The sequence below is a fragment of the Pseudopipra pipra genome, chromosome 1 (genome assembly GCF_036250125.1).
Source record: "Pseudopipra pipra isolate bDixPip1 chromosome 1, bDixPip1.hap1, whole genome shotgun sequence".
In the NCBI taxonomy this organism is placed as follows: Eukaryota; Metazoa; Chordata; class Aves; order Passeriformes; family Pipridae; genus Pseudopipra; species Pseudopipra pipra.
The window spans coordinates 123,946,994-124,091,172 of NC_087549.1; the positions used below are offsets into that span (position 1 = coordinate 123,946,994).

At 37.8% G+C, this 144,179-nt stretch overlaps 1 long non-coding RNA gene across 2 annotated transcripts; it reads right to left on the reverse strand.

Annotated features, from left to right (window-relative positions):
- Positions 1–8,826: 8,826 nt before the first annotated feature.
- Positions 8,827–73,918, reverse strand: LOC135424283 (uncharacterized). Of its 2 annotated transcripts, none has more exons than XR_010435141.1 (4): positions 73,607–73,918; positions 12,754–12,866; positions 12,115–12,222; positions 8,827–11,796 (listed from the first exon to the last, which is right to left on the reverse strand). It is a non-coding gene; the product is annotated as an uncharacterized LOC135424283 (long non-coding RNA). The 2 variants fall into 2 exon arrangements; XR_010435142.1 differs by lacking the exon at positions 73,607–73,918 and adding an exon at positions 29,379–30,229.
- Between the last annotated feature and the right edge of the window lie 70,261 nt (positions 73,919–144,179).

The following is a 144,179-nucleotide window of genomic DNA, read 5'->3' on the forward strand; positions in this document are numbered from 1 at the left end:
AAATTCCATCAAGTGTTTAAATATACCAGTGCTCTAACCTATTTGAAGGCTCAATAGAAAATATCTATTTTATTGTCTTAACCTCATAATCGGTGCACTAAGATGTTTTGCTTTCATTAATTTTTTTCAATCATCCTTTAAAAATAGTATCTTATACTAAAAGTAAATCACCACAAGACATATATTTTAAAATATATTTACCAAAAAATATGGGGTTTTGTTGGTTTGGTTTTTTTTTTTTTTTTTTTGGAAAGTGCTAGACATTGGAGGCATTGATCCTTTAAACAACCATTAACAAGAAAAATCTCTTAAGCATAAGTATTAAGATTTTCTTGTCACTCAAAAATATTATAACTCATATTTGGAAACAACTTTTTTTTTTATTTTGTTTTAGACTCCATCAAGGCAGATGGAGAAGAAGACAAGGAGAGCAACTAAAATGAGTAATGTAAATTCTTTCCTTCAAAATTGAAGTGTTTTATAATAAACAAAGAGCTAAATTTCTAGTTGCTAAGAGACCTACATCAAAACAACTACCTTTTCCTTCTAAATAAGGACCCAGCATAGGCTATGATTTAACTCTTTGTGGTCTCCAGCTTTCCACACCATAACATTGAAAATGAGCAAGGAAAAAAAAATTGTGTAACTATAACAAAGACAGTTAATAAAACATAATGTATGTAACTATTTTATTAGCTCATACTTAGGATGCTATCAAAGCTTGCTTATTTTTCCTCAGGAAAAAATGCAACATGTCAGAGTAGATAAAATTATTGTTTCATTTATATAAAAAGATTTTGTCTCCATACTGTAACCCTTTAAAGGAAAAAAAAAAGGGATGTTTTGAGCAATATTTTAAAGTAGTGCCTGTGTTGTACTGACTGATTCTCACAGTGTTGGTATCTTTGATCCACTGTGTAAGAGAATGCGTGGCTGCAGGCCAGAAATAACAACCCCAGAAACCTTTAAAGAGTCAGCAGCTTTTCCTATTTTTTTCCCTCCCCCCCTTTTTATGTCAAGGAAATCAAACACACAGCTAAAGGGCATCATAAATATATCTGATCACTGTTCAGGGGGTTTCCAAAATGAGCCACTGGAGAGACCATCTTTATTGCAAGGCCAATCCCAGTTTTAATCAAAGCAAATGTGCTTTAAAACCTAGTTGATTAAACTGGAGTAAATGTCAAAATAAAGACCGGAGAACAGTATTTACACAGAAGACATGTCCCTCTCATTTGTGCAGTGCCAAGGACATGCTTCTGTAGTGTTCTGAGAGCTGTCCTATTCATCAGGAAATTTGTCCAAAGTACCGTCTTCTGGGCTCTGGGAAAAGATGAAGAGGAGGTACTGTACTTTCAGTTAGCTTTTCAGCTGCCTCAGTGTCTCCATAGATACTTCTCATGTCTATCTCATTCAGCATTCAGTGAGCCTTTCTCCCTTCCTTAACCACAGGACTAGAACTAGTTACGTATCACTTTTTAGGTCTTTAAGCAGTTCTGCCTGTGAAGCCAAGCTTCCTCAGCTAGAATCAGAGTGTGTGGTGTAAGTATTCCTCCAACTGACCTTGTCTTGCTGCAGGTCTAGTGGAAGAGAAAAATGCCAAATCTAGGTTTGATTTAACTTCAGCTCTATAGACAACATGCCATCTAGACGATAATTTCTGACGCTAGAAGAGGTGAAAATCAACACCTGCTTCCAGATTCTCGCTGACTGCTGAGATGCTCAAGGCTTTTTTCCAACAGAGAAAAGAATATCAAAAGACAGGAGATCTAGATCAGCAAGCAGCCTGTGGGAAATTTGGCTGTTGCCAACCTGAACCACATTAGGGCAAGTACTGCACTTTACTGATAACAAACAAACAGGGTATAAAAAATTTATGCGAAGGAAGCTTGTCTCGTAAGAAAGGTCAAAATATTCTGCGTAATTGAGTGGTAGCTGGCAAAAAAATTAAAAACAGCAGGATGAAGTATATAGCAGTTCTGCCAAAAACTGCCTCTTTTTCTTCCAACTTCCTTTGTATTTACAAGCTTATAGGAACTATATATTTTCCAGCTTCTCCTCCCGAGTACTTTGATTATCATGGAATCATAGAACAGTTGGGTTTGGAAGGAACCTCCAAAGATCATCTGATCCAACCCCTTTGCAATGAACAGGGACATCTTCTACATCTTATCATCAGGTTGCTCAGAGCCCCATCCAAACTGATGGGGAATGTTTCCAGGGATGGGACATCCACCACCTCTCTGGACAACCTGTTCCAGTATTTTATCATCCACATCATAAAAACCATCTTCTAATCTAATTTAAATTGACCCTCTTTTAGTTTAAAACTATTACTCATTGTGCTATTGCAACAGTCCATGCTAAAATATTTGTCCCTTGTTTACCTTGACTCTCCTAGAGATAAGATTTGTCCATCACTCTGTGCTATTTGGTGAACCTTCATTGGGAAATATGCGACATTTGAGCTCCTCAGCTGCATCTGATGCTCTAGTCCTTTGAGAAATATAAATGACCTCCAAATTCTGTCCAGCATTAGGATCATTACAGCCATAGTAATCATAACACTAATGAGCTGTACCTCAGCATGCACAAGCCTTCAGTATCAGTGAAATGGATTTCACTGGCCCTATGTTTTCCATCTTTGCTTCTATTCATGTAAGTCCACCTTTCATACCTGCTTTGTGATTTCTTAGGAGATTACATGCAAAAATTTTATGGAGCATGCTTTCATCATATTTTTGCTGAAGAGTCAACTGCAGTGGGGCTGAGTAATCTTTCCCCCCAAACACTGTTGCTATGTTTGAGTTCAATAATTTCAATAATTCAAAGGACACCAGAGTGGTGCAGTGCACTTAATAAAGTTAGTTCAGATATATGCTACAATAAATGACAGTAGACTTAGCTCAATTATTTAAAAATACCTGTTGAGGGAAGGGAGATGCTAGACAGAGAGAGAACTCTGAAAGGCCAGCTACTGAGTCAGGTGTATGACATACCTCTCAAAGATCCTAAATATTTTGATGGAGAAGTTTGAAGGAAGAAAGGAAAAGGGAGCAACATTTGCTTTTGGTTGCCGCCAGATCTCTTTCAAAAGTATGGTGAGAAAAATTGATCCAGTGCAGAATATAGAACTGCAAGCATGAGTTTGCCGAGTCAGAGACACACAAGATGACTACATTTCTTCCTCAACAGCCAGCATGAGACAGCTTATTCTTTTCTCTTGATATTATCGCCATATGGAATACCTTAAAGGTACACATAGCAATATTCTTGTTCTTGAAATCAGCTCTCCCACAAGAATTCTTGAATCAACCTGCTTGTTAATGAACTGAGGGCTATTTAGTATTAAACATGGCCTCTAGAGGACAGCAGTGCGTATTTGGGAAAAATGCTATTGGGATTAGCACAGTGATGATCAGTCACCATTTGCAGTTGTGTTACATTAGTCTTTGTTTCTTAGGTGGTAATTCTATGATCCCTGTAAAATATACTTATGTTACTTGGTTCTCTAAAAAGACACATAAAACAATTTACTTATTTAATCTTCAGTTTATGTGCACTCTCATGACGGTAATATCCATCTTCTATGAAAATCACAACCTCAGTGTCATCTAAATGAAATTTTTTGTGATCCAAAATTATTATGGGAATGGGATCAAGACAAAGTCACCAGATCATAAAAGGTGTCCTTTTTATTTAGGCCTTATATTAGGCCTGATCATTTTCTAAGGCATTCGCAGATATTCCAAGTCAGCTTTTCTTTTTAAGCTGAAGAGGAAAGCTTGTTCTCAATACTAAATGTTATGTCAAAGCAAAAAGTTAAGATGTTTTCCACTTCCTATGGTGACTGAGTGTCACTTGTGTCCGTCGCATCACCATTTTGTGCCTGTCTATCGAATGGAGTGACACTTCTGAGAGTCAGTGTTGATATTTTCAAATCTAACACTGCTGACCAGTGTCCACAACTTGGTAAACCAGTAGAGGCTGAGCTGCTTCAAGGAAATTGCATCAAAAGTTTGCAATGAGATAAATGAGATCAGAAACTGACCCTCCTCATGACAGGTGATAGAAGGATAACAGAACAGCCTTGAGTCTTCAACTGCCTTTCCTTTTCCCTCAAACCAGACAGATATTTACGGAAAATATTTATTGTAAGAAAATGTCTGCTAGAAAAATAGCAGATGCTTAATATTTATTCTTCCCTGTGACAGTCTGGAAATTTATGCATAACTTACAAATTCTTTCTTTATGAACCTTACATGCAACTATAACCATCAATGTTAAGAGTTTCTGGCAGGGTCTGTGTCATGTCTCAACATGCTTTATCTGGAGACAGCCACAGGACAAGAGAAAAAGTTGTTAGCACAGAATTAATGCCTTTGAAAACAATGAGCATGACAAAAGACTGAGCAAGTCATGGAGCCTACAGAGATACCTGCAGATATTAACTGACGTGGGATTTAACATGCCATGCCTACCCTTGGGATTGAAAGCATAGTTGGTCAGTCAGCTGGATACATCCAACAACGTAGAGCAGGAAAGCAGAAGAAGAAGTTGCTGTAAATGGAGCTGTTTAAAGAGAGTGGTCTCTTGGCTCTCTAGGCTGGGGGTCTTAACTAAAGAAGGAATGCTCTGGGCAAGAATAGAGAACCTGAAGTTAAGGAGGAGACAAGACCGTTGGGATCAAAAGAATGCAGGGATAAAAAAGGGTTCTAAAAGCCAGAGGACTTCCATTGTGTAGAGGAAATTAAATTAAATGTTTTTATGTGCAGATTTTGCTACCTTTGTATTAGCCTGTAAATAGCTCTTTTTGCATATGAACAGTGATGAACAGTGGGAATGTGTTTTAAAAGTTGGTTTAGAATGCTTGCCTTCTTTGTTGTTGACAAACTGAAAGACACAGAAGAAAACCCCCACAATCCTAGTGAGAAGGTAGCAAACTACAGGGTAGACTGAGGGAAAGGGCTGAGGACAACACTTGTTTGGGGGAGAAATGGGACTGGAACATCTCCTTTCCTTTCTGGGCAGGAGGGCTGAAGTGGAGTGACTACCCCTGCAACGAGCCAGGGAACAAACCTGAAGTACTGTCAGGCTCAATAAATCCAGAAGTGTCAGTCCTAACATAATTTCCTAAAACAAGGAGATGTTCTGAAGCCTGCTGCAGTCCATGAAGAGGGTCCTTTTCTTGGAAATAGAATCTCTTGCTTTTCATTCACTTTTGAGGAACTGTCAGTTTAAGCCAGTTCCCTTCCAGGAGTGCTGAGTTGAAATCCAGCTAGCGGAGAAGAAAGGGCATGATGAACCCTGTTTCTAAATAAGCACATTCATGCATTCATGCAAACCATATGGGAGTCTGTTCATATAGAGCAAAATCAATATTGTTTATAATTGAGCTAATGATATATTAACTTTCTTCTATTATAGTCAGAAGCCTAATTGCTTGCTATAAGATATGAGTTTCTGTACTCCACATTTTAAGTATGTCAAATATTCAGAGGAGTGGCACACAGGAAACTTTACAAGGTTAGGCTGGGTGTTTAGCTTTATTTTATTTCCAGATTTTGTTCCTTGTTTTTTTAACGCATGCTTTGACTTCAGACACATGACCTATTCAATGGTGTGGTTCAGTGTTAGTCTAATCAAAACATGTTAGACACATGAATATTTGTGAAATGCACAGATGACAGCTTCACTATGTGCATCCAGGATGAACTATCTCTTCAAATGAATGACATCAATGTAATCTCTCTGAATTCAGCAAACTATAAGTCATGTCAGCTATGTTCTACCAACTTTACAAGACTGTAGGACCCTAATCAATCTCACAGTCATGTTTTTAATCCAAAATGTTTAACCTTGCCCATTTACAATGTCATGCCTTGAAACTCGCATAGCAAACCAGACTCATTTCCTTTCTTAGAAATTGTCATTAATAATTTCTGTACTTGCTGACTCATAAACAATGATTGTCAGGGAAGTGTAACTACTTCCTGAAAATTACTTTCTTAAAAAGAATATTATTTGTGGTATTATTTTAAACTCGCTGAAAATCATATAAAATGAAACATTAAATATTAGAAAGATACATTTTTCTATAGAGGATAAAATATTTTTCCTATACATTCGCAATTCAGGAGGCCAATTTAGTCTTCTAGCCCCAATGATTATATACCACATAATACTCACATGTTAAAGCTACCTTTTGTGATGGAAGCATAATCCTGTCAAAAGAATTTGCATATGGTATGTTGGTGTATTAAGTCCTCCATCGTAATTAGCTGATTAATTTTAAATTGTGTAATTTTAAAAGAAGCTAGAAAAAAACCCAACCAATAAAATACTCAAAATCCAAAATACCAGATTTTACAAGGTGAGACACAATCAAACAGAGAATCACACAAATATATCACATCAATGAAGCTATTAAGTGTATTTTTGCACTAATTTTAGGGGCTATGCTATCAGTGGCTTACAGTATAGGCAATATTTTCCAAGACTAAAGAATGTTCCGCAGTATAGTAAGTGCTGAAGAGAGGGCTAATGAGAAAAAGAGTGATTGTGACAAGCAATTATGTCACCTAAGTGAATGGCTTAATTTTCTAAATTAGCCACTTTGATAATTATGACATCTCATTTGTCTTTTAATTCCATGAGCTGTGAAGTTTACCTTTGATTTTTTTCCAATCAGATAAGAGGCTTTGATAAGCCAAGGGTCTAATATGTGCCTGAAAAACTCACATTTCAGTCTGCTCATCTGCTTGAACTGGAGCAAATAGCACTCTTCACAAGAGCTCTCCAAATCAGGCTTCCACTCCTTCTATTTGCACTAGCTATTAAAAAAATATTTGCTAAGCAAATTAATAATGTAAATAAGACTGCAAGTGGGAATGTTTAGTGTGCTTAAGAGGGAAGGCAAACAAACTGTTTTCAAGCACTTTTTAAACCACTTGAACAACAGGCCATTTGCATACAAGCAATTAGCATGTTAATTACAAATGTTCCTTATCCACTCATTAGAACATTTCTGAGATTCACTGACAAATATAGGTCTTTCTTTAATTATCTTGACTCATAGGGGAGTGAGGAAGCTCTTATTTAATTAAACTAGAAGGAAAGAGTAGTATTTTAAAGAATTAAAAGGGAAGAGTAGTATTTTAAAGAATTAGCTCTGATTTGGGATTTAACTACAGTAACTCTTCTAACTTCTGTATTCTTGTGTAAGACAAATGTCAGTGCTGTGTATGGCTTATATAGAATATGGAAAATAAATATTTCAGGCAATTTTTTAATATATGTGTAACTCAGCCTTCATTTTCCTTCACAGAATAGGAGTGTAATTTCTTTACAGGGACCAGGTTATTAACTGTGAGGGAGAACACAATAGTTAATGACTTATGGAGGAATCTGACAAAATAAAATGCCATTTAACACGTAAATTCATTTAGTGTCATCTTCTCCTCTATATTTGGATGCACTGCTTGCTATTCCATCCCAGAGGGAACAAGAGCGGACAGATTGTTCTTTTCAAAATAAAAATACGCTGCATTGTCATTATTTCTGTCATGCCTTCATATTGGCATGAAATCAGCAGGAATCAATGAGAAGTAGGCTCTGCTCTCTGATAACAGCCACAACTGGGCAGAATACAGTCCAATTACTTTGATCAGGATGTCAATACTTGTGATGTCAAAGCACGAGTCATGCAAGCCTTGTAGTGGGGAAAAGCTATGCTACTTAGTTGAAATGCAGTAGTAGGTATGCCTCCTCCTGTAAAGTGCTTGTACAGCTCTTTACGTAAAGAGCCTTTTCTGTTTATTTGCTATATAGTGAGGGAGGTTTTTTATTGCTTGTTTTTGCCAAAAGCATTTTCCACTTTTATTCTAAAAAATACACAGATGTAGGAAGGACATTACAAACTCTCTTGGCCAATGCTTAATGATGTGTGTGCAAAAGTTATTGCTGTTCTAAACTGTCTTTTAAATGATATTGAATCCCTCTGCTCTCCAGTAAGTACCCAGGTGAGAAACCAGTTAACAATGATGATAGACTAAATCACAGCTTCATGAACGTCATGTGAGTTTTTGCAGTATATTCTTTTTCTGACAAGTCTGAGTGATTATAACGCTTTTGGAAGTGTATTTAAATCCAAAGGTTTATTTATTTTTTTAAAGCCATATGCACTTCAGTTGTTTTACTCTATTTTACTAAAAAAGTAATTAAAATTGTAACTTCTCGTGTTTCTCTTTAGCTTTTCCTTGCAAACTCAGGTAAACGCCTGGAAACCTCACCAATAAGAATCTCATTTGGCATGAGACGCAATCTGATCTCCTCAGTGTGCCCAGACTTCTGAAGGTTTTGTGAAAGTTTGCAAAAGAAATCCTATGACAGCCTAGGAGACTCAGTTGCCTGCAACAACAGGTCACTGGGCACTTTTTCATCCTTCTCTTCTACATTTCTCTTTTGCCATTTCTTGTTCTCCTCCTCAGTCTAGATCTTCTGAAGTATCTGGGCATCCCTTAGTTTGTTTTGCAATATGTGGAACAACAGCAAAAAAATGGCACAGTCCTGTGCACCAGAGTTAGACTAAATGATACCATGAGGTCCCTTCCAAGTCAAATGGTCCAGTGATTATGTGAGTACCATTCTTTTACTGTAAAATCCTGAAACAGAAACATTTGTTTAAACACCTGGAATAGAAAATGTTGAACTATTGCACGCAGTTTCTACCATCTGCAGCTCAGCTTTGTAAAAATAGAGTATTGAATTATTGTAGTAAAATAAATCTCTCTAAACACTAAAAAGGAAAATTAAAAAAATAAATAATACTCATGATTTTATTTTTATTTCTACAGAACACTTTTTATCTGCTCCAGGCCAAGATTATTTATAGTTGGACATTAAGTAAAGCCATCATACAGAGATGATTGCATCTAAATTGTACATTAAAACAAACCTTGGATGCCAATACGTATGTTTTATTAAAGCCATTGATAAAGCAAAGCCAACTATTTAAAAACGAACAAAAAAAAATCAAACAAAAGTGTCTTCACCACACAGGCATTTGAAACATCCTAAAAGTGTGTAAGAAATATTGGAGGTCTTTTGCAAGGTAACATAGATAGAAAAAGCAAACAACCATATTTGGACGGAAAACCTGCTTTATTCCCCTGTAATTCCGTGTGAAAAATGCAGCAGAAATCCATTAATTTCCTTGCCTGTTCAGCTTTCCACTTCTGTTGCTGAAATTTTTATCTGGTTTCCCAAGTTTACTAAATCAAGTAACTTTTTTTCTCCCTAAATTTTCAAAGCCCTACTTATGGTTCTGGCTTCTATTTCTGACTGTCTACATTTGAATACACTCAACTCAGAATGTTAGATTTGCTATTTCAACCATCAGCTTCTTGCCTCTCTAGTTCTACCTTCCCTCTATTTTTGTTTGCTTATAGATATTAAACTGCCAATTCAATAACTGTTCCTACCTCTTCTGAAATTCCTACCACATATCAACTTTCCTGTCTCATTTCCTGTACAAGCTACTACTTATTTCCATTTCCAAAGGAATCTTTCCAACCATGCACACATATTTTAAAGACCTTAATTTTCAGTCAGGTGGGAGATTCACAATGGCAGACTCTTTCAGAGTTTACCTCCAGTCAAAATCTCCACTACTAGTGACAGTAAGAGCCAGTCTAGAGCTCTTACACATTAACCTGTAGAAAATGAACTTAAAGACCTGTTTTTTGTGGATTAATTTCCCACAAAAGTAAAAGGGACTTGTGCATGCATTTATAAAACAACCCCAAATCCACTAAAACAGAATGTTAAAAGAAAATATTAATATGTAGTATGGAAAATGGGTAATTTCAGACATGCAAGTGGTCAATCTGAATGCTGTAATGAAGCAATTGAGTGTCTTTTAATATTTGTGAGTTTTTTGCCCCCTGACTTATTCAAGCTTTCAACAGCTCTTTGTGCTCTCTCAGTTTTTGTGTTTTATTTTCTCAAAACTGCTCTACCTTGACCATGAGGAGCCTTGAAGGACAGCTGGAGTGACACATTGAGTCTGATTGATACCTGCAGGACCCAGATGGTGAACTCTCAAAAATGTTGCTGGCAGATAGTTTTACTGCAGGAACAGTTTGGATTTTTTTCTGTGGTTCCCTTAGCTGAAGCTTTACTAAATGCTGAGCAGACGCTTCTTGGCTAAGGTCCATTCAAGCTGCATTTAGATCTTGATGGAATGGCTACAGTCTCATAGAAGTTCATTGTTTGTACTCACTCTCACTCATGGAGAGTTTGCCAGCTCGTAAGCACTTGTGTTCTCAGGAATTCTTCAAAATAGCAGCCTTCAATGGGATGTTTTGACTTCACTTTTTTACCGTAGAGAAAATCCTGTCAGAAAATCTTTGTCATGCTGTTTATACATACTGTACATTTTATGTGGAGTTATTTATAGAGCTGTGAGAGTTTTGAAAGACTGGAGCTTTCTTTGTTTAACACGTCTTTCAAACCAAAAGCATATCACAGGTCAATAAAAAAGTCTCCAAGACAAACATTTTCCTGTGTAGAGTAATCCTTTATGACTAGTATTCTGAAACCTCCATTCATGCTGTAATACACAAATTCTGGTGTTTTTCAGGCTATTTTTCAGGCTCATGCTTAGCCTTACAGGTGATTAATGCCTAGTTTTAATCTCTCGGACTGATGGTTTCAGCCAAGCGATTTTGTGTAAATATGATATCCCTCACTAATGACTCATCAAGCCGAGTTTGTCTACTGAATCACTGCTAACAAACAAATGCCACTGACCGCTGACACTTTGACCTACAATATTAAAAATGTTGTTTGTGAGGGAAAACATAAAACATAACTCTACAGCCCTGAAAATCATTCAGCAATCCGGAAACTGTCACAGCAAGTTTTGCCTAATTTGTGCGTAGGCATCTGCCATAGGGTTTAGTTTGGTAATTTTTTCTTCCTCTTTGAGTAATCTCTCTAAAAGCTGCTAATAGCATCACAAGAAATTGGTGTCCTTCAGTTCTTCTCCAGGATTTCTAAGTAGTGCTGCTGTGTTCCATTCAATATCAAACAAATACTTCAAGTACATGACATGTATTTTGAAAAAGGCAATCAGGGATCTCTACATCTCTAATATTACTCCGTGGAAAATAATGACATAAAGAGAAAGGTTTTTAAAAGAACCACTCATTGAGCAACCATAAGAGGTGAAACATGAGAGTGCTAACAAGCAATAGAATAAAATTATGTAGACCTGTTTACATCTAAGGGCCCAACATAAAACCTACTATAGTCAATTGGTTTTTCATCTTTGCTGGTTCAACTGTTGAAAAACAACAGTTTTAGAGACTAATCCTGGGCAGGCAGCCATTATTAAAAACTATGTAACTTCAATAGATTTATTGTTATTAATCTTTTGAAATGAAAATCAAGATTTAAACAAAAAAAATTGTAACTTTCTTTTATAGACTAGCATCTTTCAACTGTTTAGGAACACCATTTTTAATAAATCAGTCTGTTACATTAATGCCAGTTTTTCATATAATAACAGCCTCAATTCCTCTGTTTTTCTCATCCTTGATAGATAAGAGAAATTGGACCTTTAAATCTAAACTAATACAAAATAGAGTAATTCAAGATAGATACAAAGCAGAATGCAGTAGAGGAGGAGAATTCTCAGTCTCTGGAGGTGTTTGGGAAGAAAAGAAGAAAAAAAATTCTGGCAGGTTTCAACAATTCTGACAGCAGTTCTGAGCTGCTTAGAGAAATCACCAGCTGAAAAGAAAATGGAAAGTAGCACAGGTAAGGCAGGCAAAGGGTGTTAACTATAATAAATACAGTTTATCATATGGTTATAGAAATTTATTGCAGGGATATCAAAATATATATTTAGTATAAATATCTATAAATGTGTACCCAGAAGCATAAATATAAATCTCTCCATATAAACTCAAAGATTTTCTCGCTCTCTGTTGTCACCACATTCTCTATCAAATCCACATCTAACAATAACACTATTTCCTGTTAGACTATTCTAGATCTGCTTAGAGGGAATTTTCTACTATTCTGTGATCTTTTATCCAACTCTCTTACCTGTGTTAACACATTCATCATTCTCTCTTTATGCTGTCATCTCTGTTTTATTGTCACTCTCACCAGCACATTGTTTGCATCCGTCCCCTGGTGTTTTTATGCAGTGCCCTGTCACTGCAGGAAAAATATATGGTTTGTTATTCATGCTTTCCATAGCTTGTTGAGTTCTTCCGTATTGCCTTTTTAGGTACTCACATTTCAGTTTCCTTCTATTAATAATTCCTAACATTAGAATCAATTCAAATAAGGAAAAAAAATCCAAACCTATAATTTTTTTTGTCTCTTCTTACAAACAAACGATATTTCCTGCAATAAAGCCTGAATTCATTATAGTATTTCAGAGGGTAAAGTTTGCAATATTTCTTTTACATTTTTAATCTTCTGTTAGCAGGGGTGAGAAATGAAGGTAGGCTGTTAGAAAGGAGGAGAACTAATTAAATTCTGACCAGAAAATAGTACACTGTATTGCATGTATCTTACGGCATTTCCTCCACTTACTACCTCACCAGTGATTTTTACAGTGTCATGCTATATTGGAGCAAGATACATTTATAAGGAATTTATACAACTAACCATTAACAACTTAATTTAAAAATGTCAGAACAAATCTTCTTGACCATCAGCTGTGTTCATACGTACTTCATCATGCAGACACAATATTTAGTGAATGGTAAGTCCTCATGGGCTGGCTCCTTGAAACTGCAGTGTCTTCTGCAAAAGAGGTAAATGTGGGGGAATGCCACCTGTGGGAACTTTAGGAAAACAAAGGGAAATTTGTTAAAAAAATAATTAATTAAGTAATTAGCAAGCAAGAATGAAAATGTAAGTAAAAAAAGAAGAAATGAATGAATGAACAAAAAATTAATCTAATTCTCTTCTTCAATACATTGGAGTAGCTATGTTATTTTTTTTATTCAAATTTACAGATTTAGTGAATTTCCATGTATGTAGTGTGTAGTGCAAGGCAATGCAAATTTTGCCATTAACTGTAATGAAAATCAAACGAAGTTTCCAGATTGATTTTTTGTTTGTTTTTCTTTTTCCTCGCAGAGTTTGAGATATTTTGTTTTCCTCAGTACAAAAAGCATAATAAAACCCAATAATTAGCTTCAAATCTATATTTTTATTTTAGATTCTAAAAAATTAATTATCTTATTTAATTTTATTTTACTGGAAGTGATTCACCCAAAGAGCGGAGCTGTTTGATACACCTTATTCCTGAAAGCTGGTAGTACATTATTCCAAAAGATAGTATAGTGATAATTAATATACTAATTTTAAAAGGCTAGTTTGTTGGATTTTTTAAATCACGATAGCATAGTTTTAGTTTCATTTTTACACACAGAGAAATAAATGCTAGGGGAAAAAAGAGGACTTCCATGTGATAGTCTACTGAAAGTCTGGGGTCTGATTCAGAGGGAGATGAAAAATAAAGCAGGTAATGCCAATATATTAACATTGCTGAAGTGCTTGTCATGTATGTTCTATAAAGCATATGCCAAAGAAAAATGCTGGCAGGCACTGTGTTGAAATATCAGCTTAGTTAAAGGATTCATCATGAACCATTTGTCTTTTACCCTTCCCTCACCAGTCCTGCCAGCAATTCTCTGTCTGCCAAAACGAGAAAGGGACAGCTGCCAAAAGGATGGATTTCAAAGTGTGATTTTTTTGTTTGTTTCAGTTTTTCTCTCTCCCATCTTTGAGAATTTTTCCCCCTCGCAAAATGCAGCATGTTGGATAATATGAGTTAATCAGGAAAGCTGTTAGATTTGGACACTCTGTTTAGGCTGACTTTTCTCTGAGTCTTTATACAGAAATGGATGGAAGACCTGTAGACATTTCTGACTTCCTCTAAAAGGATGATCTCTGTATCCAAAGCAAATTCAAGTCAGAAAATATGTGGTCAATAGAAAATACCCACAAAAACTGGTGGGTCAGGACTTTCTGCATACCTTTGTGAAACATCTGTAAATTTGGCTAGTATAAGACCCTAAATGGAATTTATAAAAACGTTTTCACTTCATGTGCTGTATTAATGGGATGAGGAAAAGTTTGCTTTTCCCAGTACCACAGGAGAAGTTTGCTGCTTTGGTAGGTAATTGCACTACTTGAGACAACAGTGACACAAAAGACTAACAATATTAGAAGTGGACTTTTTAGATAAGGGATCAATTTTCTAGAAATGAATGCATGATGAATCTAGAATGAAGGAAATGTTCCTGCATGACTGCAACCTGCTGTTTAGGTCCCACAGCTGCACTGCGCCTTCTCTCCTGCCTCTTTCTTTTCGCAGAATGGTTCCAGCATCCCCCCATTTGGCATGCCCATCTTCTCCCAATTCCATATCAGACATTCTTGATATGAGAAGGCAAGCTAGAGGAGAGCATCCTTTCCTTTCATAACATCTTTCTATAAGGAATATCCTCACTGCTAACACAAGAGCATGGAGAAGGTCTAAGAGTGAGATTTGAATCTCGAATGTCAGCAATGTTTTTTTGGGGGAAGGCTCTGAATCTTGGATTTGATGACATGGCAAGATGTTTTTAATCCTTATAGTACTTTTTCAATCTCTCTCTTACTTTCGTGTCCTGGTGGATTATGTCCTCAATCTATAGGTGCTTGCACCTCTGCCCAACTAATAACATTCTCAAGTAATAATTTTGAGTGTTCAAACTGATGAACATACCTTTTGGAAACCAAAAAAAGTGCTGAGGTATAAAGATGCCTGTGACTTGAAGCCAAAGTCTGTTAAAATATCTGGTTGAAAAGCCCAGCTAGTGCTCCCCAATGAGTGGAAGACTGCAGTGTACACTCACTTCTCAAGGTAGATATTGAGGAATCTGTGAGGCAGAGCAGTTGTAAGATACAAATACATAGTAAAACACTGTGCAATGAAAAGTAGTAGTTGTGTTTCTCGTACTTGTTTTCCTTCTAAGGCTGGCTGCAGAGTTATACATGGAAGATTTAGTATAAATGGAATATTTGAGTAGGAAGGACAACACTACTGATGAATCTCAAAATTGATCCCCCTCCCATGCAAGCTGGCTTACACAAGGGTCATATAGAAATGCAAATTCTTACGGAGAATGTTGATCTCAATGATAAAGAATAAAAAAATTCATTAGTTTTTATACTGCGCTCTGGGGATGACATTTAGACCTAATCTTGCAAATAGACTTGTAATGCCTCACTGTTGTTGTCACAAAAGCTTGAGCTATGGCTCATAAAGGCATCCAGCATACCTTTACAAGGCATACAGTCCCTAGGCTCTTTACTGCTGACACTACAAGCCTTTTGTCCATTCTGCCGTAAACAAAATGGAAGACCCAGAGTTGCCAGCTGTTCAACAGATAATGGCAGGCTTGCTTTTTTTATAGTTCACCTACCATACTCATGTGCAATTGAACATATCTCCCATATACTGCTCTTGCCAATTCTACCTCCAGCAATTATCCTGTTCTAGTACTCCATTGCAAAGTACCTGCCAATAATTAGAGATTCGCAGGTGGCAGCTACAAAGCACTGCTTCTCTCTTCTCTTTGGAGGCACCATGTGGTGGGAGCTGAAACGTAGTGGTGCCGATGTTGTTCACATAGAAGGTCATGACAGGGCAACAGTTCTGCCTCAGTTTAACCTGATCCAGATGACAGTTGTACTCTATTTTGTCCATTATCTTCAAGTGAAGGTGGATGCTGTCTTCAACAAACTAACTTCAAAGTTATACACTGATTAAGTCAGGATTTTTTCCTTGCTTTTTGTGTTTTTCTTATTTTTAAATTCCATTTAGATATGTCTTTTGGGTGCAGGATGGGAAGTATGCTACTTTTACTGACCAGTGAAATGACTCCAGCATCAAGTAGCTCCTCTGCTGGGTAATAATCACATACTCACAGAATGACTGAGATTGGAAGGGATAGCTCCTCTGCTGGATAATAATCACATACTCACAGAATGACTGAGATTGGAAGGGATAGCAGGAGGCCTCTCATCCGACTTCCTGCTCAAAGCAGGGCATACTTGAATGTCAGAGCATGTTGCTCCAGAGTTTATCCAGTCTGGTCTGGGAAATCTCCAAGGATGAAGACCACAAATCCCGTTTGTCCACTGCTGGAGTGTCCTCACAGTGAAATTGTTCTTTACATGAAGTCTGTCTCTTTTTTCAAGTTATTGCCTCTCATCCTCTCAGTACGTGTGACTGTAAGGAGCATGGTCTTCTTTTCAGTAGGCCCTGGCAAGCTCCCTGAAGCCACCACTTCTCTGGTCTGAACCAGCCCAGCTTCCTAGCCTCCTCATTAGGCAAGAGATCCAGCCCTGTCTATCTTGGCGGCCCTCCACTGAACTTGCTGCAGATTATCCGTGTTTCAGTTGTACTGGGGGCCTAAAACTGCATACAGTTTTGTATGTGTGGATAAACATAGTGCAAAGTAAAAAGGGATAGAATCTCATGGCTTTTGTCCTTGTTAATACAGCCCAGGGTGCCGTTGGCCTTCCTTGATGACAGAAGACACCCTGGCTCTCATTTTCAGCCCACCGTTTACCAGCATCTTCTGTGCCTTTCCAGGAGGGCTGCTTCCCAGTCAGGCAGACCTTGGCCTGGATCAGCGCAAGGGATTAGTTCATCTCAAGTGCAGACTTGGTATCTACCCTTGTTGAATTTTGTGAGGTTCCTATTGCATTTCTCACAGACAAAGACCCCAGCACCTGCCAACAAACAGCAGCAACCTCAGAGAAAGAGATGGCCTCTTCTGTGACCTACAGCTACAGAACTACAGTGCTCAGAAATACAGGAATACCAATTCATCCTTCCCAATCTCCAACTAAGTCTGTAGGCTCTGGATTCAGTAGTTCTTCTTACTACAAGTAGGCAGTCTGCTTTGAAAGACAAGGGACTACAGAATCAAAAGGCAGCAAACATTGGATAAACTGCAAGTTAGCAGGCTTTAAAATTAAATCTTTCATCCCAGACAAGCTACATAAGAAAATTTTTATAAGTCAATTTTCTCTCTCTTCTGAAACCTGCACCACTGTTTGTGATGTCTGTTTGGGTTCGTTTGTTTGTTTGTTTGCTTGCTTTTATTTGTTTGGCTTTTTTTTCTGGCAACAGGGTACCAAAAAACCCCTAGGACATAAAAAATCATCAAAGAATATTTTTCCCCTGAAATGTGTGAAATGGCTAGAAATCTTGTGATAAGGTAAAGAATACATTAGGATACACACTAGTGCCATATTGGTCTTGAATAAGGCAGCCAAAGTCCCTCTTTAACCCTTTATTCTGAATGTTTACATGATTTTGCTTATTCTTACCCATTATATTCCGCTCTAGGTGGCAAGAGCTTAAACCAGTGACAGCAGGGTACTTTTTATTCAATTCCTTTGGAAAATCACAGAGGTCTGTACTGTTCCGTACAGAAAATAGAAGGAGCATTAGATGTAATTCGAAGAGGAATAATTAGGGGGGGAGGCTGCTGAACTGTGACAAGTTCTTATGTTAGTTCTCCCAGACTCTCCGTCTCTTGCACTTGTTTAAGGAGAGTGAGTACTATCACTGCACAGGGCTTTTGACACCTGCAGATTCTGACCTGGCCTAAGCACCAATGAAAATGGCTGCTCACAGCCCTATTTCAAGAGAGGTTAGTACCAAAGAAGCCTAAAGTGACGCTTATTAAAGCCTAAAGAACAAAAGCAGGTAAAGCGAAACTGCGTCACCTCAGTGCTTTTGGTCCCTGCCTGTCCGAGGGGTGAGCGATCACTTCTCATCCATCAGACTCTGTGGAGGTTTGTGGTTAAATCTTTGCATGTGTGACTTCACAAGGGTTGTTTGTGATAAAGTGGCCTCTCATGGAGAGGTGTAATTCCCATGGCTTCTTCCTCTTGTTTGGCCAGAGGCTGCTTTTGACCTTTACAGGCTTTGAAATTCGATTCATTTTGTATTACAAAATATTCATTCCTCTGGGCAGTGAATAAATAGTCTTTGAAGTCACCACCTAGGGCTTCTTAAGTGTTTTCCGAAGGAAGTAGAAGTGCCTGCTGTCTGCCATATCAGTGTCCTTGCCTGCTTCACACAGAAGCTCCAAGCAGCACAGCCAGTGCTGCTCTCTCCTCCTTGAGTGGAAGGTGTTTGGAAAAGAACATGCTACTGACTTATCTGCTTCTCCTCTAGACATGAAGCAGTGGATAGCAAGGGCTGCTCATAGTAGTGTGATGGGAATTTGAGGAGAAAGAGATGGCAAAGCAAAATCGAGACAGGGACAGGGTAATGACATTGCCACAGAGGGAATACCTAAAAATGACTGTCTTTCCACTCTGAAACACAAAGAAAGTGCAATGGCTATGAAAATTTCTTATAATCACAGTATGATGAGAGCTGGAAAAGAGTATCTGCAATAACAACAGTGTTTTGCTTCCCGTGAAAAAATGATTCATTCAACCCTTTTCCTCAGAGACAACTTTTCTACAAAATCCATTCATACATCAATATGAAATCTGGTCTTAAGACCTGTGTAGTTGTAATCCTCTTTACTTGATACAGGCAACACTGGTCTGCTGCAATTGACTGACTCACGACTTTTTCCCAAGTAATTCTTTTTGCCTTCCCTGGACAAAGAAGCACCTTATGTCCAGCATTTTTTACCTTCGTCACAGCACTGGAAAAAATCTAAATAAGAGTCTCAGCAATATTAGCTGACATTCAAGGCTGACATTTGTACAGGTTCAAATCAGAGCATGTTAATGAGTGCTGTAGTCACATCCTAATGGAGGCACAAGGAAGCATGTTGTCCAACTGAAGTTAAACAGATGAACAACATACAAAAAAACTATGTTTTTACATTGTAAGTTGAATGTTTGTCAGTATTAAAACTTCTGGTTTTGCATTCTTACTTTTTATTGTATAGAATGCCATATGTTGCTCAAAGCAAATCAAAAAAGTTTGGCACAGCATGCAGCATGGGAATTAAAAAGCAATTACTATGCAGACACTACACTTGTTTTATTATATGGCTGCTGAACAGGCCCAGGCAAACATATACTAAACTCATTTTAAAGTCTTCCTTATTAAATATTTGCAAGGAATAGTAAAAATTCTTAAGCAGTTTTTATTGCAAAAAGACATATTCACACTTTAGAAATTAATGTCATTTTGTTTCATGTTTTTGGTATGTTTTCACCAACTATATAGTATCACACAAATTCATGGACTCATTTTTCATTTTTCATAATTTTTTTTGAGTTTAGACATCACAGCAAACATTCAAAACAAGTTGATTTCTTTACATACTAATGGTATTTGAAATAACTCAAATTTTAATAGTAAAATGTACTAAAATTTTAGTACATTTTAGTAGTAAAATGTAAATTTTAGTAGTAAAATTTACATTTTACTACTCTAAATTTTAGTAGTAAAATGTACTTTAAACCCACAAACTGAATGAATGAAAAGTTACAAACCACATCTCATGGATAACAATTGACCATGTTCTCCTTTGATATGACACAAGATATTGGCTTTCACTCATCTGCTTGAAGTATTACAACAGATTCTTGGACTTGTAGGTAATGGGCTGAAGTGGGATAGCTCACCTCCGTATCCACTGCTCTCCATTTCTACTCAGCAAATGTGGAAGAGGTGGAGGCAGCAGGTACAAAAAGGTGAAATTCAGCCACTCTGATCTGACTGTCTCAAAGGCAAATGCCTGTGACTGAGCTAAATACATGACATTATTCTATAGTAATCAAGAGCAATGCACACCTCCAAATTATGATTCATCTGGACTATATTAGGAAGTGGTGAATCATCATGTGTTGATATATAGTGCCTCTTCATAGATTCCTAAAAACTGAGGCCAGGGTGACTAATTTAGGCTAATATATCCACCTTTTCAGTGTTTAAAAATCAGGTAAGGAATTCTTTTATAAAATAAGGGCTCTCCTAAGTCTGATGATGCTCTTTTACTGCTGCTGCAAGGTTTGGAATTGGAAATTAATTCTCTTTTCCTCAGAGTTTTTCTGCAGGGGTAAACACACTATGATTCAAAAGCGAGAAAAAGCAAGATTTTCTTTAGAAGTATTCTGGCAATGAAAAGAAAGACTCCTAGTTACTCTATGCATTACATGATATTTACCTTAGCATTAATTTCACAAGATAACTTATTCAGTACTGGTCAATGACACATGCAAATAGTGTTTTATCTTAGTTTAATCTCTTTATGGTGACCACTTATTTCCCTTTCTTTTCTTTACATTTTGTAATTTTCTGGTGATTTTTGAGCCTGATATCTGGAATAGTCAAAGAAATGATCATTACTTTTTACAGGATGCCAGTCTTTCACCTGAAATTATCTAAATCAATATTTAGGAGAAAAAATAAGTTATATGCTGTATCCAGAACAAAATTACAAGATCCAGCAAAACAGTATTGCCAAATTGCCAGGTCCAAATCCAGGGTAGAATTAGCTCTTTGCCTTATACTGGTACTGAGAATCTAAGGTAAAACACCTGAAACATCAAAGGAAGCCAGTTGGAATCACACATGAAATCAGCCTGGAAAAATAGACATTGTTGCCTGTGCAGCCATATGTTTTCATTGAGAGTGAATAAGAGAAGAAAAAAAAGGGAAAAAAACTTACAGATAGAATAGCATATGTCAGATTTTAAAAAGAAACATATTTTCAAAGGAAAAGCCACAGAAAAAAAGTATCCTGATAACAAAAATACAGCTGTAACTGTACATTGTTTTATATGGAAATAAAAATTAATCTGTGGTTGGGAAGGGGGCTTTTCAGTTTCAGCAGCGATGAGCAGCCCTAACCCTTCAATGCTGCTCCTGGAAAAGACTCAGTTCTGGTACTTGCAGAGGCTATCAAACATGCACTAGTCTTACTCCCCTTTAATAGTGTGTGCTACAGCTTCCCCTGGAAAACCGTTCTATCCCAGCAGTGGTAGTTGCAGCATGACAGCACCTTTCTGGAGGCTCTCCACTGCCCAGGGCAAATAGCCATGTCCTACGGCCACATAGCCATGACAGCACCCATGGCCTCTTAGTGCTTGCAAAGGCAGTGACAGTCATCACAGCCAATATTCATGTTATTTCAACTCTAGTAATAGAAAGTTACAGATTACCTGGGGGGGAGGGGGAGGGAAGAAGGGTTTTTTTTGTTGGTTTGTGGTTTATTTGTTTTGGTTTATTTTATTTTATTTTTAACTTATGGAAAATTTTACTTTTGCCTACTTTGGAGAAGTAAAGAGGTCACATTCCTGTAAGCATTGGTCCTCTCATCTATTGGATAGTCTGCCTTGCCCCTCTGTAAAGGGAAGGTGTTGAAATTTGCCTATGGCTTGTATCAAACCACGTTTTGTAAGAGCAAACGGAACATTCGTGCTGCAAGTCAGTTTGTACACACCATTTATAGGAGACAAATGACATTGAGTGCTAAAACAAGCTGCTCAATTGCCAAAGGCTCTTTCATTTGTTATACATGGAAAAACATTATTAAATGTAGCACCTTTATTAGCACAGTGTCTAGTAATGGTATAGCAGTCAGGGAAGAGTCAATCACTGGGTGTCTACTGCAAGCTAACTTTCTGAGAAGGATTTCCTCCTTTGGATATTAAAATTGTGTCCCTATGCTGACCAAAGCAATACAAACTCAGCAGAAATGTATTATTCCTTTAGTAATTAAAACATACATAACACCTTATTTTAATTTTTAAGTTAAAAGAATGAAAAAAAAATGTTTATTCCTGCACAATAACTCTCTGTGTGTGTTCATCACCACGGAGGGGGACTAAAAGGTAACCACGGTATAACAGATCTTTTCTCTAAAAATTCCATATCATGTTAGAAGTTGATACAAACCAGAGGAACTTCCAGTCACAGAGATAAAAGATGGAATCATTGAGCCAGGGGAGTAAAATTAAGAGTGCAAAGGATACAGAGAATTTTAGAAACAAGCAGACAATTTCTCTGTATATACATTTCCAAAACTCAAGTCTTTTTAAAGAGATGTTGAAACTATTAACATAAGGAGCTATAACAGAATATGGTTTGAAAAAGTGGTCTGTGCAAGAAAAGTTGAATTTTTCTTTTGTGGGTTTATTGACTTCTATCCTTTCTTATTCAACCAAAAAAAGAAGTAAATCAAAAACTTATCTCACACCAGATGTCAAGTCTGCATATCCTCTAATTTCAGAATTCAAAACTTCACATATATTGTAGATTCAAACTTTGCAAAAGAACTCTTTCTTCTTGATAAAACAAACTAGAATTCTCAATCCATTACCTTCTACATTTTGAGTTGTTTGAAATTGTATCTTAAATTTACATTTTTTTTTCCTCGACCTAGATCTAGAATTTTTTAGTGAAATGAATAGTGAAAGCAGACCTTGAGAAATAAACCCAAGGAGGAAAAACAGTGGTTATTGAAACCTTGGAAGTATTCTGACAAAATAAATACAACTAAAACATAAAAAATGTCATGCTTGTTTTTCCAACCACAATTTTAGAGATTAAATATCTGTCTGACTTTAAACTCACAGGCCTTGAATAAATTCCAAAATATATTGAAATTTCTACCCATTAGCTATGTGATGATATTTATTAGAATATTTACTCCTCTCTTACTAGAACTTATCCCTTGTGTTTTTTTAAAAAAAAAAAAAGAAACAACAGGTTGTGAGTGCTCATCACCTGCAGCAGTGACAGTTAAAATGAGCACAAATTTCACAAAAGGATTTGAGGTTCATGTATTCCTGCACTGTGATCTCACACTGAGAAAAGAGAAAATGTACTCATTTTAGCTGTCACTACTTTTCAGCCTCTTCATGTTGCCTTTTTAATTTATCATTTATAGCAGTATTGGCCTAATAACAGTACTGCTTTTCTTTAGGGCAATTTTATAATGTTTTTGCAGAATTCTTACTAGCTTCACTTCTTCAGAAATAAGATTTTTATTTGTTCAAAATAAGAGAACAAATGTCAGGTTAAGCCCAGCTGAATAGCAAAAAAATGGATGAATGTTACTTATTTCATGCCAAATTACATGTCTGGATGTGATGGAAATGCATCACTTGTTGTAGAAATAGACACATTCTCGGCAATTTCAAGGAATTTAACCAAAATAAATAAGAATTTGCCCCCCCAGAGATGCAGCTGCATTATAATACTATTCTCTCACATAGCTCTATCATAACGTCATACATTCTTTCAAAGCAATAGCGCACCAAAGTTTTATATCTATCTTGCTCTGACTGCCTTAAATCACTGCAACAATGTTAGTGTTGGACTTCTAGGAAATCATTGTTTTTAACCACAGGCCATTTGCTTCACTGAATCACTTGCAGAGGTTGAGAGGTTTTGACAGGTCTTCTGAAGTAACCTTCAGAGATGAACTTGGAAGCCAGTTACTTCCGTTTTAGACGCTGTCCTGATGTTAAAAAAAAAAAAAAAAGAAGCTTTTTAATGGACACATCTGTTGTTTCAAAGCTTTTTCCCTGTGAGGTGTTTGTATAGTATCCTCACCACTACATCCAGACCATGAAGTATAGCTCAATGAATAACTAACTGATGATTACATTTATGAGTAAAGACTACTCATAACAGACAGCTACTTCCTACAGGTGACAAGCAATCTTTGGCTAGGGCTTCACCTGACTAGTCATTTTGGGACATGATCACAAGGGCTGGAGACTGATGAAATTACCCTGTCCAACATCAAACACAAAATGGTTGTAAATCAGCTGAGGCTGTGGCAGGAGGAGAACAACTCATTCTTTATGCGGTACTGGCAGCTCTTTCACCTAGTAGCTACATTAAGAATACTAACAATGTCATTAAGTGACCACAGGAAGAACTTAGTGAATTTTTATTATTGACATTTGTATGAATTTAGCATTGATTCAAAGGGAAAAAAATACTGTGAAACACAAAGCTGAGTTATTATAAAGCAATAAAATCGTTTATTGGGGGAATCAGAGTGTACTGGGACAACACTCGCAAGACACATACATAAAATATGCCCGTTTTAACTCTGTTTGACCTTGTAGAGCCATGTAGGTGCTTAGCTGACATACCATTATAATATCCCAATGGCTTGCTCCATAAAAAGAAGATGATAAAAGTCTGACCTCTGCAATATAACCTTTTCTTCCTGAAGAATAAATAATTTTTTTTCAAAACAAATATAAATTAAAAAGTATGCATCTGCTGCTGCTGGCCTGACATAGACAAGACGTAAAGAAACATATTTTAGGAAAGAATTTGTATGTTACCTTTGGAAAAGATCAGATTAATAAATACATCCTTAGTTGTCCATATTTTTAGGAGCTTACTTCTGTGACTCCTTCTGCTGCTATTAGAGAGACAATATTCAAATCTGCCCACAAACAACAAAATTATTAAAAAATGTTCTCTGTATAACTACATGGGAAATCAAAAATACCTTGCAGACATGAAATCTTCATTGGAGAAATATATTCTGAGGGAAAAAACTCACCAAATTCACAAACAAGGCTATTCAGGGTAGGCAGAAATTCAGCAAAGCCCACTGTTTTGATATTTGCAAGCATGCACTTAGTACACAAGAACATTGCAACAGATCTGGAGGAGAAGTGCATGTTGTGATCACCCACTTGGTTTGGGAATGAGAATGAAAATGATTTTTGTACATTTGTGCATCCTTTAGCTCCAGTACCTAATTCCCCAGCTAGCTTAGCTCTCCTCTTCCCTCTCCAAGAGTCTTTTACCCATCTATTATCTACCAGTCTTCCAAGTAATAAATGTTTCATCTCTGTTAGGTTTTGTGACTGAAACTCACAAAATGCACTGTTGAAATTATTTGTAGAGCATTGAGAATACTAGACATTCAACACAGGTTGCCCAAGTTACTAATAAAATGACTGTGAATTCACTTTAGTAATGCACTTCTGTTTGCAGAACGGGGGGGGGGACATCTGGCTTCTTAAGGGCTTTCATTTTGATGAGCGGAATTACAGGCCTTGTTTCAATATTTATACATAGCTGCATACAGAATGATTGCTCTATGTTTCTGCAGCACATGACATGTATATAGCACATCCAATCCATGTATTTTATAAAAAGCTCCATTTCATAACACACTTCCCAAAGCTCTTCCTCTCTAATGTCAGCTTGCCTCAATTCACATAATAGGAATCCTGTCTCCCCTGCCCCACCAGAAAAATTCCCCTCCGCACCAAGGCATTCCCAAACTTCTCTAAAGAGCAAAAATACTGAAAAGGGGAAAAAAGATTCCCTTCAGAGAAAGACATAAATGGATGGAATGATCATCCTCCAGTGCTCAAAGGAAAAATATTTTCCAAGTGCTTTCCTTGACGACCGTTTTTGTGCTCTCTCTTGGCAGTGCTCCTCCAGTGCTTACACTTTAATTGCCCTGCACTTTGCTTGCACAAGGTATGCACTGGCTGGCCGCCAGTGCTGGCTAAGATTTGTCTTGTCACTACAGTGTCTAACAGCGTGTACAGAACAATATCCCAATTAGATCCCTAAATGCTGGAAACATGATACACTGCCATTGTGCTTCTCTGGGACCAAGAGTTAAGAAGTTTTGAAAAATAGATTGATTAGCCATGAATATTCATTCTGATCTCTTGCACCGTAACAGTAAAAGCCTCAACAAAAATATTTTTTTAGTATCGTAAATCATGGCAATGATTCTGTATTAGTGTTTCCAGTGTGGATTAGAGGGGACTGAGTTTAGTACCCCCCATGGAGGTCTAGGTCATTAGCAGAGTTACCATTCTATTTTTCATAAGATCACTGTTTCAAATTACAATCCCATCAGCATTTTCCCTTAAGATTCCTTGTCCCCTATTTTAGCAAAAGGATCTTTCTTACCCCTCACTATACAAATTCCATCGGCAGGCCTTGTGGCTATTTCAAGGGAGAAATGTTCTCCTCCATTAAGTTATTCCGGAAGTGCCATGAGAACTGGGGAATCCTTCCCAGTAAAACATAAGAAACATAGAAACTGAATATTGTGAAGAATGTGACTTGGAGATTTTCCTTCTCTCCTTTTTATAAAAAAAAATTAAAATCTGTCATAGGAAATGACTAAACAATTACATGAAGCTTTCCAGAGTCAGATCTGATCTTCACTGTCTCATTTTATCTGTTCAAGTCACCTTTCTCTTCTTTCTAATGAAAAATAAATCTTAAAAGTGGAAAATAATTTACATTCCTCACATTTTTGTTGCTAAAACTTGCATTTCCATCTCTGTTCTCCTTTTAAAAATGCACTGATCTAAAAAATTTTTAAAGCCTATTTGAAAAATAAAGTGAATTGGATATCCTGCATCCTTCCCAACCTGCTCATGGTGTCTCAGGAATAGATACTGACGGGACAACAATAATTTAACTGCTGGGGCCTACATTTTCCCAGGAGAATTTAGTCCTTGTGAATAGCAAAAAACAAAGTCATTCTCTAATGTGGGATCCTATGGATGCATAAAGGAATGGGGCTGGAACCCCACAAACTTCTTTGGACTTGCTATTCAGTGTTCCAGTTCCCATGTACATCGAGGTGTTTCACTGCAGAGGATTCATATACAAGTGCCAGGTGTCTGAAGCACAAACAGTTTTCTAGTTCAGAACTACGTTTTAAATCTTTCACATGAGCCCCAAAACTTCTGGGCTACATTCATAATTTACTTTACTTGTGGAAATCTTACAGATGCTGTAAGTACTAATACCATAAAGGGGATAAGGACAAGAGAGTCATTCTCATGTGAATGAGAATGAATGTGAATGAGGCTGAGCAAAACTGATCCAACATGGTCTCACTGGGAGGAAACACGAGGCATCTTTGCTTGGAGCAAATTTCTGTGGCTGTGATACAAAAGAGGCAAAGGAATTTCTTTGACTTGACTGACTCTTATCAACCTGATATTATTAAACTTCAAAACACAGATGTGCTTACTTCGGTCATTTCCTGTCTGCCAAAATTATTTTCGAAGCGAGTGCCCACAGGCTAAGAGGATTAATATGGAAAGGGAAGCCAAAAGTGCTACCCTAGACTAAGGCCAGAAAGCTGCTTTTACCACAGGGTCTGCCTACAGAGACGGAGGGAAGAGGGAATCCCTCCACCATCTCACCCCTGTCCCACCAGCAAGAGCGTGGAGTATTTGCTCTGCATAAAGTATCTTTTCACCTCTTTTTCCCCTGTGTGAGCTCCAGACAGATAATGGTGAGGCAGCTGAAGCCACTTACTGTGCAAATGCAAGGAGTCACTGCTGCTTATTTATCTTTGTTCCTTTCCACCCTGTCTGCTGCTCAGCCGTGTCCAACAGAGACCAGTCAAAAAGGTCTCACTATTTCTGTGCAGATGGTATTCATTCGATGTCCAGGTGTGATCTACATTTTGGTGAATACATGAGAGAGCTTTATCCATCCAGGGTATCCCTGCTTCATTGTGACACCTGCACTGGGTGCAATTGCTTTGTGCAATTTAATTCCCATAATTCCTGTAACTCTCAAAGCCCCATAATCGCAGACACTTCTTTCTCCTCATTAATAATATTTCCATTGCTACTGCATCCAACTTGCAGCCAGTGGAGCAGAATTTGCCTCAAGGAAAGATTTGATTGTAGCATTCATAAGAAAAAGATACTTATAACTAACATGGATACTAAAATGAAAGGTTATGTGGCATATATCTTAAATTTTGATAATAGGTAAAAGTGCATGATATCATAGAAAATTCACCCACATTAATCTCTGGTTGAGCTCTAGATAATAACTGGGTATGCACAGTCTGTCTATGTGGGCCCCCTAATCTTTAAGGAGTTTCAATTGGTTATAATTAAAGGTTTCAACCAAAATACTAAAAAGAAAGATACAAACTGTCTTTCCCCAAAAGAAGCTAGACTACAGTAGTGTACACCGCTGCTTATTTTGCTACTTATTTTCATTTTCATTGATTTAAGATCAATTCAAGTCTTAACAACTTAAAAATGTATAATTTCCTCTTTAAGCTGTCTTTTTTTTTCCTGGTTTACAGGCATAAGATTATATTCTAATATAATATGTGCAATATTCAGCATATTAAGAGCTCAAGACATTAATATTAAAAGCTGTTTAGAAGAGTTTACTTCGCACATACGTTAAGCTATTTAGTTGAGTTTAATGTCAAGTTGAAATGTGGGTTACTATGTTGAGGCATTCATTTGATGTGGTAGCCATAAATTATTGTTCATACCTGTAGCTGTTACAATTCTGAGGAATAAAATCTTTATTTGAAAATTACATCAACCAAATAAAAAGAATAGTAATGATCTTATATCTGAAAAAAATGGATTTCTCAAAGTTTTCTGAAGTACAACTCAATTTTTAATAGAACTCTGAAGATGTTTACCTTGCATATTGAAGATAAACAGTGCAGTCAAGAATAAATAAAAAATAAGAGATTCTTGTGATATCTTAATACTTTAGGTAGTTTTCCCTTCTTTTCTTTTACTTAATTTTTATCACAATTTTCCTACTTTGAATGAATTAATGCCTTTGCTGTAAAGGATTTATACAAGCAACAAGGAAAATTATCTAAACCTACAGTATTTGAAGAAAAGATTGAAAGATTTAAAAATTACTAAAGTTTAATCCATGAAGATTAAAAATCTGCACATGTATTGGAACCTGTTAAAATCAAGCCTGCAGGTGGGATTGTAACTGACCACACAGAGCAAATGAGAAAGTGTAATTTTGCATTTATTTGATGTAAAATATATTTACAGCTAAAGATTATTTCAATTACGTGGCCTCTCTGTACTACATACAACAGAAAGAAGGATTTCTTCTCACTGGCTTTTAATTTTTTTTCTGTCATCAATCTGAATTGCTCACTTCAAGCCCTTCCTTTTTTTCCTTCCCATAAATTATAGATTCACAGAATCAATTAGGTTGGAAAAGACCTCTGAGATCATCAAGTCCAACCTTTGATCATTGAGTCCAACCTTTAAATTAGGGAAATAATAACAATATATTAATATTATATAATAATAGTCTATATAATAATTAATTAATAATATATTAAGAATAAATTAAATAAATACACATTATTAACTTAATAAGCTACACATTACAATAAAATCCTGTATTTTCTTGTGATAGGGTTATTGAAGAATAATTGCAATATTTACTAGCCATTTGGCAAATTGCTCCAGTAACTAGAACCTTAGTCATAATAAAGAGAGAAAAATAAAAAATTAAAACCTGGACTACTTAGTTACATGTTACGTACTTCAATACTGTAAGAGCCTTGCTTTGTGGCAGCACACGGATGGATGTATCTGGCAACGAGACTTGTATCTCATTCGCTGTAGTGTAGAGCTGACAGTCCAGTGTTCTGAAGGAGAAATCATGGTTTGGTGACTCACAGCTAGGTCTTCCCAACAGTGACATCAACTTACATAGCTGGTCTGATCGGGCTTATATAGTCCCACCCTTGCCTCTGTTGATGAGTAACAGCTGACCCATTAACTTGCGCAAATGAATGGCCAGTAGTTTCATCTATTTTCAAAGCACAATGTAGACTCTGCATTTGTGCTTCTTTACCCAGTCCAGGGAGAGAAAAATGCTTGTGGCGCATGTCCAAAAGATACATAGATCAGAGAGATGAGAAATCATATAAAATTCTTGCACTGTGAAAAATCCTTAATTAATAAAGCAGAAATAACCAAGGCTTTCCAGACAGAGCACAATCTGGGTATCTTAGTGTGTGCTCAGTGGTACACTACTCATACAAAGGAAGGATGCAAATATACAAATTTCTCCTGTTGTTAGTTGGTCTTAAAGCTTTTGCTGTTGTTTTACAAAAATTTCACCCATGCCCTCTAGAAGACCACTTGCCTCTTCTCTAGGTTCCTGGAAACCTGACTGCTATGAGCATAAGTCTGGCCTGGGTGAAGGCTCTGTTACCTAATTAAATCTCATATTGGATGCCTGGAACATGAGTGGATCATTCTTGAGGACCTCATAGAAATTTGGGTGGTGATATTCATTCAGATATGTGAGATGATATTGCTCCTTCTTACCTTGATTAATCTCATCCTAGCAAAAAATGCTAAACTTCAGCCCTCCTCCTTATTGCACTTCCCCCACGCCCCCTACAGCTAACTTTAAAAAAAATGTAAATTTATTTATTAGAAAACTTAGAAAGGTTCTTGGAGAATTTTAATTAGGGTAAATGCAGCTCAGGCAGGACTCACCCACTTCTGATTGGGCAATAGAGATTTCACCTCCTTCTTGCATATACGAACCAATCGAGTTGTGTGTACCTATAGTTTCTTGTATGTACTGCCATGGCATCGATCCTGTCCCTTGTCATCCCTTATTTCCATAATGAAAATTTCAAAACAATTTGTTGTTATATAGAGGGTGGAGAAAGAGAAAAGAACAAGAGACAGGAGGGGGAGAGAGAGAGAGAGAGAAGAGGAGTAGAAGTAGTGTTCTTTGCTTCTTTGGTCTTTAAGTTAACTCTGTTTTTGTGATTCCTGAAAGCTTACATTCTGTGAAGTTTTCATTTTATTTTTGATAACAGTGCCCAGAATGGCAAACCCAGTGAGTAAGGGGAAAAAATCAGTTATGTACGATAATAAATGGATTTCTGCCAATGACAGGTCATGATACAGAAAAAAAAATCTGTGATGACCCTCTTTCCTCTGCTCTCATTTATCTCGTAGTGGTAACCACTGATAGATTTCTGCTGTATGATTTATTGCAGAAAAACACCACCTAGAAATGGGCTTTTGATAAAATTGTTCAAGGATTCCTGGACAATAAATCCTAATCTTTACATGCATGCTGCAAGATGTTTCACCTTTCTTATGCTATAAATAATATATGCCAAATGTGATAATAAATCCATACATCTAAGCACTATCTGTGTGGTTTAAGAAATAAAATTACAATATGTAACCCTGATATTAATAGCAGCTATATAATGCCAGGAATATTGATGTCAATATTCGTTTATTTGTGATCCAAATTTCTAGCACTGTGTTGCACTGAAATTTCATTGCTTTTATCAGCCTGGATGGTTATCTTCTGTAAGGAAATCTGTGATAAACACAACAGACAATAGCTGGCTTGAATAAACAAAGATGCTCCTGTAGGTCTGCCAAGAACCTTGCCAAGGAAATCAGCTGAAATCTTCAAGTATGCTCTATGCAAAGATCTCTCTTCATAATTAATCATCTACAGTAGGAAGTGTGTGATAGCATCTGTCACCTCCCTATGACCCTACAACTGTTACAGTGGGGTTAAATGCACACAAGCACAGCATTTAAAGCTCTTTACAAACCACAGGCTCAAGGTCAGGATCTGGCTTAATTTTACTCCAGAGAAGAAATGAAGTATAACTTCTATCTAGAGCATATGTGCTGTGGTAATGGTTTTAAGCCCAAATACTGACTTTGATTACTGAGTCCTGTACAACCTATAAAATATTGCAAGTGTTTTTCCCTTATGTATCCAGAAAAAGCAAGCAAGCCTTTACCTAGGATGTGAAAACAGGCAAATCAGCTCTCTGTGGTCAGAGCTGATCACTTGGGATTTGGAAAAGAAGAAATTACATCAGAAAAATAAGAATAATGACAATTGTAAGAGACAGAGGCAAAAGGTGTTATGAGAAGAGTGAATGACAGAGAAAACAAAATAACTCAATGAAACGTGCTACTCTTAATTTTTTTTTCTCTTGAGACAAAATCTTTTTTATTGTTGTTAGAAGTCTGATGCAGTCAACTTTGACTGAGTTTTCTGGGGGTTTTTGTTTGTTGTTTTTGTTGTTTTTTGGTTGGTTTTTTTTTTTTTTTTTTTTTTTTTTTAATTTAAGCATTGCAATACTTGGCTGCTTTTTTTATTTCCTACCTAAGGGAAATAAAATATCTGCCATGCACCTGTGCAAAATAGTGAATGTTACTGCAGTATTTTCCATACATAATGACTTGCAGAGGATTTTCTATTAACATTTGTGAAAGAGGAATATATTCTACCCACGAAAACTGACAGTGTCTTAAGTTTGGCCACTGAAACTTAAGGGACACTAATACTGAAACATTGAAGGGAAATAGAATGGGGAAATCTGCAAGAAAAAGAATCCTTTAATTGGAAGGGGCCAAGCCCACTAAACAGTGTGTTTGATTTCAGCTGTGTCCTCTGATCTATACTGAAGGTCAAAGAAGGAAATGCCACAGAAGTTATGATTATGTGAAATGAAGTGAAAAACAACGATTTAGCGTAATAAATACCTCCTGCAACTAGAGAATGTTCTGCTCACTGAAATTGTCTCCCAGGTGTCTGCCTGTCTCCAGGACACATGGATAATCCCAGGCTGAAATGACAGTGAGGTATGTTGTTTTTAGAAATACATGACTAATGTTGGTTTATATGAAAGAAAACTCACTTTGCAGCTCTAAAATACAACAGAAACCTCTCCCTTCTGGTTTGCCTGAGTCAAAACATCAAGTTTCCACCTTCAATTCTGGTATTTGAATTTCAGTCAACCATAAAAACCTATACAATTTTCTTGATAAATTCCTCTGTCCTCTCAGATGCAAGACAGACTAAACTACTCCTGTACTTGAACCATGTTCTAAAGGGCACTTATTTCTCTACAGGCAACAACTCTGACAATTCTGAGAGGAAAATCTTCTGACAAAGCATTTTAGGCCATCAAGCCTCTGCTGTCATGAGACTGCACTTGTAGTTTATGAAACTATTGAGCTCAATTTCTTGTTTTTACAAATGGACCCCAGATTCATTCTGGGTTCAAATCTGTCTCTCAGATCAGATATTCTGCCCTCCCCCATTCCAGAACTCCTACTTCTTTTGTCTTTTTATTATCTTTCTTCTTTCTTTCTTTTTGACAGTTTGCTCTCTGAATATGAAATAAGACCATTCATTTATTAAATTTCTCCTTACTTCTCCATAAGGACTTTCCTTGCCCGTAATTTTTTTCTTGTGCCATTTGAATAAATTTGTATTTATTTTTAAATAAAAATAAAAAAAAATGGGTAGAAATGTCTGAGCACAAATTCAGAGGATGTATTTTAAAAAGTTAAATTTTCAAATTCGAAGAATTTTTGCATATTATCCAAGAAAGTACCCAGAAATCACACTATAAGGAGACAAGACTGAGTAAAGTCCTCCACAACAAAAAGAGAGATCTCAACAAAAAGAAAATTTTCTCAAATCTGCCAAAATCTACACCTGTGGGAAGTGATGGATCTCATTATTTTACTAGAAAGAAGGTCATATGGAAGCGAAAAAGACACTCCTTGCTTTGGGACCTCCTCCAAGAGCACACTCAGTGTTCTGAGCTGAAAGTGCCAGAAAAGCAGTGTGGAGGTGAGAACAGCCACTGTAACAGAACATCCTTCACCAGTGTCACCCAGCTTGCCCAGTTCACTCCTCTTCAGCAATTTTGGCCTAAAATACCTGCAGGTTTGCTTCCAGGACCATAAGCAGCTAGTAACTTGTAGATTCCATATATGTGTGAAAGGTATAAGACCGTATCTGCTTCACCCTCCCCATGGACCTGAGCCCATCTTGATGTATTTTTAATCTCCACGGATGATAGGGAGGTATTCATTCATCCTAGATCTGTCTATGGTTTATTTTTAAATCCAAAGATGTTGCTATCTGTTTAAGATTTTCATGCATGGATGGTATGAACACTCCTGAACCTGCTCATAATAATGCTTGTACCTTGCATGAGCATCAGAATTACTATAGTCACTTTGTTCTCCTTAGCCTCATTTGTCTGATTTGTGTATAAACCTTTTTCAACATTCCTTGAAAAAATATGGCTCAAAAATGTCTATAAAAGTCTAAAAAGTTTGGTTGGAGAAAAACTGTGAACTGAACTCAAAGATTCCTGGGAAACATCTGTTTCCCCTGAAAGCTGGGTAATTTGGTTTTGGAAAATTGAAAACTGGAATATGTAAAAATGGCCTAATTTTTAAAGATTAGTGTTTAAAATTGCACTTTTAAAGATCTGGTTTATTTTTTTTTTTTTCAGAAAAAATCAAACCCTTCGAATTCTTTTTTTTTCGTTTGAGAAAATCCAGAAATAACTTGATATATATATACTACTGTGTAAACTTTTATCTTTTTTTTTATATAACTATAAATTATTATTACCTTTTATAACAGAAATTTCATTAAGATTTGCAGCTGGGTAACACGATGAATTTATCAAAGAATGCAGCTTAAAACTTGAGTACTAAATATGTCAATACAAAGTTTATTCAAAGAATTTTTTCTGATGCAGTGACCAGTTCCACTGAGAGTTGCTAATAAATTGTACACCCACAGTGACATAAGCTCATCTGAAGTAAATAGTACCTAGTATGACCATTGTAATTCTTTATTAAAATAGATTGTGATTAATTAATTAATAATTAAAAATGGAAAACATCTCTTTTTTCTTTTTACCAGACTAGGCTACTACATGAATTTTATTTATTATAATTTTGGCTGAAAAGTAGAGAGTACCTTTCAAAGACAGTGGAATTAAACAGAAACAACTGTTCAAAAAATTAATTTGTTCTCCGTTCCACAGGCAAGAGCAAAGTGATGCCGAACAGCAAAGAATGGGAAGAAACCTCTCCTGTCAATGGTCTGGTTCAAACACTGGCTCAGGTACATGTGAGGTAATTTATGGGAGCGTAATGATCTGCACCAGGAATCTCAAGCTCAACCTGCCACATGACTGAGCTAGTTCCTATAAAGAACCTAGCAAGCCGGCGCCACAGCAAATGAAGAAAATGAGTTTAATCACTTTACTCACTTTACAAGCTTTCTGCTTGTGATCTTTCTGGCTATATCTGAATGAAACATAGGAAGAAAATAGTCACAAAAAGGTGTGCTGGATGCCTCTGTAGTTGATGATTGTTGAGACGTGGGAGGAAGGAGGGGAATTAGTGTACCTAAGGGGATGTCAGGCAAGTGAAAACAAGGACATTTTACGAGCAATACAAGGGAAGTCTGAGGATCACAATGAGAAGGATGTGAAAGCAGCTAAAAGTCTGTCCCCTAGAAGTGGGTAAGGGCCTGATAAGTGCCTTATCAGGAGCCTGTAGCAAAGGCAGCTTCCTAAGCAAAGTATTCACATGATCAAAAAGGGTGTGTCTGGCTGCACGTGCAATATTTCTAAACAATGTTCTCCGACCACACCAGAACTGTATCTATTGATCTACAAAACAGCAATGTTTGAAAACTCATCCAGCAAGGTGTGCTTCAATGTTACATAGCAGGACTGCAACTCTGTGCTCTGAGAAAAACTTTCCAAGCGCAACCATGCAATGATTCAGATCAGGTCAGGGTAAATCAGAAGGGTGAGCAAATCTTAGGGTCAGAAGGGAGTTGTAAAGAGAAAGAATATGATTTTGAGAGGGAAAACAGGATATTAATTTGGAATTTCTGTATGTTATGGGTTTGAAAAAAGCCATGACTTCGGAAAGGTATTTGAAGCACAGATAAACAGAGAAAGGACTAGACTTTTCTTTGTTGCTCTTTCTCATACAGAGCTTACAATAACCCATATTTCTGCAGATTAATGAATAGAGACATTAAATCAACCAAATTTTATTTTTTTAACTTCTTCACGCTGCGTTCTTTGGCCTGTTAGTGTAAATGTGTGCTATCAGAAGGTAACTCCTGCTAAAGCATTCAGAATCCAGAAAGGGCTTTCCAATAACTTGCAAACTGGAAGATTCCTTATCCCCTAACAAGTCCAAGAAAGCTGCATCAGATTCAAGGTCAGTAATGGGTAACAAGAAGCGAGGCTCTATTCTTCTCAGAATGATTAAAAATGTTACTTTCCCCCTTATCCTGTGCTTTGCTATTTTTTTCAAGTGACCAAAATATCTTAATTGTTGAAGCAAATACTAGAAAAATATTTTTCATAAAAATATATAAGAAAAAAAAAACCCCTTGTACATTGTTATTCCTTCATTGTCATAATATCAAGGCACTAACAGCTTTCATTTTTCATCAACCTCTGCAGAAGAACAGAATACTTGAATTGCTGCATTGCTTCTGACACTGCAGCCTACACTGCATTGCATCAGCGTTGATGGACACATTAAGACAGAGAGGAAACATAGAGAGGCAGAACTAGATGACTTAATAAGGCTTTCTGACATCTTTTGTGGTGGAAATAGCTCTGTGGATAGCAGTGTCATTATGAACATATAGTGCTACTGGCTATATTCACGAAAGCATTTACACTGAAGTCAACAGGCTGAATTTGTGGTTGGGATAACTCCATGGTAGTCAACACAAACAGGAATCAAAATGATTGAGTAAACATCTCACAGCCAAGACCTAGATTTCCAAACATATAGGTATGCTGTGGGGAAAAAATCTAATATTTCTCACCAGGTTTTTTTGAGGCTTTGGATGTCATAGCTTTCATCTCTTTATGTAGTTGTGTATATAAATTCAGCATACAGATAATTCAATACAGCTTTTGAAGAACATTTGTATCTCATACACTGCAAGGCCAGAGTATCCTACCCCGCTTGGAACAGAATGTTTTTGGTAGCACAGGGTCCCCAGCAGTTCCTGGGAACTCACCAAGGGCTTATTGTTTAAGAGCTCAACCGGATGAGGCACTTGGTGCCAAAGGCTGGTGAAGGGACTGGAGCATAAGTCCTATGGGGAGAGGCTGAGGGAGCTGGGGTTGTTTAGCCTGGAGAAGAGGAGGCTCAGAGGTGACCTCATCACCGTCTATAACTACCTGAAGGGAAGTTCTAGCCAGGTGGGGGTTGGTCTCTTCTCTCAGGCACTCAGCAATAGGACAAGGGGGCACGGGCTTAAGCTCCGCCAGGGGAAATTTAAGTTGGATGTCAGGAGAAAATTCTTTACAGAGAGAGTGATCAGGCATTGGAATGGGCTGCCCAGAGAGGTGGTGGATTCACCATCCCTGGAGACTTTTAAACGCAGATTGGACGTGGCAATGAGTGCCATGATCTAGTAAATGGACTGGATTTGGACCAAGGGTTGGACTCGATGATCTCGGAGGTCTTTTCCAACCCAATCGATTCTATGATTCTATAATTCTATGATTCTATGAAAGAGGACACAGCAGAAATGGTGCCTGTTCTCAGGGGACTGCAATGACTGTGGTCTGAACCTGAATGTTCAAACAGACGAATGGAATCATATCGCTTTAGCACAGGCCCTTTCACCACATCTGACTTTCAAACTCATTTGGCATTTGATTATGTTGAAACCTAGTGAACAAGGTCATACTAGGTCCAGCTTCTTATCTTTAGGTTTCAAATCAATTAACAACTTTTCTGTTCTGAACTCATTAATTAAAAAAACTGTTTTAAAGTGCCCCAAGGGAGTGTGTGAACAATGAAGGAAAGCAATCCAGGAGAGAGGAGATGAGCCAAACCCTGAGTGGACAGAGGCTCTCTGATTCCTCTTTGATGTCCTGGTGATTTAAGTAGTCCGGGTCCTATTTTTTTGCAGTATTTAATCACAAGAGCTCCAACAAGTTACTGTTGATGTACATACATGCCACATAGCTGCAAGTCTTAGAAACTCATCTGTTTGCTGAAATGTATTTAGTTTTTAAAGATTTTTGAACGCAACATGAGCACATTTTCAAAACAATTTAAAGTAATCGTCGTTGATAAAAACAGCAAATTGGATAAATAACAGTGATTTTTTTATTGTTGATTTGAAAGTTTTTTGTGGGATATACTTATGTGTATCTGACCAGGCTTGAAAATATACTTTAGATTTCCAACTTAAATAACAGAGATTTAAAAATAAGTCACAAAGAATATCACTTTATACAGTTGACAGGATTGAGAAAGATTAAGTTACCATGGTTTCATGTATATAATCCAAAGGTTGTCATAAAAAAAAAAAAAAAGAATTTTTCTGTGCTCTGTTCTGTGCTCTGTTATACAAAAGAGAGTTTACCCCTAAGAAATCTGTACCTTAACAGCTTCCCATATCTCCATCACTAGTAATGTTGCCTCTTTTGTCAACAGCCGTGTAGCTTCTGTCACTTCCTTCTTTGCCACATCCATCTTCCAGTTTTGTGCAGTTTATGACAGATGTGCAGAGCTGACCAAACCAGAACCCCTACTATCATCCTCTGTCACCACTTTGTCACCACGCTTATGAACATCTCCTGTTCAGCCCAGAGGCTAATTCCAAATTTGCTGCTCTTACACATCCCTGTCTCTCCTGAACTACATGGCAAGTCTTCTTTTCAATCTCTGAATCACATTGTGAAGATGTTCAAGGCTTTCATGTTTCTGAAAAGTGACCAGACAAATAATTGGAGCAAAACCCCATTCTGGGCTATAAAACACAAAGGCACTACTTGTGATAGAGGGTCCTTCTAATCAGATGCTGGGAGGATATTCTGTGGAGACCTTACTGTGGGATTGCCTTGTACAACTCTGTGGACAATAGCCCTTAGCTGACATTGGAGTCAAGATGTGAGGCTGGGTGGGTTAGCTTAGCTGTCATCTGGTACAGACATTTCATGCTCTGACCTCGCAACTGCTGTCATGTGGGAAAACAACAAGCTCTGTCTTTGACAACTCAAGAATGTCAACAGCTTTCCTTTGCTGGCAGAGAAAAGACAGAGCACATAGCAGTCTACTATGTGGCGTAAATGAAATATCTCACTAAAGCTCTGGCTCTTGCTGTCAGGGTCTGATTGAAAAATATTTTTGTTTATTCAAGATTGGCACTGAGGGTAAGATTCTGGTTGATAGTAGCAGTCTGGTAGGTGCTCAGTCCATCCTCACAGTGTGTATTTGTACACAACTCCATATGTAACCTTGCAAACGAGTCTGTATAAGGAAATTTATACTTTTGCAGGATAGTGATAATTGCCTTAAACAAGATGTTCAGTTTTTCAGTATAATACCATTATGCTATAAGTTTTGTTGCGAAAATTAGGATTTGTACTATTTTTTCAAATCACGACTGACTTTTCCACCTCTGATCTGTAGTGTAGATCAGTGATTCAGTCTAAGTGCACAAAAAAAGTAACTAAAAATACAGCAAGGCTTGACTAATAATCGATTTGCAGGCTTGTAAGAGCTGTCATGACTTGTCAGTCTTAGAAAAGAAGGTAAAAATTAGTTTTCCGCCACTAAACAGTCACAAATAGCAGTGGTTTCCTTGGAGACTTAGCAGCAGTTCTCAAAACAGTGTACTTGCAGAAAAAGAGTGGCTTGTAAAGATACATTCCCTGTCTAAACTTTAATTAACGTCCTCTCTTAATAACATCCACCCGCATCAACTGTGTGTATTTGGTGTTTACCTCAGTACACCCTCCTCCCTAGTCCTCTTTCATGGTACATATATAATATCATGGGTAAATACGTAATTCGCTAGTACTTTTTTCTGTATTGCTTACAATGTGCAAAAATCATAATTCTATGCAAAATTATTTATGGGTTTTTTTCATAAAATACATCTTTTCATTATTTGTCTACAATCATTACAGTAACTATCAGTTCAGGAGTTCTAAGGCTCCTGAACCTAAAAATTGCATTGCAATCAAAAAGAGCATTACTGCCTCCTAAGTAAACGTCATGAGAATAAAACCTTGAATTCTCCCATGAGGACAAAATGACAACATGGCAACACAAACTGACAGAAAGAAAGTTCTGTTTCATCCTTACTCTAGATGAACTGGTAAGTCAGAGATGAGTTTTCGTTATGTATGTCAGTGGGTGTGTGCTGTCCTGCCCTCAAGCACTGCTCCCCCTGTCTCCTTCTCCATATGGTATCAGGGAGTTTGATTTTGTCATCTACCACCATGTCACAGTACCTCTACCCACTTTCAACACCAGAGACATATAGAAAACCACATCATAAGTAGTTCCACAGCTTCTATGAAGAATGTTTATATTCTTTGTAAAGAAGTGTTTAGGTGTATCAATGTGTCTGTCTACCCATAGCTATCTGATCATTATATGTGAGAACATTATCTATAGGTAAACATATTCAGAGTAAAGGAGTGAAAGCACATTACTAAAAATATTCCAATTACTATGTCTAATTATAACTGAAAAGTTAATCATTGCAAAGTGTCTTCAACAACTTAAGTAAAATGCAAGTAAGAAACTCCACCTTGCTGATAAACTGCTTTCTTGATATCACAAATGAAATACTTCATTTCCTATATACTGAGCATCAGAAGTTGTTCGGAATGGCAAAAGGCATTTTTTAACAAGATGACAAAATTAAATTGAGTGCTGATTAAAGTTCTACAGGCTCGCCACTAATCACTCAAAAGTTTCGATATTTCAGCATTAGAATTACACATTTGCAAGTCACAATATATTCAAGGAAAATGTTTCATACTTAAAAGACAAGATCATACTATGGATGACCTAGAAAGAAGAACAGAGCTTGATATTAGTGGGAATTTAGCTCCTTGTTGTATAACAATTAAACAGCATCCAACACAATACCCTTGATTTGGTGGATCTCACAGTCCAGGGTTTCATTTGTCATCTATTTTGTGTACAAATCATCTCGGGCTTGGACTTTTAACATTATGTGAGAGAGTATGTGTTCATCCCATAAGAAATCCTAGCTTGATCCATCAGCAGACATCATGACCATTCCATTATTTTGTGAAGATTTCATCTATGTTGTCTCTCTTATTTTTAGACTGTTGCATTTCTGTTTGAATATCAAGCATATGTATGCACACATTTGTATTTCTACAGGCACTTTCTACAGTTCATTGTCACCTTCAGCTTCTTCTGCCAGCTTTCCTATTATTTATTGAACATGGGACGCAAGATTCTAAGTATAGCCCTTACGTACTAGTCAATTTGAAGAGCTATCTAATCCTATGATGCTATTTATCTCTGATCTTAACCAAGCCTGTTACCTGAAACAGCAGAATACCGACTTCCTTTCAATTCCAGTATAGACAGCAGTGGGCTTAAACTGGAATGTCTGAGCTAGGTTGCCATGAGTTTGCAAGTAGTTCACATTCAAATTACTAGAGCTGAACCTGACCCAATAGTTTTCTTTAAGGGGAAGGTCCTAAACAAAACCACTCTGCTTTTCCTGTCCAGTCTTAATAAAGCTGCTTTTCACCAGCACAGTTCCCAAATGGTCAAAGATTATCACCTTAGATGATAACCTACTCAAGTAAGACAAATATATTGTGATTGCGTTTGTTGATTTTCCAGGGGTAAGATTCAGTCCTCTATCTTTCATTTTTCTCACTTACACAAAAATGTAACTCTAAATAAAAGATGATGTCACCTCTGCCCTATATACTTAGTATCTATTGTACTTAAGTGTAAAATCCTTGTCTTAAATCAGGTGGTTTCAGTAACCTGTAGAGCAGCCACCTCTTGAATTGCCTCACATAAGTGTCTGTTGAATTGAATGATGTTACGGAGGCATGAAGTCCTTCAGTGCTACATATGAAGAGATGGTGGAAGGTGGCTCCAGCTGGGAATCAGCCTGGCTTCTGCTGCAGCAAGCAGAATACCTCATGTTGACCAGAAAGGCACTGAAATGTCAATGTGTCTGTGGCTTCTGAAGCCCTCATGGGCCAGAACTTTCCATGGCATTTCAGTACACTCTTGGTTGTTTCTTTCTTCTTGGTGTATTTTTGTAACACTTCTCCTCTTTAAGATATAAATAGAACAGAGTTCACTTTGCTGCACTTCGTACTTGCAGCCCTGGTAATGAGAGCTACACAGATGCTTCAATAGTTGAATATATTCTTGTGTTTTATTCTTTCACATAGTCACTCAATTCAGTGGCACACTTCCACCTTGATAACCAGTAATTATAATAATCTTTAGCAAAGGTAAATGAGTTATTTTAAAATACTTCATATTTGGCAACCTAATGTTTCAGTATTTTATTTTAAGCTTAGACCTGATGCTTGTAAGGACCCTCTTTGGGGTGGGACCTCATTTCCTGCACTTTTAAATCAAAATTTGCATGCTGTGTAGATTATAATTTATATTTGCGTACACAAAGCTAGTGTTCTTAATTTTTTTACTATACATCGTTTACATCATAGATTTACGGAGGACCTTTAGTTATAGAAAATGTAATCAGATTGATACAGAATATTTTGTATGTTTCCTGTCTGTTCCCACTAATTTGATGTAAGGTTGGACCAAGGGCAATTTTGACCTTTCAATTTTTAAACTCCTACTGAGTTCAATATTTATAATCAGTATCTTACTCCTGAGTACTTCATATGAAATTTTATTTCAAACCTTGTTTAGAGGCTCACTATGGTTAATCTAGATGTATCAGTTTCTGGGTTGCAGGCAAAAAGTTGGAATTCTAGTGGTTAATGAGCCAAATGTTTTTAAGTGATCTCAGTGTGACTACTATGGGACTTATGTGAAAAAATCCCTGTTTGCAGAAGTCTGGAGAAGAAAGGGGAAAGAGAAGTAGATGGAGGGGTTGGTAAGGCAAGACCTAAGGCTGCAAAGTGGTTGCATTATTCCCTGTAGATATTAGTTAAGAAACAAAATCAGTCTCCTTTTCTTCTGAAATCTGATCTATTGTCTACTTATCCACAGCAGACAGTGGTTATGATTTAAAACAAATAGATTATTCCCATTAATTAGTGAGTTTTAAACTGCCAAACCTTCACTAAGTGTTCTTATGGTGCCTTTGTAAGGCTGTATGATGCAAAAATAGCCACGTATTCCTGCCAGTTTTTCCATAATAGAAAAAACCTTTCCCAGTACTGAGAGTAGAATACCAGTTACACTCTCAGCACCTTAAAAACACAGATTCCTGATTGCATTACAGGGACAGAGGACAAACAAGTTGACAACAATGTATTTCCCTTGTTCTATTCTTTATACTAGACCTCCTCTTTTTTAGCATAAGAAACCCCCTACAAATTAGAGATCAGTCACAAAACAAGCGTGCCACTCATGACCATTTATTCTGCTTATCTGCTAAATCCCTACTTCCCAGCTGCGTAAGCACAAGTTAGAAACTGGCCATAAAACCAGGCGGAGACAACAGAATTCACACTGTAACAGTGACTGTGACTGAAATCCAACTGTTTCAGTTTGTGTTGCTTGAGAAGATGAGAAAACCAGGAAAAAGGTAGAATAGCATTAAAGTAACTTTCATTCCAGAACTGCCCATCAGTTGAGCATCAATTGAAAAAGTAAGAGTTTTAAGAAATCTACTAAATTTCAAGAGAGATCTTACTACTAGAAGATTTTAGTTGATGAGGAAGATAATCTGGAGATCTGATCCCATTGCTCTGAAGTGAGAGTATAAAGTGCTTGAGTGGAAATTAGATGGAAATTTTAATTACAGTGTTAAGGTAACAGGAAACTTGATACATTGCAGCACAGATTTATTATATGCAAATTGTATGCACCAGAATGACCTGCCAACTTTACATTTTAAGGTACCACCTTTCCAGAAAAGGGAAATGCTCAATGTATAGTTCACTTGAGTTTTGACAAAGCATGATATGGTGTCAAAAATGACAGACATATCGTGGTGGAAAAGATAGAAGACATTACAGAAGAACTGCAAAATGCATAAGGATCTGGTTAAAAGGAAGATGGCAGGGAGTAGTGTTAGAAGGGAAGGTACATTTTGGGAGGATATTAACAATGAGTTCCTCCAGGTCAGTTCATACTCTTAGGATGGGGATCATGGGACAGAATTTTTAAGACACTGCACAAAACAAAGAGTGCTGATGGAATTGGTTAGGATACATATAAGGATGCAAAGGTGGATAATGAAACCTTGCAGAAAGCTGGACTGAACAGATGGACCAAACTCAGTGGTGCAGTATGCAAGGACATCCACTCGTGGACTGTTAATGAGAGACATTGCTGTACAGGTGACAATGACTGTTTAAGAAAAGGACATGGATGGCACTTTCAGGAAACTCACCAAGCACAATTCGGATACAACCATAGGGTGAATCAGCCAAGATACATCATAAAACAGACAAATATTACTATCTCTATTAATTACTAGTCTCTAAATTAGAGTTGCAGTTGAGATTTCATTTGGTGCACTGGGTGTGGCAGCCAGCTTGTGCAGAATGGGTCAAGCTAAAAACTTGCATGTGAGATCTTACTCATACCAATACAGCAAAACATCTTTTGAGAATTATAGAGACTTTGGGCTCCCTGAGTCAGGTAGAGTCAGAGTCCGTGGTGTCGTGAACACGTATGCTCACACATACAAACCCACATACACAAGCAAAAGACACTTTATGGTCACATAACCTTATCCCAAAACTAATAGAAGTAAGAATCTAAATAATTCTGATGCCTTTGAAAATCACTGTGTCCTTTAGGGTTTGAATACATTTGAAAAAAATGGGCTGTAAGCCCTACGATACCATTAATAGACTTGTAACACTCACAGAGGGAAAAAAAATTACTAAATGTCTAACCTACTCCACTACCTGGAAAATCCATTTAAACCAAGTTGTTTCTAAATAGATTTAAGTGATGGAGCTTCCAGCATTTTTCTCAGGGCAGTTTTATAGGTCTAACTAATATGCTCTGATTTCTATCTCAAGGTTTAAAAAACGCTTGTATGTTAGCAGTCTTCTCTTTAATTTTTCTATCTAGCCATCTAGTGCAATATTTCAATATTGCAAGTGTTGCAAGGTTTCTTCTGACCTGTCGTTACACATCCTATAAAAACACCTTAAGGCACTTCAATAAACTTAACATAAATTGTTACTATACACAACTCACATGCAAATAAAGAGAAGTGATTTATATTGGAGTTTATTCATGGCATGACGTGGCTAATTAAAGTACACCTTTTTCTTATTATATTTTATGGACTCCATTACTGTAATGCAGGAAGCATCAAGCAGTAAGGGCAAATGAGCCTGGGAAGAAATATATGGCACATTTGAATTCTTTTTATAGTACTGTGTTGTATTTTGGCTAATAGAAGATTTGGGTGAATCCTTGGGATTTACTTTTTACATGCTTCAAGACTGTCACCTGATACTAAGGGGAGAAAGACATCCCCTTACCACATCAACATACCATATTAAAATAAAAATATCTTTGATAGGTTTCGGGTATTTTATTCTTAAATTACTGATGAAGTAAAATATTCAGTTGCTTATTCAAGTAATTGGTGGTCTGAAATTTGTAACACCTGTCAATTTTTTGCAACTGTGTATTATGTGGATTCTTCCCCAAGGTTCCCAAGAAAAATTGTTTAATACTTGGAGCTTTTTTTCAGCAAATCAGAAATATCTAGCACTACTGATCTGTAAATAAATGATCACACAGAATCTTGGAACAATCAAGTGGGAAGATGGTTGTGTTGAATGTAAAAGTTAAATTCCTTTCAAGTTATCCAGAAGTGAAATAACCTTTTCAAGGATCATTCCGTGCCATGGTCTTTAAAAGAATTTCAAGTAATTGAAGCATTCATGTTCATCTAAACAATAGGAGAACACTCAGATTATATGAAATATTTATGCCATGCCAAAATAAAGTCACCAAATGTAGTGGTGATTTCTTTTAACATGTAGTTTTAAAAAGGACAAAGGAAATAGATTAAAAATGAGAGGTAGAAAGAATGGTAAGGACAAGATGAGAACACATTTAATTAGAGGTTCTTAATAATCCATTCCCTTGAAGAATATGTAGCTGTGGTACTTACTAATTTCTTGAGTTCCATCCCCAACCATGGTGTTAGGCACATTCTGTATGTCCATCCCATACAGCTAGAGCAGCATACAAAAATATTGCACAGCTGTCTCTTTGCTGACAATGCTTAATGAAAACAGAAAATGATGAATATTTTGTCATCTATTTTGGTTTGTTTAGATTCTGGCTACATCAGTCTGAACTTATGGTTCCCACCCTCTCAGAGAAATTAGGTGATCTGCTTAAAATGCAAACATGATTTATTTGTTTTTGAAAGAGGAAAATGTTAAAATAGCTAAGCATCTGAAATTCCTCAAGCAGATCAAACACTCTAGTCCAATAGTACACAATAAATTATCCTTATAAAGACTTTGATATTCTTTGTCACCTTTGGCCTACCTGAATCAAGTTCAGGTATATGAACTGTACTGTGCTAACCAAGTACTGTGCCTTGGGCTTGAGAGATCCTAAAATCTTATATCAGCTCTGGTTGGCCTGGAGTAATTCTTCAGCAATATAAATTTTACTTAAATGTATATTTAGTGAGCCTAGCTGCAGCATTTTCTTCTCATGCTATGTTTTTAAGTAGAAAAAAAATCTCATTCTTTAAGTAGAGCTTTCCCATCAAGCCCATATGATCAGTCAAAGATCCAAATACTTCACAGAAAATAAACCCAGCAATAATAAAAGGCATCTGATACATCATGAGCCGAAAGGGTAGGTTCTTAGAACATGAAAATTTACAGTAATTTTTCACCATTGGTTTGTACATGGTGGTAAAATTTCTGCCAACTGATTACTAATAAAAAGAGGAAGAAAATCCTGTATCTCATTCAAGGACATACAAAAAAATAATGCCCAATGCATCATCCACATTACCTCCAAAAATATGTTTCCCTTTTTAAAATGGTGGTATTGCATTTAACCAGCTTTGCCAGTTTTGCATACCATAAAAATAAGGGTTACGAAATCTTATTTAAAATAACTGCATGCAGGATGAAGGAAATAAACTACAATAATTTAATCTTCTTTCCTAAATGTTAACAGCAGTGTAAAAATGGATGCTCTCATCCTTGTAATCAGTTGCACGGTGCACAAGGGCAGCAGTCTCTGGTGCCTCATCTGTGAACTAATCTTTCATTTCATAGCAGATCTTTCCATATCAAACAACACAAATGACTTAATTTGCATGACAGGATTTGTAACGGGGCAAATCTAGTGTCAAAGTCGATTAAAGATTACACCGGAGAACTATCATAATCAGTACTCTAATGAGCCTAAATAGTACATGTAAAGTCTCCCCTTTTTGCCATTCCAGTCATGTATAAAAGGGAATGTGTTTCTTTTCATCGGTGAGCCAGTCCTTTGGTTTGCACATTACGCCCTACGTTGAGCTAAAGTCATGTCAGTCTGGTTTCAGAGGGAGAGAAAGGGAAATAATAAAGCAAACATCACTTCACAAATGACATTGCTTGGTATAAGCCAACGTTTGAAGCCCTTAATTCTTCTAATCTGCAAAATAGTCAATGCTAATGGGTTTTTGCCTTTGTGAAAGCTGATGCATAGAAAGAAAAACTTTAATGAGCTGCCTGGGTTGTATGCTTACAGATACCTGTCAAATGTCTGTCATCTTAGCTATCGTTGAGGCATTATAAAGAAAGTAAGAAGGAAGGAACGACAGTATTTGTACAAGCATTTTCATGCTAAAATGGCACAATTTTCTTCCTGTCATAATTTCATTGTATCTGAAAGTCAGAAAAGCTTAACCCTTTCAATAGCACATCCTGTACAGAATATCACACATGATGTTTGAACTAGCAGCTTTAAAAATAGAACCATGGTTTTGTAAACAGCATTCTCTATTAAATTGGTTTCACAAAACTGATTTATCTGTATCTTAAAAAAATATGTCAACAAATTATTGGAATCAATTGCTGCACTTACAGGACATCAAGAGTTTGCCAGATGTAACTAACCCTCAGTGTGAGAGTCTGTCATCACAATAAATCCCTTCTGAGTTCTTCATTTCATATCCCATTCTGTCTTTACAGAATATATAAACAGAATATATAAACATAAATATCCAAGAGGTCAACAAACTCCCTTATTCTTACTTTCTCATTTATTAAAACAAATGGGAATTTAAATGCATCTTATTGCAAACACAACTGCTAACTTTGCTATTCTAAGTTGTAGTTAAGTCAAGCCAGACTTGCTTTTGCATGTTTACAGTAAGTGTGAGAAATTGTCTGCGAACTGAAACAGTGCATTCATAAGTCTTAGCACAGGTGAGCCTATTTGCCTATTTTTATTTATCATCCATCCTCACTGTTTTCCAACAATCCAGCCATCCAAAATATGGACATTTCGGTGCAGACCTGTTTCTCCCAGTCCAAGTATCAATCTTTAGCATGAGAATGAGCACATTATCTAAATTTGGATATTCAGCTTTGGGAATCTGGATCAAAAAGGTACTTAGGTACATGTTGAAATCTCTTCATGCACAGAGCTGTTTGTAGACTCAGGGCCTTCACTTGAACAGAGTATATCCCAGAATAGGCAGAGAAGGGGTATTGTGTTCAGGGGACACCCGTGGAGCCTGGCAGAAAGCATGACTAAGGGTTGCGGTGGCAGGTGCTCCTGCTTCGCTGCCTCTCTGGGTAAGTCACTTACATTCAGCGTTTCAGTACCCACAATGTAAAGTAGGATAAATGTTCTGAGCACTCTCTCACGAGTGCTTGGAAGCCTCATTTATTCCTGCCTGCAAGTCATTTTTGTGATATTTTTGCTTATTCTATCAAGCTGTCAGGGTCGGTACTTCAGGGAGGCATTTCTGTTATTGCTCTGTTATGTCTCTGTTGTTGTTTTTACCTGTACTTGTCAATCCTCATTCTGGGGGCTGCAATACTGTGTCAAGGTGTACTAAGGCATGACACACTTCAGTGCATCTTAAATGTTCTTAAAAGCCCTCAGGCTGTGGCTCATACGTTTTCATTGAGCCATTACAATACAAATAAAAGAACTTTAATGAGTGTATTACATCTGTATTGCTTCCAAAGGACTCACTGGGAGTTCATTGACAGTATCTTTCATGCTTCTGTTGCAGGTGAGGATCTCAATGGAGCAGTGTTTTTTCCCTTCCTCTCTCTTTTTTTTTTTTCTCACACAGAAAAAAACCCAAAACAAAAAAACCAAAAGCCAAAACATAAGGCAAAAATTATTTAAGAGCCTTAAAAAGTTCGAGATTAAACAAACAAAACCGAGGAATGATAATTACAGCTGAACTTTTTTACCCAAACTGCAGTGGGTGAAATTTGTGCTGATGTCTCCCAAGGCCTGCATATCTTATCTAGAAGTGAGCAGGGAATCAGGGCATTTGGGGCAAAAGAGCTGCACTACCAGTAAACTTGCTATTCTTTTGCTTAAACTACAGCTTGCGAGTACAACATGCCCATCAACTCTCAATATTTAATGTTATTGAGTGTCAGGAATTCCAATACTGAAAGAGCAGCAAAACTAATAGAAAGATTGCTGCCACAGTAGATGGAGGGAGAGGAGGTTTCCCCACATAATTGTTCAATCTTATATTTTTTTACTATTTTATGCTACTTCTTTTAATCTGGGAACTTTTCAGATACTGTGTGGAGAGGAACCAGCTGTCAGAGGGGAAATACATCTCCCTCTAAGGTCACTTTAAAACCACAGCATCCTGCCAAACTATCCCAAAGCGAGAGGGGCGGAGGGAGAGAAACATCCCAGTGTTTTCCCAGAGCTATCATTTCAGCCCATCAAATCATTGCTTTCCAACTTTGTTGAGAGTTGCTTTTGGTTTTCCTGATGCGTGCCGGACACAGGTGAGCAGCAGAGGAGCCACGTGGGAGCCCTCCAGTCCCAAAATAGACCTGACCTTCCAGCACATCACCTGCCAGTACTCCAAGAAGGGCTCCTTCCACGCGCCAGCCATGGTGGTGTGGCAAGCACACCTACATGAGCGGAAACATGTACTTATTAATCACTCTCTATTTAAGCTTAAGCGTGCTGAATGCTGAATGATCACTCATGACTGATATGCTTGGTACAGCAGCCACGGTGCTTGCACTGCCATCGCCATTGGGAGAGCTGAACTCCAAGGGGTTAGAGTACAAATGTAAATAACATACATTAGCAGCGCATGTTTAGCTCTGACTTGGATTTCATCCACTTTCAGATATGAATTATTCATCCCCCATATCCCTCCAATTGTTCTTTTAATTCATATTGCAGTTGTTAAAAGGTTAGAAGGCATGTTACTGAATAATCCTTTACTGTTTCCCCGTGGCAATTTGCGCCCAATTTTTGCAGATTTCAAGCCTCTGCTGTCCCTGCCGCAGAGTTCATTTTTATTGCAATTCCCGGCTAGCCTTTTCCCCCCGAACACTACCTCTCTGACCTAGCTGCTGTACCTCTGATCCCATGCACCCCAGAAGCTGTCACAAGTCTCCCTCCTTCCCAGGAGTTGAACACACAATAGAGAATAGGCCCTGGCTGTGAGGTTCAGCAGCCATTAACCCCTACCAGCTGTTCCTGCAGGGAGCCTTCTGTGGCTGAATGTCCTTTCTCTGCGGAGGCCCTCATTTCCACTAATCTAACTATTGTTGGATAGGAATGCTGACAGGAGAAAAGAAATTTTTCTTGTGTCCATGCAAGTGTGTGTATCCATGTGTAAGTGAAGGAAGAGTGAAGGCTAATTTCTATAGTAGGCATGAATGGAAGGATTGGGAAAAAAAACTAGTTAAAATGTGTTTACTTGCCTAAAAGGCTCAGTCAATTTAAATAATTTCAGTAGTATGCTCTATTTTCGGGGGATGGGAAGAAGGAGGGAGCAAGTTACTATTATCGTTTTATGCAAAAGCTGTTGCAAGATTCCCCTGTATTTCCTAAATTCTTCTTAAAATGTGAAAAGAAAATAGGACAAATGTATTAATACCAAGTGCAAAATGAACACAACTGCAGAGCAACAGAATCTAATATTTTTAAAACTGTGGACCTGGGCATCCAAAGATTTACCTTTATTTCACATTGATTATCCACTATCAGTAGACTGATGATTCAGACTGTCTGGAAATACACAAAATATTTGTCAGGATTCTCTGCTGATACTCTCAAAAAGAAAACAAAATCAATTGGAAGGAAACACCCATTTGTTTTAAATGATCAACATTTTCAGATAGCCAAACTGAACTCCTTGCATCTCACAATGACATCACCTCTAATCACATTTTAAACTTACAATTTAAAATATTTTCATGCAACACTAGTAGACCTGACATCCTAAATCACAAATTAGCATTAGCATTGCTTTTTCTTTTCAAGCCACACAGGTGAAAGAAATCACAAAAATTTTCTTTTAAGAAAGAAAACTATTTTATTTGCTAGAAAACCACATGCCATTTTAAGTTTCAATTCATTCATCTTTTTCTCTAAAAGGAATGATTAGAGAAACTATTTTGAAATTTAGTGCTCTGTTTCATCACCCGATAAAGTTCAGCAAAATACAACAGTTGGTCTAGTTCAAATCAAATTAGAAATAATTCATGTAGAAATATATTTTCTGGGCAATTAGACTGTATCGTAGCAGGGCAAATGTCTGATATAATAAAGCTCTACTTTGCATCTGTTCCTGTGTCTAGACGGCTGCAATTACTAGTCCTTACAACAGCAGCGGCAAGACAAAGCACTGCTTACAGGTTATAGCTATTAAAACGGAACATTTTCTTTCTTTGCCCCCCTTTATTACCTAAATCATTTGGTTGTTATAAGATTTAATTTAATTTAATGAAGTTGCACTTTCCTCATCTTCAATATGAACACAAACAGAAACAAACAAACAGCACAGAATCCAGCTCATTGTTTCTTCCCAACGTTAGCTGCCATGCATGGATACTGGTCTTATTGAAGTTTAATACGTGCAAAAACTGCTTGCTCAGAACCCAAATGGCAGAAACGGCCCTGTTGGTAAAGACAGGACCTGAAGCCCTGTGACTGTCAATCTGGCATCCTTCAAAGGCACTATGAAACTCACACACAGCATAGTAAAAATGCATATCTCTAATTATTGTATTTGGGAAGATGAAAGGCCTGTGCCAAAGAGAGTACATTTGTAGTTGGATAGGCAGGTTTATATCCCTAATAGAAAGAAAACCATTGGTGAGCAAATCTGCAGGTTGAACACCCACTGACATCTCATGGCACCAGCAGGAATCTCTGACATCCTTCACTAGAGAGAGACAACAGCAAAGAGGAGGGTGTGTTGCATCAGCTGTACTTCAGACATTGTAAACCAACTAATATGGGGTTGGAAGAAATCACATGTGAAAACAATAGAGGCAGTCCTGGAGGTCACAGGGAACACCACTTCTTTACAATTTTGGCTTACTGAGTACACTGAAGGATTATTTCAGCAGGATTTCTGAAACTGCAGTTTTACACAGTTCTTGGGCATAAACAGTAGTTTCTGGTGTTAATGAAACTGCTTTCTCCTTCAAATTCTCCCTATAATTACAGGGTTTCTGGATTTCTAAGCAAACCTGAGCAAATTTTAAGTAGGGCTTTGTTTAGACAATCTGAGATATTAAATCATAGTCTTGAAACCCTGCAAAGAATCAAGCACATAGCAATAAACGGTATTTGTGAAATATTTCATGCAAAGAAAGACATTCATTGAAACAAACATGGGTCTTTTGGCTAAATTTGAAAATAGCAAAACACAGAATGTGTTCCATAAAGGAGAGATCTGGTGGTAGTTACAGGACGCCAGACAAAACTTTCAACAAGACACATCAGTATAAACAGAAAATCAATACTACATAAGGAGTCATCTACTTGGGGCTATTCCCATTAAAACTTTGATCTTATCATATTCATTCATTGAGTAAGTCAGTGTCTATGTTTACATGACAGACCTTCAAGGGCTGTTTGGTGGCATATGGGAAATTTTTTATGCTGTTTGAAATAAACTAAGTTCCTTGACTAGGCCACAGTGAGATGCCAGCTATGTGCCTATAATCTTTCCCCATCAATTTCTCCCAGGTTCTTTAAAATGTGTCTGCAGTATCTCATCTTTATTAAATAGGCTGTCTTGTTAAGCCCTGAGACTTCTCTTTAAGTGCAAATGTAACCTATAATATGGATCATGTTTCTGATGGGCCAGAGCAGTCCTCATATAGAATATATAAAGAAGACCAGAAGATTCTGTAACCTTGTTTCAAAGAAAAATAATAGACTCTACTCTCTAGTATTGGTGACTCAACTGACTGCCAAGAGACCATCTGGAGTTGACCCATTAACAGTAAATCCTGCAAACACTGCAAATACTGCAACACAGTGTTTGCAAGGATAAAATATGTTTCTTCAGTCTCAGAATGGATATTTTCACCAAATTAACTTCCTATCTAAGGAACTGGAGTTCATTTCATCAACATTTCAAAAAATGGTGATGGACCTTTTATTCCTCCTGTGTCTATAACTTCTCACATGGAGAATGTGTCGCAGAAGGCTTTCTTTGCAGAACAAGTCTCCAGCTGCAGAACAAGTCTCCAGCTTCCAGGTCCTCAATACCAATGTGTCACATCCCTAAAATGGAGGAACATTACTCTAGAAATATCCAGTAAAGTAATGATACTACCTAATAGTGCCATGTGTTACCTTCACCTTCACTTCACTTGCAGTGAATAGCACAGAATCTGGCTTTGATATAATATTCAAATAATAACATCCCTTTGAAATTACCCAATATTTTTTGCTATATATTTAATGGAAATTATATAATCTGTAATGCAATTATGGCAAAACCCAAGGAAAATCACTGTGTCAGTATCTCAGACTTACTTTTTCATGTTTTTACTTTGTCAGGATAATTTGCGAGTGTAACTGATGTCACTCTGCAATGAACTTTGAATACCCACTCTCAGATGCATGAATTTCCCCAACCACATTATTCCAGGTCCAAATGACTGCGTGACTCTGTGGTTCAGACTTTGATTTTTATTTCCTTCTCTACTCCAAAATTCACATCTCTGTACCAGAAGTTGTTATTTTGCAGCCGGTGAGCACCCAGCTATTTACCTGACTTCTCAACCTTCTGAGGTCTGCCTGCAGCTGCCTCCCCATGTGTTTCACCTCATGCCTTCAAAGTGTTTGGGTTACAGCACAGGTTACTGTCAGTGTACTGCCAGTGAGAAGCGAGAGAAAGTGAGAAGGGAGGAGAAAGATGACTGCCTAGTTCAGTAACAGGAAGAAAAAAGGTCAATGGGCATACCTTGAATAAACTGCCAGTGATGTTTTTTTTCCCAACCGTGTGCTGCAGTATTATATGAGAGTTTGGTTATGGGCTGGGTGAGATCTCTTCTTAGAAGAATGCCAAGATCATCAATGGATATTGCAAGCTAGCATATTGAAGAAAGCACTAGATTTCCATGAGGCAAATAAAAATTACAGTGGCATGTGTTGCCATCAGTGACAATGTAGGATGATCAATATGGGCCAGAAGTGAGGGAGGAGATGCCAAAATTTAAGTCTGCCTGACTTCTGGCTGGGTTGTTGCAGTGAGAGTACGTGCATGTTAGGAGGAGATGTGGAAGGGCTGGTCACTTTTGGAAGTTGTAATTACAGTGCTAACAAACTCCCTGACTGTGATTCCTCAGATACAAAGAGAAAAAGGAGGAAAGACTTCACTACATTTTCAATAGGAGTATTTCTATATTTATTAAAAAGGCTGACTGGCATCTTACACATCCTGCTGTCCCTTCTCCAGCTCTTTTTCTCTTACCAACTGTTATTTGGAGCACAGCGTTTTCTTAAATATAACAATTCAAGAAAATAATGCTTCAGGAAATGCTGACAAGTCAAATTTTCAGGAGCAATCAAAACTCCAATGATGCTTCTCTGCTTTTTTTTTTCTTAACAGAGGATGTTAATGGATTTTCAGTCATAAGGCTCAAAAAGATGACATTTAAAAGTCACTTGATGCTGAAGAAAATGCAGAAACTGTTTAAAAATAATTACATCGAAACTAAAATTCTCCCCATGCTGCTTTCTCTAATGAAGTCTGTTATTTCGCAGTTTTTTGCATGTTTAAACATGATAAGTACAAAATCATAAGGTTGTTTTTCACAGACTACTGGCCTGGTATCTGTGTTTTAAGAAAAAGTTCTAACAAGACACAACTCACAGTAAAATATACTTTGGGGAGTGTGCAGCTCTGGGAACTTTTGCCCCGATGATAAAAAATTACTTTGAAATATACTACAAAATATTTTCCAAGCACTAAGTTAACATCATAGATACAATTTCTAGCTGTGATAGACATTATCAACCTCATCAGGAATTCAATCCTTATGTATTCCATCAGTTCAGAGAGTGTGGATCTGTGTGCAAAAGTGGATCTCCGTGCTAACTTGTTGCAACTGTTATTTCTTTTAAAATGGTTCTAAAATATAACCACAAAATCATATTTAAATGTCCTATTAAAAGGAAATATCCACATCATTTGCGTGTGATAGAGACATCATTTGAATTTACTACAGATGTCAAACTGCTGCACTGACAATCACTAACAATCTTACCTAAAATCTCTGCACACTTCTTACCATTTGTCACTTTTAGAGACCCATCTTTCAAATCCACGCATGCAATTCTTTTCAAAACCTGACATCCTCAGGAGACTAATAATAATGCCCTGGGTATTCCTGAATCAGTAGTTTTTACTAACATAAGTTTACAGTCAGATGTTTTCAAACAGCAGAATATGAAGTCTCCTCAGGCAATAGGCAGTTTCTACCTGTAGAAGGTCTGGAGATAAAAATTGCGGTGTTTACTGTTGCTCACTATGAAATAAGTAGTTTGGATTTCTCAGAAAAGGCTTAAGATAAGTCTCAAGTTCCTTCGTTACCATTACTGAGAACTGAAGTCATAACTAGAGACTAACTGACCTCAGAGATGCCTTAAGTATCCTTCATATTGTTAGTATCAAATAAACAATTCTATTTTGCACAACAGATCAAGAGATGCAGTCACATTAGGTGCTGCTTAAAAAAGAACTACATAGTTCTTGCTACTCATAAGTAATACAGCATTTCCTAATGTGTCAATAAAACCACATGACAAACCACAGTGGGTACTCCAGACACACACAGCACAAGCACACACACACACACACACACAAAAAAACAGGTTCTTAACGGACTTTAATGAAAATATGGGTTACAGTCTTTTGTAGCATAATCTTACTTGCTCTAATGGTGACAATATTATGCAACATTTATTTTAGGTCATGAAATAACAGCTGAAATTCCTTTTTAAAAGCTTCTTGGTCAACTGGAGTACTCCTCAAATTTTTACACCAAATTATTCAGATTTTGCATTCTAGCTGAAGATTGAATTGAAATGTATTTAGAAAAGCAAATTAAATAGAAATTCAAGATGACAAATGGGGGACTCAATTTTTTCTTAAATTAGATCTTCAACATACTGTTTTGTGCTAAACATTAACACAGAGCCATATGCTAAAAGTAAAGCACTTTTGGTTACTATCTTTTTATTTTAAGTTTCTCCTGACACCAATAAACTCCTGGGAGCTATTTCCAGTTGTAGACAACTGACAAACTTTCCTGTCCTGTGAGAATTTTTGATTTCAAACAAGTTTCCCATTGTAAACTGAAAGTTAAAAAGCTAGGAATTTTCAAACTTTCAAAATATATTATGAAGAAATAAAGTGTATTGTGATGCAATGCTCTGTGTTAAGAAATCCAAAACATTTTATTTCGATTTTGACCTTTCATTTGGGGACATTGGGATTTAAAGTATTAAAGTAGTTAATATTTGGAATTCAAGCCCGTGAAGTCTATATTTTCAAAACGCTTAACAAAGCTGCTTTGAAAATTTTAAAAGTGTTTATTTCAAAATATTTTAGTCTGGAGATTTACTGAAAGCAACACTTCCCTGAATTAATTGCACCAATTCTGAATTTTATAGTAACTGAAATACCAGGTCATAAAAGTTTTTAGTTTTGTCGGGGGTTTTGGGTGTTTTTTGGTTTTTTGTTGTTTGTTTGTGTTTTTTTGTTTGTTGGTTTGGTTTGATTTGTTTGTTTTTTCAATTTTAATTTATTTTTTAATTTTTTTATTTTTATTTTTTTTCTTGTTTTTTTGTTTTGGTTTGCTTTGCTTTGCTTTGGGTTTTTTTTTGTCATTAGAAACACCAAATAAAAATATGAGTTTGCACTGCTGATAACAATTCATTTTGAACACACAAGAGGTCAAATTCAGTTTCTGTTTACACTGTCTTAATACTATGAAGCTGTACTGTTGAAGCTGAGAGATGTTAGCAGTCATAAAACAGATTACAACCATATACCTCTGCTAATACTCCTCTGTTAAAAAGAGCATCTCAGGCTCTGAACAGTTCTGAAAATGGAGATTTCTGGAATCCATCTGATGACACACAAGACGTGCATTTTTAAGCATAGTGATCATGCATTTACATGGTTGGGTTCTGTGGTATAACTGTGTTGTGTGAGGCTAAACATGCACTCAAACAATCAACTTTCTTTTCCTCAACTGATCTCTTTGCTTGAAGTCCAACATTGCAAGGTTGTTTCCCAATGATCACGTATTTGGCTTGTTTAATTTTTCTGCCATTTCTGTGTCAGGAACACTTTCCTATAAGGTGAGGCTCAAATATGGCAAGGCTATGGGACTCTCAGCTGTCTGTATTCACATTATCTCTGCCCTCACAGCCCCACATATCCTGCAAGGAGAGAGACAGCAGGGCAGGCAGAAAGATTCCCTGAGCAGGAGTTCTTTAAACTCCCTGCTTTGCATGAGCTCCTAGATCTTTAGAGAGCCAGTATCTTTCAGAAAGCATTATATCTAAGAAAGGGGAAAAAAATACAACTATTAAAACGCACATACACTGCTGGCACTGTTGTGACAGCCAGCAGTATCAGCGTCAGTCAATTATCTTCACAAATGCCTCTTGTGCTAATGAGCACTCACAAAAATCACCAGACTTTTCTGGCAAGGAGAAAAGATCAGTTTCATTGCTTGCAGAACTAATTCAGTGTACAAAAGTGAAGGCTCCACCATCACTGCCTCTTTTACTGCTCCTTTTGTAAAGGCTTTTGATGTGCACTGAAGAGATCGGTCTGTGTTTGGGTCTCTTCATCTCCAGTTCATTGCCTGTCATTAACATACATATCCATATGAAAAGTTTGGTAAGTCACTAACAGCTGTCCAGAATGGAGTTTCAGGAAAAAAAGGACCTATTCCTTCTCAAAATGCTGACAATACTATGTAGCCCTTTTTGGCAATGATATACCTAACTTTTTAAAGCGCCTTTCACTCAAAAAGCAACTAGGCATAATACTACATTCAAACACATAGTGGTTTTCATTTTGAAACAGTCATTTGCTGTATTCAGAAAAGGCCTATAGTTGCCAGAAGCAAAAAAGAACTCCATCATTCATTATAAAAAAAATAAATACTTTCTGAGTATAGCTTTTCAGTATCCCAGATAACCTCACATATCCGATTTAACACAGAGGAAAAAAAAGCCCGCAGCAGATGCTCCTGATGGCCATTTCATGCACATCGAGCTCCTGCTCAAAATTATGAGACCTCACAGCTCATGGTCACCAGCAATGTAGTTTTGGCAACGAAAGAGCACCAAACTGTGGCCATAGTAGTTTGCCTCAAGAAGTTAAGGAAAAACATATCCATTTCTCTTCTGATAGAATTCAAAATCAGCCTGGAAGACTCATTCCTATAAGTATTAATTAGAGTATATCACATTAGGTAGTGTGTACTCCTTCTTATTTGAGACCTTAGTAAGTGACTTAAAGCAGATTTAAAATGGCTTCACTGTATATATCACAGAGCATACTAAATAAATTGTGAATTTTTTTATTTTTTTTTTATTGTTCAAAAAGAAGAGTACTGAAGAAATTTGTCATGAGTTTACTTAATTTCCACTGGCATAGATATGCCTGCTTTCAAGGAGGGATCATAATCTCAAATTTAGAGTGGAAGGACGACAATAAAAAAAGAACAACATAGTTTTAAAAATAATGAACTAAGAGGGTTTCTCTCCCAATCACTTGGGCTGTAGCTTAGTCATGTCAAACTCAAAAAGAAAAAACTTTTGATTGATAAACACTTTTCTGTCCAACCCTCTCTCCCCCACAACCACTCTGGAGTTCATGACCCCAAGCCATAATTTACAATATATCGCGCCCAAGATTTTCTAGGTATTATTTTGAATACTATAGCGGGTGCATCCGTGTCAGTTATCAAGGGGTTGACATAGTTTTACAAGCATTTTTATCAGAAGCAAAGTGCCCAGTAGGCTACCAACCACTAATTCTGGAAAGATTTTATTCCTGTACTGATCCTCCCACCATGCAAAACCAGCTTGTGCTGCATAAAACCCAAGACTTTAATCCCACTTGTTGCTTCCTTTTTTTCCTCCCCCTTTTCAGAAGCATCTCTCTCTCCCACATCAGTCAATAAAATCTTTAACTCTGCCTATTTTGATCTGAAAATTAAATCTTATTTATTATGCATCCTGTTTGTTGTCTTTGAAGAACTTGAGCATTCATTTAAAGAGGGCCAGAATGACTTCTTAAACACATTTCTCTCTTTGCTGCAATTAAACAAAGTGGAGCTGTGATTAGTCCACCACAGGGGGGAAAGAAAAAGACACCCTTGAATCAAAATGGGGGGACCTGACTGTGCATTATCGTCTCACAATGCAGGAGTTTATTGCTGAAACCTGCTTATCGCCTTGCACTGCAAACCATGGGAACTTCAGTCAGGTGGAAAGTTATTCTCTTCTCTGGCTGAAGCAGCTTTAAGTATCGTAAGAACAGCTAAAGCCACTAAAGCTCTTCCTAGTAACTGAGACATTTAGGATAATCTTTATGAGAGTTTTGCATGAGCTTCTGCTTTTTGTTGCAGTTAGAAGTAGAGTTAATGATGAGCTTTCACTGGCTTTTTCTTTCTCTCTCTTTTTTTTTAATCTAAGCCAAAAGCGCCTGTTTAAGTTAAGTACCACCTCCCTCTAGCCCTTGGGAAACCACTCAAGAGGGATTTGCTTGGCTCTGTGTGCATGACACATAATGAAAACAATTTTACGCTGTGGAGGGAAGTATCGGGCAATTACTGATGTAACAGCCACCTGCAGAAGCGAGGCCCTCGGCGGAGCACTGGGCTGTTCATGAATATTTTATGGTGTGATGTTATTTTGAATGGCTGGGGCAGGTGAAGGGGGCTGAGGATGTAATAAGTAACTCTGCTGGAGACTGTGTCGCAGCTCTGTTTCTCTGCAGTGGTCCATAGTGTAACACCAAGAAGAATCCTGACCCTGCATAAGACTATGCAAGGGCAGCTGAGGCTGAGGAAAGATGATGTGACAAGTCGTGGTGGGCACCCTTTAAAATCTGTTGTCTAGCGATTTTACACATGATGTCCGGCTTAAAAAGCCCCTGCATCAATCTTGTCCAATTTAATTTGATAAACTAAGTGTGGATAAGGATTAAATGAGAATTTTGTAATGGAGAAAACTTGTTCTAACTCTTTAATCCATGAAAGATCTTATGAGGTAAACCACATAAAAATTTAAGCTGTTGCTGTGGAAAGCAGTGTTGCTTCTTTGTTCTGGATTTGTTTTAAAATCTAGTGTTCTCTTAAGAAGTAGACTGCAAATATATACAGTTTTTACTGCTGGCACATATATACGGATTTTACTCAAAATGGATAACTTCAAAGAAAACTTTTCAGAAAGCTGTTGTAAAAGGGGCATTTATTTAATGCCGTTTATTCCCATAGTGACCCTGAAATGCATGTTTTAACTGAAGCATGGTATTTTACATACATTTGTGCTCTTCTCCACAGAGAATTTTTTCATTCCTGGAAGAGGCAGTGAAGAGTTAAACTGGATGTGATACAATACAACATGAAGGGGATGTGTTCAAAAACCTTAGGAATTTGTGATGATTTTGGCATACTTAAGATCTTTAAACAAAAAAAACCAAAACAAAACAAAAAAAAAGAAATGAAATTAACAGGAATAAAATATGAAAGATTTACTATTACACTTATATGGAGAAAATGAAATAGAACCATATACAGAGCAATGTCTCATATTGATATCAGAGGGATGTGTAATAGTCTTTAAAAATATTTTTCACCCTGTGTATTATATGCATTCATAGAATATGATATTTGAAAAGGAAAGCTAAAGAAGGTTTCATTGTAAGCTACAGAGTGAATAGCTGAGAAATTCTTTTTCAAGAATAGCACATGTTTAGAAAAAGGACAAAAGATTTACAGAAACCTTGGACAGAAATTGGCAATGAGAATTGAAATCCCGAAGAGCAGCTGAGAAGGAAAATGTAGCTTACCATACACTGAAAATAATGTGTGGCAACACAGGAATTCCCAGAGTGACAATTGGAAGATTATAACGATACTCTTTAATTTTTGTAAGAGGTGGTTTTGCAGATACGCTCATAACATTTCATAACATTAACTTATAGCTTGCACCAGTAAGAAATAATACAATGTTATGTTAATTTTCTATTCTAATGTCACCTTCCTAATAGAATACTGAAGGTGTGCTGCTTGAGATAGTCGAGATGGTTGTCTATCGTGTTTGTATTGCAAAGACTACAAAGTAGCCTGACTAGGATGACGATATGTTACACAATTCAAGCCACAATTTGCTCTAAGATTTCCTGGCTAATTATCTACAGTCTAATCAATCAACATCAACATTAAATATCCAGTGAATAATACTCCAAATAGAATAAAATATGCTGGGGTGTTTTTCCTAGATTCTTTCACTGAAATGTTCAGATATTCCTCTTCCAACACAAAATAAATTTTCACTGAATGAAAAACAGTAAAACTACATTGGGCACCTCCACCAGTAGCCTCACCTCTTGCTCCATACCTATATTTGGAAATTTAAGATAAACACAGTAAGAAAAATCAAAAACTATTGTTACAGAATCAATTACATTTAACATTGAAAAAGTGTCCAATAAAGAGTGTGCTAATTCAGCTCCAGAAAAATTGTTAAAAGTGCTGTGTTTTAGCAATTTTATGTAGACTGAATTATAAAACAGCAAACATGCAGTAAGTTTTGGATACTTATAATTAGATTTTCAACGTAAGAGAAGTTAAGCTCTGTATGTAAACGACATTATTCAAAAGCTTGTCTTGAAAAAGAAAATTGCTGTTTGACAATTCTATAGAATATTCAAGAAAGGTAATTATACTGCGGTGGCTGTTAAAGACGCAGGTGTTGAATATAGTCACTGCTTTAGCTTTTGCTGAAAACTATAGAACATGAAGAGAAAGGAGACAATGACATTAGCATGGTGAAATATTCACCTCTGCAAGAAGAGCTTATATTATCCATCTTTCTTTATAGATATACAAAAAATATGGACCAGCCCCACCTCCCTCCTTGGATTTTTAAATTATTTGAGCCCTTCCCATTTTCTTGCCTAAAAAAGGGGAAAACCCTAACACATGCAAGGCCCTGATGTAAAATTCACCCAGGCAGTCACAAGTGAAATGGAAATGGCAAGAAACCAGAGTGCCTCATTTTTTAATGAAAGGCCACATAATTAATCTGGAAAACAAAAGTGATTGACTAGCACCAGTGTGAAAGAAATATACTGACTGACCCCCAGCAACTACACAAGTGCTCTGTGTCACTGTTGATCCACAGCTAACTGCTTCCTGAATTGCCAGTCTTTTGATAGAATGCACCACTCAGAGAAGCAGGCTAAAAATAAGTTCATTATTAGAGTTACACTTTTAATTAAGATGTTAGAACAATCAACAAGCATGCATGAAACCAGAATAAATGACGTTTGGAAATACCAAACCTTGTTAAGGGCTGCGCTGTTATTACCAGCCCTTAATTCAAATGGCAAAGGAAAAATTCATCTGCTGGATAAAGGGTGCCTTTCGTCCAGCTTTTAGAGCCCAGTTCACATATGAACCTGTATGTGGTGACTCTTGAATATGCTTCACTTCAAAATGCTCCGTGCCAGGAGCAGAAAACACAAGACAGATCTCAAAGCCTCAGTTTCTTATGCTGGGCACCTAGGAGGTGTCACAGCTCTGCAGAGGCCACAGCCTCAGGCAACTAGTAAAACAATACACTTTTCCTGCAGATCTAGGGGCCAGACTGCACTGTGTCGGGCAGTGATGTTGTGCAGTGTTGCAGGGGTCAATCTCTGGCTCTCCTGACATCCAGGTAATCTCTATGGAAAAAGATGACCTGGTTGGCACAGGTAAAGGCCATGCTTTGTAGTGGTTAGAGTGCTTTCATGGGAAGGAAATCCTAGATCCCATCCAGCTCAAATTCATTTCCTACAGCAATGAAACTGCCCAACTAGCAACTGATAGTCAAACTACTTTCTGTGCTCTTTGTGGAGACGATGATAAAAAAGTCAATAGGGAGGGGAAAAAAGGAAGGGGAAAGGGCAAAACGGGAAGGAACAGGGCATTCCTGCTTGGACTAGGAAAGGGAGCACAATAATTAGATTACAAACAGACTTACAGAAGAGATGGGCACAAAGATAATTAAAGATATATAGATCTGCCTCTACAGAATTCTGTGAATGTCCAAGAAGGATTTCTGGAGATCTTTTGCATATAGGTGCCTATATTGTCCTTACATTTCATTTGAACCACCACTGTAAGATCCTTTCCTGGAACAGCTTTAAATGCTTGAGGCACAGGCTTGCTCATTTTTCTCAGGAGTAAGAACTCTACTCTAGCAAAAAAAACCCAACAAAATAACAAAGATGTGTTCACCTTCCAAATCAAATTATGAATTTGTTAGGGATTCTTTCAACAGACGAGAAAGTTTCAGGCACCTTCAGTTGAAGGACCCACAGGAGGATGAAGCATTTTCATTATGTTTGTTGCTCCCAATAAGTTTCTAAATAGTCATACTTTCAGGCAATACAATCACCAATGTCATCATGGTAATGGAATGGTGCCCAGCAGCTAGTCTTGAGATAAATTTACTGAAAGCACTATCTTCATTGAACAATACAAATAAGCAGGTACTTCAGAGAAGACACCCTGGGAAAAAATACAGACTGTAAATTAATGATAAAGGCAGCAAATTTTGTCATTATCCCATGCAACAGTTAAATGGGATAGCATTTGGGATAAGAACAGCTTCCCTTCTTGCTAGGAATGCAACTGAACAGGCTAAAAGATGCCTGAGGTGATATTTAATATCTTTCAAAGCTAGGATTACAAACCTGGAACAGCAGCTCAAAAATGGGCAAATGATCCACAGGAAAAGGTTGTAGCAGAATAAAGAAAACCTTTATTCCTCTTAGACTCTCATGATTTCCTAATGATAAAATCCCTCAAAATATATACATAAAGTCAATTCTGGGCCTCCCTTTCTTATCAAGAAAATTCTTCAATCAAAAGGAACAGGCTGAACTCAATGGCCACCATTATCAGACTTCTTCACAGTGCTCCGTTATGCATCAGCCAACACTACAGAAGGCAAAGGGATGCCTTAGCTACATGCAAGAATGTATCTTGACCTGTTAAAAAGATCAAGTTCACATAAAAGTACTGGAGATCAGGGTTTTATATTACTACTTGTGAGCTTGTGGTAGGTTTATGTCACAGAGATAGGATATACCTATATACCTAACAACAGGACTATGGCAGCCAGGTTGATAAATTAAGTAACCCTGCTTACATACTGAGCACCAACATAAAATTGCAGTTGCTGTGAAGTCACTTTGGTGCCTAAGTTGTGATGGAAGACTTCACTTCCCCAGAGTGTGGAGTGGTCCTGAAAAGGCTTTACAAGGCACAAAAAGGCATGCTGCTTTTCTCACAAATACTTACATATTTGTACTACTACATGTCCTTTGAAATCAACCAGCACTTAAGAACCTTAATAACATTGATGACATATCACATACAACATTAATAAGTTTGGATGAAGTTAGGAAATGGAGAATGAAAATATTTCTTTAAAAACAAGATTAGGGAAGAGTCTAGGCACTGGAGAACTGTTATTCTGCCTAGAAGAGGGATTTTTCTAGTCATAAAAGCAAAAGAAAAGTCTGGAAAAAAGATAAATGTGATGTAGACTGTGGAAGGATTAGCAATACATTTGCTAGTGGAGAAAAGAATGCCAGAGGAGAAATCTACTTAGTATTGATGGTGATGATGAGTAGCAACATGACTTCTGTGAAGTGAGAGTTAGACAGATAGTGAAAACCCCACTGGAGATAAGGGTCACTGGCCAAATTTCAGGTATTCGACTTCTTCCCTGTTTAATTTTATTACTGCTTTGTAGAAAAGGCTTTTTCAAAAGATATACTTAGTATAAGCTCTCTATATTAAAGCATGTATTTCCATTTTTTTTTTTTTGCTTTTTTATATATAAGAGCATCTAACTACCTAAAACCTATCCCTGTACCGGAAAAGGCAGGATATCTTGAACAGTCAGACAAGAAATTGCACGGTTCTAGTTCCACAGAGGTCCTACTTCTGGAATACAAATGGACCATCACTATGTCAGGGGTGAAACCAGACCTGATACTCACAGCACTGGTCCTGCAGTGTGTTACACATTATTCAGCATCTTGTACAGGCAGCTCTAATTGAGACAGAAGGTGGATTATAGGATTGCTCCTGTGATTACTGTCCTGCTTTACAAAGATGAAGAATTCTAGGTTTGAACATGAGTAGAAGGAAGGATAAGAGCTAATTTCCAGTCACCATTGCAGGTGGTTTTTCTTACAAAAGAAGAGGTCCTGTCAGCAAGGAGGAGCAGAATGCAAGGAGCACAGAAGATACTGGCAGGGCTTGGCTATGATTTTATCTTGCCTAGTTTTTCTAGACAAATCCCGCAGGACTCCAACAGCAAGACTGAAATTACAGAAGCAATAGAACAAAGATAGAGCAAGAAACTCTCTCTGTAACACATTAGTTTTTATACCTGTTTTCATATTTCATAAATGGGAATTTGTGCTTGCAATCATCTGGGTTTTCAAGTTATGACAGTACCCTCTCTGGGCTTGGTTGACTGCTAAGAGTCTCCTGAGGATTTCCAGGTGAAGTAGTGTTGGGTGCCTTAGTGATGGCAAGAGAGCAGATGAGTGTCATAAAGTGATCATGCATTTGAAGGAGACCAGTGTAGTGCTGTCTCTTTGTCATGTATTTCATAGAACAGAGTAATCTGTATTATAAAGCATGGCTACAGTTCATTTTGACAATGCTACATCAAAAAAGCGTACCCAAAAGCGTACCATATGAAGAAGTAAGTGATTCAAATTTGTAAGAATATTAATACTGGTGATTTACAGAGAAGCATTTTTTTCTCTTTTGGTACCTTGATTTGAATGATAAATAGCAGGTGAAATCTTCTGAAGGAACTCAACTGCTTCCCAAGGAGTGTCTAAAACTAAAGTAAATTGTTTAAGAAAAACCTGCAAAGGTCAGAAGAATGTTATGATGCCTTCATAAAGCCGCTAAGCCAAGTATTTCACAACAGTAGTCACTGTAGAAGATGTCCTGTGTTGTAACAAGCTTTGCTTTAGAACTCACAAAATCAAGTCGTCTGCTGCTGTTTCAAATATTCTAGCAGAAAAGGAGATTCATGATACAGTATAAACCTGTATGTTGATTTACTGCTGCTATTCATATCCAAAAGAATGTGGATTCCAGCCACACCACAGATATATAACCATACAGCAGGTCTGAGTTTTCTTGGGACGGGAAGTAAATGCAGCACATATACTGTAAAACATGTTCTCATTAATACTTCTCAGTATGCACAATCATAAAGAACATCAATCTGGTTACATTCTCAGATCAATCCTGCCCCCCACCGAAGTCAAAGGAAACTAACCTGTTGGTTTCAATAACACCCAGCCTTTTATAAATTTGCAGACATTCATATGTAAGAAGCATGAATTCATTGTAAGAAGCAATGAATTACTGCTCAGAAAGAGCAATGAGTTCTTACACCTATGTCCTGAGTGTTATGAAACATTGTGATTGGTATACCAGCTACCACTAGTGTTCACAGAACAGCTGTGGATAAATTTCACTACTTTGAAAAATTATTCCCAGATGTTTAATAGCAAAAGTATAAAATTACTTTGAGAAATATTAGATTGCCCAAGACAGTAACAAGACAGGCAATTAATACTGACATAACCTGCATAAACCCTTCTATGCAAATTTCTCGTTGTAATGGTAAATCTCATAGATCAATATGACAGAGACAGTTGAATGAACCATGTCAAAGTTCAGATTTTCTTAAACTCACCTTATGATTTTAATGTAAATTCCTAATTTCCTTATTTCCCATTGAGCTTTTGCCATTGGATCCAAGCCATCAGTTTAAAATCACTTGAATATCCATTTCTTGGGGCTTTTTTTTTTTTGGCTCTCTATTCTACCATTCCACAGCAACTTGTGTATCATCTTCCTTTTCAGCTATCTATCCCAAGCCTATTTGACAGAAATCTAAACATGGTTAAACAAAACCTCAAGAAATGTGTGATGTTCTACCTTTATTGATTGTGTATAATTAACACCTCATTGTAAAGTTGTACAGCAATATTCTGTTTTCAAAATCAAGAAAAATTACTACCTAAATAATTTTTTTAGAACACCAGTACGTAGTTGCACTGGCAAAAATCCTGAATCTTTAAGCAACCACAGATAGTAGAGCACATTAGGTCTCTTAAATTGTTATCCCTTTATAAACAGATACATTTCAATATGCTCTGTGCATCTAACCTCTTTTTATATTGCTTAAATTAATTGATCCAACTTGGTTTTCTGTTTCCATGGAGTTGATGGAAATCTGACTGAAAAAAACTTTAAGGGACTCATAAACAAATCCTTGGTATAGCTGTAAAAGCATTTTTTCTTTTGTATTTAAGGATGTAGTTAATCCTGCCAAGAATTGTTGTTGAAGAGCAGCTAGCTATCATTTTGATATTTTTTAATAAGCATCGTACTATTCCCAGAGGAAATCTAGACTGCTTAAGTCTCCTGGCCCAAAGCCTACATTTCTATCACCCTATTTGCTAAACTCAAATACATATACATATATACATATACATATATATATAATCAACTTTTGGATCAGTTACAATTTATTTAGTTTAGTCACATGATGGAAGAATAGGACAGAAAATGTTAAGTTCAATTACTATAATTAGTGAGAATACTAATATGAATAGTTAAACCAGCACTAGTTTAATTTAAATAAGGTGAATTTTGTTTCTTCTTGTAATAGAAGTGTGGTTGTGGTTTTTTTTCTATAGAAACCTACAGATGTTTCATCTGTTTATGCACTAAACACATAGATCTAAAGTTAGAACTGCTCCTCCAGTAAAATAAGATCACAAAAATTCACACAGTCCTTCAAGTGCATACAAACAGAGTTTTAAAAACTTGGTCAAGGGATGTCAAATGCCACCTTCTGAACATGCTGAGGGTAAAAGAATTTGCACAGGTTTGAGTGTCTGTTGTTTAAAGTACACACGTAGCAGAAGCTCTGGAGAGGAGGTAATCTGGGATATACATGTATTGTTATTTGGTATGTGCATTATATACATAGCTTTATATATTTACTACATATATTTATGTTATATATTACTATTAAATCCATTCCATCCACTCAACTATAGGTACATTTTTCAAGGACAGTATAAAAATGTCTACTATGATACAGTTTATAAACTTATTGCTGTATTTCAGTCACATTCAAAATGTGTTTGAAAAATACACTTGTTCAATAACGCTCAGTTGGAGCAATTCTATTTTGATGGAGATTTTCTGACTTGACTCCCAAATTCAGCTGATCTAGATATGTGGCTAGGCAGCATAACTACTATGAAATCCTCCCCTATCACAAATGCTTATTGCCTTTGCAAATAACTGGTTGTCAGAGGGGTTTACAGATTTGTAACTCAGACAACAATCAGATCAGTGTTTATCTAACCCAGAGGCAATTCTGTATCTGAGGCTACCCTCTGCATTTAGTTCATCATAATTTTCCTCCTAATGTGGAATGTTATTGTCTGAAGGAAGTTTATGGCTTTTTCTGTTTAAAAATACAGACTATCTTGATGGGTGGCTTGGAAGATGCTACAGAATACCACATATCCTGTCTCTTCCCTAAAGGGTTTTTGGCCATGACCTCACCTTTGCATATTTATCTCAGGTACAGCAATGTCAGTATCACTGCTAATATCACGGAACCAGGACTTCCCAGGAGCTTGGAGATGGGGCCATGCAAGTCAAGTGCAAGTCAGGCAGCTGGTTCTCTCCTAATACACAAGGGTGACACAATCCACAATTTAACTTAAATACTATAAAGGACATTTTGACAGTGTGTGCCAAGAAAGGGATCTTAATACTTTAGATGTTACTGGAAGTAGCCCTGTGGTAAGAACAGTAGATTTGGATGAAAGCTCAACCTCTTCTGAAGTGTTACCACTTGTAGTGAACTATCTCAAAGTATAAATTTTTGATATATACCCAGAAAAAAGACCTAGTAGTTGCCTTATAGCTCTTTTCTAAGATAAACATAGATGAAGCACATAGCATTTTAGAGTTTAGCTGAATATACTCAGTTCTAGAAATATTTAATGCAACTTTTAAAATATTTTCTGAGCTTCTCTGAAATTCAAAATTCAGTGAATACAGGAAAAAGTCCTGATGGACAATTTTCAGATAAAATGTTACAGAGTGCTTGTTAAGATCACTGAATCCACTCCTTAAGTGGAGTCTGCTCAACTAGAAACAGCAGTCCAAGATCTAGTCTCACCAATGACCTCTCCATGAAAATTAATTAATTGGCATGTGTTGTGTTCTGTTAAGGAATGGGAATAAGATGCTTCATGAATATGCATTAGATGCTTGTTGAAGTCAAGAGGTCTTCTTTTTTAACTACCTCTGTTTTCCCAATCAAGGCACACTAGAGGTATATAATGAAGTTGTAAGTAAATAGAATTTTAGTTATTAGGAATACCTGGAGGAAAAGAGAAAAAGATGGAAAATATTGCTCTTACTTGCTGAAAACTATTTACATGTTATACCTCATCATTCATAACCACTGTATTTGAATATGTGGAGACAGTAAGTTTTTTGGGTCCTGATATTAACATTGCGAAGCAGAAACAAAAGCATTAAATGAACTATTACTTATGTTTAGAAGTTATTTCTACACTGAGAATACATATCTAGAAGGGAAAATGACTGCTTAGCAATAAAAATAATTTTATATTTCAGTGTAACAGTATCTTATCCTATAATACGTGCTCCTGTGAGTAGCTTATATTCACCTTGCCAGTCCTGTTAACTTCTATGTGACTTTGTGCATGAGAAGGTTGTAGGACTAAAGTGACAAATTATTGTTATTTTTAAGGGACAAACCTCTACACTCATAATCACAAGTGCAGAGCAAGGCAAGTCAACCCAGAATGGAGCTATATCTGCAGCAGCACTGGGTGACTTCGACTGAAGATTATATTGGCCAGTTTTAGCACTGCTCCTTGGGCACATGCTGTAAAATGTTTAAGAGGAAGCAGGAGAGTGGGAGCTGGGAGGGAGTTCAAAACGTCAAAAAAGTCTTAGTAGACAAAAAAGAAACAGAGAAAAAGAGCAGAAGTAAATTAATCTCCCTGAAGTATATTACATAAGGGGAAATGCCTGGTAGTCGTTATTTGCTGTAACAACTCAAGACAAATGAGCAGCCAGCGTGTTAGTTCTGATGAAGGACATGCAAGAAAGACAATGGCTTTCCATTTTTAAGTTAATCAGTACCCAAGTGATGTATTTCTGAAAAATAATAAAACGGATTAATCAGGAGCTAGGGGAAAGAAGAGGGCAGACATTTTATTTCCACCACGTGTAGATGAAATATACATAACATAATAAAGGGCTGCTGTCGACTATCTGCAGGAAGAGCACCTGGAAGATTAAAGCTGTGGACATAACATTAACAAAGTACAGACCACACTGAATTAATGAGCACTGGAGATAGACATTCAGTGGAGTCTTAATTTATTTTCCTTTTCTAGCTCATCCTTTAAGAAAATGACAGTGTCTTCTTATCGATTTTACACTCAGAGATCAATCAGAATTGCCCTGACTCAGACAAAATTTACAGCACTCCCTGACAGTGCCTCGAGCATCTGGGCCTAAACAGACATTACAAGGAAGCAATATATCATGTTTGTATGTAGAGCTTGACATGCTTAAAAATAAGCTAATCTGTAGTGGAATTTCCTTCTTTTTGACAAGTTGCTCTGCCCAGCTCTTCGGCCCCTTGTTATGAATTTCTCTCCTAGCTCTACTATTAATTGTAACATGCACATAGGATTCATGTATTTAGACCCTGAGGGAGGTCATCTGCTCTGCAGTTTTAGATAAAATATAAACTAACAGATCACTCCTACTTAAACAATATGAAATGTCACTCTGATGCACTCCATAAAAAAAAGCTAGAAGTGTTCCGTCAAGAGCTATGATCAATTCTGACAACCCAACAATATCAGAGCTAAATGATGGGCCTCTACATTCCCAAACAGCCCTCCATGAAAATTGCTGCATCCGGAAGCTCTTTTGTGCAAGTAACTAGCTGTATTAAATGCAATAATTACAGAAAAGTCAGATGCTTAGGCAGTAGTTGGCTAAGGTAACTTAACCTCCACACTACAATTCATCTTCTACCTAGGGATTGCCTCCCAGCTGACTTTTTACACTAAAGGAGGAAGAATGGTCTCTTCTGCACTACAGACCTCAAGACCTGAGAGACCCTTGTGGGCTCAAAGAAGAGACCTGTTTTACAAAATATTTGCTGCATTTCACTTGAAGAAAAATATCAAGACCAGTGTTGACAAAGAGCTAGCACATATCTGAGAAGGACTGAGGATCAGCAGGTTTTTGTAAATTCAAGTCTGTCATCTCCTTCAGGAAGTGATTCATTGGTCACTTCAGTACCTAAAGGAAGCATTGAGGGACTAAGAGCTAAAATACATAGGGAATGACCCAAGTCCAGCATATTTTCCTTTTCATCTTTGATCATCTGACAAAACACAGGGGCAGGGGAGTTCCCTTTAGACATTACACGTTTTCAATGTATATCAGAAACTCCTGTTCCCTTCACTTTCCTTAGGAGAACTGGGAAGTTCAGCACATCACAAGGTTCAACCACTTAGTATTAAAGGACTTAAAAATCTGTGTAGTATAACTGGAGTGCCTGGCAGTATAGCATAAAACATTCTTCTTCCTTGGAACAAGCCTGAGTGCTCCTACACTGCTAAGAGATAAGAATCTGTACATATCCATCCGTGCATGCAGCCATCGATTTTAACTTCACTCAGTGAAACAGCTGTTTCTGTTTTACACACTGCTTTCTTACATGCTAGATAGGATTTTATTTACATTTGATATTCAAGTGAGATCTTTCTTTGGTCCACGAAAACAACAACAACAAAAATATTTTTATGTATGTTAACATGAACCTGGTTGAACTCGCCTCTATGACATTCAGGAAGCCACAGAAAACAATTTCAAGACTCTGAACTGCTCTTATTACATTCGTAGTTCACGTGTGCAGGGTCCTGCACACATTTCATTGTGTTAAACACTAATAAAAAAAATAAACTCTTCTTATTTGTGCCAGCAGAACATAAGCTGTTGCCAAAGGTTTGAAAACACTCATCATAGTGGACAATTCTGCTGTTTTCCCATGTCCTAATTCCTCATGCTAGTGGAAGTAAAAACATGTAATTTTTGGACTCATCTTGAAACAAGGATGGAGGAACAAAGCTGATACCAAATGGTTAGCAAGATAAAATGATACCTGACTTGCAATCCAAACTCAGAAACACAGAAATATGACAACGTGCAGAAAAACAAATGTTACATGGTTTATTTATGACACCTCAGTATGATTTGCCCTCAAGTACTATGATAGTAAATTATTATCGTTTCAAAAACCAGTATGACGAGCACTGATTTGTTTTATGTTTTCTCCTTTCCCTTCATTTGTGATTGTCTGAAACAGTGGGACCAACCCTCAAGAAGTTAGAAAGATACCATCTTCCATGAGGGATATTTCACTTATTTTCCCTGCAGGTGTCCTTTCCTCTGATACTGTCTCTGCCTCTTTTAGCCTCTGGTTCTCCTCTCTTATAGGACAGTTTCATGCTATCTGAGCACCTGGCTGCTATCAGCATAAGCCTGAAAAGAAATCAGTATTTTCTCTCAAAATAGGGATAGGGACAAGTTCTAAATTAAATCAGTTTTATTTGACTTCAGCATTCGCAGACTCTAAGACGGACCTTTGACATGACCAGCAGATTATACAAGAGGACACTGAACTGGCTTTGTCTTCCAAGAGACCACACACTCTGACTAAAGCCAAGGGCACACTTTTTAATACATAAAAATAATTGTTGATAAACCCTACCAACAAAGTCTGGGTTTAGGTTAAAGATTTCAAATACAACTAGTAATCTAGTTGTGTCTAGGATGTGTCTGCTTCTGTCAAACTAATCTGAAATCTCTTAAAGAAAAGTAATCTCAGATGATGTTGAGTACACAAGCATAGAAAATCTGGACTGTTTAAAGATACTGTAAATTATCCAGAGCAAAGTTTCTCACTGGGTCTCAGGGCTCAGTTCTCATTCCTGGCCCTGCCTCAGACTAATCAGTGTGACAACAGACAGTTCATTGCTTACCTTTTGAGCCCTAAAAATTACCAGTCTCAGCCGACCTCCCTCAGCAAACTTGAAGAGAAAGGTTGGACCCTGGAAGGAAATTCATGCCAGCCTTATTTTTGAACTCCTAAACCAATTCATCGCTTTTAAAGATAGGTAGGGTTGTTCAGTTTGCCTTCTGTGCCATAGGAGTGATGGAAGGTCTGTACTGGCAGACACATGAGGAGGAGAGTTCTCTGGTGATGCAGTGCTTCTATAGCATGAGTCAGATGAGGGAAATGTATCCACTGGATTCCAGCCTCACAAGATCTTCTAAATCCCTGAGATTCATTGGTACTACCTGAGACAGCAAAGAAAACCATAAAACTTCATCTGTTTCTAAAAGGAAACATTCACTTTCATGGCTAGGTATACAACTTATAATAATTTGCATTTATTGTGACATTCTCCTAAGTAGCAGACAACAGTCTTCATGAAGTTTTTAAGCTATACTTACTAGTAAACCAGAAGACCTACTGTATTGTTCTCTCTTTATAGATATAACTTTTGGTACTTGTTTCTATTTCTTTTAATATATTTTTATATATATTTTTCAAGCTGATATAATTTTCCAAAGTAAAAACCTTTCTATTATCACATTTAAAGAAATGTGTTATTGGAAAAGCATCATATATGTTACACAGCTTGGTCAAGAATAAACTATAGGATTTATGTACCTTCTAAAACTTAAGTATACGTATTGGTTTAAATATTTCGTAAAAGTTAGGTACTGCTAAATATTATAAGATCCCAAAGGAAATAATAGTTACTGCTACAGCATGTAAAACACACAGTGGAAATGTTTACCTTTCAATGTACACATAATCTGTGTCAGAATTTCTTCACTAGTAAAAGAAGAAATACATCATATCTTCTCATGCAAAGGTAGGACCCTGTGTCTTTTCACTAGTCATGCAATGAATAACAGGTGGCATTGCTCTTGGTATTCTCTCTTGGGTGTTCTGCCATGCACACAACTGTCATTTCAGTTTACAGTTCAAATACAACAACAGACCTTAGGCGGAGAGAACTTTTCTTTAATACCCCAGTGGATTTCACCTGCCACCTGCAGAAAATGACTATTTCTGACTGAACTGCAGTAAGTGCAGCATCACACGTCCTCCATATACCTGAACTAACTGTAGAACACATCGTGCAAGATCCACCACATAAACCAGAGTAAAAATGTGGATAATTCTGAGAGGTATCCCAGTACTTGTTCATTCTGGAAAAATCTCAGCATCCCCAAAGCACAAGGTCAGAGACAGAAGCACTGGAGTAGTTTGTCCTGAAGCCTGTTACACTTTCCAGAAATGTAGTAGCCCACTAGAAGCTCGCCATGCCCTAGAGCATCTACTCAGCTTGGGGGGAGAGACCTCTTATCACCAGTTTTCAGACCAGGATGCTAATCACACTACTGTTTGGGTTATTTACTAATTACATCATATAGATTTCCACTAGAATTCCCATTAAATTCCAAGAATTCTTGATGTTTAACTTTTTTTTTTGTCCAGAAATAAAGGAATGTGTGCTGTTCCTTAACAATTCAAAAACCAAGACAATTATCCAAAGGAAATTACAGTGTTTATAAAATGGCTTTATGTTACTGTCTGTTGACTTCTTATAATCTCTTTGCTGAAATGCAGTTTAATTGATCAAGTTATATTTAGTATAAATTCATTGAAATTATGAATCTCACTTCCTGAGAGCTTAAGGGCATGTGTAGGCAAAGCTCCAATCAATCTATAAAACCACAATACAGCTACACAAAGAAATTAAAAAGATTTATCAATAATTAGTGCCCTCTGAGTAAAGATATTGGATACCCTACAAACCCTTAGCTCTTACTTATGAAGAGGGATACTGAAAGAGAGTTAGGAAAATAAAATCATTATAGATGACTTTTATTGCAAAAATATATATGACATTTCAGAATATCACTCAAAAGGACAGATATTCTTGAGACTGGGCACAGTGATGGAGCAATTGCAGTAGTTTGCATAACTAAAGAGAAATTTCTACCTTTGTTGCTAGAGACCCACACTGCAACAAAGAGGAAGATACTTTGCCAGTAAGTAGAAAGGCAGAGAATCAAAAAACAATTGCTTAGTTTCCTAAGGTTTTGTAAACCTGCTCACCTAACAACCACATTCTGTTTATAATTTGCACACAGAACCTAATGAACCATCTGTAATGCCACGATTTGAAGCACAGTAAGCACCTTTCAAAAAATGTCACCAAAGGCCAAAACTCACTTCCTAGAGGCTACAGGTCTTACTCAGGTATTAGGTTTTCTTTCAGTCATTGACTGCACCTCCAGCTGGCCCACTGCAAATTTATTTTAACCAACAGTACATCTTTCCTCCTCATCTAGGGAAAAAGTGCAAAGGCATCCAGAAGGGAAAAACCTCAAGAAAATATTTGGAAAATAAATAATCAATCTCTAAGAATCAGAGTACATGACTTTTCCAGGCAGCTGCACAGTTCATCATTTCATCAATTTATTACACCAAGTTTCTTATATTTTTAGTTAAGTCAAGGAATAAAATTTTATTCTAGGTAAGGTAAAAAGAAAAAAAGGAGTGAGAAACAAATGCTTCAGTCAATTTGGTCAGAATGAGCATGAGAGGTTGGCTGGTCCAGGACAGTAAAATTCTCCTACTTCCTTCTATGGAAGGGAGTGTCATCAGACAGCAACTTGCAGGGAGGCCTCAGCCACTGAGGTACCAGTACAGCTACAGGGATTGTTTTTTTGCCTTTCCTTTTCCTTTAAAGGTTTATTAATCTATTTGAATAGGGGAATAGAACATGACAAGAAAAAAGAAACAGTACGAAAACAAAGGCATTTTTTCTATTGCTTTCGAGAGGTTTCCTCTTTCGTTTACTGTACAAACTCCAGCTGCCCTGGTATTGCTGTGGAAGCACAGATTTTATTGGGGTTTTTTGTTTGTTTTACACTAAGCATATTTTTCTTTGTCTTATGTTTTAAGACAAAAAAATAAGAAACAAAAAAATTCACTTTTCAGGCATAGCTGTTGCACTGTAGCAGACTGAACTTACAGATACCTTCAAATATACTACTAATTACATCAATGTAAAACTTTGTAACATGGAGTTTGGTAGGTTCTCAAATGCAGAAGTGTGGACAATGGTGGTGCGTATCAGACTGAAAATAAGGTAGGAATGTAATTATAGAGTAGTAACCGATACCAGAAGAAAAAGTCATAGCAGGCTAATGTGATAACTGACTGTATCATCCAATGAGTAGGAATACTAAGAATTCTGTATTAAAATGGTATTAGTAGTATATTAGGCTAACATGATATGACAAAAAAATTGCAAACAAAATACTATAATTTAGTCTAGGGCATAAATGTGAGGGGATAAAACCAAATATTGTCATAGAGAAACACCCTCTTTTCATTTAGAGGAACATGTGGAAATTTTGTGATACAATTTGCTGTCGTTTCATACTGATAAAGTTCATGAGAGATTACATATTGCTATGTGAATTGTAAATTAGTACAAATGATATCTTATATCTGCATATCATTTTTACTCCAAGGGATATCAAGGAGCTTTACAAACTTAAAGAGACATACAAAGCAATGTCTCCATGTTTATCATCAGCCTCTAACCTGCAGCTGAATAGATTCTCCAACAGTCCTCAGTTTTTTGATCAACCAAAGTTTTACCTAGCTGCTGATGGCATGATAAAACTTATAGAATGGTTGTCTTTTTGAACATTAAGTTTTCCCAGGAAAATAAAATCCCTCCAGCCTCCATATCAACCAAGTTCTGAAGAAGCTTCCATTTGCATGAAATAACTGGTAAAAAATTTATATCCATGTAAAAAACCCCACATTAATTTATAAGAAATAGCATACAGATAATCTCTGTAATCTTGGAGTACAATCTTACTCTGAATACTAGAATCATAGAATCATAGAATGGTTTGGGTTGGAAGGGATCTTAAAGACTAGGTAGCTATAACCCCACCTTGCCATGGGAAAGGATATCTTTCACCAGACCAGGTTGCTCAGAGGCCCATGCAGCCTCGTCTTGAAAACTTCCAGGGATGGGGTATTCACAGCTTCTCTGGGCAACCTGTTCCAGTCTCACCACCCCACAGGGAAGAACTTTTTCCTAATAACATTATTAAGACACAAGAAAAATTCTCAGTACATGTTGTTGTTTGACTCCTGTCATGCACACTCAGTTCAAACTTCAGCGATGTACCCACTTACCTTTTTGAGTAATAAATGACCAAGGACAAGGACACTTACAAGCCAGTTTCTGCTAAACACAGCTTAGAATCATTCATCACAGAGTTCATGCTGCCAAATTCCTGCTCATTGTCAGGAAACCTGAAAAACAGAATATGCATATTAAATACATACACACAAATACACTGGTACTTTAGAAATGGATGGATTTCATCAGGCCTTCATTTATAAACTCAGCAAGACTTAATGACATTCCACCACAAAATGGCTAAGGATATGTTAGTACGTATTTCTCTCTGAATGCATTTATATGCTTATACTTTGCAAGCCTAGTGGATTAATGCAGCGCTCAAACCAGTGGCAAAATTCTGACCTCTAATTTTACAATTATTTTATGATATTTGTGCACAATAAAGGAGATTAAGTAACCAGAATTATTTGTCTATAGGATTAAAAATCCTATTGACAACATATGCAAGCATACCAGTGCAGCAAGGCAGCAGTCTCCAGTAGTTCAGTAACTAACACATTCATTTAAGGGTGTATTCAGGACAACAGAGTAGTCACAGATCACAATATTTACTTGCAGTGACAATGTTAACATTATGCCATTTATAGCACTAAAGGCAAAGAATCAACACTGAAATCAATGCAACAACTAAGTCTTACAAAACACCATTCAAAAAAGAACTAACACAAAACTCTGGACAAGATTACACAGTACTTCCTTGTTTCTGTTCATCCACTTTACACTATCTGGAATTTTCCATTTTACGTATGGAGACAAACTTCTTTTTGTGTCACGAAACTTCTACAGCCCCACAGATCAAGTTTCACTATCACTGCAAAGTGAGTGCAGCAAATGCCTTGAATTTTGTGCTTTATAAGCACATCATAATCATTAGAACCCTTCAACTCATTCCTCTCTGTCTCTCATCCCAGTGAATCAGCCACCACTTCTGTTATTTTGATGCTTTACTGAACCCGCATTGCCCCATCCCAAATCCTTGGCCTCGCTCTGCAGCTACACTATTCTCATTGTTCCAAGTTAAAACTCCCTCCTTACCTTCGGGCTCCATCAGTGCCAGTTTTCTTCAGCTAGTGATTCACTTCCGCACATCAGTAATTCTAGGTTTGAATATCCACTTGTTCACTGCTGCCACATCATCGAGTTACTTTCTGAAGAACGTAACTCCATTCCGAGGCGATGCCGTCATTCTCACTGTCAGGGTTCCTGTGCGATGCTCACAGAGTATGTTGAGGGAGAACAGGCTGTACTTGACAATATGTATGTATTGTAAACACAAATATGAGAAGAGGTTTCCAATCTTTTATTCCTGGATTTCTCTCTCCAGTCACTTTCCCCATCTAAATTGTTCTGATTGAAAAAAACCCATTAATTTTATATTGAGGTAATTTTCATGGCTGTATTCTTTCCCTCTACAGAGGTAGGGGTATGGATAGCTTCCTTTCTCTCTGCTCCCCCAAAACTATCAATAAAATTAGAGCTTGGAGACGATCTATGTGTGTGCATGTGCATGTGCATATATACTGTGTTTGTAGATGCAATGACTTACACGTGGAGATCATGAGTACTTTATGCTGGCTTCTGTGCTGTATAGAACAGAAACTCAAATGAGGAAGTGACTCAATACGCAAATTTATGAGGGAACTATAGATTCAAAGACTTCTGCCATTTTCTAAAATAGAGAAAATAAAGTTTTTTCATTGTTTTGAAACAGAATCACACTGCCATAGAGTATTTCAGTGATACTTGTCTCTTACAAATAAAAAACCCCATGACAATACAACTGGGGAAATACTTTGCTTTACTGAAGAGCACAGCGGTAAATAAATCACTACAACACATCAAAAGTACTAAAATCATCAGAAATCTTGATCAGAAGATAGTTTTTTTAATTGGCGAAAGAAAAGAATTGACAAGGAGTAAAATAAATCCTTTCAATATTTTATGTCGTTTCAACAGAATTCTTAACTGCAGGGGGTAGAACGATGCATCCATTTGCACTTACAGTACCATATTAGGGAATGACTAAATTACTTGTAGAGCCCTTTCCATGTCACCACTTATGAGTAACGATATAATTTCCTAAATCACATAAATAAATACACAGAGTAAATTCTTTGAATTCTGTAATTTTTTGTATCCTGTATTATAAAAATAAATTAGAATGGTCATTTTTATAGAATTCAATTTTATTTTCAGCACAGGGGCACATTCAAACATTTGCATCCTATTATTGTTGAAACCAAAACCCAACTAGATTATATGTAGCTTGTGAATTATATTTTTCTTTAACTATGTCTGTATTTACAAGAAAATAGCTGCAATTCCTGTTCTAATGCAAGGAAATTTTAACATTTACCTTTATTTATAGTGCCCTCAGTATTTAAAAATATTTTATGCCTAAATGTTCAGAAAAGTTGACTCTTTAAAAATACATTTTGTAAAGGTATGATGATTTGAATTATCATAGCTGCTAAGATTTTGTAGATTTATTTCCATGTCTTAAAAAGGAATCTCATATTATTAGTGAAGATAATGTATGTGTCAAAAAAGAGGCATCAAAAGCACTTCCTGTGCACTTGACAGGGTGACAAAATATTTCTCCTATCCTTTCCTAATTGAGCTGCTGTACAAAGGGAGACATTATGATAATATTAATAATAGTTACATGGATATTTGTAGGTACTGTGTAACCCTTCAGTCCATTTTTCCAGACAATGGTGACTACAAAAAGGCTTCAAAATAGAACATCACACAATATGAATGCCACTTTTTTCTATCTTACATTTTAAAAACATCATTGAAATCAGAAAGTTCATTTACAAAGGACTGGCAGTTGCAATCACAGCAATAATGTAGTGCTGAGAAAAAAAGGGTAATTGGTTTGGTAAAGATCGCTTTCCATTACACCATAAAGCACTACACAATAGGAAAGGTCGCCAATTAAGCAATCATGAATACCAAGTACTGAAGCTGATGAAAATAGGGCAGTGGTTTAAATAGATTTGCAAGCAATTTACCTTTTCACAATGTTGGCAATCTGATGCAATTTGCTTGCAATTTTGTCTGCTTTCAGTAGCACTCGAAGCTGACACTACACAGACCAAATGGCAAAGAGGCCTGCATAGAAAATGTAAAACTATCTTGGCTGCATCAGGGAACCAGAATGGTGGTTCATCAGGAAAATTACAACAATTAACATAAGTGCTGCAAAAATCAACACTTTAAATGTCACACTCGCTAGTCTGTCCAAAGACTGTAAAAGTACCATCTCCATTGCTGGACTAACAGTAAATATGAAGCAATCACCAACAAGCCTTGAGGCTGATGGCTTTACAATTGATGTGACATTCTCTGAGTGATAAAATAGCCTCTCGTTTTACAAAAGTAAGTATTTTTCTTTTTCAGATTTAACCTGGATTATGTCAACCCAAAACTTATATTTATTTTTTTTCAACTCTTCTTCCAACAAAACAGTGTTGAACTTGAGTAAGTTCTTTACTTGTTTTGGTGCTCTAAAAAACTTTATGTTTCAGGGAATTGGATCCAAACTGATAAAACTCGAATATTGATCCACTCTTTTTCAATGTAAACTATACTCAAGATTTATATCAAAATGTGTTAGCTGTATAAGATGATGCATTTGTGATTAGTGCTTGATTTATAATTTAGGGAAGGGAGCCCCAAAAGGTAACTGTAGGTATTCCCTCAGGTATTGGTGCAGAACGCAGGATACCTTCACACATCTCTATCCATGTAAGCCCAACAAATGCGAAAGATGTCTTTTGAAGTAATTGATATCTCATATGGCTCCCATGTTAAAGACAGATATAAATTTGTCAGATTGTGAGGGAGAATTGATTTAAGGCGTATATTTAATGATTTATTCTTTTTTAGTGGACTGCAGCACCAGATAAACAGTGAGATCACACAGGAGAGTAACAACTTTTTTTCTGACATCACATCCTGAAAATAATGCATCCCCTTTCTCAGATGTTTGATCCCAAAACTTTATTGAGAGAAAAAGTGTCCCCATTTACAGTCCCATTCAAAATATATTCAGGTCAGTGGAAGTTCAGACATCTAGGACCTTGTCTTTCTGAAAATTAGCTAGATTCAGAGAATCAGAACACTTTTACTTTTTTTTTTCCTTTTTTTCCCCCAGACCTCACTAAATGTATGCTGATGGCTCTAGAAGCTCCTGGAGTTATCTTTTTCACATCGTGCCTACAGTCAGGAATGGCTGATCCTGTGAACTACCCTGGGCATTGCTGTTCCATTGACAGGACCATCACCATGCTGCATACTGAGCTGCGGTAGATCCATTAACTACTCCATAGCTTATATTCATTTAAATGACTGCCTTGAGCAGCACCAGTGAGTTGATAAGACTTGGTAGCAGTAGAAAATTGGTAAGAAAGCATTTCACTGCATCTTCAGTGATGTAACACCTCCAGTGAACAATAATCACTGATCTTTTGTTACCTCTACCAAAAGGAAGAGGAGTGCCATGTGCAGTTCTGAATTGCATTAGCTGCTTAGTTAAATATAACACAAGTGCAAACATTAGGAAAGCAACACGAGAGATACCTACTTTTCCTTTGACATGTTTCAAATGTCCCACCAGACATCTGCTAGATTTTTTTTACTACAGTTTGACTAATATTTTAACCAAAAGAAAACAAATTAAATATTGAAGTAAAAATTGCATGCAACACCATTGATTTCTGTAGAAAAATAAGTAACCAATAAGGGCAATAGAACAAATACATATTTAAACTACTCACAGGGTTCTGCTGCTATTCCAAATGCCTTTCAACTGAATCTTCCTTTTACAGGCTTCTCTCAGCTCCAATCCTTCACCAAGACTTGATATACAATTGCAGTTCAAAAGCAGCTTTACTTCCAATTTATTGCTGTTTTGAAGCAGGACTCCATCCACTTTTGCTCCCAATCTTTTAATTTCCTATTTGTTTGCTTTTTATGATATTCTCCTTTACTGCCTTTCTCCCATCCACACAATGTGACAGTAACTTGACATATGACAATCAATCTCAGCACTTTCCTTATTGCACTATTCCCTATCCTTCATGTACCTCAGCATCCTAACTTCAAAAACTTGGTGAATGTTCAATGTGCCTCTTTGCCAAATCTGTTAAACTAAGGGTAATAAAATGTCACTTTCCGCTAAGGGAACGCTATGGGGGGGGAAATCCTAAACGCTGTTAATATCTGAACATAAATTGCACCTTGATTGCTCTTTCATCTGCTACTTTACCATCCCTGGCCAGTTGGTACCCTTTCACATGAACATTATCACATTTATTGGCCTGCCTTTCTAATGTATGTCACACTTTTCTAGTGCTTCAACATGACAGCAATACTGACCATCACAAACATATACATATATACACCATCCACAGCTGGCTGAAAGGAGAAGCATTTTTCACTGCAACTTTGCAAACCAATTACTCTTTCTTTAGCTATAAATTCAAATGTTGAAATACTTGCAAACATCTTTAACTGCATTTCTGTTATGCTTAGAAACTTCCTATCTTAATCATTGTTATAGACACTATTTAATGTGAACATCAATGGTCACTAAACATTTTAAGATTGGCGAGATTCCACTCTAGCAACATTTGAAATGACACATGAAACAGACACCTGGAGCCCATTTTAAACTGGCATAAGCTGATATATGAGGGCTATTCTCACATCTCTTACAGCCCTCCACTCATAATTAGCTAAACTTTATCAGATCACTTCTGGGTCTCTGAGACAAACCAAGAAGGAAGAGAGAATCTGTATTACCAGTAAATGCGGGAATCAAGCTGGAGGTCTCCATACTAATTCTTTTGGTGGAAAGCAGCAGAGGCACTTTTTTTCTTTCCAGAGGATACAGGAGTGAGAGGCAATGACACAATTCTGTGTCCACAGGGATGCCCAATTAGAAGTTACTGAACTCTGAATTTTCACCTTTCAGCTCCCTGAATATGACTACATAATAAATAAGATGCCTTAATGTGGAAAATAATTCCTTTTACAATATTTTAAAATTATCCCTATGGACCAATTGCCAGTCAGAGCTAACAGTCTACAAATTTACAACTGAAATTAAAGGACTAGATCCTAATCTGAAATTATACGAATAAGGACAAATTATTGTGCCACTAATCAATCTATTACACATTTTAGTACTTTCCTTGTTCATGCTTGAAACCATTTTAGGATGAAGAAAACCCTAGCCTTTGACTGAGGACTGAACTAGGTTTTGGTAAGTGTGATATGAAAAAAACAAAGAAATTAATTTAACAAATATGAGTTTCTCAGTTTGGCTTTAATCATTACTGTTGGGACATAGGGAGAAGCCAGTAATAAAAATACAGTTTATTTTCATTGAATAGGACTAGATTCTTAGTCAGTGTAAAGCCTCTGTACCTTCTCTGATGGAGTCATGAAAATTTATTCCATCTGAGGAACTGTTGTTTTGTACTTAGCTGATACTTGTATTATAGGACTGCAGTGTAAAATAAAGAAACTTATTAAACCCTTAATGAATATTTCTACCGTTAATAGTAATAAGATCTCTCTATCTATACAAAATCAGTAAAAGCAAGTTAACAACCCCCTGCAAATACATTAAAAATAGTTGGAATCCCAAGCTAAAGGATGACCATTTAGTAGGGAAATTTAAATATATATATGCATATATATATATGCACACTACATGAGGTGTATTGTATCCATACTTGTTCCAGTAAACAGCCAAACTTTCAATAGTAGGGAAGACTGTTTTCAGGAGATTTCTTCAATTCCTTGCCATATTTCATACTCAATCCAGAAATACCCTTATTAAAAAAAAAAAAAAAAGACAAATTGGTCAGGCCATTATTGATTTTCTTCCAATCACCACAAAGTGTTGGCTTTATGAGAATGAAGAGTCTTCAGATTTAGTGAGTGGATTAGGATTAGAAAAATATATAGACCTCAACCTGACTGCTATGACTGCTTTATGTCAGTTTGTAAGTTTTGTGGGAATAAAAAAATTGCACAGATGGGACTATAACTGACCATAACCTGCTCTATTGTATTTCCAACAATCTCTAATTACAGCAACACACCAGAGGAAGAGATTTGAAAGGGCAGGTGATGGGATAGGAGAGAAACCTGTTTGACTTAAACAGCACAGGATCCCTCACCATCAGGGCTGATGTACATCAGCCTGACAGCTAATTAGGGTAGACATGAATTTTTCCAATGTAACAGATGTTCGCTAATCAGGCCAGATTTGGAGCCCTTGCGCCAGCAACATTTCATGCACAATTTAACTATCTAAAAGGAATAAACTACTTAATGCATTGTACTGGAGGCACAGCTGTTTCACAATCAGAAAATTTGCTGTCAAAGATGTTCTCTTTAAAACTGACATGTTTTTATATAACTCTGATGGGGTGTTTATAATGTATTAATAGTTGTCAGTAAGAGCTGCTGTCATCATCAAGAAGTAAAATATTTCTGAAGGTATATTAAAATGAACAGACTCCTTTCTCTTTCCAAAATCTATTTAGATAATTTACTTTGAATGTGGCCTGTTTAATTCTAAATGTACTTTGAACAAAAAGCTGAACATGTATATCTCAAGTTACATCAATAATAAAATATACAGGTCTACCTTCTGACTAGGAAAGAAAGCTGAAATATCTTTTAGTTAAAGTGGAAATTTATTTTATTTGTAAGAAAATCATAAATATAAAATATACTGTGCTAAAATGGTGTGAATAGTTTCCCTTCTTTTCATAAGAGATAAATCACATGATAGAAAAGTCAGAAGATATGTATCCACAGGTTACATAGATTCATATAGACCATTTTTTAGGAGACCAAGGAAAGAGTATGTGACACTTTAATCCTTGCATGTGAATTTCATAGCGCAGATGCAGAAGTAAATGGGCAGATCTAAGTCAATTTACAGAAAGCTAAGGGTATTTTGTATCTGAGTTTAAGACAAATATCATCATCTGACTAACACAATTTCTTTTTAACGCCCTTGTCTTTGCTGGTTTTTTTTTTTTTTCAATTTTTAAACCATGAGAAAAATCAAGTGATGTAACATTTTATAGACTGCTTGAAAAGTTTGGGCAAATATTGCATACCTGTAAATTGTAATGGTATGAGATAGGGCATAGAACTGGTAAGAATATTCTGTCCTTGTGATAATGGCATCTAAACACTGCAATAGTGCAGGTCCCAGCGAGGTCAGTTGGATTTGAAGGTCGCAAGATACTAAAGCTATCGAAAGGCTGGCAAAGATGCCCATGGGCAAAGTCTGAACCTTGTTCTTGTGAATGTGTGCTCTACTTGCAATCTAACCTTTAATAAGAAATACAGAATAGATAGAGTACAACTGAGCAATGCACAACAGAGAGTCTGATTCTTTAGAAAGAAGGTTGAGGCAAAGGACCCTCCTTTCCTGGATTCTCAAGTCCTAAGTTTCAGTGATGACATTCTTGCCATTGTTGCTCAAGAAAGCTGGCGGTAATTTGGGGTATCAGAAATTAGGTTAAGGAATTTGGCCAAAAATATCAAGTTCTCTATTTAAAAACAAAAGAAGAAAAAAATAGCTAAGGTGAGTTTTAGAAGGGAAGTTGCTAAAAATAGAATTGCTAAGAATTTCTAGAATCCAACAAAAAAGCAACCTCAAATAAACAGCAGGTATTGACTGTGCCAAAATACTGGGATTGATGAGGACTTTGACTGAAGTGTGAATGTCCAAAGAGTCAAGCACGATATTAAGAGATTCAGTAAATATACAACAGAGACAGAAATTAGGAAGGATACTAAATTAATGATTCCAAAAGAATGATAATCCAGTAAGACAATTGCTAAGAAAGCTTTTTAGAAGGAAAGGTACTATTTTAGAATATAGGAAAATCTTATACTACTACTACTGCTGCTACTACTACTGCTACTACTAATAAACAGCTTGAAATAACTTTTTTGTGAAATTCTAAGATTTTAAACTAGCTAAGAGAAACTATATATCCTTTGTTACAATGAAAATTTTCTGCTGAATCAAGACCTGGTGTTTTTGGTTTTTTAATGGTATCTAAAAGGCAAGAAACAAAAATTACCAAAATGGTGCAAAGTGGAAGAGTGATTTGAACAATAAAAATCTAACCTAAAGAAAATAATGACCAACAGTGAAAAATTCTATGAAAATTACCAGATATCTAAAGGATGTGAAACCTTTGACTTTGGTTTATTGAGAGTTATTTGATCTCCCTTAAGAAAAAATAAAATTAAAAAGACCAGTAAGATTTCAATCCTACAAATACATGTTTAACTTTATTCACTTGAGGAATCCCTTCAACTTCAAGCTAACTTCAAGCTGTTTGTTGGACAGAGTTGTTGGCGGTGGGACACAAAGAATGCAGCCAACCTGCGTGGATTTCACTATAGACTTGAAGCTGCATCTTACAACATTTGAGTTTAAAAATGGATTCATATGATTCTGGAGAAGAGGATTTGATGGGCTGGAAAGTGATTGCAAGGAAAATGCAGTGCATTGCATTGATGCAAAGTGTTCCAGGAAGTTTACCCATGGAGAGGGAATAGTTTTCTCTTGCTTATCATCTTCAGTAATAATCTAAAAGAAGTAATGATCTTAATGAATTCAGTCTCATAATGAGCTAACAGTAGTAATTTAGGAGGAGCTGAAAGTACCAGTAAGAACAAAGACAAATAATACAAAGGCACCCTGAGAGATTAAAAGCATAGGCAAAAATACTGTAACAAAATGAGGTTTGGACTGGAAAGACACAATTCCCAACACATTTGTTGAAAAACAATCCAAAGCATGAATATTCAATGACAGAGTCAGACATTAATTGGCAATGCAAAATGGCAGAACAGGAAAAAAAGCGAAAAAAACCCAACGGCCTATTTTGTGCTGCCCATTCATCAGCTTCAGAGCATATGAAGTCAGGAGTCAGCCATTTCTATACTGCTGATAAACATAAGAGAGGAATTACCACTCTGGTCCAGGCCTGCCAGCCAGCTATTGCTGTATCCTACACCTGACTCTGAACAGTAGCATCCCTTTCAAAAAATACTCAGCCTTTTTCACAACAATATGGACATAACGGATTCTCTTTTTGAACTGCAGGTAGTCAAGGGTTGTGGCACTTACTCTTCCCTTTATCCACTAGAAGCTTTTCAGTGCTTTATTAAAAAAAAAAAAAAGAGTCCAACACCAGAACTTAGAGGTACATAACCAGTCAGGTTCTTGTACTGTTATGGGCAGTATGTTATCAGATAAACCATTCATGAGATGGTGAGGTCTGAACTATGAGGCAGCACAATTCTGAGCACAGAGAATACTATGTTTCAGAGACAAAAATATATGTACATTCACTTCCACTAAGACAAGAATAAGGTACAAACAAGATAGAATTCTACAAATACCTGAAGTTCATGGACACCAAAGAGAGAAAAATAAACCCTGTGCTATCGAGAATGTAGCTGTGATGAATAAGAGAAATTGAGAAAAGAAAGTCATAGCGAGGAGATCGTATTTGCACCTGTGGTTCCATCCTGAAGCTCTTCCCAGCCTTGTTAGCAGCCTGGGTCCAATTCAACCCTGTTACCGGAAAACCAGGAACTGTTTTTGTTTCTCCTACTGCTCTTTCAAAGATGGGAAAGGATAAAGACAACAATTTTACGGTAACATCTGATTGGCTCTGCAGCTCTGTTTTGCTGTTGGTTTTTGCCAACCTCGCATATACCTACTTTCACCAAAACCATGAGTGGGGCTGTGGATCCTGTGTGGTTCCATCTTAGGATGTAAAAATGTGTGCTACATTCCTTTCGGTGCTCAGGATAAGGCCAAAGTGCATCTAACTAATTTGCATCTTCACCCCAGCAAATTCAACAGAAATAGCAGCTTAAAAGAGGCAGTGAAGGTTTGAACGCTTCAAGCAGGCTGCACAAAACCCTAGAAAATATCACTGTGTTGTGAGAACTGTCGTCATACTGATCAATAGCATATAATTGTTACTTAGGTTTCCCCATCTGTTTGTAGCCATCTGTTGTTTCTCTTCTTATATTTAGGGTGTCTACTGTCCGGGTACAGAGATGCCCAAGCTGGCCTCACACTCTCTGCCAGAAGCACTGAGGAGTATGTGGGGACAGGGACTCCCTGGGAACCAGAGGAGGTCTGAAAAAGTGAAACCCGTTTGCTCTCTCAGTAGAAATGTATGGCAGTGTGCTGTACTGCTTTCACTGCTTTCCCAACCACACTGGTGCGTTTGTGTGGAGAGAGCAGTCTCTAAGACTTTCCTGTATAAATGAGACATATAGAATATGGGCTGATTAAGGACTTTTTTAATGTGCAGCTCTGTTAAATATTCTAGCCCGTTACAGCTCATCTTGTCAGTTGCTAGTTTAGGACTCATATAAAGCTTTCTGCAAAGGATGTCTAAGAGTCTTAGTATGGCAGTGGATACATGTGAGATCTCACCTGCTAAATGACTGCAGAGACAATTTTGCTGAAATTATTGCTGTGAACACAAATGCGTGCATATGGTTAACATGAGCTACTATGGTAATTCTATACCTTGCCATTTCATTGTAGAGTCTGTAGATTGAGAATGCCAAAATAAACCCATTTGAACTCTAAAGTATCAATTTCTTTATAAAATAAATTTCTAAAAAATAGCTCAAGAAAAGAATTGATAGGACTATCCAGCAAAGTCCTCTCACTGTTCAAAACAAACATAATTCTGCTACCAACAACAAAAATTTAACCAACCAACTGAGACCTCAAACCTTTATCAAGTCAGTGTCGCACGGTCTTGACCAGAATTAAGGAAATAGTTTATCTGTGTCTTCCTAGTAATTGACTGAATTTCTAATAAAAAATAAATATATAAAAATAATAAAACATAAGTGTTGTAAAAGTGGCTTCTGAACTGCATGGGACATGTGAGATGGGATTCTCCTATACTATAGGATGATGTTCTTTCTTCCATGAATGGAGTCAGCCTCATGTGCAGAGCAAGAGACCCAGCTTAGAGTCACATCTCATCTGTTTTTAATCAAGGCTCCAAACTTAGTCATCAACTTTACAGACGCAAAGAGGCCACAACTTTACAGGCCACAACTATAGGTACTAAAAGCACCATATATAAAGATAAGGTCTGGAACAGGGAAAGCTTTTTGCTCCTCAGTACAAATTTATGGCAGGACCATACTCATATGCTATACTGCTTTCCTAACCACACTGGTGTGCTCATGTGGAGAGAGCAGCAATTTTTCCATGACCACATGCAAAATACAGTCATCCACATACAAATGATAGGGGTTTCTGTAGAAAATATATTTGCCCATAATTTTTTGGAAGTGACTAGTGAAGACTTGGCTATAGCAATTCAGGTAATAATCCCTGTTTTTGTGAGCCACAGACTGGTGACAGAGTTTTCTAGATGTCAGTGAAAAGGACAATATCTGATTCTGTGCCCTTTTCAGTGAAAAGGACAATATCTGATTCTGTGCCCTTTTCAGATGTCTCAGTCTTCATCTCTGATCTTGTAGGCTATCTGTGGAATTTGGTACATCTGAATAAGTTTTCATACACAATGTGAAGAGGAGAGCTTCAATATATGACTGAGAACATCATGTTAGCATTACCAGTGAAAGAAAAGATCAAGTAAAATGTGGGTGAGAAGGTAACAGCCAACAACCAGTTTTCAAACACTAAACTTAATGGTATGTCCCATGTTTTCTTTTGACAATTTCTTTTTTACTTACTGAATCCCTGAAGTGACATGCATGCTTCAAACACTGGCTGAGTATAATTGGGTTTTTTCCCACCAGGCATTTTCCAGCCTGCATTTTAGCCTAGAAGAGAAAAACATTGTCCAGTGAATATTCTGGTTCAAAAATGTGATAAAATCATTAGATATTAACAACTTTAGAAAACATAAGAGTGGACTTTATGTTTGGAGATATTAATGCTTCAAATAAAACTGCAAATGCCATGCTATTCCCCCACTCCCCTGAACTGTCCCCAGTATAGCAGACAATAAGTTTGCAGTTGTTTCATTTTTTTTTCTGTGGATCAGTGTTAAAATATGCAGCTACTCAACTCTCTGCCTAATGACACCTTATTTAAAGAACAAACTGGCAAAAATATGAGGCAGCTAAGAATACCCAGCTTGGGAGACAACTCTGTGGTTAATGTGCTCTGAAAGCCTTTGCAAGCCAATAGACCTTCCAGTAGAATATGGCTGCAGATCAAGTGTAATCATTTCAGCCACTTTTCGATTTATGGAAAGGGTGAGTAGATAGCTTATTCTAACATTTGGCTTTTGGGGGGCCAAAAAGCTTGTATAAATTAATGGCATGTATAAGTACATACTGCTGCACTGTAACAATGCAAATCAGGAGGCATTCTGGTCTGTTCTTCTTTCAGCAAAAGCTCTGCTATGCTGCTATTCAGCTCAGGAGCACTTTATTTGCATCCCTGCAAGCTACTCATTGTATTGCTAGTATTTTATCCTTTTCTTAGTTACTTCTGTTCATGAAATGTTTATTTATTTTGTCAGTATTAGTAAATCTCTCTTTTTATACTATGCATCTCATGTAAAAAGCTAGCTCAAGGCAAAACCCCCCCAACAGACTGAATTAAGTAATTTTAACCAATTATTTGTTATATATGTTGCTTAATTAGCAAGGATTTTATCAACAGAAAGTTACAATGCCTGGATGCGATTGGAGTTACAGACTGTGAGTCAAACACTTAAATCCATCACTGTCTCACTCCACAAACTCAGACAAACAATTTAATCTCTAGCTGCTCTTCTCTCCCTGCCACCTATTTACGTTTTTTGTCTTATGATGCACTCAGTTAAGCATCTGAATTAGCAGCATGACAAAACTGGGATGTGTTACTACAGCTGTACTGTGTCTTTGTGGTATTTCTCTAAAACTACTCAGTAATAATAATAATAATAATAATAATAATAATAATAATAATAATAATAATAATAATAATAATAATGCACAAGTGCAACATGGAGTAAATGAGCATTCCTTTCCAGTGACTAAATTTAGCGGGAGGAGGAGTGAAATGGCAGCAGGAGTTATCCAGATCACTAAAAACTGGAAGATGCAGTCTCCTTGAATGGTTTCACTTGGTCTACTTAACAGCAGATGAACTTATGGATCACTACTATCTTCTTGGGTTGTTTTTTTGACTTACTCTGTTTTGTATATTTGATGTCTCTTAAAAAGACTGCAAACCTCTCCAAAGCTTTCCTGTATCCTGTCTCAGCTAAATTGTCTTCTCTGAGATGTTATTCTCAGTTCTAGCATTTAAACTCTTCTGGAAAGCTGTGCCTATTTGCAAAATATCAAGCCTCTTGGTTGACGCTAGAGGTAGCATAACATTTTCAGTTCATTTCCTCATTTTGCTGGTGGAAAAGGAATTATCCAGAACCTGGCTTTCCCAGCTTCTAGATAACTTCATACTGCTACAAGTGTAACTACTATTATTATTTATATGTGCAATTTCATGTATATATATTTTATCCCTCTGCATTATTTATATCCGCCCTTTATTGTCCCTTTTCCAGACAGCTGAAAAGAGATTTAAGCAAAAAGAAAAATTAGGCAACTATTCTTATATTGATGACATTTTCATAGCGAATCAAAGATCAGTACATGCAAATTTGACACATTTGACCAGCAAAGAAACTCATCAGAATCTTGCTATTTTTCCAAACGAACATGGTTTCCTGTCTGGGCTGACAGCTGCTATGTCTGACGTTCCAGATCACAACTACATCCGGCCTAAAGAATATTAAGAATGTGTACGGAAAATGAAAGCTCCCAAGTCCCTTACATACCTGTGAAAATAACGTGGACCAAAATGCTATGTCTTTTGTCTCAAGGAGTAAAAGATAGAAGAAATTAATGAAAACATCTTCTATGTGTACATGCAGTCTGCATACAGAGAAAATTTGTAGGCTACATCTGCTCGGATTTTAGTTACTTTTTTTATCTTTTTTTTTTTTAATGAAAGATTATAAATCCCTTTTTCATCTTCCAAAAGCTCATCACAAGACCTGATGCAAAAAAAATGACCATCTAATTATGTCCTTTTGAAAGAGGTCCCTTTCATACAATCAAAAGTCACTGATGGACTTTGATTCATGGTTATTCTCAGATATGTTACAGGGGCTGAGAAGGTTACCTACCATCTGCAGAGTCATTTGTGTCACAGGTAAGTGCCTGCAACAGTCCTTCTCTCCCTGCTCCTGGAGGTCACCTACCCTGTCTGGCTGTCCCACACGTCTGCCAGCGGCCACCACCTTGGGAGCACAGGTGGACTGAGAAGCCATGTGCTTGCTCCCCAGGGACCATGGTCCAGAGGTTATCGGTGTGAAGTGCTGCTGGGTCGGTTTCCTACAAGAGTGCAGCCTGTGAGGGGTAGGTATGGTCATCTTCTGCAGGATGAGTGTCTTATGGTTGAGGGGCAAGGTGGGTAGTAAAGGACAGTGACCTACCAGCCACTGCAAGTGAATGACAAATATAAAAAAATCTCTTTATAGCAAGTTCTTATAATGTTGCTTATCACATCCCATTATTAAAAGTATCTTCATATAAAAACCTACAGTGGTGACCAACTGACCTATTAACTTTTACCTCAACAGACAGACTCGGCTCTGTGAATCTCCTCTGTCTCTGTCAAGCACACTTTACACACTTGTAACCTTTCTCATATGTTCTCTGAGGCGTCTCCTACTTTTTATCATCTTTTTTTTACTATGTAAGCTTATGAGTAGCTGACTGCCTACTCAGAGATCCAAGTGATTGTCACTGCTTGTCAAGAAAGAGTTCTCACTGTGTATACAAAGCACCCCTTTGAACTGGACGTCTGAAAAGGGCTTGCATGAGAAGCTTTCTGCAATGGCCAGAGACAATCACAGTTCTCAGAAAGTTCCTTCATCATTGCATAAAAAGAAGCTGTGGCATTTCATTCATCACACCAAAAGTGAAAATGTGTAGATTTCAAGTCTGTATATTTAAAAAAATATACAGATGTGGAATTAAAAAAATAAAGATGTGGAATTATTATTAACAAGGGCACAAACAAAATATTATAAGGCTGTAGATTTAATCTTCTGCATTTACCAAAATTGCTTTCTACTTATAACTTTGACAACAAGTCTTCTAACAAATTAAGAATATTTGTTAAAACAATAGCAACAAATAGCTGCAGTCACATGATGAAGCTTCAGCTGCCAAGTCTCACCCGAGAGAGAATTTTCATAGCTAAACTGCATAAGCCTTAGAAAAATAAGCATTTGTAATAGAATTGCTGACAGACTTTCAAGTGCAGTGTGGGGAATAGTCATATTTAACAAACTGGTGGTTATGGTTTTATAATTTTTTGGACTTTCCGTATGTAATCATTTTAAATAAAACTCAAAACAGACCTCAGCTACCTAGAAGAATAGACTAGGGAGGATAACCAAGAAAAATCAAAGCATAGATAACACAAAACTTATTGAAGTTGCTCTATATCTGGGATATTCAACATGGGAAAGTGATTGTTAAAGCGCAGAATGAAGTCAGTATAGGAACTTAAAAATAAAAATTTTACAAAATGCAATTCAGGTAAATTAAACTCAGGTCATCTTTGTTCATTTAACAGTTTAGGGTGGTCAAAAAAAGTCCAATTTTGTTGATAGTACAGAAGAACTGGCAAAACTATATACATTTAATATTTAGTACTGGTAGCATGCACTAGTTGTTAAATAAAAATGTTACCTGGATAAACACAATATAAGTAAAACTTTTTACAAAGCAATTGAGCTATCAGAAATTCATGAAAAAAAAGAAACAACCCAACATCAGAATAAGTAGGATGAAATAAGAATATCAAAAAATACCCAAAATAGAAACATTTTTTCCGTCTAAATATAGGTTGCACATTGCTTTACATACACAGAAGAATTAAATGGATAGTCAAAAGCAGTGCTTGAGCTACTACCTACAGTATAACTGACTATTTCTTTTAAGATTTTTCCCCCTATGAATTTAACAATGCAAATTTAACAATGGATTCTGCCCAATGATTGCCAATTTCAGCAGTGACATTCTTGATGGAATAGCCTGATTAGAAAATAATTGTACTTCTTTTCAGCTACTGTTACCTCACCCACACTTTTCATTTCCTATAAGGTACAGTGGCAAAACCGCATCTTTCAACTCTCCCTCTTTTATCTGATGTAGTGGATGACAGGTAATCTAGCTGAAAGTTCCTACAATTGCACCACCAGAAAAACACTGGCTGATGAAATCTGAGCAGTTATCACACTAACCATCACCTGTCAAGCCTCCTGCTTCAATTTAAGGGTGCATCAATTTTCTGAAGAGGAAATCAAGGGCAAAGAATAAAAGCGCTACAGATAAACACTGACAAAGGCCCTTTCTGGTTTTTTTTTATTTATGATGGGATGTACTATCATAGGTTGCTCTGTGAGGTTTTATCAACTGTCCTGATACATCCCAGATAGCTTGGAATTCTTTGGCCATTGATGAAGTGCTATACTTGCACTTACTGAAAGGGCAGAAGATTTCTAACTGAAAATTACTTTCACTAAATACCACAAAGATATTGAAGTCAGAAAGAGCAAGGAGATGGAACAAATGACAGCTGCATATAACAATGAACTTCTCTGTTCTCCGAGCTGGCAGACAAGGCTGATTAGAGTAAGAACATGAAACAATGTTTTCTTAAAGCCAGAGAGCATATTGTGTAAAGTGTCAGGTACAAAGAGTTCATATGTTTTCTGTAGTGAAATGTGAACATGTTTTCTGCTGACTGTATTTGCCATGTACTCACGCAGTTTTCCAAAGTAAACAACAATGGGGCCTTCTTACAGGTGGGGAAAAATTATGTATTCCTCAAGGAAGAGGAAAAGATGTCTCAATATTAAAGTGAGCCAAATTCAGGGTGAGAGCAAGTACGTTCAGGATCACTAACTTCAGTGGAATGGTATTCTCTAACATCAGATCAGCAACTGGTCTGATAGGTATAAAAAATGTCGGTGTTTTCAAATGTTCGTCCTTTTCTTTGTGAAATCAGAAGAGTGGGAGATTCTCACTTTGAATGTGCCCCTTTAGCAGCTCTCCTACAGGGGAGAAGATGAAATAAGCAACATAAAGAGAAGTAATAGCAAGAAAAACCTCCTCGCATAGATTCACACCTGGCTATCAATAGCTCATGAGACCCTAATTCTGCCCCAGTGCTTCCTGGTTTCTTCCAAAATAACGGAAGGGGATCAACAGATCCCAGTAAATCCATGGGTTACTTCCTGATGACTTCCACAGGCTTTCAACTGAACATGAACTATTGAGACACATGCAACCTCTGTTCCAATCAAGCATTAGTCATAGTAGAGGGTGCATGAAAAGCACAAGACATATGAGTTCCTGCAAGACTTTAAATCAGATTCATCAGTGAGGTTTTTCCATTTTTTGTTACTTCTTCATTCATCTGTTAATATTTCAGCCCACAGTGAAGACAAACAAATCTGGATAAATGCTACATGTAGTCAGTCATGCAAAAGCTAGCTGCTTTTCTCAGTAGATGACATGTCAAATTTGGGATTCAACAAGACATAATGGAGATAGATCAGTTCAACAAAGTTCACAGTTCTCACTAGATAATATTCTTACATTCACATCAGGTCCCAAGACAAAGCCCTTGATGCTGACAACCTTGTCAGGTGGCAAATTGTAAATTCTGCCAGTGTTGCTCCTGTCAGGAGTATTTTAAACAGGGCAACCTTCAATGGAAAAAGTGACTGTTATCTGTAAAGCCTGTAAATACCCATTAATGACAGAGCAACACATTAGGAAAAACGTGCTTTATTAGTGTGGATTCAACAAGCACTTTGCACAAATCTTTCTCAAGAACTGCATCACTTGCAGAATGTTTCAGATAACAACTCAGTAAAATGATCACAGAGAATTAGGGCTGCTCTTTGACTGGATGACAGCATTTCTAAACAGAATAACAGTAATTCCACCAAAAAGATTTCTCTCTTGGATTTCTCTAGCAATTCTTTGAACTTCAACTCTGAAAGTTAAATCATTTCTCAAGAAAGCTAGCTTTGCTATTCAGAAAGTAATTTTTACTTCTCATATTTGTGGAGAAAATTTGAAAACATTATTAGAATACAAACTATGAATTTCTGAATCAGAAAGTAATTTTGGAGTACCTAGGCCTTTTACTAAATTTTAACTTTATCAATGTTTTGAAGGATTGGCTTATGAGTTTGAGTACCTAAAGCTGGTAATCAACAAAACTATAAACAAGAACCACTAGTGTCTGGTAAGGGTTCCAGATGAATATTTAATCAAGCTGAAATGTATGATATTATCTGAGAAAGGGAAGAGGAGGAAGAGGAGGGGAGGGGAGGGGAGGAGAGGGGAGGGAAGGGGAGGGGAGGTTTGGGAAAGGAAGGTTTGGGAAGGTTCAGGAAGGTTTGGGAAGGTTTGGGAAGGGAAGGAGTGCCTAAAGCAATCCCCTCTCTTTGACACTTCAACTAAATCATATGGTTCAGCTGCCGCCATTAAAATGACAATAGTTACTTCAAAACTATTTTAATATTATTTTGTGGAAAATCCTTGACTTTTGTTACCCAAACTCTGACAAAACTCCTTCTTTCACAAGATAGGGGGACGCCTACTGCTATACTGTACAATCCATATCTGATGTAGCTATGCTGCTGTGGATAGAGTTTGCATCCCCTAAACCCCGCAGAAGTGCTTTACTGGAAAATGTGAAATGTCAGAGCAGACTCAGTGAGGTCCATATGCCATGCGTGCACTGAAAACACTGCAGTCTGACAAGTACATCTACAAAGGACAGAAGGAAGAATTTACAGACTAGGGAATGCAAACTCTCCCAAACCCATGGCTAAAGTCCCCGAGGTGCTGGACTGTTTGCACCAGGGTCCGTACTCGCATCACCAATAGCTGCAGACTTAGACACCCAGATGCAGGAGGGTCTTGCAGCATGGTGTATAACATGTGTGGGAATAGATTTTGTAGGTCAGTTTGCAATCTTCTTTGTTTGTTTTAAACAAATATCACCAATTTTTTACTTTTTTTTAAATAGTGCTGTGCTATTTCTGGGTTGCTGAAACAGGTTGAGGAAAATCACCCACAAAGCAAAAGGAACACGGCAAAATGTTCCTGCAGTGTGTTGCCTTAATACACTTAAATGATTTAATGACAAGTAGGGGATTACAGCAAAACACAATGCATGCTGGAGGTAGCAAAGGACACCTGCTGCCTGTACTGTGAAATTCAAAATGGATTCCAGGAAGGGAGCACAATGCCAGGCTGCTTTAACTATTGCTCCTACTTCCTATACTATTATTACTGCTCACCAGTCTTGAAGTCTGAATGACAGTGGTCTGAGCCCTTTCAAACAACAGCAAGAAGGTCAATTTTTGTAATGAGAAAATGGAAGTGGTGGTGCAGTGGATCGCTGAACCTTACAGTTTCTTCTATGATAAAGTAACAGTGCTCAATCAAATTATGGTGTAGGAGCACAGTGACAACACCACCATGAAACACACAACAGATGAACTAACAAAACCACTTAAATGTGTGTAAAACCAGTGTGATATTGAATCTAAGTTTCTACTACTTTCACACTGCAGAATCACTGTAACCCCTCACCAGCACTGCGGAAAGCCACTGACCAAAGGAAAGTCATGTTGCTCCCCAAGCTACTCTTCCATCCTCAGTGCTTAGATCCCAGTCACACAGTAAACAAAATCTTTGGTCCGAAAGGTTTGTTGAATGAACTATTCCAAAGAATTAAAATGCTTCACGTATACAAAATGCCGCTTTGATTACTACTTTAGCTATGCTTGTTCTAGGACTTTGGAACTTACTGCAGGTGAGCAAGCCAGCATGAATAACCTTTGAGGTTTTAAAATACTGTCAGCAGATCTGCAATTACAGTACCACAAGACCACAGTGTCTTTGTGCTTGTGCATAAAGCTTCCCCAAGGAACAAAAATTAACAGCTGTAAGCTACAACTATTTGACCCTTGAAGTCTTGCACAGTAGTTTAATGAGTTTGAAGTACCTCTGTATCCTATTCACCGCATCTCCCCACTTTCAGATACAGTAATATTAAGGGTAATGCCTAGCAACAATATTCACATATTCATCAGCTTCACATTTTACTTTAATTTGTGTCCCTTTAGCAGCCTAAGTGACTCTAATGAAAGGGAGCAAACCTTAGCACACAAAATGTATGAAAGAAATTATAGACACAATCAAGAAACGTGAAGAATAAAGCAACTAGCATGTCAGTAAAATAGTAAGAAACTATTTGGTATATCTGAAGTACCAGCTGATCACCAGAAAATGAGCATTATTTGCCCAAGCACAAACCAGATAAGGAGAATTAATTGAAAAGAGCCTGATGATTTTCTTAAATTGCACTTTATCTAATGAGAATGTTGGAGAAACACCAGGAAACATGGAGGAAAATGCAAGACACTTTCATCTATGCACATATAGAAGAAATAAAAATGATAGATCAACTGGAGAAGCTGAATAACCATTAACCAAGTCTGATGGATGTATTTTTTCCAAAAATTTTGAAAGAAGTGAACTAATCTTTGAAGGCTCAAAACCTGCAAATGAGATTTACCCAGAAAGATTCTCTAACAAACCAACAAGCAACCAGTGTGCTGGGAAAACCTTTCTCGTGCAGTTTCTGTCAGTCAGTCTGTACTCTTAGGAATGGTTTTGACTATTCATACCATTTATTTGCACTCAGGAATATGCTGTACTATTATGCCAAGAAGTAAGAGTGGAAAGGAATGCCAGCCCAAACTCTGATGCATATTTTCCTGTATTGGTGACCATCCTTGTCAGTCCCAACTGTCATAGGAAGTCCCACCTGCCTCTGCAGCTCTTGGCTTTGGTCAATTCAGGAAGAGCAGATGTAAGTGTAGCTTTTAAACTCTAAGATGGGCAATATTTTCTTAGCTTACAGCCTGTTACAAAATCATTTGTACACATGTACTTAATTTTCATCTGATAATTTCTAAATTGTTTCAATAATTAATATAAAATATAATATGAAATAAACATTAATTTACAGTTCTAACATTTTCTTATTCTACTGAAATCAAAACACTTTAAGGAATTCTGATATTCAAGGATTAAGCAATTTAAACTCATCAATCACTTTTAAAGGTCTCATCTAACCTCGTGGTAATTATATTTAGAAAGCAGTTTAGAGCCTTATTTTCTCGCACAGGACTGGTGAAGACTTCAGTGGGAGATCCTCATGCTCCTGACCAGAATCCCCAACTCTTATTTACTGACTTTATTTTCTCTGGTTTTCCTTTTATGTGCTTTTCTTTGCCTATGAAGGAAGGGATGTGTTTATTTGCTGCTCCAACAGTATTGGGGATTCCCTCTGCAATTCTTTAGGAAGCTTTGGGTGGGACATATGCTGATTTTTTTTAAATGGTACTGATTGGCTGAACAGCCCAGGTATCTGAGTCATGAAACCATCTCCATTCCCTTGGTGTGGGAGGTTTGCCATTGTTCCCTCAGCGTTACTGCCCTCCATCAGGCCAAGCTTTGATGTAGAATTAGGAGTTCATTTAAATACATATTAACAACTGCAAGCCTGCTTTCATGTGAACTTCTATAAAAACTTCACTACTTACTATTTATGAAACATTTAAACCAATATTAATACTGTGGGATTACTAGTTTCCAAAGTAACTAACATATGTTTGTTGCTGGTATGAAAAGTTATAGTAACTGTTAAGAGGCACATATTGAAAGAACAACATATTGGATACAATATTTGCATTCTCTGAGTGACTTTTAAAATTTGGATAGTCATTTAGCTTCCCGTTCACATAACTAGAACAAGGATTCTTCATGCAGACCTTCCTTACAGAAAGCTAACATGCTGGATTTCCAGCCCCTACAGGCACTGCCCACCAGCCACATGATTTAATCCTCTTCCTTTTACACCATTGCCAGGTCTTGGTTTATGCTCCTGTATCACTGGGCTGAGCACAATAGAAAAGTCTCCCCAGGACATACTTTGGTTTTAAAAGATATCAAATCAATTTTTTCTTCTGAGTATCCTGCAGTCCCACTGAAATCAATGACAGCTGGAAGCAGCAACTTCAAGGACTATGCTCTTAGGAACTTGCTAAATATTTGTATTGATACTAAGGACAGCATTATTTTTTAGTTTCAATGAAGTAAATATTCACTCAAAAGTTGTTTTCTTTCTCTCTTCAGTCTAAATCACCTTTCAAGTTGTGAATTGTCCTTATTAGAACTTATTTTATTTTTTAAAATTAGTAGTTAGAATATCTCCTTCTTTTTGAAAGTCTTATGATAGGCCTATTAATCTGCAATTACTGCTATTCATACACATTCAACTATTTATCATGCAAACAGCCAGCTTTCACAGTAGATGTCCATTTGATTTCACTACTTACATACATCTATATATTTTGTTTCAGTTTCCTTAATGAATCAACAGGGATAACACTTAGAATTTGCCCCTTTTTTATGCTGAAAGTTAAACTTCCGGTGAATCCTGATAGTTCCTAGAAGAAGGACTACACACAATGATGCTGAATGTAATCAAATTCCTCTGGGCTGATCCTGCCAGACATCTACACCATTTTGAATCAGCTTTTGTGACAGCCAAACTATTATTGAAGAATAAAAATATTTCAGAAATTTTGGCACCAAATTAATGCTCAGGTAGACCACAGGGCCTGATTTAATCTAATATAAATAAGATTTAATGGATGACTGGCTGTAGGTCACAGGGACCACAGTATCAGACTCACCACACAAGCAATACTCTGTGCCTCAAAGGGATACACGTCTTAGCTGCTTACTAGATGTACTGTTGATAAAATCTGTGACCCAACAGACAGCCTTGAAGCACACACCACTTTTAAGTGGTACAGGATTGCCGTGCTACTGAGGTAATATGAATAATGTGTAATGAATAATAGTCTCAGAGAAGCAGAGTATTCCATTCACTCTTTGAATCCCAGGGAACATGCTGGGTATACTTACCTCAGCTCCTGAGGATGCTGGTGTTCTTGCCCTTTTTGCAATAGGCTGAGCACAGAGTTGCTTGAAGTCCTCAAGACTGTGGCTTGTCACTGCGTAGAGGAGGTGTCCCAATGAGTCTCTGTATGTAAAGTCAGAATTAGAGATTGCAGTAGACTCAGTGCCTCACTGTTCAGCCCACATAGCTGCATTTTTTATAGAAAACTCATGTTCTCCTTTAAAACAGCTGCAACAGTTCTAAGACAGTGGAGGAAAAAAACTGGCTCTCTGTTCTTGTGGTGAGAACAAGCAGAGATTTTAAAATAGAGCTCTAGCACCCTAAAGACTGGTATTTTGGTTTGCCAGTTGGATGCCACCGCTGAGATGTCTGTTAAAACCATGCTGCAGCCATGCAACTGGTGTGTATACAAAAAAAAACACTCCACAAAAGATTTCCCCACTCCTATTTAGGATGTTGGTTGGGGTTTTTTTAAGAATTACAGTAATTACATTAAATTTTATTAAACACTGTCCTTTAAATCATCTTTAGTGCTTGTCTCCAGATCAGAGAGCATGCATATTTCATTATCTTAATATTAATCTAATCTTTAAATTAAAAAAATACGGTAAGCAAGCTTGCTAACAAATTATTCCTATCAGAGACAGAGTCACCAAACTATATTTTTGTTTGAGAGACAGTTCTTGTTATTCCATGTGCTCACACATATTATTGCCACACTGAACTGTCCCTTTCTGGCTGGTAGGCTCAGAAATATTATCCAGTCTCCTAGACAGTCCCACTAAAAATGAGAATTCAGGCCCATCAATGGTATATCAAGGAGCGACACAGAATTAAAGGCTGGAATTTTATGTGACAGATGTATGGCCTTTTCCTTTCATCCCAATGAATTTTTATTATAGAAGTCTTCAAGTTCATAGCATGTCTTTGTAGCTCATTAGTCATCATTGGTGTCATGGTATACATCAGTTGGCAGGGACTGGATAGGAAACATAGGGTTGGAAACAAGCTGAAGAAAAAATTCAGTAAGAGCTTTTTCAGACGAGTGCATGCCTTGATTCTTTGATACATTTTTGTCTAAGTAAGGACAAAGTGACAAATTCAGCAAAGTGGAGAACAGCAAGGTCACAGGCCTTGACACAACACGCAGTTATACAAAATATATATGGCAATTAATATTTGGACAAAAAGACAGGGGTGCCACAGAGGTATTAAAAAAACTATGAACACCTACTCTTTTTTGTATCCCAAAAGAGGAGTTAGTCGGGTGCTAAACAGATACAACGGGTGGTTGTCATCTGTTGCCATTTAACAACACTGCTTGTCAGCTTAAGCAGAAGCACATTCAGCTGCTGGAACACAGGCATTTTGCTGTCCAATAGGCAAACTCTCCCTCACCACTCTTGCAGCTTCATTTCTTCAGTCTATTTCCCTTCTCAGAGCTCCGTATTTCCCCACATGGCAATACCATTCGTATTTCTTGAGCTTCTCTTGGCTTTCTATTTCAGTTCTATGCGAAATTCCACCAATAAAATTCATAGCCCCTGCAGGTTCAATCAGTCTCATCAAAACCCTTCTCACTGTTTCAGAGAAAAAACCAAAATGTAGATTTGACTGTCCCATAAATCACAATTTTGTGCAGTGCACATTCCTTGTTAAGGGAAGATAGCAGCAGTAAACTTGCCCGAGAGACTATTCTGCTATTGCAGCTCGTTCACTTCTGTGACTGATGTGAACCTCATACAACTTCTCCTGTGTAAAACAGTTTACTTCACAAAATAGTTTGGCATTTCTACTCATTCCAAAAGCTAGCCCACTCAGCAAGACCAATGATTGCTCATGGGTCAAACGGCCTCCAGATATGACAAAACTCTCATTGTTGGTTGCATTAATAATGAATCTATCCTCGTGTAGGAGAGATGAATTCCCTTTTAAAATAACTTTGATGTGAGTTGTTTAATTGAAGGGAGTTTATAGAGCAAGACATAAGTGTGTTTTCAAAGAAAAGAGAACAAATCGTATATGACAGACATCAGTCATGTTACTTAATGGACTACAGGAAGGAAACACACTTGAATATTACAGGATAATAGTTTTACAAAGACATCTAGAAGAATATTAAGCAGAGCATGCATAATGGACTCACAGACGACCATTCAAATACATGCAATTGGTAATCAGGATTGCAAAGAAAACTTTCAGGACAACATGGCTCATCATCTGAAGGGTAAATACATACATCTAGTTGCTTGTATTCTTTATTTTCTGCTTGCTTATTGAGCTATTTGTTTTGAAGCAAAGCTTGTGAAAATGCTGACAAACTTGGGACAACCTAACAAGCCCAACAGCAAAGCATCCTCTGATAGCAGTGCAGGAAGGTAGATAAGACCTAGAGTTATTTCCCTTGTACCTTACCATGGTCTCAGTTTTATTTTGCGAAACATCTGTCACCAGAACCTCATGCCTTATTCATTTTTTCCAATATGCCAGCTAAGACCCATCAAGAACAGGTTTTGCTCATTTTATAGCAACTTCGCTTCACCTAAGAAACCATTCCTGTCTCTCTTCCTCTACCACTGTAGGCATCCCAGAGCACACAAAATGTTGAATAGTGCAGCAAATAGTAGCTAGTGTTTTCTGAACTGGTAGAGCAAAGACCTCTTAGTACCTGTCTTTACATGTAACATGGCACTGGCAACAACAGAGAGGGAGAGGACATAGCAGCTGCTTGCCAGAGGAAAGCATTTTTGGAAAAGGCAAACATAAACCAGACAGCACCTCACATCAGTTTGTGTGAATAGGAACATTTTCAGGTTGCCAACCTCTAGATCTATTTTAACCACTTGAGGCTTTGAATGGATGTTTGATCCTCTTTGGACAGACATCTAATTAAACTAGTACTGAAATGTATTTGGTCAATTAGGGAGAGATTTAAGATAGATACTAGGAACTGTTTATCTGATGTTTTTATTCCCTAGCGATTGTACATGTCTATTATGGCTCTTAAGAGAAAGTGGTAGCAAGAAGTGCAATATCAATTTATCAGCAGACATATCAGCAGTACTCTGATAAAGTCCTTGTCTCCAATAGTCTATACACACACACACTTTCTTTTGCAGTGACTTTTGCAAGGTGAATTCATGCAAAAGCTTTATTCTCAGGCTGTGTCAGTAACACAGAAACCACACAGGCTATCTGCTTCTTTTACTCTGGATGTGTATGAGGAGATAAAAAAAAAAGAAAACCAAATTTCCTCTCCATTTTCCAGACAACACTTGTGTGTCTGATTCTCTGAAAGGCTTCAAGTTGTCAAATGTAAAATGAAAGGAGTACTCCTTATACTTTCATTAGAAATTCTTAACTAATGACAATTAAGGCAGAGAATAGCTAGCTGTTCATTAAGTGCTCAACAGAATAGCATTCAAAAATGAATGTCCATGTGGAATTCTTGTTACAGCCACAAGCAGAAGCACTGTTTGCTGTTGACATGCTTTCCACAACAAATCTATTAAAAACCAAACACTTAAAACTTAGCAGATTCTGGAACAGGCAGGATAGAGTGCCTGAATTACAGTCTAGGCCTAAAGACCGCAGGAACTAGGAGAGACCTGCTGGACTATGGGCTTTAGTCATCATAAATCATCTTAACTCATTATTTTCCATAAACATCTTGGAGGTATTTAAGTACAATCACATTACAGTAAACTCCTCTTTTCTCATCATGCAGAGTGTGAATGTAACTTGCAGGGTGAACCTTCTCCAGGGCTGTGTAGTGAATGAAACTCATGTCAGTCAGGGCCTTGACTCACATGTTGAAGAAGCTGGAAAAGGCATAGTAAAACAAATGTCGGAAACACAAGGGCAGAGTCATGATTAACAAAGTTACTGCAGAAGAACAGTATTCTTTCTGTGACATTGTTCAAGTTCCAGAAATCAACATCACATTTGGTTCAATGCCTGGAGACCCTGAGAATTAGTTCCCTTGATTAGCCTTTGTTATGACAGTTTTACAACTGTAAAGTTGCACATGTCTTTGAGATTTCCTGCTCTCCACAGGCTATATTTCACCAAACTCTAAATTTGTGTAGGACTAGTGGAATTTCAGCCATAAAATATTTTGTTGTATCTGCAGTTTCACACACAAACTCCAAAGAAGTTAAGAATATCAAACATTTTAAAAATTAAATTACTTAAAAATCCAGATAAAATTGATAATCCCTTCTACTTTCAAGAAGTTAAATTCCATTAGGTTTCATAGACATGATTCCCACTCCTTTCCTCCTATACACACTGCTCCGTCTTTCCCTAGTGATAACAAAATATAGCAACAAGTAAAAGGGACAATTTAGCAAGTTTCTTGGGTCTGCTGCATATACTACCCAGAATGGAATATCTTCATTCATATGTAAGAGGTCTTCCCCTCTCCTGCCAATTTAGATCCTTATTGCAAGTCCATTAAAATTAATGGAACAAGCCTTGTTGTTTTTAAATAGGCTTTGAGTAGAGGGTCTCAGTGGTTGTTTATTGGCTGGGTTTGTTCTGTTTTTATTTGCAATATTCATACATAATTCCTTAGAATAATATGAGCAAATTTTACCTTTCACTGGTCTCAGCATTTCCTCAAATTCTAATGCAGTGTATTTGCTACAAATGCGGATATCTTTTTTAGTTCCATTTAATGTTCTGCCTCCGCATTTGAACAGACCACTTTGTCAAGTCAGTGAATTTTGTACAACGAGAGGACAATTTGTTGCCTCCTTCCAGGGTCCCCAAAGACGTCAATTAACTCAAAGCACGAGTGCTGACAGCACAAACAGGAAGAGTTAACCCCCCACAGTTATTCTTTATATTAGTCAATCCACCCTCCTCATTCCCTCCGTCCCTCTTCATTTTCCTTTCTAATGAACAGGGACAGATACCTCTTTCTACTGAGATACTTCCACTACAATGACAATTCGCTGGCTCTCCCCAGGTGATTTACTTTTCAAGCAGTGCCCACTTATTGATCTCTTCTGTGACAAATTTCAACAAATGCACAGTCCTGGCAAACATTTCTAGAGATGAATCCTTCCCGCTGTTCAAAGAGGAGGATTATTTTTATGCAATATATTTCAATAAACAGTTCCTGGTATAGCATCACTTTTGACAAACTGTGTAAGAATTCATTTGTTAAAGAGTTAATAAGAGGTACAGCTGAAATTCTTTCCTTTATTACTGCTTAAATATATATTTATAATTTACATTGATATTCTTTTTTTAATTTTTTTTAAAACCACAAAAACTTATTGCTATCTGACAGAGTATCTAATGCTTTAGAACTATTTTAGTTTAAAAACTGATGGCAAACATGAAGATGTTTTGTAGTTAAAATGGCATATAAAAATTATTTTACAAGGAAGCCCACTGTGATAAAACATTTACGGAGAAAGAAACATTTGACCTCTTCATTTACATGCATTAAAAGTTCTTGCCAGTTCACACTGACCAAGTTGCAGAAAAGAATGACCCAGGAAGCACATTATTATGGCAATGTTGGGTATGATAAGTATTAGAGCCAAATACTGAAAATAGAGTTGAAAATAAATCATTATTTAATCTCAGAAAAACACCAGCAATCGTATTTTATACCTTTTTCTTTATCAAAGAGTGGGTAGTGATTTTACAAGACGTGATATAGATGTCTGTCTCTACAGTGGCACTAAATGCTGCTAATCCCCAATTCCCATTGCAAATACACAACCTGAGGTACAGCCCTTTTCAAAATAGCTGATGCACAACTCTGGATTTTTATTATCAAGAATAAATCTTCCATGAATTGTTCCTGAAATTTTCCTGATGGTGACAGCCCCTGCTTCTCCCTGGAGAACCCAGGTCCTTTATAGCCAGACTCTACTTCATGGCATCTAGCTACCAGAATGAGTAGTATCCCTTGAATCAAAGTTCAACAAGAACAAGTTATACAAACTGGATGCAATACATTTTTTTTATACTGCTTTCTGCATTACTATGTCTTGTGGTGCCACTGACTGGTCATAAACCACGATCTTCCAAAAAACAAAACAGTGCTTTTCCGGCAAACAGCGTTCAGAAAGTGGTGCCTCTATGCCATCAGCACTCCATGTTCTTTAACTCTTTCTTTTCAAATGCTATTTCTCATCTTATTCTTCAGTAGCATTTCCTTCTAATGCTTGCCCCTTGCTTCAAGCCACAGGCTAACTTTCCCTATCCTTCTTATTTTCACTTAGCTCCGTAATATGCTGCTTCTTTTCTACAAGTCACACTGTACTTTGTTACTCTGTCTTTCTCTCCCACCCTTTACATGTTACATTTTAAGGTCATTTCAGGCAATTTAGAAAGTCTTACTCCTCAGTAAGAATATCTTATGAATAGTCCAACTGAATCAGTAGATCTTTTCACACAGCAAAGCTAAGAGAATTTTTCTTCCAAAATGTATCTCCTCTGCAGTGTTAGCCTAAACTTTTTCCAGGGATGGTTCCTAAATCTGTAAGTAATTCATCCTCATGATTAGCCAAGCAAATGAACCACCCCACCCCAAAATCCTCACAAATATCATAAAAACTATTTTCTCTATTTAGCAAGAGGTTTAAACTTCGTGACTTAAATAAAATCAAGTTTTTCCTGGAGAAGAAAAGTTACAAAGAGTTGAAATTAAAACTGGTTACTTACACCATGGTTGTTTGGGTTTTTGTTTGGTTTTTTGTTTGTGGGTTAGGTTCTTTTTTTAAGATTGGTTTCATTTATTAAGATTAGGATTTATCCAGGTTTAAATAGTTAAGAAACTGTACAGGTTTTGACCAATTCTGCCAGATCTGCAGACCTCATCTAAAAATCAAAAGAATGTCACAATCTGGCAACTGGAGTCATATAAACCATGAAAGCTTTTTACCCCTCGGCGTCCCCATTTATACTGTAATTGTATGTGTCCTTAAATCATTACCATTTTCCATTTGCATATCTGTTAACGTTTCTAGGTTACTACTGGTAAAATATTTGACTGAAAGGTACATATAAAGCCTACTACGTGTTGGGCAAGTTTTGGGCAACATCTGCTTTTATTCAAAGCTAAAACCTAGTGCAGGGTTTTGGTTCAAATCTTAGTTTAAACTTTGATTATTGACGCCAACTCTTTAGAGTGACCTGAAACCTTGAAGTCTTCAAATACAGCATTCCTCCAGTTCATAAAATTAAAACATTTTATAGTTTAAGTGAAATTTGCACAGGTCTCCCAGCCTGTGTAATAGAGACAGTCTGTTTCTGTTTCCTTGCAGGGCTATTTAAGGAGAAAGGAAATCAGAAGGCTTTCAAAAGACCAAAGGTTTCTGCTCAATGTGTGTCACAATGGGAGCAGAAAGTAAAAGTGGAGCTGCACTTTCTTTTAAACCTATTTTACAGTCTGAGCCTCTGCACAGAACATGTGTCCTTTTGCAACACCCCTTGTCTTTACAGCCTGCGTATGGCAGTGGGCCACAGCTCCCTCCAAATTTCATATTTGCCACTGAACTGAGTGGCAAAATTTCCAAGCCACTGCCAGCACCCATTCAAATGTAGCGCTATCCTCGTCCAGGAACACACACACCAACCTACCCTGGCCATTCACAAGCAAGCAGAGGTGACAATCACAATGAGTAACAGTTGCTGAAGAAATTAAGGAAAGTAGGTGCAAAGCACTCCAAGAGGGAACTGCACACATTTGAATGCAATTTGATCTCAAGAAATCCAGTTTGGACATATCTGCTTTGAACTCTGTATGACCTTTGTGGTCTATATCCCTCAGGCAGGAAGGTTCAAGAAGAAATGGAGAGATCTTACTTCCTTCTTCCTGTCACTCCAGGAGTGATGCATTATTCACTTTCTGATGTTTCATCTTCAGTGCTTCTAACCTCCACTGCAACTAAATGCTGGAAGATTTTAGCAAGTTTTACTGAACTTCATGAATTTTAATATTTGGATATAGGTTCAGGAGGATTCTGTGTTTATCCAAAGTTAGTTCCTCCTCCAGAATGTACACAAATGCTCTGACAGTGCACATGCAGCCAGGTAAGTTTTGTGTTGCAACAAACAAAACAAATCATCACTAAGGAACTGAGTGAAACTTGCCAGGGAGAGTCCAGTGTAAACAAAGTAAACATTTTACACGTTGTCTTTCTCTCATCATTTAAACAAAATAATATTTTGAGGTGAAAAACCTTCATACATCAAACCATGAAAGGCTATAAGAGCACTTTCCAGTAGCTGAGATTTGTAACGATATGTAACACTAACAATAACGTGGATAAAGAGGAGCAGCACCAGAGTGGCTTTCCCCGCTGCCCTGTGCTGGCAGACATCCCCCCTGGCCCTGCAGTTCAGCTTCTGCCTACAAGAAAAGTGCAGGAGGGGAGCAGCAACAGGGCTGTGAGAGAGGCAACAATTTAGAAATGGGGAGAGAGTGGGAGGGTGATGGCAAAGGCCCAAGAAATGGTGGGAGTGGGAATGGAAATGGAAATGAGGAAGAGAAGAAAGCAATAGCCAGGAGATACACATAAAGCAGGTTGTGAATTACAGGGTTACGCATGGTAAGCCATCTGTCACTTCTCCTCAGGCAAGGATACTTGTTTGGTAGTGAGATGGATAACACTTGGCTGTGTTTCCATAGCAAGCATTCCCTTGCTCCAAGAGTAACCAAATTTTAGCTGGGACAATCGCTACGGCTTTTGAAGTTGCATGGGAGGGCCATATACTTTGATCAAAGGCATCTACACTACCAAAATTCACAAAGAAGATGTCAAATCACATCACTAGACATCCAAACTGCCTGTCACAGTTCAGTCAGCACATTTGTTCTCCGTCCCTGACAGTCACAGACTCATCACATGACTGGCCATGTATCTGAAAAAGCACTGTCTTTTGATTTGTTGGTTTACTTCTTTCTCCATCTGAGGGCACGACTTTGACAGAATCTCTGTTCTTATAATCAGATATCCTATGGTTTAGATATTTGCTAAGCTTTAACCTCATTAATTTTTTCTTCTGATGGAGCCATCTTTCTTTTCTGGTATTTGTATTGCTACAGCTTAGAAAAGCCTTAGCCAGGGATAGAGACCCCACTGCTAAGAGATCCTCTCCAAACACAAGTGAAAAGTGAATTCCTGTCTCAAAGAGCAAACAATGTTGATGTAAAGGTCTCCCCAGCTCCCTCTCAGTTTCTTCTCAAATGTCATTTGCTCAATGCATTTTTTTCCTACATTTTTCTACACTGTCAAATCTTTATGAAGTATTTTCACTGTTTGCATCCTAGTGGATGTATCACAGTGAGTACTTTTGACAGAGATGCAGTAGGCAACTGAATTATGTCAAGACCCTAGAAAGACCACTTCCTGGTGAGGCCACTGTTTCACTCTTGAGAGCTACCACACAGTTTAAGACAAAAAGGCACCTGGGCCTTTCTCTTTTCTGGTACAACTGTTTTCCCAGACCTTGCTATCACCAAAATTTATCATGATTTCCCATAAAGGGCACTGATTTAAGATTTCTGCATTCCAAATCTGATTGCCACCTGTTTTCATTACCATATTTGCAGTGACTTATTCTTCAACACTATGATTTGATCTTACCCTCAAAATATGCAATACTGCACACAGGCAAGTACGTTGGAAAAAATCAATTACTACACATGCATGCACAAACTCAGTAGCTTTTCTTTTGATGATACACCACACTGCAGATTGAGCTTTTAAGAACATAAAAGCACTTAGAGGACTTCACTGTTTAACAGACACAGACTAATCTCTTCCTCTCTGACAGTCAAGCTTCAGAGTTCACTGTGTGTGCATACAGATACAAGATAATGAACAGATATTTATTCTATACAGAATTCAAAAGCAGAGTGGAAAATTCTCCCATTTCCACTGTGTGAAATTTCAGATGTCTTGCTGCAGTAAGATAAATTGTTACCCTGTATAACACTGCAGCCATTCTATCTAGTATTCCGTCCCAAAAGTGAATTGTGTTTCTTTCATTTTAAGCCATTTACAGTCCTGTTAGTGAAACATGTGCCCTTTTCAGTCCTCTCTTTCTTTAAAGATAACACAGCAGTGCAATGAAATGTTAGACCATTCACTGCACATACATGTCTATCTCTTTGTACAGAGAATGAAAGCTGCTTCTTACAATTTGTAACATTTCCACAAAGACTAATTTTTGTCTCTTAATCAAACAAGAGAGTGGTTTTTATCATTTAATTTATTCTCAGCGCTTGAAATGAGCCAGCTGCATAATGGGAAGCTTGTTGACTTTCATCTAAATTCTTATCTTTATTAGATCACTAGTATTATTATAACAAATAAACAACTTAATAAACACATGTAATGTTTATCTAAATGTAGTTAGTGAGAGTTATTGAACCAGATAATTTACGCTTAATTTTCTGAAAAAGATAAAACTGTGCTATCTCCCTTTGGTCACCAGGGAAATTAACTTCTCCACTATCAAATCCACCCCCACTGAATGGGTACTTGTACCTCCTTTGATTATCTCCTTTCTATAGATACCTAGAACAACCACAAAATGACCTTTCTACTAATTTTGCTTTTGAAATGTAAGAAAGTTAGAGCACTGCTTTCTTCTGCTCACTTTCAATTGCCCTTTACACAGAAAAAGAACTTAAAATCCTATAAATATTTTAGGTTTTCTCAGAAGTTTGTTTTCACCATTGCCAAGCATGGAGAAGTATATATGTCTCATTTTGTGCCAATGTAGGCAGGGTTAGGGATACAGAGTTGGCATCTCAGCAACTCTAACTACTCTGCTCAGATAGATGAGTCCCATAAAGGTCCAAAAGAGATTCAGAGTGAACCTGCTTATACAAAGTACTGTTGTTCTTCAGGAAGGGCTGAATTTTTCCCCTCCTGTGAAACCTCCCAGCCATGTAATGCAGCTTCTCACACAGATTTTCAGCACTGGTCAAAGTCATTCTCACTTGCATTGCCATATTCAAGTCTCTGTTTAAAGGACTTTAAGTTCTCTAAAGAATTTGGTTTGATTTGGAAAAAAACAAAACCCAAGCATGCCAACCTGCTGTTCACCTTCAGAGTCAGCCCATTAACCAGGAGGAACAAGATGGCAGCAATTCTTTCCAGAAGTAGTTGTAATTCACACTACCTAAGAAAGACATTTAAAACTTTTCATGTTGATAAGTTATTGTCTTTAGATATTAGTGCATTTACTTTAATCCTGGACCTTCTACCCTGAAAATGTTTCATATCTCTGGTACCTTAAAAATAGAAAGATACAACACTGCCTGCCTAATCAAAGATATTTCTGAATTTGCATTTCATAAAAAAGAGGTTTATATAATTCCAAAAGACAATTGATTTTTTTTTTCCAGGAATAAATTTCATTCAAAGGAGACTATTTGCCAACAAACATATTTTTACACCAGTCAGGAGTCATGAGATGAGAAGCAGCTACCGCTAGAAGTGAAACAAACACAAACTAAATAGTGTGCATTTGAATAAAAAATTTGAACCTGATCTCTATCAGGATGCTACTAAGCCTCATTCACCCCTGATTACTTCTTAATAATTCACTTACTGAATTATGCAACATAAATAAAATCAAGGAACTCAGAAAGGGTATCTAGTTCATCACAACAATATTTCAAATATGATGTGTATAAAACTCTCTGAGCTCACCAGCAAATCAAATGCTTCCAAGCTGAGGGCACCTCCTTGGAGGTGATGTAAACTTAAGCATCTCATCTGAAGCACACAGATTTTTCTTGTTTTAAAAACAGCATTAGTATTAATGATCTTTTAGACTAAGATTAAATTACAATTCTCTACTCAGATTTCTAGGTATTAACCATAGTTAAAATATTCTGATGATCCACCATGACGTATTAACACTCAAACAAATTTGGAAATACAAGAAAGGTTTTTCTTATGTTCCCGTCTTTCTATGTGTCATCTCTTGCCTTTGGATTTGTCCTGTCAATGAATTCATGGAGTTAATGCTAAAATGGATGTATTCGTGTTGAGCCATGCATGTGCTGGCAGGGGAGGGAAGAATCAGCCTCTGTTAAAACAATCAACAATTAAATTAAAACAACAGCAGCAAGAAGAGGAGTCTTTATATTTGGCATCTTCTTCACACAAGATATTGCCAAACAATCTGTTCAATATCAGCAAGTGCAATGTCTCATTTATTTGAAGCCCAGGTCTCCAAATACAATCTTTTTTCCATCTATGGCACATGCATACTGATGCAACAGGTAACCTGCACAGATTGTCAGAGCAGATTTTTAATCTATAGTAAAGAATGAGAAGTTTGTGTTGACTGAAAAGTAATGAAACTTTCTGTCAAGATAAATTTTACACATTAAATCTGCTTCAGGTTTAGATCAATGCAGATAGTGCCAAATAAAACAAAATACTACAAGGGAAGATTCACAAAAATTGATTGTGGCCAAAATACACCCCAGCACTGTTAAGAGGTTTACTTCAGTAATGTTTGTGGTCATTGACTAGATCAATGAAACTCATTCTTTCAACAGCATCCAATTATCAGTTTACCATGCAGTGAGCTTTCTAATAAATCAGTATACTTTACATAAAATTAGACAAAGCTACAATGAAACTTAATAGCAAAGTATGAAAATATTTTTGTTCTAGAAAGTGAGACTTTCTGTCATACCCAAGAAAAAGGCCATTACTTTCTTTATTTAAGGCTGATCCATGATTACTATCATTTTGAGACAGTAACTTTCTGTTAGCTAGTTTATGGTTAGCAGGATAATAGAGTTTGATTAAGCACTTAGCTTAGGTGATCAAAATGCTTTTGTCATATTTACAGAATAAAAAAATGACATGCACAGTAAGTACCAAACAACATAAATTCAGACATGATATCAGAAATTCAAGTAAGAACCACTTTCCACAACACAGCAGTAAATCAGAGACACAGACAATACTGAGCACCCCACAATCTGTAATGTTTTTATGTCACACTACTTCTGTATAGCACAGGTTTTCTAACTTATTTCAGAGTTGAAAAATCAAAGGAGAGAGATGAAGGACAGCTGGTAAAAAGATCTTATGAAGATCATTTTAGAAGTCCCAGCTAGCGGCAACCCCAACTAGGGGCAACCACACAGATACATCTGTGGAAAGCATGCAGGACCGACAGCCAGAGTCCAAAATGCAGCCTCAGAAGATCCAGATTCATCCTGATTAGCTGGGGTAGCAAAGGTCACCTAACAAGAGATATTATTTGAAAAAATATACCAGTAATTGTACCCAATTCAACACTGAATTGCCATCTCAATGGCAATTATAGGCAGACAGAGGAATGGGATAGATGCATCCATGTTCACAACCATTCCCAGAAGCCTGAGGAGAGGTTTATGGAGTACAAAAGGCCATCAATCCCTCCTCAAGGAAAAAAACCTACAGCACCTGAAGGAGAGCCTGACCACTGCCCTGCACAGGTCAGAGCACTCCAAAAACTTGCCCTCTTGCTGCATTGCAGCATTCTCACCCATTTGATTTTCATTTGTAGCACCAGGGCTGCGTGTGGGGAGCTGAGCCACATATCTGAGCCTGGGGGCATCTCATGCCTCACAGCAGCCACTAGAAGAACATGGAAAAAAGAGCTGGAAAAGGGCAAACCCTAAAACCAGTTGTTGTTTTGTCGAGCGACTGGAGTGAATGCCAATTATTTAAAAACCTAACTGATCGATTAATATTGATTCTTCTTTGCTTCTCATTGATTACCAGGCTCAATGTAAGAGAGGAAAAAGAAATTATTCCCTTGTATCCTTGATCCTGAAGTATAGTTGTAGCAGCATAGCATACCGCAGTAGGCTGTTTTTCTTAAAATCTACACAGAATACAAATTCCTATTGACATCAGCATGAGAAAATGTCTGATAACGCCTTCATCCAAAATTATATTATACTGAAAAACTCCCAGCAAAGTGTATTTCATTATATGTGTACCAAAGATGGTATATTTAAACAGAAAAACTCCATGGTTGTAGGAAGTATAAATTGCTGACAAGAAATTATCAATCAATTCAGACACTGGAGTCGGTGATTCACTTGTACCTAAGACTGGTATTTAATGGGATATGATTTTTATTTTGTGGATAAGTTGAACTTAGCCACAAAGAAGGGAAGATGGGAAGAAGGGCAGTTGGGAATGGTGAGCCTCCTTTTCAGCGACAATAAACTCAGAAAGGTTCCTGTCTCCTTTCAGCAGCAGATGTTCATGCCTCTGTGCATCCTTGTGACAAAAGTACCACCTTAAAAAAAAAAAGTGTTTTAACAGAGTGAAGCATAATTCCCAAGAAGATGACAGGATGAGATTCCATAAAAGTTCACCAAAACCAGTTATTTATCAAAGACAATGCAGTGAGGCCTGTTATGATCAATGAGAAATAGTTACAGTTTTGTTTAAAGATGGTAAGAGCAGAGGAGTTTCTGGCCTGGGAAACTTCTCACATAAGTTCAAAACCTCTGAACTTGATCTTGTAGTTATGGGAAGGACACAGTAAAGGCTCTGAGCCTGTAATTTCCATTGTGCTGGTAAAAACACAACAGCCACCGGTGCTTTTAATCCCCTTGCAGCCTCTAAGCCTACAAGTTGCCGTTGGTGTATCTAATTTGCCAGGAAATTGGTCCTAGTGGGCAGGACTATCAGATTCCATCTTGGCTAGTTGCACATGCCACAGCAGCTTTTAACAAAGTCTAAATCATATTGTTAAACGTACCTCTGGACACAAGGACCTGGGTTCACCTAGTTGAACCTAGGTTTGAAACCTATAAAACACCCAGGCTGAGCAAGGCCTAGTTATTCAATTCCAGAGGTTAGAAAGAAAATTAATATCTTGCGCTCTAGATCAAATATGTTGACTGTGTGGTCATAAACATTTATATAATGTTCACACCAAATGCTCTCCGTCTTCCCACTGAGTTTTAGTATTAGGACCCATCCCATAAAACAGCTAATATAAAAATCCGTCCATAAGGACACCTTCCTCATCAGTCTTAGCAAGCAGGTGAGCAGTGCATATGCTCAGACATGAAGCTAGCTGTGGTTTTACTGTGCTTCCACCAGGAAACATTGCAGTCCCTGGAAGGCTACGCTCCTTTTCTTCAGCTACAGCTTCATGTCCTGGGGAAGGAAAAAAGCACCCCCACCCTGACACCCCAGCCAGTAAGGGGGTTAGAGATGAAAGTCGCCACCTTGAATCACTTGAATTCCCTTGAATCTGAGAATATATCAGAAATATGAGCAAATACAGAGCGCTTTGTCTTAGAAATAGGCTAATGATGACAGTACTTTCAAAGAGTCAGGACACTTATTATAAATGTGGAAATATGAGCTTGCCTGATTATTTTGGAAAATCATCTAAAAAAAAATCTTTAGTCTCATAACTGAAATACCAATATATAGATACAGGTACCCTCTCTCATGGACCTGTTTTTCACATTTTAGTCCTAAACTCTTCCTTCACTTTCAGCTTAAAATTGTTACTTATTCATATTTTCAAATTATAGTTTTCATCTTCTTATATATTTTCCTCACAAATTCTGTTTCTCCATTTAAAAAAGCAATAATTACTTCAAATGCAGTACCCTTCTCTCAATTTTGAAGCACAGCTCTCAGATATTCTCAAAACCATATTGTTCCACTGCCTCTCTGTACAAGATCCATTTATATACAAATAATTAGATTCCAACACTAAACCATCTTTTACCTTGCCTATTAAAAGTAAATTTATAACAGACTGATTAAATCTCCCCTACAAGGTGCATATAAGCCAACTCAATTGAAATTTACTTAAGTCAGCTTAAAACCAGCATCAAGATTAAAAAAACCACCAAAACAAAACCCAAAAAACCCAAGCAGCTAGAAAATAGTTATTTCTGTTGCATTCTTGTAGCTTGCTATGAGAAGTGAACTCACAGAAGTTATGAATGTATATACAACAACTTCTTGTTATTGATCATATTTCCACGCACATAGATTTATACACTAAAGCAATTTTTATCCAATCATCCTAAGGTATTTACAAAGTTAAATTAAATATTACAGTAGTAAGATGGACCAGAGATTTTGTGAGATGTGTGTTCTTACGTATACATCTCAAGATAGGAAAATGCCAATGATAAAGGAGGATTTGCATTATGAAGTAATTTAGTAAAAAATAATTAGTAATAGATCTTTGTAATGACCTAGTCCGGACATAGATATGTAATATATTGTTTCCAGTATCAATGCCCTGGATAATCCACCATTTCTGCAGTTACTTCCAGAGATGACTAGTGACTCATATTCACTGAGTCACCTACTCTGTGATGGTTACTTCCCAAATCCTGATCTGCTATCACTTGTTGAAATTCTTCCTATAGCCAGAAGTAGAGCCTAAGAAAATGTGTAGGAACAGAACAGGACGCAAGGTTTTGAGAACTAGATCATACTTGTAATTTTAAAAGTTATTCAATTACTTTAAAAAGTCACTTTGAAATATTTTGATGGGGAGGGAAAAGGTGGATGTGTAGCTCCAGAGACAGAAGAAAAGTAGATTTCAAGATACATGTGAATTGGATGTGCTGCAGTTGAAAGGGCTGTATGTACCTTGGTAGCCCTTTGGCTTGGAGCATTACACAGTTACATGCTGAAAATTCTCACCAATGTTTAAACACTAAGGAGAAGAAACAGATTCATCTGCTTGAAAACAAATGCTTGCAAACCATAAAACAACAACTTTGCTTACTTCACTACCACTTCAGAAACATTAGCCCTGTAATTAGTCATAGGCTGTATCCCACATGGATTCTCTGTTGTTTGATAATATGAATTTACACTAAAGTCATTTTCTCTGTGGGAATTCTAGTGTATATCTTTATCCACTACAAAAACACCTATTTTCATAAATTTCCCTGGAAATTCATATGATTGAGCCATCTCTTCCTTTGCTATATCCATTTCAAATTGAGTTAAAACTTTGGTGAAGGAAGTCTCTGGGTATCCTGGTAGAAGTATCACATTGGCCTCATTACCTTAAGAAAGCAGGCTAAAGATACACTTAAACATCTTTTCAAGTAGGTTACTGACCAAGTAGCACTAAAGTCCAAAATAAATGGCATATCTGGATATCATGCAATAGGATGTCAGGATCAGCCTCTGTGTTTTGCTACTATTTCTATATGGGTACAGGACATGGAAGAACTGCATGATATGTCAATGCTCTGCTCCAGCACATGAGCAGCAATTCAATAAAATAACACCGGAGATTTGATAACACCTCTGGGCCTTGAATTCAGTTCCTTGCAAGAAATTAAAAAATGCCATGAGCAGTTTCTTGTACCACATATTGATACTTATCAAACATTAGATAATGAAGCATCAGGGAAATGTTACTGATCCTACTTAGAAATGAACTTGTTATTAAAATTTTTATAGTAGCAAGGGAGCTGTACCAAGGGAGCTAAACTATCAGTTGGCTTGCAAATATGTTTCATGTTTGTGTTCCTAAGGCTGCTTCTACTGCAGAGTTAACTTTTATCATCAACTAAGTCATTACCTTGTTTAGCATTTACAACACTTCAGTACTCCATGTAGTTTGGAAATCATTACCAAAACTTAATGATCACCAGTTTCCATCCTTCCCTCTTGCACTGCTACAAAAAAATAAGGTCTAGCAAAGATAACAGCTGAAAATCCTTTGTATTGATACAGTGAGAACACCTTGATAAAGTGAAATATGATTGTGCCATCAGCTGAGAACAGTGAATTGGTAGAGGCATTACTGGGAAGAAGAAAATCAGATTAAATAATTAGTGTCAATTAGCCCAAGCAAATAATTCTATAAACAATTGGTCTCTAGTGCCCTGTTTAATTATGTGAGACTTTCATCGCTTCTTATCAAGTCTGCTTTGATTTATGTTAGACTCTTGAGCATCCCAGAAGTATAATTAATTACTTTCTTGTAAATAAACCTTTGGTAACTAATGGTAACAGAAGACAATACAGTATCTTTTTATTAAAAGTGTTCCACTATGGAACTATGAATACTTGAAAACTATTTTAGATTTCAGGCTAAAAGGTATTCACACTGCAGCAGGAGGTATGATAATTGCAACTAAAGGCATTAAACAACCATTCTGTGTTATTATAACCAGTGTACACCTTCAAAATCTGGTTTTAGACTGCAACATTTATTTTACTTATATTTAATTCTCAATCCATATATTAAAAGAAATTAGTTAATTATTTTCAGATGTAGGCAGCAAATCTAATTTCTGCAAAAGAAATGCATAGGTAAGATAAAATTCTCATTAAAGGAGAATGCTTTGAAAGTTCTATCGTGGTCAATCCTTCTTAGATACAAGAATCTCAGTTAATCCCAGAACAACATGAAAACAAGTTAATAGGAAGAGAATGGAAAGTCACTCCAATTGCTCAAATAAAACATGTCACATAACCTGACGTGTGCTACCTGAATTTGTAGGTGCTTCTCCTGTAAATCACTTAGTCCTATGATTCCTCTATTAGATATCTTTGTTACACTTGGAAAAATAAATGCAGTATCCTTTGCCTTGAGTAGATTCCGAGAACTAATGCCAACAAATGGCACAACAAATAAATGGGCAATGAAAATCATCATCTAATGTAAGTGTGTAGTAGGTATTTTCTAAACTCATTGTGAATAAGATGAATCTCAAAAATGCTCACAGCTGGTCCATACTGTGCTTTAAACTACTGATAGTATTCATAGCACCAGTGAAGAGGTATGTTACAGGTCTTTTTGGAGCGGTACTGTGCAGTGTCAGCATCACTGTACCTTAGCAGTTCTATCACTGTTGGAGGCTTTCAAGTACAACAAAGAGTACTAAAAGCTTAGTCTTTAAAGACTTGGGAATACCCATGTGACTCACAGTCCCAGATTATGATTACCCAGATGCTGTAGCTGCCTTCCCTTCTTTGTATTCCAATTTCTCTCCCACAGAGATTGGAGAAGATGGGCTTAAGGATGAATATAGGGAAGAAACAAGGGGAGTGGGACAGTACATTCTACAACATTTCTATCCCAACATGGTTTTGGACATAGCTTGCATCCAGATACACAGCTGGACACTCCTGAAATTTCAGTTACAGTATAGTGGCCATTTCATCTTCTTTTACCATCAGCCAAAATTGAGCTTGACTCCATCATTTCTACAGATCCTCTCTAAGTACTATTAGAATCCTATCATATTTGCCTCCACTTCTTCAGATTAAAGATCAGCTTCCTCGGCCTCTCTTTGAAAGGCTAGTGGTCTAGGTCCCTTACCTTCACTACCCTCTACTGGCCCCTCTCCACTTTCGACACATCCTTTCAGAACTGGAGAACACAAGGATACAAATATTCCCAGTACAGCCTTATCAGTAAAGAGCACAATGGGATAATCACTTCCGTCAATTTAATGGCCTCAGTCCTTGCAATATGTCTCAGTAGCAGATTTGTTTCATTTGCTATGAGAGTATACTGTTTGCTCATACTCAGCCACTGTGATTCTCAGGACTTTTTCTGCCAGGCTGGTTCTCCTAACCTATACTTGATACATGAGCTTACTCAGGACTCTTCACTTCTTGCTGAACTTCACAGATTTTATGTTGGCTCCATCCTCAAGTTTCTCAGGGTCCCTCTTGGACTGAGTCTCTACTGCTTAGCATGTTAATTAATTGCCCTAGTTTGCTAAGAGCATATTCTGTTACATCACTCTTGTTGTTGATGAACACATTGAACTGAGTCAATACTGGTATCTATTTCATGGTAGTCTGTTAATTGTCAGTTGTTAACTGAACATGAAGTCACCAATAAATGCCTCTGGGTCCAACAAGCTTTAATGCATTTAGCAGTCCCTTATACAAGAGTGCTGTGGGAGATGGCATGAGAACCACACTGAAGTTAGACCTTGCATCCATCATTCCTCCTCCATTGACATAGCCAGTCATTCCACCCTATCAAGTAATCAGGCTGGTCAAGTATGATCTGCTTGTCATTTGTGCTAGAAAACTCCTCTCAATGGTCTAAGAGCTTCTTGGATTGCTTGCACAGCTATGCTGCCTTCCCAACAGATGTCTGTGGGGTTGAAATCCCCCAGGAGGGTCAAGGCCTGTAATCAGAAGATTTCTGTAGCTGTTTGTAAAAGTCTTGTCTATTCGGAGTTAACAGCTGTGTGGAAAGCTGTAAGGTTTGATCTTGTATGGAGACACAGTCCTTCATGGGGAACTGAGGTGGCTGTTCTCTCCAAAGATTAGGACCTAATTGCTTTTTGTTCTGACTGCCCTGTTCAAAACCAACCACCCAAAACGTAGAAATACCTAAAAATACAGGGAAAATCCAGACAATGAAGGACACTTTCTTTGCATCTCTCACATAAACATTACCAGATCACAAGTATATTTAGACAAGACAGAAAACTGTGCAGTTGTGAAAAATGTAAATGTTATACAAAAATGCAGAATAGTCACAAAATAGAGCTTGATATAAATGCAAACGTTGAGCCAACCCAAGCATGGAAAAGTCTGGGAGACAACACTTCAGGTGCAAGGCTGATGCAAGTCCAGAACACCGCGTTATGCATAGAGTTAAAGCAGACAGCAGGCACAATGACATGTTAAATTACCCACATGATGTATAGCTTAATGAACCCCCTTGTGTTGATCATGCTTGGCATTAATCAAGAGCCATGAACAGATTCCCTTATTTTCTCAATGCTGCTCTGATAAACTGCAATTTCATTTAACCTTGGACAGGAACTTTAATAGCTTCCACGGGACAACTGTCAATACTTTCCCAGGTATACAGTGATTAAACTGCAACACAAGATGCATGTCATGAATTTTCTTCATTTGAAATTAGAATTTTCATTTTTAACAACTATTTGCATAAAATATGCTGGAAATATGGAAATATGTAAAGGCTTGCATGATCCTTAGATAGAAGTACACCAAGATAAAGGTTTTTAAAAAATAAAATAATTAACAACACATTAGTTAACATATTGAGAGCTTCAAATAACCTTCTGCTTGGGAAACAAGACAACAAAAGACAAGAATCCAAAGAAAGGCTTGACAATATGTCCTCAAGTTAGCTCATTATGCATCAGATACTTGACACTACACACTTCTTCAGCAAAGGCAATACTTAGAGGCCAAAGGATTCGTAAAGGTGGGGAAATGCTTTGTTTCTCAACTTCAGTGCTTTCTAGAGACACCTTTGGGTGTTTTTCTCCTCTTAAAGTAGATGTTTGTTTCTCCCTGAGCGGACTCTGTCTGTCTCAAAGGCACCACAGAAAAAAGAATTAGTAGAACCACTCAGTCTGGGTGCCTGGAGGTTACTAGTCCAGGTGAATGTCAAAGGGGACAAAATCAAAGACAAATATAGATCCAGTGCCTTTCCTAGGCATTTTGTTCTAAAAGAGCTCTACAAAAAAAGTCTTTTTCCACTACATAAATTTAAAAGATATTTTCATTTTTAGCCACTGATGACAATGACAGAACAAAACCAGTTCACAAATGCCTGAGAAATTTGTTATTTCTAATTCATAAAAATCTTCATTAAAGGTATAGACTACTATTACAGGAACAAGCAAACTACAGCTGTCTTTACTTAGGCATCATCAGTTACTTTTGCAATTTTTTTCTATGGGTTGTTTTTTCTACATAACCTAATTAATCCTAACGAAAAAAAAAAACACACAACATTCTACATTTTCCCAGACTGCACTGGTACCAGTGAAAAGCACTGCTGAGAGTACTGGTAGCAACCTGTCTGCAATAACACCAGCTAAATTGACCTGCTATTGACTGCTGTGGGAGATTTAGCAACAATGTACAAATGTACACACAAAATAGGGAATGGGTAGGAAACAATACAGAGACAAAGAATGATTCTATCATGATCATGCACAGGCTAAGATTGAAGATGGAAAGGGAAACTGGGAATAATGTCACCAGGGCCAATGTGAGCACATAATTTAGGAGCAGATATTAAAAAATTTTGACTGTGAAGGTAGGCAAAGGTAAAATTTTCAAAACCTTCAGAAAAGGATCATAACTGTCAGGCTGAGTTGCTGTATTGGAGAATTCCCACTTGTGCAAGCTGGTTCATTTGCAAGAGGAAAGGCAAAAATCCTCCAGTGAGAAGGAAAAGTGAAAACAAAAAATATTCAACTTCTAATCAAAGGAAGAGCAAATCATAGGAAATAGGTTACAGGGTTGATGTTGGGGATGTGTACAAAGTTTTCAAGTACTTGTCCTGATTCAAGAAGAATATAAGTAGACTGAAACCCAGCTCAGACTCCTCAAAACATATTAAATCACCTGCCATACTGGTGCTAACCCCCAGCCTAGGGTACCAGAGAATTAATTGTTCTTTATTGAACTAGCGCTGCACCTATGAGGTAACAGTTACTACTGGCAATTGATGTCAGTGAATCAAACACTTTTTGGATATCTCAATAGGTCTTCACCATGAAATGGACTGTAGCTTAATAGGACCTGGAAAATCCTGGACAGTAACAACAGCTGTGGTGCAAACCAATCAGGTGCTCAGGAAGTGCTCTGAACTGTCCATTGGCAAGTAGGTGAAGTTAACACACCAAAGAAACATAACAGGAGTTAGTAGCAGAGAAATCTGCTCAAAAGCAAGTAAATGTGAACAAAGCAATTTTGATCTCCTAGCTTAAGACTGACTTCACATACCTCCATGATTATAACTGGGCTACAAACATTGAAGTCTACTGTAAATGATCAAATAATCTGCACAAAAGTTGCCTTATGATTTCCACCACTCATTTCTCAAGGTATGGTTACACTGAAGAATGAAGCATGAAGCATGTTACAGAGCTGGCTTGGGTACCCCTGACAATCTAACCACGCCTCCAAAACACAGTCTTCAGCACAGTCATACTCCAAGTATAGTGTAGCTTTAAGTATTATTTCCTTACTCAAATGCTTTGCTGGTCTGGCAGTAGCTTGTATTTCAACTATCAGTTTCCTATATCTCTAGGAAATTAAAAACTTATTTGAGGTGAATTTGCTTGAGTTCAGCACAAATCTTTCACACAAGATTAAAAACTGAAGCTCTGGCAATCCTACATGTAGCTAGCTCGCATACTATGGATTGAGTTGTGACCAAAAGCTTAAACTGTATGCTGAGTTAAGGAAACCAGGGCTGCAGAAAATGATGCTGCCCTCTTACTGCAGACTTCCATATTCCGTTTCCTTTTCTCTACTGAAACTGTCCTGAATGCATCAGGAAAAAGATATTGCTGTAGCTGCTTGAAGGCACTGAGGAAGCTGACAATATGCTGGCCTTTCCTCCCCCACCACCCAGTCCCTCCATGAGCTAAGTTTAAAGTTTATCCCTCCCACCAAGAAAAAATTGATTCTGCACTCTATATGCTGAAGAAAAGGGCAGTCTGTGAAAGCTGGCTACTTGATTTTCTATTTAAAGGATTGTAATGACCTGGACAGCACTTAATACCAATTTACAGACACTGATGAAAGAATGCCTTCTACTTGCACTTGAACATGAATCCCAGATTCCCAAACAAGACAGTTCTCTGCCCTCCTGCATAGCACACACTACAGGAGTTCTCCCAATAATTTCTGCCTCGAGCCACAGCTTGTGATAAAACTGTAGTGTACCTTGAGAAAAACATGCAGGTTTGATTTAATGTATAAAAAATTGACTGCATCTTCTGGTAGTCTTTTTCGCTGGTTAGTTGCTCTCCTTCCACAAAAGCTTCCAGTTTGAAAACTGCTGACTTTGACTTCTGCCATTGCATCAAGTTATATGTGGCTTTTTCTATTGTTTTGGGGGGTTTTTGTTGTTTTTTTTAAAGCATCTTCTTGCCTCAGCTAATTTCCTGCTATGCAGAGGGTTACAGACCACAGTCAAGTTGATTCTTTACCTTTACTTTTTAAATAACCTAAGTAGATTAAGTTACTGCAGGCTGCCACTGTAAGGAAAGCTTTCCAAGTCTCCAATAATTCCTGCGGCTATTTTCTGAACCTGCTCCAATTTTCCATCATCCCTTTAAAAAGTTAATGGGAAACAACATTCCTATAGCAATCCTGATGTCTATCATACTATTTATTAGTGATAGCCAAATCTAGGTACCTCTCTAATATTAAAGAACATTATTTAAACTAAGAGAGAAATGCATGTGAAGATGACTTAGAAATAGTTTCTTTTAATTATTACCAAAGAAATCTTTTTACTGGTAACTCAGCATCCCATTAAATTACAGTACAGTAAAGCCAGGAATAAATATGCAAAATTTTTAATTGAAAAAGAACAGCATGAAGCTTGAAGGCTGATTTAACAGATACTACTATCACCTGATGTTAAACTGGAAAACATTTCCTTGGTGCCATTAGAGAACACTGTTGGTTATAAAATTAGGGCAGAACTGATGTTGTCAGATTTAATATGTATTGAAAAAGCAAGACTCCTGGTCCCTAACCTATACCATATCAAACAAATCAAGATGGAGAATTAATTCAAAAGAACAAACAATAAGCAAGAAAACTTGGAAGGTTTATTTCAGCATGATTCCCTGTATAGTCCAGTTTAACAAAGGCAAGAGACTCACAGTTAAGATGTACAACCTCTGAATAAGCTACCTTTAAATAAGAGGGAGCTTTTTCATTCTCTCTTTCAAATTGCAAATACATTCTATATCCCATGACAAATCTAAGAAACTACAATAAATGCTGAATGTGACAACTGTAAGGGTATAGGAACATGTTTCTTGTCACAGAGATAAGGGCCTTTAGGGGACAGATTTTGTGATCTTTGGCTCTGCCTGAGTCTTCCACTTTACTCGGCTGATATTATAGATTCAAAATCCCTGGATTATTTTGCCCCATCTTCTTTGAGGTGCTTCTTGTAAAGCAGCTGCTGGCTGTGTTCTGTAACCCTCTGCCTGCACTGGTAAGTGGCAGTTTACACTGACTTTTTTGCCCTTCCTACAGGGTCTCCATAGCATCAATTCTTTACTCCAGACTGAGGGAACTGCTGGGAAACATTGAAGGAACTGGTGGGGAACATTTGCATCCAGAATGGTCCTGCCTGTTTCTAAACAAAAAAAAACAACACCCTATTTGCAAGAGATCCCAACAGCAGAAAACTCACCACCACCACCACGGGTGACAAAAGAGATATAGCAGGTAGGTCCTGCCACCCAAGTGTGCATACCTGCGTCTGGGAGGTCCAAGTCAGCCCTGAATTAAGATTGTTTCATGGCATCAGTATGTACTTAGGTGTACTTTAGGGAAATTTCCAACAGGTTGACATGAAATTTTTATTTGCCCTGTTAATGTTATTACTGGTTTTACTCTCAGGTACATAATGAACCCAAGTGTATGACTGGTAGATGAAGGTTTTGATTTATTGAGCTGTGTCAGCCAAAGCTTAGAATTACATTTATGCTGAGTTCATTCATGCTGTAAAAGAAAAGCTTTCTAGTGTATCAGCAGTACGAGTTTTAACTAGATAGATACTCAAATCTCTAATGCAAAAGAGAGGAGAAAGATCAAAATGCTTCAAAGAAAAAAAGTGAAAAAAGAATTCATCTATTTAGCTATGCCAGCACCATGTCTTTATTACCCGCCAAGAGTCACTGACTAACAGGAATATTAAGGTAAACTACTCCTGAAATTGAAAACATAATCTGCAATCCAGTCAACAGATGTAAATTACTAAGGTATTTTTGCAAATAGATGTTTGGAATAGCTTCTTACTGAAGTCATATTTAAGTAGAAAAGTGTATAAGCTGAAATTACTTAAGTGAGTGTTAATCAGCTGTTTGCCACTGTACAGACACATAGCAGTGTGACAGAGGACTCACCAACTCCCCTTACTAACTATCAAGAAAAATTAGACTAGCCTAAAACTTTTGGTTGATTCAAAGTCTATTGTGGGTCAGTGTGCTTCTGAGGTACTCTTGAGATCCTCTGATAGGTGCTTCATAGCATGACACCAACAGTATATAACATCATCAAAAACAGCTGCCCAATGAACAGTGCTTTAATTTTTTTATCTTTTGTTAACTGTAAGAACTGAGTGGGAGAGGATTTATCCGGAACTTTAATGCTTCTTAATATGGTCAGTCTTAAAAGATAGAAACCATGTTGCAAAGTACTTGTAATTCAAATACTTATCTGGAGTTATTTATATTCTTGTCACTCCTCCCACCCCCAGTAACATGGAGTCAGATTCTATTCTCAGTTAGCCCAATGAAGCCCACTGAAATCAATGGAATTTCTTGGATCCACTCCAACGCAACAGAGAACAATGGCACTGAACGTCACCATTGTGCTTTTGCACCTAAGCTGCTCCTTCAAAAAACAAGTATTTGAGTAATTCCTGCTCTTTATTTTCAGTGGAAATAGTCTGCTTTTTTTTCACCTGAAAATTTTGAGTAGCAATGTCCAGTCTCTTTACATATGCACCCTATTCCAATGTGCTTGGTAAATAGTCTAAACTGACCTCCCTTCCCCCCTCTCAGTACTGGTTCCAATCACACTCAAATCATATTACTTATTATTCCTGCTATGAAAATCATCAAATACAGTAGGTAAAGATTTATTGTATCTCTTTAAGAAATAAATAATTCATTGAATACATTAGATGGAGTATTGTAGACTTTCTGAAAATCAACAAGATAGCTATTTCTTGCAGCTTATATGTTTTAGAATGCTTTTAATCTTGGAGTAGATAATAAGTTATGTTTCTGAAAAAAAAAGAAAAAGAGAGAGAGGAGAGTTATTAAATAAATAATAAGGCTTTCTCCACAGAAAAGTATGAGAGTTCAGAAAAGCATTTAAAAGTGCAAACAAAATTAGGAGTTTGCTTAAAAATAGTATGACTTAATATTTAAAATCCTCTCCTGACAAGAAGTTTTCTCTGAAATAATTTTTAAATTAGCAAAACAAGACAGTCTAACCTGAAACAGCACTACATCTAGTTTGGAATCCAACACATTTGTTACAAAATCTGGGATAAAGTGAGAATAAAGCAAGGGGCGAAGTAAATATTTTTAATTGTGTATACATGATCAGTCAAAAAAATGTTAAAATATCACACTTGCTCTTGCCAACACTCAAAGTGTTAAGCAGATGATAGGTTTGAAAGGACCAGATTTGGTCACAAATAATAGAAGATCGCGATGTGCACTGACTGGTCCAGGTCAAGCCTTTGGTCTTTGATCTAAAGATAGATAACATAATAAAAATAGACCTCCATCCTTGAGCGAGACAGAAGAAACCAGCAGTCTCATTTTTCTGTTGTAGAGGTCTTCAGGGGAGATCAAATAATCTTATCTAGGAATCTGGTTATAATTCAGAATATGTTTATTAAGGATTGTTCATTTGGACCAGGTAGAATTTCTGAAAGATTGAGTTTGCATCCAAAGATATGTACAGTCAGTTTAATCTAACATCTGTGTCTTAGAATTTGATTGTTGTGGATGTTGCTATTTTATTAAAAATGAGAAAAGGTATTCAGTCATGCTGAATGGGGATATTTATATGTAAATACAGGAATTTTTGCTTTGGCAATAACTTCATTTCTGGGATGGAAGTTTATGTGATTCTCCAAATGCTACATTAAACACCAAAAAAACCTGACACAAAGTAAAGCCAAAAGACAAGCCTGTTACTCTGTCCCTGAGCACATTTAATGCCTCACTTCTACCCAGCAGCCACAACAAAACTACACAATTAGGCAAAGGAGATGATTTGAGCCAAATCTACTCCTGTTGTAGGTCCCCTGAAAATCAATACATTTGTTCTCAGAATGAACCAGGCCACATGGCTGCTTTATGTATGTGGTGACTGGATTCACTAACACAGAAAACCTTTTGTGTCTTTAGGACGAAAACATGAAAATACAGAGATGATCACACAAAATATTTATGTTGAAAGTATGTTCATGTTGCAAATTTAAGCCCTCTCAACTTCAGGACAATCGAAATTAAGCTTGCCTTTGCAACTTTAATTTGAGCTCATTGCACATATGCATGATAATAAGTCTTTAACTGCACAGACACATACATCATTCAGTTCATAGGATGGACGATGCTCCCTGAGTGAGCAGCTGTTCAATATTCTTTTTATTCTTATCACTCAATATGTGGCTCCATGCCTTCCTTGGTGCGCATCATTCAAACCCTGCGCAGAATACTGAATTATTTATGTCTTTATGAGTGTTTCTATAGTATTCTCTACTAGGGTTTCTGAGTGCTTCCCAAATACTAATTAATTTATCTTTAAACCTGAGAAGTGAGACTTTACTATTAGACTCACTTTACAGATGGGGAACTGAAGTGCTGAGCTGTTATGGCCAAGACTGATGAAAATGTCTACTAATTCGGAGTCCTTAATATGATGTGCTTAGAGCTAGATTTTCCAAGAGGCTTAACAATTTTATGGCATTTCATACATCTAAAGCATAAGTCCCATTGATTTCAGCAGCATCTGTGAGTACTCACCACTACTGTGAATTAGTCCTGAGTATCTGAAGCTGTGCACTCAGCAAATAAGGAAAACACAGGAAATATATTCCACCTATAAAACTTTTGCATGAATCACATGAGGAATCTGAGTCTGAGGGACAAAATCAGAATAGATGAGCAGTCACTTCTACTGCTATGATTCCAAAAGAATCCTTTTCTATCATAATGTACAGTTGTTTTCATGAAGAGGGGTTCCTGTTTCCCTATTCTGGTTTCATTTATGGCAGCTTCTCACTTTTTCATGATATTCCAGCAGACGACAGCCTTTTATGTTAAAGTAACACAGCTTTTTCCCTGAGAAGCCCCTATGCCCAGCAAAGTGGTAATGCTGTAAAAAGAGAGAGTTACAGTGTATTTTAAGACTGATTCATAACATGAAAAGGGACACTTAAGGCTAGCAAGGAAAGCTTAATTCTGTTCATTTCTGATCTCTCAGTTGAATGCACAATGTTCAAAATTTTTTTTGGAGCTAATTTTTAGCATACAGTTTTTTTAACCTTTTTTTTTTCTTTCTAACCAAACAGGATTTCTTCTTTGTAGAACAACACTGTTGCTCACGGTGACCCCTTAGCATAGCTGGCATCTTGTGATTCACAGCATCGCCTTCTGTAAGTTGAGACTTATAGACTGTAGCAGGGGCTACAGCAGTGGTAGTTACAGAGCTCCATATGAACCCACCCCAGGAGTGCACATGACATTCTATCAGTAGATTTTACAGGTGTTTGTGTTGCAGCCATAAAATCTTGAGGCAGATATTGAGGACAGTTTGTGCTGGTAGTGTCTTTCTCCTTCTAGTATACTGGTTGTGATCCTACATCTTCATTTATATAAGTCTATCAAGACCTATTCAACAAAATAATTGGAAATCATTCTTAAAATTAGCTAAATGATACCTAAACGTTCCTAAAATTAATTTTGAAATCGATGAGATTTTAAATTCTGAACCATTTTTTTCTTTCAACTGTTTTAAAGTTTTAAGATTTGGAAGACTACTGGTATGGAAAATTTCCCAGTTTTAATAGAAAATTTGACAACTTTTTAAGAAGGATAAAAACAGAATAGAAACTATGGAACTGCCTCAACTTCAGAATTTTGGAGGAGACGGAGGATGGACTGTTCTCATTGCCTTATTTTCTTATGTTATTACTCATATCCCTTTGATTAAAAAAAATAATAAAAAAAAAAAAGAAAAAAAAAAAAAAAGAAAAGAAAAGAAAAGAAAAATTTTTAGCCTGATAACCGTGGGCTTTTTTTTTGTTATTGTTTGGGTTTTTTTTCTGGGGTGGTAATAGGTTGGGGTTTTTTTGTAATAGATTCTCTTTACACGTGGCCATATTCTATATTTGGCTACTTCATGGTTTTCATCCTATTTTTCAACTTGATTTCCTTTCAAGGAATGTACTACTTTTTCCCTGGGATGCATTTAATAACTACACAGAGAGGCTGTCTGTGAATGGGCAAGTATTTGACAGCTATAGTCACTGTACTCTGTTTCTTAGTAGCCTGTTGAAACTCTAATGACTGATCTAATAAGCCAGAAGTATTAGAAGGTCAGAGAGAACAACATTGCTCAGTTTGACCTTCCATTATTTATGGTTTGTCACATCAGCTATCAAAGCTCAAGGCAGAAGCTGATAAGGAGCTGAATCAGCAGCACAGGCATGACACTGCAACATTCTCGCTTTGTGTGAATAGCGACCCTTCCTTGTGGTGACCTGTGCAACCACCCATGACACATGTCCCTTAAGGTGGTCCCTGCCTGTTCACTATTTTATGTAGAATCCCTTTGTAAAGTTCAGGATTAACAATATGGTTGGCACTCAACTTTTGTTTTCCTTTCCCTAAAAGGTCCAGATTCCCAAATAATCTTTGGATTCAAAGGCTCCTCTTTTTATAGCAGTTCTATTTTCACACTGATCAGACCATAATTTAGTCATTAGATAAAATATGTGGTTTAAAAAAAAAAACCACAAACCCAGTCTAAAACTTAGAAGTAATTGGATCTTCTCTATCTGAGAGAGAGGGACCTCACCCCAGCAGCAAAATTGCTTGATAGACCAAAGACTGGGCTGTAGTTCTAAGATCACCTTCCATCTGCATTTTAACATAGAGAAAAGTGGACCGGATTAGGGTTGGAGCAATCCAGCAAGTTCTTTACAGTCTTCAGTATGTTAGATTCTCAGTGGGATCACAAAGACAGCAAGAGGACAGCTACTGGCATAGCTCCCATAGGCCGTGGAATAGCATAGATGCTAAAGTGCCTGAGAAGACAGCATACACACTCTGTAATCCAAACCAAACATGGATGAGAGACAAACATCCAAGTATCAGGTGTCTGAATGTTGCTCACGTGTATGTAGATCAGGGTAACCACGTTAACAGATGTTTTCTTTGTTACAATATTTTTTATACTGCCATGACGCAAATGTGAATGTTATTTTATTGGATTCTGATGTAATCAATGGTAATGTTGCTCCTTCAAGAGTGAGAGCAAGTTTTTCTGGAAGCTGACAAAGTGACAGTCTTGATTGGGTCATTAAAGGCTACAAATTTGTCTTTGTCTATTTCACATAATTTAACAAATCATGAAAACATAACTTTGAAGGTTGCCAATCCAAAGCACAATCTACATGTCATAAGTAATAAGGAGTTTAACTGTGATTCCTTTTCATAAGATCAAGACAAATGCTCTGAGTTGCTTCAGTGTCTATATACTCATTAAATTCTTCCTAAGCTTATTAACTTTAAAGATCTGCTTCCTCAAAAAGATTTGGAGGAGGGACTCAGCTAAAACATCCCCAAGGCTAGTTACAATGTTTATAACTCTTGCAATTTTATTGTGTTTTCCCCAAACTATAGACCCCAGAACAAAACGCTCTTTCAAAATTCACAGCTCCCACTAAAAATGCACACTACAAAACCAAATACTATTCTACACTGTTTCACCAAAAAAGGCTTAAAATGAAGGTACACCCCAAACTCATAAACCAGAAAGAAAATTCAAAATACTTAATCTGTATCATCTTGTGAGAAGGCCATGCAGAATTGGCAATGGTCTGTTTGCTTTCTGTTACAAAGTCCGGGAAAACTCCTATACACAGTGATCTGGAGAAAACTCACTGGGATATTCCTATTGGAAAATGCAATTTACAGGCCAGGGTTGGCTCAGTTTACTTTCTAAATAAGACAGCTGACAGGACTGTCTTTTCTGAGCAATGAGAGAAGGCCAACAACTAATTCAGGTACATGTTGTTTCCTTCAGCAGACACACGCAGGAAGATACCTTTGGGCAGTCTAGTAACTCCTTTAGACAACAGGCCTTTTGGCTAAAAACTTCCCTCCTGTTCTGAGTATCAGAATCCAACACTATGGAAACAGAGACCTGAAGGGGCACCAAATCAATTGCTGTCTCCAAAAATCTGGGGACCTAGATGGAGATGAGTATGTCACTCCACACAGGACAGGGACAAATTTGGTACATGCTTGAAAAGAAACAGAGGAAATGGAAGGTATAGTTTTAATTTCTAATCCAGAGAGACTAGAGGGAAAATAAGATCTCATTGTTCATGATTCTCTTCTTTAGTGCAGGAGATTTTCCTGTTTCTGTGAGGTTCTTTTCTCAGCTGGTCTAGCCATGGACCCAAGATGGTTCTTCTATCTGTAAATAGCAATAGCAACTTTTTATTTGGTCTTTTTATGCAAACTTGGGTATCATTTTTGGAATTGCTGGTGACACTTTAAAGTCTCCCCTAAATATGATCTGATGTGGTCTAGTAAGGTCTCATTGTTCTGGCACTTGAGATTAGACTGGCATTTCTGTGGAAAATGTAATTAATTTATTTTTTTTAGAAAACCTTGAATCAAGACCAGCCTTGCTAAGAAACTGTCTCCTTTCTGCTCCTGTTCTTCTAAGATCAGCAGATAAACAGTAAGTAGAGCTCTGGGATCTAAACAGTAGGTAATAGTGTGATTGATCTGCTGAGCTGTTCTTTCAGTGGCAGCATAAATGTAAGCCAAATCAAAATCACCATGTTATCACAGCCTGAACTGACACTAGGTGTATGACAGGCAGCCTGACAGCCTAACTTCAGACTGTGGATTCCAGTGGACAGCTGAGCCGGGTTTCACAAAGCCTAAATCCCTCTGTGCATTTTGCATTTCACGCTTTCCCCAAATCTCGGGACTGTGAAGCTCAAATTGTAGGTCACAGAGGTGTATGCTTCGCACAATTGCTGCTGGATGGGACTCTGAGGTTTATCACCATAACTCCTACTTGTGATTCTAAGAAAAGCAATACACAATCTACTGTCAACTGCTAGTTTGCCTACTATTAGAAGAAGACTGTACTTGAATTTCTGTTCTGGGTTTGCTTTTTTTTTTTGGTTTTGACTAATTTAATGGATATAAAACTGAAGGTAATGAGGTTAAATATTTGTGAGATAAACATTCTTCCCAGCCTCTTCCATCCCCTTCTTTTCCTCCTCCATCCCTTCCCTCTCTCCTCTGCTCCATACAGACATGTCAAAAGATGCCACTTTTGAGCTTGCAAGGAATAAGCTAATTTACATCCCTCATTTTCATCTTCCTCCAGCACTTAGCAGTTGTCGTATAATTTCCAACCTGTGAGAATAAATATTTTCTGCTTTATGCTCATGTGTACATCTGCAATTTACATGCCCATGGGCCCCGTGCCTAGGTATAAAGTATAGGTAACCACTTTGATTACAATTAAATGTGTTTTATTAAAAAAGGCAGACTAATCAGATATTTAAAACAAAACAAAACAAACACACACATAAGAGGATCAAAATTCCAAAGACCTTTTACATTGCAAATTCTACTATTCAAGCAGTGGGAAAACAATACAATTACATGCAAGGGCTTGTAGGGACTTGCTTAATGCATTATGAACATGCTGACCAAATACACAGTCCTCCTACCTCTCTGTCCAAGAAGTATCTGAAAGGAAAAAGACAGCTGTAGTCTTCCTGATTTTGGGCCATCAAAGAGAATGGAATGACAGATGTTGAGCTATTCTTTCAGTGCAGGAGGGAACTCCTCTCTGTCAAACAAAGAAGATTGACAGTCTCAGAGCCCAGTTTATTTGTATAAAAAGCCAGCTGTTTCTTTAACAGTTGAAAGCAGTATTCCTAGCATAGCATAAAGTAGATGAACAAATTAATAACTACTAACATGATGTTATCTGTTGAATGATTCTGTGGAAACAGTAATTCCACAAAAATGTAGCATAGACATAATGTCACTTTTCCCCATGGAATGAAATGTGTCTTTACTACAGAACATACCAGATTCCTAAATTCATTCTTGAAGCTGTCCCCAAGTTTGTGCAAGATCTAATTAATGCTTACTGCTATCATATATAAAACACTGACTGCATCCTAATAAAAAACAATTTTAAGCTTTCTGCTATGAGTGACTTTTTTTCTTCAGAGTAAATAGATTTCTAATTACAAACGAATGGACATTAACCATTTCAGAAAATCCATTAGTATTCAATATCTCTTTTATCTACTTTTAATATAGCATGACACAAACTGATGTTAAAGGGTCATTCTTTACAGTACTATTCAATTTTTCATTAGCCAAGAACATCTAAGGAAAAAAAGTAGTTTATGCCAAAAAGTCAATTTTGAATTGCAGTATCTGAAAAATACAGAGTCTACATACAAAGTAGACTCCAATTACACACCTTTCCTAGTCACTAAAACTGCCAATTCCTTCTAATTAACTATCATCACGCTGAACTCTACCCAAACAAGGGGAGGCATGAGATTTACTGGAATCTACCTGTGTAAACTTTGCTTGCTTTACTTTGAAAAAATTGCGGTTTGGGTTTGTCGGCGACGACAATGTCGCTCCGCTCCCCTCTGCGTCGCTCGGGCTGGCGGCGAGGGCGACCCCCGTCCCTCCTAGCGCGGCCGCCTCTCCCAGCGCCGCTCCCGCGGCGAGGGCGGATCGGGGCGGGAGCGGGCGGAGGGGTGGGACGGGGGGCGGAGGGGGGCCGGGCAGGGTGGGCCGCGCCCGCCCGCGCCTTTTGTGCGGCGCCCTCCCAGCCTGTCAGCGCGGGGACGGGTGTGATTGCGGGGGAGGGTCGCTGCTGGGGTGCGTGTGAGTGCACGGGGCAGCGCACCGGGGTCTGTGTGAGCGCGGGCTCGGGATGCCCTCATGCCCCTCCTGGGGACTCAGGCAGCAGGTTGTTGTGTTCGACACACAGGAATGCTCACTTTATACATAGTGATGGGTCAGGACTTTACACAGAGGTGCGTCACTGTGACTTGGAAGAGGAGGCTGTGGGTCGTGCAGGTCACGCCTGCGGTCTGTAAAGGCTCTCCCCCTGAACATAGAGGAGTCCCTCCGACAGGAATAGGGATGTTTCTTCTTTACATGCTTAGGTACAGCCATTTCAGCTTGATCCAAGTATTTATTTCAGTGCTGTTTCCAGCCCAGGGACAACCCTTTCCCCCACAGTGGCAAGTCTGTACTTGCATCATTACTATTTTTTATGCCCCCCGTGAAACAGGCAACTACGGTAAACTTCAGCTGAGACTGTACTCAGTGCTTGAAGAACAATTTTACATTTGCACAATAGTGAGCAGCCTTTCAGAAGAGCAATGAGTTTTACTACCAGATGCGGTCACTCTGAACTATTACCTCATAGCTTTTGTACAGAGCAGTTGCTGGACAATTAGCTAAACACCACAGGAGCAACAGCGTTGGCTTCTCCTTGTGCAGACATCAATGCTCTGTGGCCATTGGATCTAAAATGTCAGTCTGCATGTTCTCTTTGGAGCTGGACTCATGGACTGCACTGTTGTCACCACTTCGGCCGCTTCAAGAGGCCATACTGCACCTTGGTCAGCAGAACTCTTCCCCTTCACTTCCAGATACATGTTTTCCTTGGGTTAATTATGGCAGTGACACTGAATCCAAATGTCAGTTGAAGGCATTCAGAGCTTCCTGCTGGCTTAAACCAAACTTGCCTGTCCAGAGTTGCCAGGTATACAGGACACCCTCTTACAAATGTAAGAAATTGTAAGGTATAGGGCAGAGATTCCTACCCAAAGAGAAACAGACCCATGTTTTGCATCCTAATGGAGGCTGACCCTTCTGAGAAACTGTCTGGTGTCTCAGGCCAACATGACTGAAAAAAAAAATAAAGTAGACCCAATCACCTGGACAGGACAGACATGATACTTTAGACTGCTTCAACATGAAACCTCAAGATCTTCTCCAGCTCATTGCACAGCTCCTGAAATGTCTTTTTAGTTCTCTTCCATCATTTCACACGTGTCAGGAACGCAGAGATGTTTGTGTTCAAGAAGGATAAAATCAGTGAGAAATTTATCCACTGTATGAGCAGATTGAGCTTAAGGAGAACATCACACAGGGTAAATGTCCTGGACAGTTGCATGCAGAGAAAGATATCAAATGGGAGAAAAACACTTTGCCAACACTAGCTGCGTTCCCCTCAAGCACAATTCCAGTGGTCACTTGCCTGTTCCCCAAGCAATAGGGAAAAAAGTGAAACTGTTAATGAAAACATCAAATATAATATTTCTGTTCCAAGAGTACTGTACGCAACCCAATGAATCCACACGTACCAAGCTGGCATGAAAAAGTGAAGCCCTTCAGATTTTTTAGGATTTGGCAGGTACTAGGTGTATTCTTGAAGATGTGAGCAGAAGTCTCCTACGATGGAAAGAAAAACCTGTCATGGATAAGGAGATGTTCTTAGTCTATTTCTTCAGGGGTGGATTTTTGATGGATGGAGAGGTAAACGGCAAGAATTTGCCAAGGTGATCTGGATCCCCGGGAACGGGGGGCAGGATCCGTCCCTCCCACTACAAAAGTAACCCAGACCACGAGGAGCAAAGAAACCTCAGGAGGCACTATCTCTCCCTCCGGGCTAAGCCAGCCCTGGCCGGCGGCATCCCGGGAGCGCTCCAGGGAAAGAGATGCCTTTCCTTCGCCGGTACGCGGGAACAACGGGGCTAGGGAAACCTTCGCTTCTCACACCTCGCATTTGCGTTCGCCTCGGCCATTGCGTCCTTAAATATATATACATATATACACATACATACCACTCGGCTTCCCTGCATTGCCTTTGGAGATGTTTACCCAGGGAGACGGCATTGCGGCAGCACTTTATTACAATATAATGCACTGGGGGAAAAAATAGAAAGGGGCTTATTATTGTGGTTGATAAACATCGGGAAAGCACACGCCTGACCTTTCATTTGTACAATTAATTGTTCCAGCAGAAAGAAAATGAGTCTTAATTGTGCGCAGCTTCCTAGAGAATCAGCTGTGTGTTCCCCTCCGCGCTCAGGGAAAAACGCTGTGAAGTTTTCATGAAAGCTTTTACTTTCCACTAGGACAGGAAGAAGAAAGGAAGACTGTTATATCCCACCCCTCTTCTCTCTCAAAGAGAAAGGATATTGAACTATAGTCCCATTTCAGTGACCTGCAACATTTCCTTCAGTTTTGTAAAACGGACTTTTCTGCATTTCCAGTGCTATGTCGCACCACAATAAGGAAATATTATATAATGCACAACCAAATTGCATTTCAGAGATCAAGGGTTAGCCCAAAGCTGCACCTTAAACCCGAGCTCGGAATTTGTCTGTCAAATCACGTCGATAGCAGCGCGTGGGTGGTCAGGGTTAGGAACGGGACTTCCCAAGCCCTGCTGTGCTGGTGTATGTGCTGCTTGCGGGCTCCGAGGGGGCTGCTTACTGTGTCCTCACGCAGGACCCTCGGTATCCAAAGCCTCACTGGGGAGACAAGCCTCTTTGATCAGTGGCTGGGGACATCACCCACGGGGAGAGGAGGGACGGAGCGCCGGGGGCGGGGGGGGGGGGGGAGGGGGAGGGCCGCGCCCAGGACTCCCCCGCCGCGCCGTGGGGCGGGCCGCAGGATGGACCGAATTCCTCTCACAGCGCTGACAGTCCTCCGCGGGGCTGAAGTCGGCGGGAAACTGAAGTTTTGCTGCTTTAAGAACCGCCAGAAAAATCCTTTTGTCTGTCCCTGGTTGATGATTAATAACCGCCGGCACCGATCCTGCCCTCGGCATCACCCCCGGGGGAGCCGCGGAGCTCAGTCCGCCCGGTGGGAAGGGATCAGGCCCTTCCCTGGCCGCGGGTGAGATCCTGCCTCGAGAGCGTGACCATCCTAAACTCACAGCTTACCGATACCGATTTTTAATCTCTAAATCACACTGGGACACATTCTGTGCTCCTTAATAGAGCACAACGCCCATTGACTTCTGTCCCATTGACTTCAGTGGGATTTTCGCTCCATTAAGGACCGCAGAATTTGGCCTAAACTGACCGCAATAATTTTGCTGCCGGTAATGGAGCTTCAAAGTCGTCTCTAATTAGCCGACTAGCAAGAATCGTTAAACATGCTGTACAATTCCGTGTGTGCTTCAGGGGGGCTGCGGAACAGCTGAGCAGACCCCTTCAGACCTGGAGAAGCTTATAAACCGTGTTCAGAGAAAATTTCAGCTTCCCGGAGACAACTTGGGCACAAGGGTGTCTGACGAGCCCCTTCCTGTCTGCTGCGTTAGTGTCGAAGAGGGAGAAAAAAAACGCTCTGAAAAGTTACGGAAGATCTGATCATATACTCACTCCGCTTTTGCCCCCTTCGAAGGAGGCATTTAAAGGATTACAGTATACCCTGCTGCTCCTATTTATCAAAGATAAACCCAATTAGTTGTCTTTATCCTTAGCCTGGAGCACTCCTAACAAGTTGCATTAAATCCTGAACTGCCTCCGAGCAATGACCAGCTGTAGTTCGAGCTGGGATGATCTTCACCACGATCTCGCACGTTCACGTCTAGTTTTATGACTAGCAGTTTTCCCAATACGGGCTTGTGTGTGTGCGTGTGTTAGTGAAGGGAAACGCAACGGAAACAGATTCAATCCACTTCAGCTGAATTCAGCTGTAAAGGCACTTTCATTACACGATGGTCCGGCCATTGTGGGCACAATCTCCTTCCTCTGGTGGGCACAATCTCCTTCCTCAATTCCTCCGCTGTATCAACCGCTGTAGATCCAGTAGATTGAACAAGTATTTAGCAAAAAGTGTTATTTAATAACCTTATTCATATACACGTACATTTAAATCCGTGCAAACTGTCCAACACCTGTAAATTTTAATTTAGAAAAAAAAATTTCCTCTTGAGATCAAATATTGAGGCAGTGAGAATGGAGCAAAGGCTTAAGATCCTTCAAGATGAAAAGCAGAAAGAAGAAAATAATTGTTGTTAAACAGCATACATTTTTAAGGCGATTCATAAAATTTTCTCGAGGAACTAACCCATACGAGAAAAAAACCCACCCGAAATCTCTAGGCATGCCCAGTATATTAGTCATCTATGTTTTAAAAAAAAGGGGTTCGAAAGTTTTGGTCAGTATTCTAGGCAAAATATGCTCAACAGATGAGAGTGGAGATGCAGCCAGAAAACAACTCCAGCTATTTAAACTGCCAAATGAGACATAAAGCAGCATTGTAAAAATCATCTGGAAAACAGGTTTTTCTATTGAAGTCGCTATGTGTTAATTACTGTGATCTGGAAGAGCTCTGTATCTAAATGCTTGGAAGCCGACTTTCACCCGCATATGTAAATGAAGAAAGTGCTGAATCTAAGCCAGAGGGTTCATGTTCGGATTCATTTCCGTGCATGCCTAGACATTAATATGTGTTCATGTAGGGTTCGTACAGTACGAGGTGTTATTTCCTTATAAAGAAACACCAGGTCTCGCTTTCCATTCTCCTTACAAAATTATTCGCATTATTTATGCTACATTGAGCGATCTAATTTCTTCGTGATAGTCAGCTAATTGCTCTGGCAGGTAATTAGAAGCGGTTTACAACGCAAAGGGCTTTTGCGGTGGCCCTCGGATTATTAAGTTGCTCTGTAAATTATACCATATTTGCCGAAGAGAGGGAGGGGGAAGGGGCTTTTGAGAAGTTCTTCTTCTGCGATCAGAGCTGAAACACGTCCCCGTCCACCCCCCAACACTTAAAAAAATCGGGGGATGGGGCTCTTCCAGGGCTCAGAGTCGAATTATTCTCAAGCACGCGATCTGAAGCCCATTTTGTTCGTGCTCACTGGTCCAGAATAACTTGGCCATAATGGCCGGGAATGGGCCAGGTCTGCAGCAAGCTTCCTGCGCCCTGGCAGCATCCAGCAGGCATGTGGGAAAAGAATGGCTTAAATGGGGACATCTGTTCAGTGTTGCTCATCTCGCTCCTGCAGCCAGGTCGGGTTAAGAGAATAACCTGTTCGCCACCTTGCCTCCCTCCCGCTGTTCGTCTGCCCACCCCCTCGAAGTTAATAAGGCTGCTGGGCATGGGGGAAGGGCGCGAGAGGGGTGACCTAATTGCTTTGCCATATAGGCAAATAACGACAGGAAAAGGTGGCAGCTACATTGTAAGAGGAATAGTAAATATATCAACATTGGGTCTCTCGAGTCAAATCGCAGAAGTTCTGCATTCAGGAGGAGTCTGTGGTGCACACTGCGTGCGTGAACGGATGTGGGCAAAACCTTCCTGGCATAGTGCTTCGAAGGTACGTCTTTCCCGGAGGACCAGGGGTTCTTCCACTCCGCAAACGGCAGAAAGCAAAGATTTTTTAATTCTCTTTTTCCAGAGTGACAGTTTGTGCAGTTGGGAGAACAAATACATGCATACATACATACATACACGCGTGGAAAGCTTTCCCTTTCTTCTCTGTTCTTTGCAGACTACGATTTTGGGTGCATTAGGATTTGTATATTCAAGTGTCTAGCACACACACATTTATATATCGCACATATACACACGCACCCATGCATGTGTGTGTATATGTGCATATATATGTATGTATATATATATATGTTTATATATAAATAGCATGTTATATGGGGCATGACCCAGCTTCAGACAGCCTATCTAATGGGAACGTCCTGTTTTGCACACCGATTTCTCAAACGTTTACTATATCTTTTCACCCGCTTGTAAAGCTTGTACTATGATTTGAACACGTGTGGTTAAACCATCGGACTCAGAGCAGCTCCTAGATTATTTGTAATTAAACGCAATTCCCAAAGTAACATTTATCTTCCCGAAACTGCGATTGCAATTGTCAACCGTCTGGAGGAGACGCGGGGTAATCTGGAAGCATTACCTCCTTTCCTAACGGAGCAGAATGAAAAGAAATCAATACCGCTGAGGAGAAGAATTTAGTAGTTTTTAACCATAAGTGGTGCCTGGGAGAAGGTGATATATAATAGGAAAAAACAGAAAGCAGCTTAAACAAATCTATTCTAGGTAAGACCACAGGACCTGCGACGGGGGCTCCGCGCTCTGCCCCGCCCGGTGCCGGCGCGCCCAGCTCGGGCGCTCGCTCTCCCCTCCGGCGTCTCCCGGTACTTACATGACCGCCTAGGAGCCGCCGATGCGTGCACAGCGATAACGTACCGGGGGAGCGCGGGGGATGGTGGGGGGAAGGGGGCAGAGAAAAAACGGGGAGAAGGAGGAGATGCGGATCGTATCTGGGCGCACACCCGCGATGTAAACAGGATGGGTGTGAAGGTGCCTCTTCCTTTCCCTCCCCAGGCACGCAGACACCAACATGTGCACGGTGTCTTCCTGGGCTAATCTAATTACAGGGACCTTTCGGAGGAGCAACCAGCTTTTTTTTTTTTTTTTCTTTTACACACATCCAGACAAATAAATAAATAAACGCCGAAAGACATTGATGCGAATGCGCCGGCTACGAGCCGGCAGGTCGGCGTGTTTCCTCGCCAAAGTGGCTCAGCGAGAAGCCCGGGCTCTGCCGGGCACCTCCCCGCCGGCTTAGCGGGGGAGCAGCCAGGCCGCGCAAGGCTGGGGAGCGCGGAGCAGGCAGGGGGACGGGGACCACGGTAGGGTTGGCGGGTACCTCGAGCAGACACATTTGTATCGATGGAAGAAATAACGCCGGTAACCTACGTGGCAATAGATGCAGGTACCGGCGTATGTGCACTGTCCGCTGCCGCCGAGCTGCACCAGGTGCCCGACAGCGAGCTCCGGTCTCAACGAAACTGCCCAGTGAGGCAGTGACGGAATCGTCCCAGGTAAAGCACAGCAATGCAGAGGTGTGGATGGAAGTTAAAGAACGACATCAACCACCCCTTTTGCTCAGTGACCGCTCGGCACAGCACGGTCAGTTCTGGCTGGTGACTGTTTTGTTTCATTTATGTGCTATTCCCCTTTCTCCGCTCCCCGTCCAAGCCGAGCCCTCCTGCGCCTGTCACCCCTCGGTAAATCTTCCAGGTGACAGATTCCAGGTGAAGGTGGCGGGGGAAGGGGACACCTCCTGGCCCTCACCTACCCAGGGCAGCAGGTGAGGGGTGATGAGGGAAACACGGGGGGAACGCAAAGTCTTCCAGCGCACGGAGCTCGGGGAGGGCAAGGACAAGGCCCCCGCCCAGGGGCTTTTCCCCGAGACCATGGGAGCAGAACTAGGAGCCGCTGGACGCAGAGGAGCCGAGGCTTCCTCC